Below are 144179 nucleotides of genomic sequence, written 5' to 3' on the forward strand. Positions count from 1 at the left end.
TTCATTGTATTTTTGCTTTAGTCAAATCTTTAAAACATTAGTTATTTAATAGTATCTCTCTCTCCTCTCTCCCTCCCCCCCTTCCTCTCCGTGTGTGTTTACACTAATGCCAAAGAACTACTTGGTTTATTATGAACAGAGAATGATTTTAAGGCAAAGATCAAAGAAATCTGAGTGTGGAACTGGAATCTACTTTCCCAAACCCCCTCTTCTTCCAGACTCAGGAAATTGACTGATAATTTTATTAATTAACTTCCTAGTCTAATTATTATCATTTTTCTGCCATGAAGTTCAAAGCCATACATCGGCTTAGACTGGTGGTGTGGGAATAAAAAAATAGAGTAGTTACCTAGAAAAGAATGAAGGTAACCCTTGCCATGTCATTATTTTATTCTGCGCGCTTGCATATATATTTTGTTTTAATTTTGGTTTTGTTGTTACTGTTTTGGTTTGGTTTGTTTAAAGTCAAATCAAGGTGTGTGTGTGTGTGTGTGTGTTTGAGTGTGTGTGTGTGTGTGTGTGTGTGTGTGTGTTTTAGTGCTTCTTTCCCATTCTTTCTCCAGCCCACAACTTACATTGTTTAGTTTGGGGAAAATGTCTTGGAATTGGTTCCATAGTTTTTGAACTCAACTTCCAATCCTGAGTTTCCTCCTTGAGAAGTAAATTTTAGAGGCTCATTGACAGTCTGTAGTATTTTTGTCCAAAGAAAGGCATCTAGGGTGAATATATCACTCTGTCTGGCTTTTGAAGAACATAGTTCTTCATGGTTGGACTTGAGCTTGACGAACGCTCATTCCAACAGCAAACCTCCCTAGGTTATTCACTAACAGCAAACCTCCCTAGGTTATTCACTAAGAGCCAGGAGCAGCGAGGTGCTATTCCTATTGACTGGAAATGTAGCTTGGTTGTTTGAAAGGCTTTGAAGTCTTAAGTTTATCTCCCATTAGCTGGATGAGGTAGTCAAAAACCCTCAATTTCTCTCAGTCTTTGAATCCCATCAAAATGAGGACCAGGCCTTACCGATCCCACTGAACAAACACAAGACAGAACTCACAGAAGCTGACAAGGAAGTCTGCCCTACAATTGTGGTGTAGTTATGCAGTTGACCATACCCATGTCTGACTAAGATTCCACCTTTTTGTGACTGTAGCCTGCCACATTGTTTTTCAAGTTCCTTCCCATCCACAGAACAGGAAGGAAAGCATAAATGGGAGAGCTGAGATGGTGGAGTACACGAAAAGGGAGAGGGATGAGCTTATCGACTGAGCAATAAACCTATTTTGGTGGTAAGAGGAGTTATCTTCTCTGCCATGCTCCCAGTACTGGGGGCTGAGCTTCCTCCCTTTGGTCCCTTCCAGCACTCGGAGGCTGATCCTAATCACTAACTTCTGTGTCTCTGTTAGGACATTCTTCCCTCTTCTATCACTTACATCCATGAAAGCTGGTTTTGAAGACTCAGCTCTGACAGGTTAAAAGAATATTAAAACTAGAATGTAAGTATTTCTTAAAAAGAAAATCATAAAATATGAAAAATGATGAACACACAGGAGTGGGGGGACCAAATGGTTTTTGCTGTCAATTGGGTCATTCTCAGAGAGAAGCCCGAGGGATAATTTCTAACCATCATCCCTGGTATCCCCATCACTGACTCTGGTCATCTTTCTGTGATGGTCCATTTTAAGGGGTGTGCACCTTGATCTACTAAGTACCCATGGCCCTCAGCGGTCCTGAAATAAACATGATAACACGCTGACTGCCTGCTGTCTTAAACAAGTTTATGTCTAGGAGGGAGAGAAAACAACATGAGCCATTTAATTAGAGATACTTGTCATCAGTAATGAACAATAAGGAATCATCTGGAAAGTTCTCTGAAGTAGTCTCTCAGAAATGCTATCAACATTGCAGCAAAGTTGTCTCCTGTAAAACCACTATGCTGAGACTGGCTCCAGTGGGCCTCGAACACATTGTATTCCAGCCTAAAACGTGTTGGCAAGACTGACATTAGTATATCCACTTTACAGACGTAAAGGGCTCTCCAAGCCCACACAATACCAAATGTCTAAACTTAGCATAATATGAATTTACAAGTCACAGATTTCCTCCCAAATTAGGGAAGGCACCAGAAGGAACTGAGGTAGGCTTCGTGGTATGCATCCTTTCCTCAAGAGTTTACTTGTATCCGCTGTGTTTAAATTGTAAGACATCACTGTCAGTGTGACAGAAATCTGTCCTTCACAGATACTGAGCTTCTTTTCTCAGTAAAATTAGAAGGAACCACAATGGTCAAACAAGCTTGTGTGCACAAGCAAAAATACCTCTATGCGGTTTTAGATGTGGATGCTAATTCCTAGACAATAGTTGTGTGTGTGTGTGTGTGTGTGTGTGTGTGTGTGTGTGTGTGTGTGTAGATAGAGTGTGGAAGCATAAATGAGATGTTTGAGCATAGCAAAGCATATCATATGTGTGCATTTAGGTTATATAAATAAATTCCATTAGTTTTGAGACAACTGAGACTCCACAATTATCAACTGCACACAAAATCTCCTGGCAGCTGTAACTTGTGTGCACCTCTAGCTCCTTTTTGCATTTTCCTTCTTGTGGTACTGGGGAAGAGGAGAGTTAGGAAAGAAACACAAGCATTCCTCAGGCCCCACTTCCCTAAAACATGTTCCATCCAACCTCTCCAACTGTCTGGAATATCCTTCTCTACCCCCCACCCCATAGCCCTCCCGATGCAGTGCGAAAGTCGGTGGGTAATTGGGTCCAGATTGGAGGTGTTTAAATATTCATGAGGCTGGCAGGGGACTGGGAGGGGGCGACGGTCTAGAAATGGGGGTAGGGGCTATGGGAAGTGATTAGTCACTGGAAGCTAGTGAACAATTCTGAGAACGGGACCCGGGCAGAAAGAAGAAAAAAGATTGGGTGGGGAGTGGAGGAGAGAGAGGAGAAGGAAAAGGAGAGAGGAAAGAGGAGGAAGGGGGGGGAGAGAGAGAGAGAGAGAGAGAGAGAGAGAGAGAGAGAGAGAGAGAGAGAGAGAGAGAGAGAGAGAGAGAGAGAGAGAGAAATGCATATGCGGTGAGCAATAGCTGATCGCTGTAGACCTTACAGTTGCTGCTAACTGCCCTGGTGTGTGTGAGGGAGAGAGAGGGAGAGAGAGGGAGAGGGAGGGAGGGAGGGAGGGAGAGCGCGCTAGCGCGAGAGAGCGAGTGAGCAAGCGAGCAGAAAAGAGGTGGAGAGGGGGGGAATAAGGAAGAGAGGAGGAAAGGAGAGAAGGCAGGAAGAAGGCAGGGGAAGATACCACCATGCTGTGCTGTATGAGAAGAACCAAACAGGTAGAGCTAAAGATTTTTTTACTTCTTTACTGTTGTGAAATTACCAGAGTACAATATTTTCCCGTGAAAGGCAGAAAAAAAATTTTTTTTTTTAAAAAAACTGCTTCTGCCCTGGCATGGTGCTCTGGTTTCCTTAGCATATGGTAACTGATGGTCGTATCCCAGCTTTATTCTTTTCTGCCTTTCATGTTCTGGTTTTTGGAATGCTGCTACTAATTAGGGTGAGGGTAGAGAAATATGCCGGCTTGGCTAGAAATATGATTCCCCTCGCCTATTAGGAAGTGCTCAGCGGCTAGGTCTCTGGTTTTGAGGGTGTGGATGCAGAAAGGGGTGTGGGGATGATGGATGAGGGCTATATCTACGAGATCAGAAAGCTATTCTTGATATTATTTGTGGGAAAACGTGGTTTGGAAGAATTATATTCACATTTCAACATTGCCTGTTCCATGATTCCAATTTTCTCACACGTGCTGCGGTAGATACCTGATTTCCTGCTTGCATGAGCTTCAAAGGGATGCAGGTGTATGTGGGGAAGCATGTGAAGGTTTTATTTATTTATTTAATGAATGAATGAAACTGATTTAGGATTTTTTTTATTTTATGTTTTTAAAAAGAACCTAAAGACAACAAGGGTTGGGGGAGAACTGGCTATGCCGAGGGGGAAAATCCCCTTCCTGAGATCAGGAGCGATTGTGCGCCAGCTGGTCCGGGAAGAGGGTGGACCACGCCCCTAGGAGCTTTGAGCTTAGATGGGGTGGGAAAGGGGAGCTGAGCCGGTATTACCTGTTGGAAATCGGGGCTTTTCTCTTTGCCCTCTTCCTGTGAGTCTTTCCTGGCATTAGCAGTGACCAGAGGTGTGTTAATATCTTGGAGCAGGGTAACTCGTGTTCATCAGGATGAGGGACGCGTCCAAGACGTGCTAGAATCCCAATCTCAACCTCCCCTCCCCCACCACCTAGATTATTTTTCCCCGTTTATTTCAAATTGCTCACTTATTTCTTGAAAGACGTTTTAAGAACTTAATTGAGGTGATGGTGGAGAGACTGGAGAAGCTTGGGATCCTGCAGTCATTCATAGTGCAGTAACACTCTCCAAACGCAGTCTTCAAACATTCCTAGGAGCACGTTTGAGTGATTTTTAGAGAAGGTTAAGGGGAAAAAAATGGGTGTGGGGTTTGAGTGAGTGTGTGTGCCCGCGTGCGAGTGTGCCCATGGCAGGGTGGGGTGGGATGGCGGTCTTGGTTGTAGAGACCCTCTGCATACTGATTGCCTTAAGGGCAGGGTGCAAGAGAGGGGGTATTTGGCATTATTCTTGTGCAGGTATTGGAAATTGGAAATTGGAAATACACTGTCTGAATCCAAAGTGGATGGAGGATGGTACAGAGGAAACAGCCCTTCAGCCTGGCCACATGTAGCCAGCGCCCTGGAAGGGGGATGGGGTGGGGAGTAGGGAGGAGGAAGGGAGAGAAAAAGAGGTAAAAGCCAAATGCCAAAGTAGTTGGAGAAGAAGCAAGCTCACGATAAACAAGCAAACAAATAAGTGAATGCGGATCCTTGGTTGTGGGGGGTGAATGGAGGAAAAGTCAGTCAAGGCGGGGCAGGGGGGTGTTGCTGACTGTGTTGCTCTAACTGCTCTTGGTTCCAGAAACATGCTTCCATAGGAACATTTGCAAAACACTCATCCCCATGTCTTCTTTCATTTTAATATATGAATGTAACAGATACAGGTGCCAGGGGTTAAGCACACCTCAGAAAAAGGTTGCGAGATGACTGCACTGGCCGGCTGGTAAAATACAATTTAGGAAGGTGGAGCCTTCAGGAAACCAGTGCTATTCATTTGAAAGGCTTGAATTCTGGAAAGAGAAGTGTGCTGGCTGACAGCTCGTCCCCACCCTATTTTTATGCATGGGAGTATCCACACATCTTCAGTAAAGGGAACCAAGCATGGTTTTTAGACAGGGAACTGGGGCTAAAGGAATTCCCTCCCAAAAGAAGGCGGACAGCTGCTTCCACTGGCTTCATCCTCACTGACAGCCGGGGAGCACTCACTCTGATGTGCAGAGTGATGAAGATGAAATTACGTGTTTAGGGACTTGTAGGAATTTGCATGTAAATGTGTATAGCATGTACATACTTCCCATGCAACCATTACGCATGTACTCTGCATGGGTTTCACATGTCTCCCTGTGCCTCAGCATCACTGATGCAGAGGGGGAAATGGAATGTATAGAAATGGTCCTTTCTACCCACATACGTTATGAATAGGTCCTCAGGTATAAAAATGGTTATGTGCCCCGTGTAGCAACATTGTGTGTCATTTGCATATGTCAGCATTTAAGGTATCGTTAAACCAGACAGAAGGAAATGGTGTCTTCAGGGCGTGGGCTCATATTACATTGACAGGCGTTCCTGTTCCTATAGTATGGATACTTAAGTCCTCAAGCAGGTTTCCTTCTTGTGAAGTGACCCTCTACCGTTCTAGTCAGAATCTAAGGGTTTCGTTGCTTCTTCTGAAAGGTGTTTTTCATTTCAGCTCCTAACAGGGACTAAAAATGAGGGCACAAACCTGCAAAGGTCTAACTCTGCCACACCCAAGAAATCCAGCAGCAATGTGGGAGGGGGGACTGGAGGGCCTGCGCTTCCTTCCTCTTCCACTTGAGCAGCAAAAGCAAGCAGTCGCAGACATTTCTAAGTTGTAATACATTGTCAGTGGGTGTGAACAGTTAAATGATCTCTCATAGCCATTACTTAACATTGTACATGATTAAAGTAGAAAGGGGGGGGGGGAGAGAACTACAAGGAAGTAGGTAAAGGGGGGTTAAAATAAAAGAATCTTGGAGATTTTATTGGCTCATGATTTTCAAATATCTTGAGGCTTACTTTAAATAGCTCAATTACCATGCATACTGCAGACGATTAAAAACTTGCAAGGTGTGATAGTCTACAGAGACAAAAAAAAATGTGAGATGTTTCCTTTGTTTAAAAATAATGACTTTAGTTTGTAGCTTAAGTGTTCAAAAATTACCCTGTAAGCAAGCAGACCTGTCCCCACCTCTCACTCCGCTAGCATCTGCCCCCTTCCCATATAATAAATTTTATCTTTGAGACATTAGTCATTGGTTTAGAACTCCAGCCTTGCAGTTCCCTTCCCCTAAAGCATCGGGAGGTGTGGAAGGGTCCAGCCCTGCTGCTGGGTGGGGACCATTCTTTCTAGTAAGAAACTGGATTCCTGCTCAGTCTCTCTGAGCCACACCCAGTGTCATCCAGGGACTTAGTGAATTGATTCAATAGAGGCCTTCTACTTAATAGAATTGAAGCTGTCTGTTTTTAACACTCATGGTATCTGCCATATGTTTCCAAAATTGAATGGAAGAAATTATTTAAAAGGTTTTTTATCCCTCTTCCCAAATCATCTGGACTTCAGAGAACCTTCCATAGTTTGTGGTGAATTTAGCAATGTGTTCGTTTCTGATTATTAAAGTTATACTGTGGCATGTGCACCATGACCCCAATCCTTCATGTTAAGAGAGTGCTCTGAATGTCACTGTGCTCCCTGCCCACTCTATTCCTGCAAGCTATGCTGAGGCAACTGGAGGAAGAAAACACAGGGTTAATTTTCCTTCTTGCTGAGCTAGTGAAAACTGCAGAAACCTCCTTTGATGTTGCAAGAAAAGGGCAAAGTTCCTGATCACCAAGCAGGAGAGTGGCCCTGGGTCTTCTTCTGTCAGAGTGAAATTACCAGTGACAGGCCTGGGGCAGAATGATTCCACAGACTTCAGAGTTTTGCTCAGTCCCTTAGGGAAGGGGCGGAGGGCTTTCAGCCAATCATGGAGCTCTGGATTAACCCACTGTACTCCCACTGCAACCCCCTCCAGCACTGGTCCCATTGACTTTAAGACACACCTAAAATCTTCCTCTATGAAATGAATCTCAAGGGAAACCTCTCTCCACGTTCATCAAGAGTGGGTACAGCATTTAACCCTTTCACTTCTTGGCTAATTGTAAGACAGGAAGTGTCCCTTGTAAACCCAAAGAGGATAAATTTGGCCAGTGTTGTGCCTCTTGGATTTTGAAGTGTAGACAGGTGGTCTCCAGGCAGTTGAAGTGGAATCTTTACAAAAAGTCTCCTAGGAGCACCAAGCTTCTAGTCCCTAGTTTGTGCCTCTTACAGACTCAGAGACATTGAATGGCTCACATCATATCACGAAGGGTTTTAGTTACTTCCTGTCAGGAAGACTGAACAACTGAAAGACTGAAGCTGTCCAACCGAAAATCTAAGAAAACCGCCCACCCCACCTTAAAGGGTGTTATAAGGATTTTTCTCTAATTTGGACAGGACAGACACTTTTTTCCCCACAACTGCCAGGACAGACTTGGTCTTTTCTCTTAGAGACGTTTCTGCTGCTCACCTCGAGCAAGCGAGCGCTCCACCTGGATTCTTGCCTGTTTTCTCACTTACTCCTGTTTCATCCCCTTATGGTCCCTCCAGTTTATAAAGTTTTAGCTGGTTTCTCTGTGGCCTATGAATGAACCTTTTCTCCTCTGTTCTAGAGTCTTCTGACTGAATCCCCATCTCTACAGGTCCCATCCCACTTTCCTTTCAGAACATTTCTGAAAGCCTTCCATGCTCACATCTCACTCGTCATTCACTGTTCTACCTACTTTAAAGAGGCCCAGTTCCCATGGTTCCATTGACACAGGGTAGGTACCATTTCAGGTTGAGCCATGCTTTCTGTTGCTCGCCATCTGTCTGTGCTACACCACTTCTTCTCCTCAAACAGGACCTTTTAAAACTCATTTGATGTCTCTCTTTACTCTCCTGTCTGAGGACTGTGGCTTTCCATCTGGCATCTAGGTTTTTCTGTCATTCCACTCATTAATCCCAGTTTAACAAATCCATATTCAGAGCTTCCTGCAATTTCCAGAGGTCTGTCTTGACCTATAGAAGCTTTTCAGAAAAAACCCCGTTTCTCCTGTGTGCTGAATCAGGTGTCGGTTGGTTTGGACCACTCTTGAACTTCCTGCCTTGTTGCCCCAGCAATGCCCATCCAACCTCAGAGCTTTAGAAACCTAGGATGCGTCCCAAACGTGTTCCTTCCTTCCAACTTCCACATTCAGGTACAAAATCTTTTGACTCTAGTTAAAAAGATTTTGAATGTCTTCCCTGCTTCTCCACACATACCTGTGTACTGTGGCTCAGTGTTTTTTTTTTAGCTTTCGTCTGGCCAAAGGCAACAGCTGCCTGTCTGGACCGCAGTTCCACACGTTTTCTCTTTTCAGTCTCCATGCAAACAACAGACAAACCGACTTTACCTCATGTAAATCTGGTCACACTAATTTCCTCATTGAAATTCTATAATGTCTCCCTATTGTCTATAAGCTACTAAATAACCCTTCAGCACGCCTGCCATGATCTAGTCTTGTCTTCCTCACAGGGTCATCCTTAAATACCTCCTCTTTCTCATCCCTCACTCTTTACTCACTTTATAGTTCTTTCAGAGCCTGGAAAGTGTTTATTTCTCTTACAAGGGTTAGCTCTTTAAATCCACACGTCCATAAACGAACTTCTTCTACTATTTTTATGAGTGTACTGCATTTTGAACTAACTCTATGACCACTTGTTGTACAGCCTAGCGTTCATTTTCAAAGTATGTATCTGTGCCCAACTTGTAAGCTTCTTGTGAAGAAAACGATAAAATTTTAATCCTCTTTCTACCCATAACGATTATTATACTGCCCAGTATAGGTGGATCCCGTGAACTGTGCGTGATCTGCTTGCTAAATGAGAATGGACCAGAGTTTTTAGTCTTGCCTCAAATTATGGTATGTTTAAATGGGCAATCATTAGCAGACTTTAAAGGTACTACTGGTGTGAATTGTTAACGTAGAATACATCGTCCTTTACTGTGGCTACAAATGTACAGACGTGGCAGAGTTCCATTTTTAATGTAAGCAGGCACAGAATTAATCCATTCATAGTCTGCTTTTCTCCAAACTGTCATAGCTGGAACTATCTGGAGATATCCTTTCTATATGGACCACTCCTAGCAACCAACATGCCAGTCCCATCCTCAGAGGTGAAGAATGGCAGCCTAGCTATGGTTACTAAATTCTTGCAATTCCATGCAGTCTTGTTTTTGGATCCTGGTATACTCATAAGCCTTACTTTGCCCTACAACTATCACAAGAGACCCTGTGTTCATCTTCTGCTGCTTGCAGCTGATTTATTTATGCGCATGTAGCATTAGCCTATGCTGAAGGGTGTATGATCAATAATTAATTTTACCTACATTTGAAATTTTTTTCCTTCCCATGAAAGTATCTGAATAAGAGTGTCTACCAACGCACATCACATGTGGAGCTGAAGGGGAGGGTGAATAGTCAGTAATCTCTTAAACCTGGGTTAAATATAGAGAAATTGGGTCATTTGAATCTTTTTCGGTTTTGGATAGACTTCAAAGGATTTGGATCCTGGTGCAAGCCTATGGCATCCAGTATGGAGAAGACTGCAACCACATATTTCCATAGCTTCAGGTGGTGCATTCTAGTCGCTTAGTTGAGATATCTTTGAGAGAACAAAGCAAGATGAAAATTGAAGGTGAAGTTTGTGTCTCATAGCCAAAGTTAGATGGTGTTTCTCAACCCTGATACCCTTGTCCTGCATCCGACTAGCATCCGGTCCAAGCATCTCTGGCTTTGGGGTTTCTTTTTCTTTTCTCCTCCCCGCCAATGCAAAAGAAGTTTTTCAGGTTAGTGCACTGGTTTCTGCTAGTGCTTGGTGTTTGAGGCTATGAGAGAAGAATGTTAAGAAAAGGTATATGTTGCCCAACTTTCCAATACATGTTTTAAGCAAATCAGGTGCCGATTTGTCATTTAATGGATGTCTAGTACAGAGTGGACTCTCAATGGGTATATACTTGAAGGGATGGGTGCAGGGATGGGGGGCTCATCATGATGGGATCTGGGGAGAGATGATTTAACATCAAGGGCATTCCTGGGTACCCATTCAGAGAAGATTGGGTATCCTACTCAACACTATTGGCCTTACCAACAGAGTGGCTATGGTTGATGTTACAGTTCTCTGTCTTATTTGCTTAAAGTGACATACTTGAAATCATTTGGGGTTTAGTGTGGGGCTGTGGAATTTCACATTTCCAACCCTTAACTAGTTACAGATCTTGATTTCTTAGATGTTCTTTGTTTAATGTCCTGTTTAATGTCTTTGTAGTGGAATAAATCCCTCCCCTGGGTTCTAGACCTGGTTCTGCCAATTGCTTGTCCTGTGATCTTAGGTAAGTAACTTAATCTCTTTGAGCCTCAGTTTATTCATCTGTATTGATGGGCATAATAAAAGCCTCCAAATCCTGACTCACTTTCTTAACTAGGTTGGTATGAGGCTCAAATAAAGTGATAAAAATAAAAATATCTTTTAAACAATGCCTTTTGATTCTCCTTAAAGTCTTCATGGTGCTACACAAACAAGAAGTACCATTGATATCTACATAGAATATATATACCCTCCATATGCCCCCTCATATTCTCTACAAAATGTTAACCACATGGAAGGATGAGCACATAGAAGATCTTTATCATTTACTTTGAAAACCAGACTGACAGAATTCAGATAAGCATATACTTAAGTTGTCCTTAGCTCTGAAATATCCACTGTTTTCCTCTCTCTCTCTCTCTCTCTCTCTCTCTCTCTCTCTCTCATTTCATATGCTAATCTCCTCTCCATTTGCTGTCTGCTGCTTGCCCCCACACCCTCACCCCCCACACTCCACCTCCAAACTGGCTTCTGGGTATTAGCACACATGCTGTGCTCACATCTATCACATGAGGGCCCAGCCAGGCAGAAGAGGGTAGAGGGAAGGTAGGGCTTCTTAGAGCCTGAAAAGTGGAGATGCAGCCTGGTTGGAAACCCAGCAGATTATCACCTGGCACCATTTCCAGGTCTCCTTAGTGTGCCACTAATAAACCATGACCAGGAGAGCATGGAGTCCTGAATCTTTTAAAACTCAACTCTAAATGCTATTGATAATCTTCTCCATCCCCCGGATCTCTATGGATCTCTATAAAGGACAGTTTAGTTCTCTTGTATTCATGGTTAGGACTGGGAAAAGTTACCTGTTAACATAACAAAACTTGCCAAATTTCACTCAAAGCAAAGGAATTCTGCAACTCCACCCCCACCCTAGAAGCTTAGTTTTATATCTGTAGAAAATATTGGAATTATTTTAAAATACAATAATCAGAACATGTTAGTACAAAGATTCTGATTCTCCTAGAAGCCAAACATCTACCATAAGAAAACCAGCATCACACATTTGACATGGAGGATCCCACAAAAGCTTATAACAGAAACTATGCTAATGATACTCAAAATAAACTGCTTTTCAGAAGAAACTAATTTATTCAATTATATTTATAGTTTGTTAAGGTTAATATCACTTTTAATCTCTCTCGCTGTCTCTCTCTCTGTCTCTCCCTGTCTCTCTCTCTCTGACTCTCTCTCTCTCTCTCTCTCTCTCTCTCTCTCTCTCTCTCTCTCTGTCTTTCTCTCTCATCTCTTCTGTTATTTATGAATTTTTTGATTAGGTATAAGTACCAGAATCTGACTTTAAGTATCCACAAAATTAATTTTGTTTTAAGGAAACTAAAGATCCTATAAATTTAAACAAACAAATAAATTCAAGACTAAAGCAACCAGGACAGAAGTGCTAATCTTAACAGCAGAAAAGCATGAATGCTCCCCCTCATTTGGAACAATCAGTTCCCAGGACCCAGTTTCTCTCCTTTTTTTTTATAAAGGTATGAAGAGAAAAGGAATCAGGGGGGTGGGGTGGGGGTGGGAGAGAGAGAGAGAGAGAGAGAGAGAGAGAGAGAGAGAGAGAGAGAGAGAGAGAATATTTTGTTGGTCTTGCTTGAATCAGCTACTACCATTTAGACAACTCTCTGATTGTAAGAAAGTCTAAAGCCCATAGTTTCTGGGAGCCCACACCCGTGGGAGAGAGTCCAGGCTGAGGAAGAGTCCCTGCATGTATTTCCACATACCTACCACAGAGCCTTGGTCAGGAAGACTCTGCCTCCACTGAGCTGGATCACTGAGTTTCCTTTTGGGATGTTGTCAGTTTTGCTGCCTCGCTTACTCATTTTCAATCCCTTCTGTTACGGTGATACAGTACCCTGACCAGAAGCAGCTTAGGGAGAAAAGGATTCCCTTTGGCTAATGGGTCCAGAGGCATAGACATAATGATAGGAAGGCGCAATGACGTCAGGAAAAGCATGGGTGACAGCATGGTGAGCAAGAGGCTGGCTGATCAATCTCTCATTCACACACAAGAAGCAAAGAAAGAGAAGCAGGAAACACTATCCCCTATGATGTACTTCCTCCAGCAAGACTTCACTTCTTAGAGATCCTTCAACCTCCTCCAACGATAGCACCAACAAGGGACCAAGCTTCTATACACGAGTCAGCATTTCTCATTCATACCACCACAATACCCTTATTAGTAGTTTCTAGAAGGAAGTGGTTATCTCACAGATTGTTAATTTTGTACACCTGGTGAAGGTTAGAACTAGTTTCTATGCCTGGAGACGACCAATGCTAGATTTCTACATCTTTCAGAAGCCTACACCTGGCAGGTACCAGGGTTCTAAGAGGAGTCCAAGCTGTCATACATTCTTGCTAACTTGGCATGACACAGCTTTGTTCTCTCTCTTAGTTTCCAGAATCACTCTATGGAATCAGTTCCTACCAAAGGGTTGGGCCATATTGGATGTAAAGCAGATCTACTCAGTTTATACCAGAAAAGCACTACTCCTTGATATTAGTCATCTCATTTTGAATGTTCTTGAATTAATTCCAGCCATCATCACCATATTTATCTATTTTTAGCAGATTGGCACTTTCAAAAATATTGAGCTGTTGTCTCCATATGCACGAGTTTGCTCTAAATGTAGAACGTTGGTAATTAGCCTCACGTCCATTATTTGTAATCTCTGTTCCAATAGCTATTAAAAATGCTGTTTTAAATGGAAATTGAAAAAACCCCTAATATCTTCCCATTAATGATATCTTAAAAGAGCTCCATGAGGCAAAGACAAAAATAAGTGGAATAAACTTCAGAGCATACAAAAACTCAGGAATCAGCTGCCTTTTAAGGTGACTTAGAGCATCTTAGCATAACAAGCCTAGGAACTTAGCTTGACTGTAAATTGTCAGAGTGCACATGCTCAGTCTATTGTTACGTCCCTGTGGCTTACAACCCAATTCACCCAATTAGACATGTAAATTTGAGGATGCTAGACCTCATAATAGCTAGTCCCCGAAAATGAGGTATATAGTTCTATTCTAATCCCTCTTCTATCTGAAGGAAGAAAGGAAGGGAAATTTAAAATATTTCCAGTTTTTATTTACTTATCTTGAAGTTCATTTCTTAGACACCTGTGTCTAGCTGTTGTGAATTCTTTACTCTTCAGGGCAGCTCAGTTAGGCTATCCAGGCTCTTAGTGTGTTGGTTATAACAGAAGAAAAGAAGTTGGTGTTGAGTAGATAGAACACATTTGGGGCAGATGTTACATTTCAAAGTCCCTTCACTTTAAATAGGAAGATGTAATATTTTATTCGAGTGGGAAGAAGAAATGGCAATTTATTATAAATCCTTCCATTTCATCGTTATATAGAAATGTGGAGAATTTTTCCTCATCATCACAGTTGTCTGGGATATTTATTTTTAATTTCAAGGTTTAAAAAGTAGGCTTGAAGGGGAGAGCAATATTCTTTCACTCAAAAATAACCAACTTTTTATTGAGTAGGGAGTTGGTTTATCTAAACACTATTTTGAGGGGTATCATCGGTAGGATTTCCTCAATGCTCAAAGATTTGTGAATAACCAATAGGAAGAGTGAGTCTGTTTTGGCTGTCATCTGGAAAGTCAACTCTGAGACAACTGTGCTGGGATTGTGCATTTGTTCAAAGACGTTGTCTATTGAAGTTTCTTAACTCGGTGCTCTTAAGGGGTTCAATTGCTTTGAATTAAAAGGCATAAGGTGATTGACTGCCTTTTGGTAGCTCAGCGAGATTTGGCTTCATATTGGCAGGCAGTGAGTTGAAGAACAGTATTGAACCTTAGAGGACAGGACTCGATGTCTTATATATATTCCATTCTAGATTTGACCTTGGCACCTTACATGTCTTACATGAAACCTGGAAAGAGATGAAATGGAGGATTTGTACAATTGAAAGGGTTACCATTTTAAAACAGAATCACAGTTTTCTATTAAAATATGCCATAACAACAGTGATGACCACAAATGATTCAGATTCTGCTTCAGAACTTCATCTTGAAAACAAAACACCCAAGAGAAATAATATTCAGAAAGCAAACCAGGAATATCTACTACAAGTGTATTCCAATATACTTCTATATTCTGAGGCTAAATTCAGATATTCTTATTTAAAAGGAAGAAACTATTGATCCTTAGGTAGTAATCAAAGCAATCATTTTGTTATCACAATAAGAACTTTCAGTAACCTTGAGTTTTCTGCCATGAAACTCAGAGTTTTTCCTAAGTGAGTAGTTTAGTAACATTGGAAACTGACTGTGTAAATAAGAATGTGTGTGTGTGTGTGTGTGTGTGTGTGTGTGTGTGTGTGTGTGTGTGTGTATGAAAGAGAGAGAGAGGAGGGGGTAGGGAGAGAGGGAGGGAGGGAGGGAAGGAGGGAGAGAGAGAGAGAAGAGAGAGAGAGGTTTATACATATAAATCCATCTAAAGTCATAAAAGGTGAACTAGTAAAAGAGGTCAACTTTTTTATATGAGATTTTCAGATATTAAAAATGTTTTCCTTTTATTTGTCTTTATTTCGGAATATGCAATACATATTCTAAAGGAAAATTTAACCTTTCCTTGGACACTGTCTCACTACCCTTGGTATGAACTTAAACACTAGTTGACCTTTGCTTCTTCTCATCATCACTGCTTTGCAAAGCCTCTTTTCATGTTCAAATCTCTTCCTCCTATCCTGAGTGGAGAGTTTCTTTACTTGCATTGATATCACTTACTACTGTGGTTCTCCAAAGCCGTCCACACCACCGCCATCTTTAGATCTCCTATAGTGGATGTGACCTCATCCTTGCCACTCATCAGGCAGAGTTTTACATGATTATCATCATGTATGTTTATTTGCACACGAATCCCATAACTAGCTTACAAACTCTGAAGATATCCAGTGCATCATCTGGCTCAAAACACATTGATTGAAATATTGATTGATATGTACTCTGCAGTGAACTCTGTATTAGACTCGAGGATGTTGTGCAAGACAAACACCCATTCCAGTAGAGTCTCAGGAAGACATATGGGACTAGGTTCTCTGACCTCTTTAGAATGTTCAAAATTGTGAGCAACGCCTCTCCCTAGAATCTATTTTCCTGGCCTTCATCGTGTACATTTCTGCTGGAATTTTCCTCTGTTTTGTTTGCACATCCTCTATCTAACTTCACTGTGGCTTATTATTCTTTTTTCTATCAATCTGCAAAAAACAATTGTTGTTACTAAGATTTCTGTCATTATTATGACATAATGCAGGGCAGGGCACACAAGTGATCTCATCCATGGTCACACCTCTCATATGGATCTGTGAGCCTCAACCTAGAGAATTCCCAGGCTCTCCAGAGGTTACTTTCTATTGGCTTGCTTATTAACTGTCCCTTGGAAATAAACCTTGATTTCTTAATTGAACCATTTTCTCATCCAGTGTGGTAATTCATAAATCAGACACTTCAGTCTGTCATCAGATGTTTGTGGGTACTCCTAGTTTTTATGAAAACAACAATAAATAAATTAGTGATCAAATAAATAAATAAATAAATAAATAAATAAATAAATAAATAAATAAATAAAATATCTGCCCTCCTTTACTCCATTTCCTACCCCCAAGCCATTTTCATTCAGTCTGTCCTTCTTCCTTGGTTATCTCTACTGTAGTCATTGATGGCAGAAACCAAAAAATATCGTCTGTCTTTTAGTTTCCTTTCTTCTATTCTCAGTGGAATTCTCATTCTGCTTTCAGAAGCCAGAGTTATATCTTAAAAGTGTCTTTCAAAATGTGTGTCTCTGACATGTTTCCTCTGCCCCTACAATCAAAACCAAATGTATAACTACTGAGGCCTTTTAAACTGCTACATACCGGCCTTTATTTCTCTCATTTCTTAGGTTCACTCTCCTCTCGGTCAATGAATCTTCTGACTTCCTTTTTAATTTATAAGACACATCAAGAGTGGCTTCTCTCCAAGCTGTTTGTATATGTTGATCCCCAAACCAAGAATTCTCTTTCCACTCTTTACTGAAAGAGTTATTCTCATCTGAGCAGTATCTGAGTTACTTTGGAAACACCACATTTCTTCGGTTTTTAAGACTGCTCAAAGGGGCTGGGGATTTAGCTCAGTGGTAGAGCACTTACCTAGGAAGCGCAAGGCCCTGGGTTCGGTCCCCAGCTCCGAAAAAAAGAACCAAAAAAAAAAAAAAAAAGACTGCTCAAAGTCTGAATCAGAAGAAATATAGTTAACACTATCTTGACCCTAATTACCTTTTCAAACTTCCAAGCTATCTCATTTATACCACAGACATTATTGCAATTCTGTGCTTTCAATGAGTGTTGCACATCCTTTTATCAACCCCCTCTCCCTTCCTCAATGCTCCCCTTCCACTCCTTATCTACATGACACAATTCCAGTTACTCCAGTGTGGTCATCTTCTCTGTTTCCTGCATACTACTTGAACATCCAACTCATGGCATTATATGCATACCCACCACTATCTCTTTCTGAAATAAAAATTCCCTTAGAGCAGGAGTCTTGCTTCATTTACTGACCATGTACCAAATATGACAGGTAGAGTGCCATTAAATAAGAGATGAGTAAACAGCCCATACAAATGAACAAATATTAGTGTTTAATGAGAACTGCGGGATGGCAAAATTTGGTTAGGAGTAAGACCAAGGTGGCCAAATATCCACTGATCAATCATAGAAACTGCCCAATTCTGGCATAGTCCATAATAGGGCACCTAATAGATATCTCACACAGAGTTAACACCACACAGTCCTGGATTTCACCCAAGTAGGTCCAGCTGGCTGCCTCAACAAATAACAGTCACCATTTTGTATAAGGGTTTTTTTTTTTAATTGTGATAAGAAATACAGCAATACTGACGCTACCAACTACTATCTTAACTACAGATAGGTAGTCACTTTAAGATGTACAGCATTGCTTTCTCAGTCAATAATTCTGTATTTTAAACCAAGTCCAGAACATTCTATACATTTGTAGCATCTGAAACTCAGGTTTTATATTTTCTGCAGGTTTCTTGTTCAATTTGCTGTTTAATTGTATGACATATGGTTATATGTGTAACCATAGTTCATAAAATAAATGTATATAATAAATTTATAATCTGTCAAATAAATAAATAAATAAATAAATGAAATAATTGTACTACTGTACACATTCCCAAACTCAGCAAAAACAAATCAAGATACTGATAGATTTAACTGGGGATGGATGTGTAAGAATGGACACACCAATGGCCAGGAAGTTGATGATTTTTCAATATCCAATACCTCTTTCACATAGAGAAAAGGTTTCTGGGAGGTGGGATTGGGTTTCTTGGAACTCTGATGAGAGAGAATATTCCCTTTTATAAACACAGTTCTGAGAATCACAAAGGAAGATGAATGGCTCATGAACGTTAGGAAACTAGGTCATTTTAAACTAAAAAGCTAACAACTGACATAGAGAACAAATATTTTTTTTGATCTGCATGGGGAACTAGTACTTAAGAATCATCCCCTCAGGAAGTAATAGTGTAAATTTTAAACCAATAACTATAAAAATAAGAATCTCCAAACTAACTACTTTTGGAATATATTGCATATGGAAGTCAAATTTGGCAAGGACCAAAAGAATATCATTTTCCTGTTCAGAGAGCAAATGATTACAAGAAAAGCAAGATGAAGCTGATTTAAGCTGAAAAAGCTGTGAGTCACCTTTCTCAATTGTACACTTTTTATTTTGGTAATTGTGTGGGAGGTGGAGAAGCTGTATGAGTAGTTTGGGTTGCTGAGAAAGTATTAGGAAGGCGTTCAATGTTGTCAGAATTTATTTGGTGAGATCTGGTAAAACCGAGACAAGCCAGTGAGAGATAAAACCATAAAGAACAATTTAGAAGAAAAAGTACTTTTTGTTTGTTTGTTTGTTTGTTTGTTTTTCCACCTGAGTTATTGATCCCACATGCCTCTGTTTCCAGTCTTCACAGATTATGCCTTTAGGTAACTTTCACAACAAAACCCTGGGATGAAATATAAAACTACTTCCAAATCAAGGCTCTGGATTCCACAGTCGATGCTTACATTGATTGACAAACCACAGGCTCAGGCCACAATAAATGCCCAATAAGGTACCAATGGTTATGTGATGTCCAAGGACTGACCAATAAATTATTCACTCCAAGTAAATCACACATAGGCTGCATTCTGTGGAACTCAGAGCGGGGTTTCCCAGGACTCTACTAGCATTTCTGCAGGTTGGTGTCTAAGGAAATTCGACTAGGAAATGACAATTATTTCTAGCCACCTTTCTTCAAAGAAGCTGATAATACCTCCTAATGTTAAAACTGATACAGCTTACTGACCTGATACAGTTTTTCTTCCACTCCTTGTAACAAGATTCTGCTTCCAACCATTCTCCTGAAATATCATCCATTTTACAAAATCACATCCGATTGCTCCAAACTCCCTGCTTGTTGCTCCATGTACATTCTCTTTAGTGACCTCCATCGCAATTCCTTCTTAGTTCTTTTGTCTTTTTCTACACAAAACATATTATAAAACACATACAGAGCACACACTACTACTATACTTTGTGTGTGTGTGTGTGTGTGTGTGTGTGTGTACAAATTGTGTACATGAATCTCTGTATGTGTTTGTGCATGTGTGTGGACATGCATGTGGAGGATAGCAGTCAATGTCTCGTATTTCTTAAAATTTCATCCCACCTCATTGTTTAAGTCACCAGTAGTTTTTGTATTCTTTGACTAATTTTTGTGTGTAAGAGTGAATTCTGGTCACTTTCAAGCCAATTACCCCCCCTCTTCCTCTATCTCTCCCATTGACACCCTTCTTTTTAACAAGACCCACAGGGTTTCTCACCAAACCATAGAAGTCATCAATTTGTTAGAGGTTGACCAGCAATCCCTGTGAATTTTCTTGTATGGCTTCACACATCCGGCTTAAAAGCATCTACACCATCATCCCCAGACTTTACATGGGCACCTGGGGTCTGAACTCAGCTCTCCTGCTTGCATAGCAAACATTTTACTTGCTGAGCCATTTTCCAAGTTTTTTTTAGCATTTATATGTTTATATGCAATATAATCATTGTTTCTTTAGAAATATCTCAAAGCCCTATTTCTAAGTTTTCATCCTTTAGACTATATAGGGCACTGAATAATGCATACACATACTAGGTCTACTCTTAAAAAACCAGTTACTAATGTTTTACTAAATATTTTAAGGATACATTGTCATCCTCATTGTTTGTACAGCTAATGTTAATTACGCCCATTGGTTAATAGAGCTTAGTTAAAAGTGCTTGTGGATTAGTAGTCATTTGAAATTACTTTTTAGCCAAGTAAATATTGCTCAAACCCCAAACATATTATATGGCTTAAATATGCTGCTTTGGATAAAGCAAAGTCTGGTGCTCCAGCAATCTATTTAAGCAACCCCCTCCTGAAGCCCTCTGATGAAGCCTGGAGAGTCTCCATTCTGGAACACTGATGTATGTACAGTCTTCCATGGAGCTTCCATATTGGGAAGTTCAGTGCTCAAGACCTTCATCTTGGGCCAAACTAGAATTGTTTCCTGTATCGGTATCATTCCTTTGAAGGAGATAGAATAAGATCATGTGACAGATCTTTAGATGCCCATATCTTTACACTTTTAAAACTTATATCAGACCTTATATGGCCCCATTAACAAACATGGTTCTTTTACAAATGGCGGCCAAAAGCTATTCTGTTGCTTTTTGCCTTTTGGCTATTATTTCTATATTAGTCTTTTTTTAAAATATGACTTTATTTTCTGAAGTCAATATTTTCCTCAAATATCATAAAATATATTTTATTTGTTTAACATGAATTTACACCTGTCTAACCAGTTTGGAAGTTTGAGGAGTGAAGTTTGTCAACAAAATGATGTTCATAGGTCTAAAGATTTAAAATAGTACAATCCCCAAAGATTTCAATGATTAAATGAGTACACACACACACACACACACACACACACACACTCACACACACACACACACACTTTAAAACCTGACTGGCATGCAACACACACTTAATTTTAGCTATTGCTTATTCTTGTTGATGTTACTACTGATCCATGTTAAAAAGAATCACATATCTAGGTATCTTTTTGGAGAGTTTCTCAGAAGGCTGGTTTCTGTATTGAAGGGTTGCCTATATGCGTATATGTACACATATCTGTTGCACGGAGTTCAGTGGATACATGATTGGTTCCAAAGGAAAGAGGATCAATGCTGTTGGTTAAATTCTGTACATTCTTGGCTCCCAATGCTCCTTAGGACTAAATGTATTGGTTGTTGAAATCTGGAAATCTGGCATAATTAACATCATACGGGTGTGGCCAACATGAAGGAAGAACCCTTGCTTAGGCTGGAGAGGCTGTCTACTCCTTGGGAGCTGGACAATGGCAGGACAAGATTATCCACTTTGAGCCTTCAGTCAATTATGCTGAGAGGCAATGACTACTGCAAGTTATCCTCAGTGGTTGTGTCATGCAGGCCCTGTGGCTGTGTTCCTGATTGACCCATGTCCTATGCAGCTGATCTCTCCTTGATTGTGTTCCCCCAGACCACTTTTCCTTGGTTCCTGCATGTTTTAAATCTATCCTCTGGCCTTCACATCAATGGCATGAACTCAAGTATTATCCTAACCCAAGCCAGGCTCTGATACAACACTGTCCAGAAATTAGGCCTGAAGTAATATTAATTTTTATCTGGTTAATTTTGCTAGTGTTGGGGCTTTGGTTATGAGTGTTCTTCCTATGTGAAAGGCTTATTCACAAGATATACTCGTGATTGGTTCCCTTAAGTCTTTGAACATCTCAGCTGTTCCATTTCCTCAAAGAAATTTCTCATTACCTTATATGAACTAGCACACACCATGCAATCATCATCTGTTCCCTCCCATGCACGTTCATCTTTAACTCCACCATGGCCTCTGCTCTAAGTAGTGATCTATTATAGTCTTCTCACCCATGTGAGAACTGTGTGAACTGCACGCAGCTTCCATGACTCCAGCAGTGGTGTCTAGTTGCTGGAACCAACTACAGTGCCTGACATATAGGAGATATTTAAGAAATATGCATCTAATGCTGACATACATGAGTTTAGATCCTGCTGAGACATAAGAAGAAGCTAAGAAATGCAGCCAGAGAATCTATTCCACCTCTCCCTGTGCCATTCATGATTTCTGTCCCTTCAGGATGACCAACGGCATCTCTGATGTCTCTTTTAGTCAAGCTGTCAGTGTAAGATATATGATAGAATGAATCTCCAAAGAGGTTTGAAAAAAAAATTGGTTCTGCCTACCGCTATAAAATGCTTATTTATTTCTCCTTTTACATCTTAATTGTTTAAATATTTGGGGAGGATTTTCCTGCTGTGATAAATTTATACTCATTAAATTGTCAAATGTGACTGTATTATTTATTTATTTATTGCAGGCACTGCTGGGGAGCTGCTTGCTTTTGCCACTGGCATCATGTGGCTTTGACTGATTATTGCATTTTTCGGTAGTCTCTGGGCAGGACTACCAGGGTGATAAATGGTAAAGGTAGGAGAAGGTCAGACTCTGGATGAGGAAGGTTAACAAACCTGAAACAGTAAGTCTGGCACCATGAGACATCCTTAGCACTAAGATAAAGCGTCCGCCCAGGTCTCATTTGCATTGTGGATTAATCTTCAAGGAGTTAACATGGCAACACACACTCAAGACAAAACAAGCAAGATCTTCTAGAAAGGATTTACGTTTCAAAGCAAAAAGAAAAATCCTTGTGATGACTGGCTGTCTTATGATTCTAGCTAGTCCTTATGGTTGCTGCTAGAATTTTATAAACTTCTTAGCATCTGTGCCTTATATATGGGCATAATTTTTTAAAGTGACCCATGCAGGACATTTTAAAGCACTTGGAGTGATGTAGAATACCTGAGGGATAACATGTAGGACTGGAGCAATGGCAGGTACAGTTCCTGTGATTGCAATAACGATGACCTCACATCACTCACTGTCCCGACCTGCTCAAAGTCCTACCTCTATCAAGCCTTTCATTTGAGATGGAAGTCAGGTGGTGGGTCTGCCAATGTGGGGTGTGTTCAGCATGTCTTAGTCCAGTTCACAGTCTTGATGTGGCAGAAAGATACAGAAGCTATTTAATCTTCCTTTATCTTTCCCCAGAGAGAGAGAAATAACTTTAATATATATATAAATGTATATATATATATGTTTAGCTCCAATATATCCCAATGTTTTAATAGTCCCACTGATCTCTAAATTAGAAAAGATTTTAAAAACTATGTTATCTGCAAATCATTTATTTATTCATTAGGAAATATTTATTAAGTACCTCGTATAATGATTGTTGATTAAAGTCATTTTTTTCGGTTAGAAAAAGGGATCAGAACAGTGTTTGATGAGCACATACTAAACAGTTAACTGGTGTTGCTGCTGCTGCTGCTGTTGTAACAGTAGGGGCAGTAGATTTTCTCTTTGGGTTAGGGTTTGCTGTGCAGTGCAAGGTAGCTGTGTAATCCAGGTAAGCATTGAACACACAAATTCTCTTGCCTCTACCTCTCCAATGCTGGGATTACAAACTCTTGTCATTAATTCTCAAGTTTCACTCTCCCTGGACATTCTCTGAGCTATTGCAGAGATAGAATTAGTAAAAAGTCATATGTTTATAATATATGTGATATAATTCATATATTAATATATATGTCATAAATAGCATCCCAAAGCCTCTCCATGTATCTCAGAATGCTTACCTTTGCTTGGTATCAAAAGAAGCCTCAACAACTCCCTTTAGTTTTCTTTGTATAGAAATATTCTATCTGTAAAGTAAAGCTGACATGTTAAACTGAAGTTCACCATGTGGACCATGCTTTTAAATATCTCAAGGAAGATATTTCTTGAAGCTTCTCAACATTGACCTCAGAAAGACTGAAGGCATTATAAGGTCTAATAAAATATAAAATATAATGCACACAAAATTGAAAACTCTGGAATTTAGAGACTTGAGAGATTTATATCTTATGTCTACAATAATGGTTAATTTTCACTAATCAGAAGTTTGATTTAATAATGATTGATAAAAATAAATAATAGACTAATTTTCAAACTTTTAAATATACCACCACAAGAGCTCATTGGATTATGCCTTCTTACAGGATTATTCTTAAATCATGACCTAAAAGTCTCCTGTTATTCTATCATTGCCAGGAACCAGAGACTTGGTGCCAAGGCTAAGTCAGCCTTGGATAAACAGATTGTCTGGCCTCGGCCACCAATCTGTCCATTGTTTGTGACCTATAAAGATTTTGCCTGCAGTCAGCTCGGCTTGTATCAAGTGTGTGTGCAGAATGGAAACTTCCCAAGCTGTCAATTCTTTATCCCTCTTCTCCTCCTCTTCCTCCCCCTCTTCCTCCTCCCCTTCCACCTTCTCTTCCTCCTCCTCTCCCTCCTTCCTTCCTCCTCTTCCCTCCACCTTTTTCTTCCTCCTCTTCTCTCCATCCCTTCTTTTCTCTGCCTTCTCCTCCTCCTATTTCTTCCTCCTCCTCTTCTCTCCTCCTTTTACTTTCTCTGCCTCCTCCTCTTCCTCCTCCCCTTCCTTTTCCTCTTCCCTCTTCCTCCTCTGTTTTTCTTTGGGTTTCATGAGGCTTCATGAAAGTGTACCTTTGCTCAAAGGTTGGAATCTAAAGACCTCAAGATAATAGCACTTTAGCTTCAAAATGTATCTGTTGTGTAGGAAGGACTGGGGTGGTCAATATAAGTGGCCAAAGGAAAAGGAGGCCTTCCAGTATTTTATATTAAATATAACCTTCAGAAATATTTGCAGGGTTCAAGTTAGCAGTCAGCCATCTCTTATAGACAAAACATAGCTAGGATTAAATCCTAATGTGAGAGGCTTCTCAGTTGAGGCTCATTTGCAAGTTGGCACCATATGGTGATACATCAGAAACCTTCTTACTCTGTGTTACACATTACCAACCAGCTCGTGTTCTCTAAACCACTATCATGGGTCAGAGTCTAGTAGATGCCTTGAAGTACATTTTGCTGTCAGTGGGTTAACATCTCCATTAGCATGACTGGAGGATTCTGTCGTATGAATGATCATGCCACACCCTAAGCTTCACCCATTGAAATTCTAATCACTAATGTAATGATCAAGTATTGTTTATGAACCAGAAAGCAAAACTCCAAACCCTACATCTGCCAGCTCTCTGATCCTGGACACCCCAGTCTCCAGAACCCACAGACAAATTCTCTTGTTTATAAGGCATCTGGTTTCTGTTGTTTTTGTTAAAGCAGCATAGACTCAGAGAGGAGAAGGGCTGATAGTTAGTACATGTGTGCAAGCTGAGCGTAACAATCGAGAAAATAGCAAAGCAAGCTTGTTGACTAAAGCAGAACTTCTTGATATTATTTTCCTCACATGATCCTTTTCTTCTAGGAAATTTTTGTATGACCCCAGTATGTAGGTATGGAAAATGAGTATACTATAAGGCATTTACTGATAACAAACTATAAATATATTTAAAGCACTTCTTATGCATATTGCTTTATCACTTATTAAAGACAAAAGCAACTTTTCTATTAGTAAGATGACCATTTATGCTCGTTTATTTTTATATAAATAGTGGAATCTTGAGTGATTATTCAATACTGTAGGATACAAAGAAAGAGTGTTCAGTACTTTTCAGTGATGATCAATATTTGATGATTTTCAGTGGTGATCAATTTCAGCATTGCCAGTGCTGAAAATGCCAGTTCCCAGCTATACACATGGTAGAAGGGTAGCACAGCTCATTTCAGGAAGCGTGTAAAAGACTGTCTCAATTCCAAGCCCAAACTCATTGAATCACTTTTTATGAAATTCAAGTCAGCAAGTCAAACAGCAGTGCTTGAAGTCAAGTACTCTAAAACAGTACAACCCCCAAATACATGAATTCAACACTTTTATGATGAGGAGTATAGGACAGTAGGAAAATGCTATAACTTCGTTTTCTGTAGTTAAATCTATATATTCTGTAAGAACAGGGAATACATGTATATGTGTGTTATATAGAGAACATATATAACATATGTTTACATTATATGTTATATATCTACATAAACATTTACATTTATATAAATGTAAAGTGAATTGGAGAAACATATATATTAAAAACATTGAAATTCATGATATACAACCAACTCTAGTAATTTTATCTGAGGTGCTTTGGTCAGTGTGTAGTATGATAGACTTCACATGAAGTGTGTTTTAAGCAAGGCTCTTGAAAAGTCACAGAATGCAACATTGGTAAGAGAGACCGCTAGACACCATGAATTCACTATGCATTTGTTTTTGAATGACAAACTTGGAGCTGGTGAATGTTCAAAGATCCATTATTATCTCGCAGTTTTTAATCCCCACTTTGCAATGGTAGGGTCTAACCCAAAGTTACATTTTAAGAGCAGCATTGTGAGAACCCAGTGAGAGCTCATCCCTTGGAGGGATGCTCAGGAGATAGAGATGTGTATGAGAGGGCAGGAAGGATGTACTCTCACAGAGCGTTGAGGGGACCATCCTGCAAACTGTGAAGAGAGCTGGATAGTGAGGGCTAGACCACAGAAATGAGTGTGTAGGATGTGACCTAACCAAAGCACTTCATGTTCTATAGGAAGACATCTGTGCTTTCAGCTAAAGGGCGGACTTAAGAAGCACTTGAGGTAGTTTGTGCATGCCAGATTGCACCGGATTGCAGAAAGCCATGTTCAGAATTTATTTTAAAAACACACATACACGAGGAAATGACACCTTCAACTACAATTTTCAAAGTTGAAATCTAAATGCAAAGCTAGTTGGAGAATATTGGGGGGAAATGAGCCATTTCCAGTGCTTAGGAAGAGTAAAGTCTGTGCTGACATAAGTAGTCTGTGATCTTTGAACTGCCTGACCAGGTATACAGTAGACAGGGGCTGTCACTTTCTTACTTTAAGCAATTACCATGGGGCCTTTTGAAGATCTAGTTTTCAGCTTTCAATTTTTAATAGGTTGTGAGCTTTTGGTACAACATACATTGATCATATTAACATATTAATCTCATCACACATCCATTCCCTCATCCCTCCCTGCCTACCTTTGTTTTTTCTTTATTAAAACCTATCAAATTCAATTTGTGCTGCCAGTATACTGTTGGGTGTATAACCAATGGCTGGAGTGTGGTTGACTCCTCAGGGGTCATTCCCTTAAAGAAAACTGAACTGTTCTCTGTAGTAGCCATCATTTCCCCTTAGCTCATTGGGGATCAGTAGGACTTCGTGCCTACTTCTTCTATCTATGCTGAGATTTTGTCTGGCTTGAATTTGCACAGGTTTTATGCATGCTGTCATGGCCACTGTGAGCTCATGTATGCTATTTCCTTGTTGCATCTAGAAGTCAACATTTTCTTGAGGTCAGCCTTTGCCTCTGGCCCCTCCGATCTTTCCATCCACTTTTCCAAAACAGTCTCCAAGCCTTGGGATAAGGGGTATGAACTTTTAGTGTCCCAGTTGGGGTTGAATATTTCAAAGTTTCTTATTTTCTGTATCTTCACCAACTGTGGTTATCGGTATTAATTGCCAGCTACTGAAACAGACGCATCTCTGATGTATGGTGAGAGATGCACTAATGTATGTGTCTAACCATAAGTGTCTAGGAGTTGGTTTAATGTTGTGCCCATTAAGCAGAGTGCGTAGATCTTCCCTAAAGGCCTCTGACCTGTCTAGCCTCAGGGTGCCAAGTATGGGTTTCATTTCATAGAAATCTATTCAGAAAGTGATTTATTACTACCACAACATTCCTGCCACAGTTGTACAAGTAAGCATCCCTTGAAGGGTTGCTCATTATCATAGCTCCCAGAGTTCACAGCTAGGTAAGATTAACAATACATTTTTTTCCCATCACGTAGCATGCATAGGACATATAAAAACTAGCCAGTGTGGATGAAGCTTCCAGCTTGATTTCTCCATGTTCTTTGACTCAAGGATGTAGTATTTCAGTAATCAGGTCGTACTCTTAGGTCCCATCAGGAAGATGACAGCAAAGGCAATAGCTTATAAAGTGGTGGTATGGTGGGGCAGCTATGAGATCTCACTGGCCAATAACTCTAAAAGAGGTGACCCATTACTGGTATTGGGCTTTTAAAACAATTTAATATTTCACTCATCCCGGGGAGATGGTCTCTAGTGAGGAAGTAGCTAGTGGCTTATTTTATACTCAACTCACACATCTAATTAGATGAGTAAAACACAATTAACATCTAAATTTCACACAATTTGGGAAGAAAAATGTCTTTGGTGAAATCTAGTTTGAGGTCTACTGTCTTATTATAGGGTAACTCGACTTAAACATTTTATAATGCATGTATCACATACACACACATACAACATCCAACACGCAACACACACAACACACATACACACACACACACACACACACACACACACACAAACAGAGGAAAACTTCTGCAGTGGTAGACTTTCAGATGGCCTTTACAAAAGTTTTGATGTTAGTTATCTTTCCCTGTACTTTTCTTGAGTTTAGGCCTCTGTTTCTGAACCCTAACCCTCTTTGCTGCTCCCGACTCCTTCAGCATGCTCCACTGGTGATTCTGAGACCGGGAATCCTCTAGATAGGGCTGGTCTTCTCCATCACCCTGGGTACTCTCTAGCTTTACCTCTTTAAACACATTGAACATTTAAATCAAGACAATTCTCCTAATTTTCTCTGTGAGAGTTAAAAAATTTCCATGATTTCTACTTTAGATTTATAGAATGGAAATATTTTTGGTAGAACCAATAAACTTGAAAGGAAAAGCGGATTTGATAAGGAACACTTAAACAAACAAAAACATGAACAAACAGCAAGAACAAACAAAAACCAAACCCAACTCTTTCAGTATGCTCAGCATAAATAGAAACTTCAAAAGAAATATTTACTTGGAGAATCTGAGCTGGAGGCAGGGTTACATGGTGCAAATGACTCCAAGAGTAACTGAGAGATTTCATAACTGCAGTGGACAGAGTCCTACAAACAATGTGAGAGAAAGATTTATTTACTCCCCCAATCAATGGAAGAAATGCTTTATTGAAAGAAACAAAAAAGAGTAGTCCATAAAAGAACTGGCACATAGGATCAGAGATGACACTGAGGAGAAAGCTGCACACAAGAATGATCAACACTTGAACCAAGGTGATCAAGGAGGCTGAGGGTGGAGAATGGACTGCTGGCTATAGAGAAAAGGGATCTTGAGAGCCCCTGAATAGACAGTGCAGTAAGTGGTGAGGGGAAGGGCAGATTCAGAAGAAATGCACATGGATAGGACACATGTTAGGAAACTTGATGCTCATTCAGCTGCAGTCCTCACACAATATCGCAGACCAAATCATTGATGTACAGTAGATATTTCTCACTGTTTGGGCATCAGGGAATCTTAAAATCAAGACCCTGGTGAATCATGCATCTAGTGAGGGCCTTATGCTTGTCTGTTAGCATGCTATTGTGTTCTTGCATAGCAGAGGACAAAGAGGAATAAACTCATTCAAATTTTTTATACAAGAATACTAATCCCATTTATGAAGGTTGGAGCCTCAAGACTTGATTATCTCCTAATGGCTCCCATCCATTAATACTCTATAGAAGGTTCTACTTCAACATGAATCTGGAGGAGACACACTCCAACCACAGATGGATGGAGGCAGATGAGTGGGACTATAGCAAGAGTTTTGCTCCAAACTCACTCTATCTCGGTGCATAAAAACCGGTCCCCTTTGCCAACAGACTTTAGAAAGAGGCAAATAGATCCAGAACTGCACAGAGTATAATTTATTGGAGACTTAGATATAGAAAGATGGTCTTGGGAGACAGCAGGAAGAGGTAGATGCTTATGATTTGTGTTGGAAACAGGAGACTTAAATAGTTGGGACAACAGTGACTTCATCCAAGCTGGAATGTATCTGAATTATCTTAAGCTAACATCCAGGAGATGGAATATTCCTGTCACTGACAGATCCAAGGTGATCTTAATATTGCACATGACACTCTAAATGTTTTGTTTATAGTATGCTGGGAAATTCTCCTTCTCTGTCTCTGTCTCTGTCTCCTCTGTCTCTGTCTGTCTGTCTGTCTGTCTGTCTCTCTCTCTCTCTCTCTCTCTCTCTCTGTGTGCGCGCGTGCATGTGTGTTCATTAACTAGGATTATCATGGGCAATCATGATTTAAATGATAAGATATGTCATGCAGAATCTATACAAGGATGCTATTTTTCCAGCTGAAGACCGATGCACATTAGAGAAGAAAGGAGAGGAGAGAGAACCCTAAAAGACTGAGGAACTAAGTCAGTGTAGCATGAAAGTGATAGGTTAAAATACTTAGATTTCCAGAGAGTTCCATGAGATAAACTTGAAATAAAAAAGAGAGGACTGAGGGAAGCTCTGACTTGACATGTATTCCGGGATCCCATCACAAGTTTGAGCCTCACTAGTTTTGCAGGGATGAACTCTCAGGAATGTGTTCAGAGTCAAATAGGAACACAAAACCTTCAAGAGAACTTACTGAGTATGAGTGAGTTAAGCAGCACGTCCCCATGTATTTTGCGGTTTGATCTGAGGTGACATCTACTGGAGAAGCCTTTAGAAGTGACTTTTGTAGGACAGACTTCTTTCACATGTTTTTCACAAGACCTATGCAGCAAAAAATCCAGAAGCAGACATTGGTGGGAGGTGGAACCATTTGAAAGCTTTGACCGATTAGAACCATAACAGGAAGGTATGTGGCCCTCAGCCTGGTGTTACTTTCCTCTTCCCATCTCTCACAGTGGCTCCTGCACTGGGTGTATTGTCAGAGAAGGGACCAGAACTCCTCTGAGTATGCACTGGCTGGTGTTCTAAGTTAGGTCCGTCACATCTGAAGATCATTAGTGTTCACCCCTTACCGAAGCAAGAACCTCAATACTGATCAAGCATACCGCATGGAGTCCATGATGCACGTGTTTTTCTATTAAGTTATCTCTCTGCCTGCTAAGAACTTGCATCAGGTAGACATCTGAAGCCCCATTCTCTCTGTAGCCTCCTGGAACCCATCATCTTTCTCCAACTTCCACCTTTTCCTTTGACTCCCCTTCCTTCATTTCTTCCAGCTTCAGTGATGAATCTAGGAAAGCTCTAAGTCACACATTCACTTTTCTCCATACTTAATTCTGAGGGCTGCTTTGCTTTGTGCCAGTCACTTTCATTTTATTTGTGTTATACCTAAATGGCGTCTGTTTTGAATCTGTCTCTACATCTTTCTCTTCCCAACTCCTATCTACTAGTCAAGAAATGATTCTTTTAAAAAGATATTTCAACTAAGTTACTAATAGTTTGCCATTATATCTCTCCTTTTGGTAAGTTTTGAAAACATTGATCTGTCATGATAAACTCGTAGATAAAAAGATTTAATATCAGTGTGGACCGCCATCTTGAGATCAAATAGCAGTTGGTAAGTTGATAGGGGCAATTCCCTAACTTTCTGTTGATAGAAGTCCCTGTGTAACTTTATACAGTTTTATCCCATGTTTGGATCTTCAGCATCTCTCAAGGAGACAGTCACCAGCCAAATAAGCCATGAGGTAGCAGTGTGAGGTAGACTGAGCTAAATATCTGGAACTAGAATTTTCTACCTCCTCTGGGCCAACACAACACCAGGGAGCATCTGTTTTTCTTACATTTGGCTTTTTAACCAAAATGTGGAACAGCTTTTCAGTCTCAAAGAAAGCTAGAAGAACTGAGGACTGGCTTCCATCACGCACTGTATTTTATATCATTAGTTCACTAAATGTAACCTCTGGCCCTCCAGTGCTTGTCTCTACCTGACCTGTGTTTTCAGGTTCTCAGCATTAAAGGGTTGGGAAGGACTTGACTGTGTAACTCAACCTCTTATCCAGAGATCCCTTGCCTTGACCCTAATCTTGGTTGCAAGTTACGTTTTCCAACCTTGCCTCTGGGCCATATCTTTGAAGTTCCTGCTCTGTAGTGACCCTAGAATCTGGGTAATGTCATACAAACATAAATATTGCTAGCTGGGCAAAAGTAACAATTTTGCCTTGTTCATGTTTAACGGCTTTTCCCATGAAAAGCAGAACCACTCCTGACTTTTAAATAGTCTTTGAACTTTTAAGAATGAGTGGCAAAAAAAAAAAATGTTTTCTAAAATATGTGAACCGCCATTAGAGAAGAAATAGTGGTTATTTTCTCTCCGTGTTTATTCCCCTTATACCGAATCCACTACAGGCCCTTAGGCTGTAGTGCTAATATGCTCCTTTTCAGTTAAGGCCGGAACACCCAGTCTAATGGATTCTCATAGGCTGCAGATGTTCTGTCTTGGTATATAATCTTGCATATCTCACTCCTTCATTGTATTCATTTTAACTTATCAACTGGCCCCTATGTGTATAAAGCAGAATTCATTGGTGCTTAAAGTACTAAATAATTCAAGTATGGACTAGTGTGTTCATTTTCAGTATGGTCTTAAGCAAGTGACACACACACACACACACACACACACACACACACACACACACCCCACAAACACAAAACAAACAACAACAACAACAACAACAACAACAAGTCCATTTAACTGGCTGCAAGAAATTGACGTACCAGTAAACACGAGTTTAACTGAAAAGTTCTTCTCTGGAGAAAGACTCTTAAGCAATATAAACTACCTTTACTAAAGAGCCTGGCGTTTTCCTGGAAGATCCTAGGAAGTGGTGAACAAACCCAACACTACTACGGCCTTCTGCTCTTACAGCTTGTCGTCTCAAAGCTCTATTTTACTCGAACACTATGTTCCTGAGTCAAAAGAGTGCTTCAACAAAATCTGCTTTCCTGGGGGCAAAACCAATCTTACCCAGAAAGGGTTTCAGAAAGGGAGAGACTGCTGAAAGCTGACAAAAGATTTTTTTTCCCCTCCAGCAGAAATTGCTCAAATGGCTTGAGAAAGAAACACAATATGATGTTTATCTATGTTTACAGATGTTTGAGCAGTGCCCCCTTCGCAGGGTCATGTGACTACAAACAGCCTTGTGGTAATTATATCTGTTGCTGCAAAGAACAGATGTGTAAATTGGTGGTTTCTTGGGGGGGAAAATAATGCCAAGTCCACTTTCCAGAAATGGACACGGCACAGTGCAGCTGCGACACACTGCTTGGAGTTCTCTTTGGTGCTGGAATGTGCCTAAAGTTAGAAAATATGAAAATTCAGTCAGACGTGCAGCAGAAATGTCCAGGGAAACCTCGAAAATGATTCTACTGATTCGGTGAGATTTTATTCATCAGATTTTAGATTTCTCTGCTGATGTTGGACAAACTTCAATATTCAAAGGAGATGGCAACCATCTCTGTTTCTAGACTTTTCAGGCAAGAAGCACGCTGTCCACTGGGTAGAGAATTGCATGAAGAGCCGCTCACCCCCATGGACCTGTGAGCGAGTGACCTTTAGATGTAAACAAGACTTCAGTGAGATCTGATTATAATAGAGTAATCAAACTTTTGGCCTGTGAATGCCAGATTGCTTTTTTTTTTTTAATATACCACAGAAAGGTCTGGCAGGAATCCTGAAGACTGGAGTCTGATAGCTGATTTCATATACCTCTAACACCTTGGAGATAAGAAATCAGATAACAGTGTTCCTACTATTGAATTTATTGTCTTTGTGGCAATTTGCCTTCCCCAGGATGTGTGTTGACAATGAATATGAAGTAGTCAAGATAATCCTGAACGTCAAAAGAACATCATTCAGCTCATTGTAGTAAAACAATTTACTGAAAAAAAATGTCTGTTAGCACAGACTCCATCACCATCATCCTCACCCCCTTCACTCGGCATGAATTCCATTTTGCTCCTAAACAATGACAAGCAGTGTGTCCAGGATGGTGCTCTAGGGTCTAGCATTTGCCTGAAGGGTGAAAGGTACCTTGGATGGGAGCTGTCTGTATTTTGATACGCACTGAAACTTTGTAGAAGGCTAATAGGTAGCCTATAACTTAGTAGATTTGATGAAACAGTGAATGTTAATTTGCATTTATATTGGATATTATATTGGAGGAAATTATGCAACAGGAGCTTTCCTCCTGGGGCAGGAAAGCATAATCTGCCCTTCTCAGGCCATTCTCTCCAGCTTTCAGGAGCCCACAGTCACTCCACAGAAGCACCAAAGCAAGTCTCTATGATTGAAATGTAGCAGAGGAACCCGCTTGTCTGCTAATCTGTATCTTTCAGGCCCAGAATGGAAGGATAATAAATTGAGACTTGCCTAATGCCTTAGGCTAAAGCATGCCTTTGACACTAATGATCTAATTCAGTTATCTACTTTGTCCCAAATTTAGCTTTCCCATTTAACGCGGCCCTGAGAACTCAGAGGGGTTGGGAGAGCTTTCGGAGGTAAAGAGGGGAACTAGCCTCAGCTCTATCACTGACTAACTCTGTAAGCTTGTTTCCCTGGCTGTGAGATAACATGGCATTATGATTTTTTTTAATTGGAATTTAGAGTAGGGATTATTGGCCATTTTGTGGAAATAGCTACCCCCGGGTGTCCATTGGAAACAATGGAGTAAAGTGGAAAATTCTTACTCCATCAGTATAGCCATTTTCAATGTATTCAAGGAAAATATGTTCAGACAGAAGTGTGGTTCAGGTCACAGCCAGTCCTCAGTGTGATCCATGGATCACTTAACTGCAATCAGTCAACGATGCATCTAGGTACTTCTGAGCAGACTCCTCCCTTCAGTGGCCTGCGAGGTGGAGTAATGAGTCTTTTTTACAATCATATTAGTTGACAGATATGTACACTGAAAGTTCCAAACCCCTGATGTAAATGGAAAAGCATTTTCATTACTAATCTGAAATCTGGTTGGGAGAAAATCATTTGATCTATTTAAGCTTGAACTTTGTAACAATGTAACCTTCCATTTTCCAGGAAGTAAAGGTATCTTAGTGGAACAGCCTCCTGGTGAACAGCTTGTTAGAAAAGACAATTGTTAAGCTTGAAACTGAAAACGCTTTCCACACTATACTAAGACCGTTTGAAAATTTCTTCATCTGTAAAAACTTCAAGTTGATCTAAAATGGAGCTAGAAAACTGTATATCTTTTATGGAAATTGGAGAAAAATAACACTGCAGCATTATGGAGATGAAGCCATTTTAAAATCAATTTTATTGTGTTTTTATTAGCATAGATGAATTATACACAATAATGGTTTCCATTATTATGACATTTTCATACATGTACATAATGTATTTTGCTCATCCTCACCTCTTCCTCCTTGTGTCCCTTTCTTTGTCTCTCTCCCACACGTGCTAATCTACTTTCTCTTTCCAACTAGGGCCCCTTCCACTTTTGACCGTGTGTGTGTGTGTGTGTGTGTGTGTGTGTGTGTGTGTGTACACCAAGTATACCAATTAGTTTCATTAGATTTGTTTACAGGATTATGGGTACTTTACCAATGGATACATCACCAAAGAAAATCAATATCTCTCTCTCTTTCTCTCTCTCTCTCTCTCTCTCTCTCTCTCTCTCTCTCTCTCTCACACACACACACACACACACACACACACACATATACACCATTAATTTCCTATCAGTTAGAGGTCCCATAAATGCATCCCCTAATCATGTCAGGGTCTTCATGTGTCTGATCTTGTACAGGGAATCATAGCTACAGAGCAATCAAGAGCAAAAGCCATGTCCTGCTGGAAGCCAGAATCCTTTCTACCTGATTTCACTGGAGAAGGGAGGTATGCATAAAACCACACACACACACACACACACACACACACACACACACACACACACACCTCCCCTCTCTGAGCTGTGTGTTACGCTAGCCAATTCAACGGTAGCGAGAAGGAAAATTACAAAACTATTGTTTACTTGGAGCCTTTGTGTGAGAATGAGATCCTCAAGAGCAATGCCATGGGAGAGGGTAGCTAAATAGAGTTGCAAAGGAACCTTCCTGCTGCCTGGTTAAATGGTAGAAGGGACTGTTGGGTGAGGAGAATGGATAAATAAAAGAGTCAAGTCAGTTAGGAACCTGAGAAGACAACGCACTGAAGTATAGGTGTAGAAGAGGAGAGCTGCATAGGCCTAAGGATACAGGTGTCATATGGTCGTCTTCAGGCAGAAGAAAGGGACATTGGATAAAGCAGTTTTCAGCTACCCACATTTACTACTGAGAGCCTAATCAGAGCCAGAGCAGCCAGGGTACTGGCCACTTCCCTGTGCGGAAGAGAGAAGAATCCAAAGCACTTAGTGGGCTCATTCATTGCTTCTGTAAGTGTTCCCAGAGTGTTCCCTAAGGCCCACAGACCATACAAGGAGCTTATATTAAAATGAAAAAAGAAATGGGACAAGTCCCTGCCTTCAGTCAACTTGAGGGCCAAGACAAAGGGATGCTGGTGAGTACTAGGATGACCCAAAATGCTAGTTCATCTGTTTAAGTGAATGGCCTTCCTGTGTAGTGAAGTTCTGACTTAGTCCCAGGGAAAACTGAAAGTCCCCTCTCTCGTCCTCTTTCTCCAGCACTCTGCCGGCACTTTGGGCAGTATACCTCAAGAACACACTTGGATCCGCTGGCATCGAACCACTGTCTTTTTTTCCCCACCATGCTTCAGTCTTCAGGCTTTCCTTCCTGTACTTGCTCTTGCTGTTGTGCCATAGAAAGTTATCAGGATTAGGTGACTGCTCTCAGCCATTTGTCACCAAATTCCTTACTCCTATCACAGTTTAGATGTTTCTTCTGTTTTGATCTTTTTTCTTTCCTGTAATTCAGTAATTGTTCCCGTAATTCCCGTAATTGTTATTACAATGAACCTTTTCTTGTGGTAGAGAAGTAACCCGCAGCACTGAGTTTAGAAAGCTATGGACCCTCAGACAAGTAATCAACTAAACACACTGCCTGATGGTTTTTTGGATTCAAGAACGCCCTGAAGATCACCCTCTTACCCCTGACATACAAAATATGTATAAAGTAAGGGACTGACAAGACCTCAGGCTTTGGGCAGCAGAAGAGGGTGCTGAAACTAGCTTGCTTTTTCCCTAAGCAATGGTGGTTTTGACTGGCCTCTCTGCGGTCTCCGCTCTCTCTTGGACGCTCCGATTTTTGGCTTCCTTTCCATGCTCTGGTTTCTCTGTCCTGCTCCTCTACTTTTGACATCTGTTTCCTTTGGTCATCCCTACTCTGCACTTCATTTTCTGTCTTCCGCAATGGATCGGGCTCCTTCCGGGTGATCTCTTCGCTTTGTTTCTCCGTGCTCCTCTCTCCGTGGCTTTCAGAGCCCCCACCTCTAGGCTTGCGGGGGTGGGGTGGGGGTGGAGCTGAGGGCGTGGCTTGGGTTCTGCAAATCCTATGCATGCTAGGGCATGACACAGACTGCTCACTCAGATACCCCACCCTCACAGCCCTAGTGTTGGGGACTCCAGGTCTGCAACTAGTGAAGCCTCTCCTCCAATTCCGCAAGCATCAAGGCTTATAGGCCTCTCCGAGCGCTAGGGAATTCTTGTTTGGGAGGGACTTGCTTGTTCCATGGACTCGGCTTGAAGAACAAAATCTTTATCCACGTCCTAGACCTCTCAGAAGTACAGTGGGGGCCAAGGAGCTGGTCTCCTTTCTTAGTCTTCTTAAATCAGCCAGCTTGCTGCTCCCGCATTTGCATACAGACCTGGGTGGTGTCAAGGTGACACAGCGGGTGAGAAAGAATGGGAAAAGCTAGCTGGGTCAATCAGAAGCCTGTCTCCACTTGTTTTTTCCCCTGACTTGGAGACTGTAGAGGGCGCATTCGCAGCCCTCGGGCTCTGTTCACCCTTTTCTTCAGCAGGATAAGGTGAGACCACCGCAGAGGGTTGCATGGTTTCTTTACTTCAGCAGGATCAGAACTTTGCAAGCTAAGAAAGAATCATAGAGGATGTCACAAGAGAGAAAGCCAGCTAAGGCAAAACCAGGGACTCCATTTGTAAACAATGACTCTTTGTAATTATTAGTATCTTTTTTAAAGTTTTTTTTTTTTTTTTTTTTTAGATTTCTTGAGTAACTGCACACAGTCTTTTTTTTTTTTTCTTTCCAAATTTGGGAGGATAGTAAATGAAGCAGGTGTGAAAGAAGAGAAATTACCGTAGATGTATCGAAATTTAGATATTGCGAGGTTTCCCCTTAGCTTGTAAACACATCTGGCACCAGTGTTGTTCATTCAATAACATGAATGAATTTTGGACACTGGCAATGGGATGGGGCTGTGTCATGGGCTGTACATGACATCACAGTCACAAATAGAAGAATAGTGAAAATTCTGGCTGCGAGCTTCCCTGGGTCCCCGTCTGGGAGGTGGAAGCTGTGAAAGGACCTAGAATCACGCAGAAACTACTGTGCAGAAAGATAACACTGTACTGGCCAGCAGGACGCTGATTGGAGCTAGAATCCCCACCCCCAACACACCCACTTTCTGACCTCTGGTATCATCATGATACATACACACACACACACACACACACACACACACACACACACACACACACACACACACTTGCGCAAGCACGCACACACACTGGTTTGCTTATCTTTATTTTTAGCAATCTGACTTTCTTCCTTCAATCAGCTTGTGATCATATTCTTCACGTACACTCACAATGTGACTTCTTGAATGGTAACTAAGGCATTCCTTTAGAGTCCTTCCCTCCTTTATTACAGAGGTTTTGGGGAAACCGTGAGTGTCTGCTAATGAATGGTGTAGTGCCAGCCTTTGGGAAGAGCTGGTATCAGCGTGTTATCGGCGGGCATTTGCAGGACGATAGTGTCTATTTGACAATGAAATGATTCATTTGCCACTTCATGGGTGCTATAGTAAAGGTGCCTCCAGCAGGGAGCCAAGCTGGCAGGAGGCTTTTCCTCTTTTCAGCTTGGCAGTCTACTGGACGTGGCTTATGCTAACACACATAAACAACCAGGTATATGTAATTGTGATGGAGTCAGTGACAGTAGAGGCCAAAGTCCAGGGAGGAGACCCCATCCATACTAGATTCTACAACAAGATCATGAATCTCAAATGCTCATTTTCTAGGGAAATAGAAAATCAGAAAAAAAATATACATAATCATTCTGTGATAGCGCTTTCATGTTTGGTATGTTGGAATCATCAGGTAGGCAGACTGAATTCATTGAAGTAGAAAGATTTTCACAGGTCTCAGGCTGGTTGGGAGGGACAAGAAGACAGCCCTGGACACCTGTTTTATGATCCTGGTCTTTTATAACTCTCCTCCTTCCTTCCTCCTCTTCCTCGTCCTCTTCCTCTTCCTCCTCCTCCTCCTCTCCCTCCTCCTCTCCCTCCTCTCCCTCCTCCTCTTCCTCTTCCTCCTCCTCTTTCTCCCCCTCCTCTTCCTCCTCTCCCTTCCCCTCCTCTTCCTCCTCTCCCTCCTCCTCCTCTCCCTCTTCCTCCTCCTCTCCTCCTCCTCCTCTCCCTCCTCCCCTTCCTGCTCTTCCTCCTCTTCCTCCTCCCCTCCCTCCTCTTCCTTTTCCTCCTCCTATCTCTTCCTTTCCTCTCCCCCTCCTCCTATATTCCTCATTTCTCTGAATCCTTGAAAACATCTTTCCTTGTAGAATGCTACTTTAAAGGAACTGTGGATTTCTCAGAACAGGTAGTGTGGACAACATGACCGGTACTGTTCACATTAACATGTCTAGTTTTGTGAAGATGTAGCCCCTGATGCAGTAAGCCTGGGCCAGGCTAGTCCGCATTGAGAGTGGCCAGCGCCAGCTGCTCCCAGGAGTACAGAGGCTGCTGGTCTTTGTGGTCCTGTACCCTGCCTGCCTTTCCTTTTTGCTTTTCCTACATGCATAGACACAGCAGCCCTGGGAGATTTAAGGAACCTTTTACAGTCCTGTTGCCAGGTCACAGCTCGCTTTGCTAATGTGGATGCCTTTCAGTGCCTGTCTTCAGCCAGGCTGGAGATTGTTAGAAGTCATCTCTAGAGGCGGGTGTCTTGAGGTAAAGGGTGTGATCTTTTATCTAGTGACTTAGCACCATTTAGCTTGGTTTCACAAACCTTTCACACATAAGCAATTTGCTCAGCTCTGAAGGCAAAAGGCAAGTGGTTTTCTATGCCACACGGGCCCTCCAGTTGTCGCTCATTTCTTCCCTCTCTGGAGGGCAGCTGCTGTGCTGCCAGCTCGCAGGCCTGGCCTTTTCGCTGGGGCTCTGCCAGTGTTTCTGTGCGTTTCCCCACCATTCACTCTTCTCCGTACATCCTCGTGTTACGTTATTTTATTTGCTACATGTCCAGGGGCCATTGTGTATGATCTAAGAAATAACTGGGCAAAGGCTCTCCTAAGGCAGGCAGACTTCAGTGTTGCCCATTTCTCAGTTCTCTGAAGCTTGCTTACCTCCAAAGGGCCTTTGCCATAGCCCTGTACCTTGTCCCGGGGGCTCACTTTCATTGTTTCTTATTATACCATGCTCTCAGGTTATAGATCCCAAATCACATTCTGACTGTGAAACCATCAGAAGGGCTGAACTCCAGAATTAAGAAGTTGAGGCAGCCAAGGTCCAGCTCTTCCACTCATTAACTCTAGAACCTCCCTAAGCATTAATTCTCTCATTTGTAAAATAACATTACTTAACTCATATGTTATAATTATAGTAATGTCTACTTCCTACATATAAGAATTTCCACGTAAAACCTTATCTCAGTGTCTGACAGAGTGATCATTGAATGCTAACTTTCATTATTCACATCATTATGATGACAGTTTTTTTTTTCCTTTCAAGAATTTATAGTAGAGTACTGGGGAGGAAAGTACATGAATAGCTTAACACAAAACAAATACAGCTAGACATACTATGGGAATTTAAGATAAAGTTAATAGCCTATACTGGAAGTTGGCAAACTGGTGTACAATCTCACAATAGCTTTTACATTGTTAAGTGGTTGAAGAAAGCCTAAATGAATAAAAATATGCTGTGTTTCCATGGTATTATCTAGAATGTACACATCCCGAATTCATAAATAATTTTATTAGAATATTAAGCACGCTCATTTTTTAGGCACTGTCCATGGGCTATGTCACACTGTTGTGACAGGCTTGAGTACTAGAGGTAGAGACCATATGGTTCAGAAAAATCTAAAAATATTATATTTTTAAAATTTGTAATTTTGGCAGAATAAATATGCTAACTCTTGGCCACATAACTGCAGCAAAGCAAGAAAGTTCTTCAGCCAAGGAGCTGAGGGTTGGGATGGCTCACGAGGGAAGTGAAGATCTTTGGTGGATATGTAAGATGCAGATCCCAAGAAGGGGGTCTATCTATGAAGCATTGTCAGTGAGCACACAGACTGGGCTACACCAGAGCATGTAAAGCACATGACGGTTTCTTTGACTGAAGTTCAGCTCTCACTTAGAAGACTAGGTTGAACCCAAATTCCAAAGCAATGCATATCTTCTTTGCTTGATAAACAATATGCATATTTTTAAAAAAATTGAGGGTAGGCAGAGAAGCATCTTACTATAAAGACACTGCTCTATTTTATTATAGTTTAACTTACTGTGATTAGTGGGAAGACTGACTAAGAGAGATTCTTAGATTGACTTTTATATTATTACAGTGACAACATCCAGTGTCAGTTTTAACACTTAAAATATGGAAACAGCATGCCCAGGCAGAGTTTCAGGTATTTGATCAATGGAAAACCAACAAGAATCTTCATTCAGATTTCCCTTGCACTTCCACCTCCAGCTAACCCCAATAGTTTTCTGATTCCACACAATGATTCACAATGTGTGCTCTACGTTCTTGTGCCACCTCTATTTCAGGTCATTGTCACTGTGTCGAGAGACCATCTGTCAGAAGCTTAGAGCAACTTTGGTTCACTAGTTGCCCTGTCTGTGTTCAGTTTGGGGAAATCGTGAATAATTACTTAATCACAGGCAGAGTTACTGAAGACCCCTGGGAATCTTTAATCACTCCTCTCTGTTTTTATCCTCCTGAGACACAAACAGAAGTTATGATGAATGAATCAGAATTTGAGAAAGAGTGGTAACATCCTATCTCAAGGAACAAAGATGCTAGGAGACTCCTGGCTCTCCATGACCTCACTCTCTTGCTCTCTCCAACTCCTTTCTTTCAAGACGGGGTAATCCTGGCTGCACTGGAACTCTATCTATAGACCAGACTGGCCTTGAACTCACAGAAACCTGCCTGCCTTTGCCTTCCGAATGCTGAGATTAAAGGCAAGGGCCACCATGCCTGACTCTGACAAAGTAACTTTTCTTAACATAACTATCCCAGAACCAGACACTACCTCCCTCTTTTACTTGGTTTAGCTTAATTGTTTTGCTTAAAGAATGAGTTGCAAAAATCTTTGGGAAAGCCACAAGAATTAATTCAGAAGTGGCAAATTTTACTTAAGAATTTAAAAACAGGAGGTAATCGCCTCTTCCTAGGTAGATAGCTTTGAAGCATGAAATGTTTTCTTCTTGTAGGACCACAAAGTGGGCGGGGTTATGATTTTTCACCACTAAAACAGGTAAAGCATTCTTTCGACGAGGAGCTAGATGACCTAGAATGATAACTTTGAGGGTGTAATCCGGGCTGGTTCCATATGTATTTTTCCCTTTCTGCCTCACTTGAGGGCAAAAGAAATAGTTGGTGCAAGGGAAAAGCTCTATTTAATTCAGAAACTTGGACTGGAATTAAATCCCTAGACTGAGGAATAAGATACAGAACCCATCCTTCACTGCTCATATAAGAATTCACCAGGGTAAATCTTTCATATGTCTACTTTCCTCATTTAATTAAATAGCCATAATTTCTGATCTTAGCCCCCGTCCCCTTCTTTCCTTTTCTCTCAGAATTGCTTCTTCTCCTCTCTGATAATTTCTCTTTTCTGCTTTCAAAATGAATAGGAAAGCTATTCTCAGGGCTGCTTTCAGCATTTCAAATGTGAATCTTCCCCATCAATATCTTAACAAGGAAAGCGAGTCACGTCATCAGTAGGGTGATGAGGTCATGACGCCAAAGCCCCTGCTTTGAAAAAAAAAAAAAACTCATTTCTATTTTCTTTCTATTGGAGCAAGATTTTTGAAAGGGGGAGATGAAAGTGGGGTGACAGCCCTAATGATTCTTTTAGAAACTGCCCAGCATTGCCAGACACAGCTTCAACAGCCTATTCTGAACTGTACGCCCCACCCCCACCCTCACTTTTGACTCTGCCTAGGAAGTTTGAGGGGAAATCTGCAGAGATGAGAGGTACCTTGTTCTCGCTTCGGCTTCTCAACTTCTTCGTTTTCTGGAGGTATTCCATGTCCAGGTGTTATCCAATATTTTGTTTCATATCCTAGCTCTTTTACTTCTTTGCTGTGTGATTCTGAACATGTTAGTTATGCCATATGTCATAGTCCCTTCATTTTCTGCTACAAAATCAGTTTTCTATTACAGCACTGGCATAGGTTACATTAGTTATTATATAAAATGTATATAGTAAATATATTTGGCATACATATGAATATATAACAAACATAATAAAGTATTTGAAGGATATTTAAGACGTAAAATTATGTATGTTTTGATTTGTTAACATTACACATATCATATATATACATATATATATGTGTGTGTGTGTGTGTGTGTGTGTGTGTATAATCATTACCCCCAGCACTAGTTTTTGATGGGGACACACACTGTTTTTAAGAGCACATAGCCTTGAGACTTCTTATTCACTGAGCTGCGAAGGAATAAAAAACATAAAATATTTATCAGATAGCTCACCCATTTTCTAGTGTCTGTGAAGTAACAAATTCCACTTTGTTTGTATCGTCTTGCTCCATGTCTTTTATAGGTATGGTATATGTCCAGACTTGGAGCTGATATTAGGGCTGCTCCATACTTGATGATACTTTCTGTCTATTGTTAAATAACCATGTGACTCTGATAGGCATGTAGCATGTAAGAGATTGTATGTATGTATGCATAAGATCCACCCTACTCACCCTGGAGCTTCTTGGTGACAGCACATTTATTTACTCTACCTCCCTGGGGTTCTTTGAGAAATAATATTATTAAGTTTAAAATACTCCACAATGAGTCACATACCAATTCAAGCCATTGTCTTTTCCTTTTTGAAATGGTATTTCCAGTTTCTTGTTCATCCCTCAACAAATACATTTTCTAATACCATGCACTCTGGTGGTAGATAGCATGTACCCTTTCTAGATTAGGTACATGACATTCAGGTATTATTAATTTGCCCATGGTGGTGTGTCGAATGAAGTAAAAAAAATCTGAAATTAAAATGAATCTTTCTCACAGGGGAAAAGCATTCACAAACTAATCCCCCACAGAAATGTGTAGCATTTGCATTTATAACTTTTATCAGCTATGGTTATTACCAGTCACAACCAGCTCAGCCAATTATTCAGAGGTACAAGGGGTATAAATAGATCAGCTGCACGTATTAAAAAAATAGCAAAATGGGAGTATTTTTGTGTGGGAACAGATGAAGGTCATATATTTTGAAAATGACTAAATTTCATCATTTCTGCTGGACATACAGAGATTTAGGGGATAAGTAAAGTTCGAGAGGAAGGAGAGGGCAGCAGTTAGTGTGTGTCAGGTGGGAAATGAATGGAGCTGTTACTTAACCTTGACAGGGTAAACACAATGCTCTTTTCCCAGGGATAGAAAAGAAATAAACTGCACCTGGTGGCATTTTTACACAGTTTAATGTTCATACTTTTGAAGATACGGAGTTCTGCAGTATAGGAGAGTTGACGAATGCCCCCAATCCCCATCTTTGGATTGGAATCACGGCAAGCCTAGTGATAAATAAGATCTAATAGGCAAACCGTCTTTGATATTTATCTTACTGACAGGTCGTATCTTAGTCTCTTGATGAGGTAAACATTGCTCTGAGGGGGATAGTAATGAAGATGTCAGTGATTTTTTTTTATTTGTTTGCTTTGGGAGGCAAAGTGTCATGAAGCCTAGGCTGACCTTCAACTCACTATAAAGCTGAGGTTGGTCTAGAACTCTTGATTTCCTTGCCCCAGAAGTGCTGAGATTGCAGGCATATACCACCATATCTGGCAGGCAAGAGTAATTACAGTGAGAGGAATTGTAGAAGTTAGCCATTTTGAGCATATACAATGTGTCAGGGACTGTATTGAATGGCTTCCATACATGCACTCATTCAATCATCATGATACAAAAAGGGAGTCTTGTTAGTCCTCCATGTCACCTGAGACTGACCTGCCCAAGGTAGTGAGCTGGTAAGCCTGTGGGAGAGCAGGACTTCAGACCTATATTTGTTACTAACGGCCCATGCTCTACAATAACCAAGGAATATTGACTTCCTCTGTTTTATTTTAAAAACATGGGACTAAGAATGGACTGTGTCGTTTAGAATCTGGGTCACACAGCTGTCTTCGGCTTTCCAAATATTTGGATTAGGAATCAGGCAACATGATGTACTCCTGGCATGGCCATGATAAAGGCTGAATATACTGTCCTCTTATTATACAGGCAGGGGGATTGAGGAAAGGGTCTGCTGGAGAGTGGCTTTATGAACCTTTCCAGGATGCCTATCCAGGTAGCTGAATGGTATAAGCTTCTACACTCTGTGTTCAGCAACACAACGTGGTCTGAGTCGCTTAACAACTATCAGTAGTTGTTTCCCAAGGACCAAGGACAGTTTTAACTGCTGCAGGAAGGATTCACCTCTGGTGGTGGTCCTGGGTATGTCCGGGCTACTCATCCATTTTTCCTCCATATGGATTGGCTGACTACCCTTCTCCCATACCTCCCAGTTGTCACCAGATATATTACTTACTTTTCTGTCACTGTGACAAAATACCATGACCAAGTCCACTTAGAGAAGAGTTTCTTTTAACTTATGGTTCCAGAAGTATAAGGAACTATCATGGTGGGGAATCATGGCGGCAGGTAGCAGGCACGGCAGCAGGGACCAGAAGCTGAGAGATCACGCTTTCACTGGCAGAGTGAGCTAGAAATAGGATGACATTATATCCTTGAAGTGATGTAAGCTTCCAACAAGGTTTCACACCTGAGCTTCCCCAAACAGGGTCACCAATTGGGGACACTTATTCAGATGTGTGAGCCTGTAAGGACCATTTTCTTTCAAACCACCGTAGCAAGAGAAATTTTATGGCCCCTCTCTGATCGGTCTGTGATGTCAGTTTTTCGGGAGGCCTGATAGGGAGTACCTCTCTCTTCCATCCCAGTGACCCCCAAATAAACAGTGGTCTCTAAGAGAGCAGGGCCTAATTGTGCCTGTCAATGACTTTGATCCTTGATTCAATCAGGCAACTATGCCCATGTCTGCCACATCCAAATGGTTTCTGTAAGAGTTTAGTTAGTCTTTGTCTAGCAGGTACCCTAGGAAATGACTAGCATAAATATATGCCCTATCTTATATCTAGGTTCTTTCCAACTCCAGTATAGAGGGGCGTGTCTTACTGATTCTACAGAAGCAGCAATATGCTGCACCCTTCTTTAAGGAAGAATGTGAGTTCTCTCGCTACCACACTGCCAGGAATTCCAGGTTCCCTCTGTGCTCGCACATTCTGTTGGGGAATTACTCAGTCATGAAAGTGTGTCAGTTGCTTCATAACTAGTAAAGGACCTTTACTGGACCTTAGATTGAAACTGAATCAAGTTATAACAGTTGTTGGGAAAGGCTTAAAAGTTTCATTGCGTCTTTTGATGTTTGCTTTCCTTTTAACTTGGGAAAAATCTTCAAATCAAGCAAGCACATTGTGAAAGGAGCCTTATGGCTATCAGCCGTGGCTATTCTCTTCTCCATGTTCCCAGAAAGATGCAGACTTTCATGTAAGGAACTGAAGGAGAGGCTCACCCATACTTCTGTCTCATTTAGACGAATTTCATTCTATTTCTGAATCCTTAACTACATTTACAGCATGTGAATAGGCACTAGTGTAAACTTGTTTAATACTTGTATTGTTTTTCTAAAGTATTTTGACAAAGTACCAATTATGGTCACAAGGAGAATAAAATGTCATTAAACTGTTATTAATAAAAATAGAAGGGGTCATAACTATTTGATAAATTTCATATTTGTATATTAATATTTTATTCTCATTATTTTATAGGCCACATCAAATTTTTTCTTCTATATGACCACTCTCCTGTGTTAGAGGAAACATAGTTTACCACATCTCTTGCCTTTTATGTTTTTTCAAAATATCTTTTGCTCATTCAAATTGGTCATATTTTAATTTACTAAAGAAATTCTCAGCTTTTTGAATGCTATACTTTCTCTGTGATAAAATACCCTAACCAAAACAAATTAATTAAAAAAGCGTTTATTTCCATCCACAGTACAAAGGTACAGTCTTTTGTGGTAGGGAAGTCAGGCACTGGGAGCTTGAAGCAGCTGGCTGCATTACCACCACAGATATGAGGGAGAGAGGTAAAGACATTTATTTGGCTCATTTTATCTTTTATAGGCAGTCAGACCAGGACTTTGAGGAAATGGTCCATCCTTTTGTAAGACAGATATCCTATCTCAGGTAGCTTCATAAACAGAATCCCTCAGAGGAAAGCTCAGTGACTAATTAATCACTCAGGGCATTCTTGGGGGCTTGTCTCTTAGACTCCAGGTACTGTCAAATTGACAGCTAACACTAGCCCATCACAACTCCACCCCTTGTCAATTTGATTCCCAAACACATCATCTTTAACCCATATCCTTCCATTCTTGTTCTCATAGTCAAGCAACCATCTTAAAGTGAAAAAATGCACTCAGTTGAACTTTAGAATATCCATAGTCTTTAACAATTCCAATATTCTTTAAAAGTCCAAAGTCTCACCTAAGACCTAGCATAGTCTCTTAACTGTGAGTGCCTATTTATAGAAACAAAAATACAAATTACATAGTTCCATACTTGTGACATATACTGTCTAACAGTGCAGAAAAAACAGACTTGTTCCAGAGTGAAAGAATCACAGTTACAAAAGGGAAGGGCACACAATAATAGCTTTTAAAGTATTAAAAAAAATCAACCCTACACCAGAGCAAAAGAAAAGTTGAAATATTTGTTGTATAGAGAAGTAGATAGCCTGCCAGGGTTTACCTAGAGGTTTAAGCATTCTCATGAGAATTGTAAAAAACCTTAAATTCACCAAGGTATCCCAGAAAAATGAATGAATGGTATTTTTAGTTCTGAGTTTTTGGTACCCACGACACATATTGTATCCATCTCCTTCCTAGTGTGTGTGCTTAGCATGGACACGTTGTACACAGTGATAGTGCTGGCATGATGTTTCATGGAGTGGCAGCTACAACAGCTGCATTCCGAGGTTATAATGCAATGAACTTGGTCTTGGGGGATGGGTATACTTGGTGAAAGGAACGGAGTCCAAACATAGACTGAGCCACTGACTAAGTCATACAATGGATGAGAAAAGTAGAGTTTTTCTAGACATTGTTTGTCCAGATTGGTCTCTCGTTCCTCTAGAATTCAGTGACCTTAATTCTGGTTGGAAACTAAAAGCAGTGGAAATGTCCTGTGACTTAAGGGAGGCTGGGTATGGGTGGGGTGGGTCCCCTGGGACCCTGATTAATCACTCATAGTGAGGTATCTCATGCATGGCACCAAGGTTTTTATTTAATAACCAGTGTCTTCTAGGGAAAGCACTGTCCACACATAGGAGTCCAAACACCATTTTTAAAAATGTCATATTTTTTATTAGGTTACAAAGCAGTAGGCTTACATAATGCTTTTTCACATGTCCTGTGTTGTGATTAACTTACTTAACCCTCTTTTGCACCTTTTAATATTCGTGTTCTTAATGGGACTCTAGCTTTCTTGAGTCACTAGAGGGCCTCTCGTACATGTTGGCCTAATTTGAAATAACTGGTTTGTTTATTCTTAGAAAGAGTAGTATTTGTATTGAAGAACTACTTGGCAATGGTGTCCAAGTGCAGATGTCCTATCATATAAGATAGTGCCTCATTCAGAAAATCCACAGTAGAATACAGTAAATAGCATCTTGGCTCTACTCTATGCTCCATTCACAACTGTTAATTTTACAGGGTCATGATTTCATCTCTGAGCAGAGGGCTCCTGGCAGGGACAGATGCGCTGGTGCCCCAGATTGTGCTGTGTGTGTCCCAGTAGGAGCCATCAAGAGCAGCAGGATGGCAGGAAGGAGATGGTGCCTCCAATAGAGAAGCAGTTGTAGCATGGCCCTGGGAGGAGGCAGGAAGGAGGAGGATGGGCCTCTTCAAAGGGATCATCACTCATCTTTCCTTCTGTTTAGAATCCTATGCCTGACAAAATAAGGGAAAAGAAAGAACTGCCTTGAATCTTACAGAGAATACTGTCAATCTCGATTTTAACCTCACGTGTATGTTATTTTAAAATCTATCTCTATGTATCCACTAGCAGGCTGACAGCCCTAAGCACTGACAGGTCTGTATATCTGTCCAAAGAATATCAAATAGGACCAAATCATAATTAGTTGGATCTGGGTCACTAGGGTAGGCTGGTATGACAGGTGGAAAAACATACTGTGTCTGTGTCTTACTTACTAGTCTAGAGCAAAATACAAAGCAAAAGCTAAGGCCAGCTTTGGACCAACCATGGGTCATGGAACACAATAGACACGTGTATTAATTTTTTGGAGAGCAAGTGCCTGTACTACTTACTGCTATAATTCATAGTGCCTAGAACCAGGTTCACAAATATGAGCACAAGTTAGATGCTCAAAACCCAGTCACTGTACATAGCCATTGTACTCGTTGCAGCTTTTGTCTCCAACGAGGAAGGCCTATGAGACTCTCCTCATTCCTGTGGGCCTGTGAGCTGTGAACTGTCCCTGGGAGAGGAGAGTGTCGTTTTCTTCAGTGGTGTAGCCTCTCCTAGGTTGCCTGTGCTCATAACATCCTACATACATTCATGCAAATCAGTGGGTCACACACAGAAGGAAGAAGTGAAATGAGAATGGTTTGTTGGAAGGAGGTGTCTGGGCAAGAGAAAGTGGGGGCAGGAGACAGAGGGCACTGAAGGAAGTGTGCAAGCAAGTAAAATTCAATATGTGAATGAACACAGCTGTTGAGGAATAAAAATGTATGTGAGGAAATGATAACGGAAGAGACAGAGACCATTAATAGCTAGACAAGATACCACGGTGAGCTGCAGCATGGTACGGAGTTTTGTTCACTTGCCATACATTTCTTTCCATGACTATAATTTTGTTCCTACCTTTTGGTTGAATTTCCAAATAGAAAAGGGTTGTATGTAGCACACGAAAGACTGCGAATGTTATTACCAAAGGGTAAAACAGTTTATATTCTAATTTCATGCCTACAGTACTAAGATGCTTTATTTATGATAATGAAGACTAATTTTAGGTTTGAATGACTTTGGGGCTATGATTGTGACTTAGGAAATATGGGCAAATTTTAGAAACAATCAAAACAATGTTTTCTCACCTTTTAAAACACAGTGATAATGACTACTTTCTATATTCTAATTCTGAAGTCCCGGTGTGCTTATTGATGGTGGTAGACCACACGTTGAGATAGTTAAATGGTTGGTGACCTGAGCATCATGAATCATCATATTCTGTCTTCCTCAAAGCCCTGGAATTCATTTATATTTTGCATAAAACCCTGATGAGGTTTACCATTGAACTCCTTTCCTGCTCCTTTCCCTGAGTATATTAAACTTCTGATCATGCTTGGAAGCTTAGGGGAAAGAGACGCATAGGTTATTGCATAATGTTTCTTAAATCCTTAAGCTTAAGAGTCCTCAGAAATCCTGAGAACCTAGTATCTTTGAGAGCTCTTTCATAAAAACCTAAGGCAAGTGTGATTTGAATCCTTGAGGTGCGTCTAAAACAAAGCCTGTTTGATTGGTTTGTAGAATAACATTGACTTGAGAAAGGAAATACATACAAAGCTCATTTCAGTGATTTTTATCTGTTTAGTTTGTGTTGTTTAAAGTAGGGTGGTGTGTTTTATACTGTAGCCTAAGGCTAGCCTGAAACTCACTATGTAATTCAGGCTGGTCTTGAATTTGCCCCTAATCTCCTTTCCTTCCTTTCTTGAGTCCTGGAATTACAGAGCTTCTCCAGCCTACCCCTTGAATGCCTGGGATTGTTCGGGGTCAGAGACAAGGTAGCATTTGGGTAGTGACCTAAGTCTGTAATCCCTGTATAGGGAGGCTGAGAAGGAAAGAGCTCATCCTCCAGGTCAGGGAGGGTGACACATCAAAACTATGTCACTAAAGGAGAAGAATGACTGGTGAAGTGTCTCTGAAGATTGATTTGAATTTTAATTCTCCCAACCGCATAAAGGTCTTAGCACGTAACGAATCACTCAAGAGTTATCCACCCGTTGAGCTTACCTTTTTTTTTGTCCCTCTTTTCTCCACACAGGTTGAAAAGAATGATGAGGACCAAAAGATTGAACAAGATGGTGTCAAACCGGAGGATAAGGCTCATAAGGCTGCAACCAAAATTCAGGCTAGCTTCCGTGGACACATAACAAGGAAAAAGCTCAAAGACGAGAAGAAGGGTGATGCACCAGCTGCTGAGGCCGAGGCCAAGGAGAAGGATGATGCTCCCGTTGCTGATGGTGTGGAGAAGAAGGAGGGAGATGGCTCTGCTACTACCGATGCAGCCCCAGCCACCAGCCCTAAGGCTGAGGAGCCCAGCAAGGCAGGAGATGCACCTTCTGAGGAGAAGAAGGGCGAAGGGGATGCGGCCCCTTCAGAGGAAAAGGCCGGCTCAGCTGAGACAGAAAGTGCTGCTAAAGCTACCACTGATAACTCGCCGTCCTCCAAGGCCGAAGATGGCCCAGCCAAGGAGGAGCCTAAACAAGCCGATGTGCCTGCTGCTGTCACTGATGCTGCTGCCACCACCCCTGCTGCAGAGGATGCTGCCAAGGCAGCGCAGCCTCCAACGGAGACTGCAGAAAGCAGCCAAGCTGAGGAGGAGAAAGGTGAGTACCACGGTGAGGGTGGGGCCACGGGCGGGACGCACCAGGGATGTTAAACCTAGAGCCAGACCACCTACACTGTCCAGAGGGAACTGTCTAGAGAGCGTAGACCACAAATCACAAAAGTTATGGTGAATCCCCCCCAAATCTACAAGCCCGAGAGAAAACTCAGAAAGAATTACATGGCGCTAGTACTGGAGAATCAGACAATTATCTTAATTGGATTGATATAAACAGTCAAGCTTGATAATCCCGGTTAAAAGAAAATGTGCTGTATGCTGATAGACTTAGTTTAATAAGTAATTACTGAGACTACATTTATTTCATGGATGGGAATTAGCTAATGTGATTATTTGGCTCTAGGAAGGGCTTCCTATAAATACAGCCAACTCTTTATTGATTATCTAATGTGTGAATTGCCAGCAACAAAAATATAATCTCAACCCTCCTTTCCCTGTCCCACAGTACGTTCTGGGCATTCTACCCACCACCAATTGGCGAGTGGTATCTGCTTATATGGGGAGAATGTTTATATATGTTCGTAACTGGATAATGTTAGCTGTCACACTAATTGGGGTCAGACACAATTAGGAAAATAAGTCTGTTGATGTTGCCAAAAACAAAACAAAACAAAAAAAAACAAACACAAAAGAAAAAGCTCCATAAATTATCATTTTATTATCAAAGACATCACTCTCTCATATGCATAAATAATTGAGAGTTGACTGTGAATATGAAAAGGTACTGGATTCTCTTCAGTTTGGAGCTATAACTTGGAAGTTGGAGTGTTTTTGTTATGATGGCCCAGAGAGTCTGCACGGAATTAGAAAAGAACATCCTATGAACAATGCAAATCTAATAGACTTTCATCCCCGGAAGCTGGCTCTGTCTCTCACCCCAGCATATCTAGGGTGGAGGAAATCAGTCTCCCCAAGGGCTTTCCCTAGTCTGGTGTGATTGAGAATACCTTTTATGTTGCCTGGATCACTGTGACAATTACACTAGAAAAACAATTTAAGGGAAGAAAGAATTATCTTGTCCCAGCTTCAGATGTTTTAGTCTATGATGGGCTTTCTCTGTTGCCATGGGCCTACGGTAATGCAGGATATCATGGCGGCAAGGGTGTGTGCAGAGCAAAGTTTTGCACCTAATGGTAGCTAGGAAGAAAGAGATTGGGGAGGGGGGTGGATATAGATGAATGGATGGATGGATGGATGGATGGATGGATGGATGGATGGAGGCAGAAAGGGAGAGTGAGGGGAAGAGAGAGACAGAGATGGAGGGAAAGAGGGGAGAGGGAGATGGGCAATATAGATGGAAGGATGGACAGATGGAGACAGAGGAAGAGAGGGGGAAGGGATGGAGAGGAGATGGAGAAAGGGAGGGAGGGAGGAGAGAGAGAGAGAGAGAGAGAGAGAGAGAGAGAGAGAGAGATTTTAAGATACACTCTTCAAAGACACACACAACTAGATCCCACCTTCCTTAACTCTATCACCAGTTAAAGTCTATTCTGAGTTAATCAATGGAATAAACAATTGATTAGGACAAAGACTTCTAACTGTCTCTGAAATTTCCCTCACAGACGCACTCTGAGGTGTGCTTTACTGATGCAGGTGACTCTCAATTGACAATCAAGATATTTCATTGTGCCTTTTGATTCCAAAGGTCTTGAGAGATAAAGTTACTTCTGTGCCAGTTTACCTGGGTTGATATGCCCCTTTAGAACTTTATAGATTTATCCCAAAGACTAAGGGTCTAAATTTGTGCCAGACCACTATCTTGGGAAAGTTCATGAGACTGGACCAGAACACTAATCCAGAAAATGTTAAGCTATCCGACCTTCAGATTGGTAAAGCAACCATTGAATCTTTGACTAGATACTAAAACATGGCAGATGAGTAGTCTACATTTTCAGGTCTGTTTTTTTTTTTTAATTTAAACTTCTAGGGTACAACAATTATCAGAGGTATCAGCCCACTCTCACATTCCAGCTTCAAATTAATCATTATTCTTTCTACCAGTGACTTATTTTATATTGTAGCTGCATACCTGTCCTAGAGGCCTGAACTTACAGTTAAGACAATGATGTCATTTTCCCCGTAATATCAAGCTATGTGGGTAGGACATTGCTGTAGGTTTATTCAACACAATTGTCTTGATTCCTTTCCTTTAGGCTTAAAGTTCAAGGCTCAGATAAGAAGTTTGGGAACCACATTGAAGATATCCATGGTGTCATTCTGTAACTATTGGAAGTCATCATGCTTTTAAGTGTTTGACATGTTTGACATTACTTAGATCATATTTTTTAAACTGGGATTTTTAAAGTACAGAGAATAGACAAAGACATGGTGTGATTTCAGGTATTTATACTAACTGTTTGGTTTGATAGAATTTGGTGAGCCAATAAAAATCTCCCTGTATATTAATATATAATATTAAATATTATATAGTATATTAATAAATACCCTACACTATATTATATATCAGTATATGATAAAATATTATATTTTAATATATTTAAAGATAGGCAAGGAACTCCATTATATTAATTTCATGCTTTATCATTCTAAATGACTGATTATAATGTTTTATGTGGTAAGTATTCAATAAATGTCACACATTGGAAGAATAGAAATTGACCAGATTTAAGTTATAGATAACACATTTTACCTGCCTATGCAGTGCTCTTGCAACTTTGCAGATTCTAATCATTTATTTGATTTAAAATGTTTCTAATCACTGAAAGTAACTAGAGATCAGATATCTGTCTTGAGCTTTTCAAATTCTAGATGAAAACTATCTGAACTAATGAGACTGTATACGGTACGTTGAAAGGTTACTGGGAGGGCAGGCGACGTTCAGTGTGAAGGTGATCCAGGAGGCAGTAAACGGTGCCTTTTGATTTATCAGGCCATGTGTTTTAAACTGGGTTTTCTGAAGTTTAAAGAATAGATACAAATACATGCTATAACTTTATGTGGCTTGTTTTTTTAAGCTTCGGATTGATACTTTTGTCTCAGTTAGATTCTGAATTTGCAGCTTGCCTTTCTGAACTGAATTCTATCAGTCTGGCTTGTTCAGTGGGACAAGCACGAATCACTCAGTTATTGGGACTGCCATGGAATCACAGAAACTAAAGGTGACAAGAAGATCTGTCATATCATATCGGTCCCAAATTCCCTGAGCCTCTGCCTCATGTTCAGCCCCTCCCCCCTCACCGAGTTTCATTCTAACCCTGGCTAAAATAACCGTATTTTCTTTCAGACGGACTTGGAAATGGACAGCTCCCATGCTTGTTTTCAGATTCTGTGACTGCAGAAAGACGTAACCCAGCAATGTACTGTACAGGCAGGGGCCAAATAAGTCCTAGGAGATAATCTAAGAAAATAAGATAAAAATTTTCAAATCAGCTCTGCTCGGTGCTTTAATAATACGGACATGATTTGTAAACTAGGAATATATTACCTACCTATGCCATTTGCTATTTATGGCTTTGTTATTGGTGAGTACCTCTTGCCCTGATACTGGTTTCTTTTCTTGTTTTCCTCAGCTGCCTAATTATGCATCTCTGTTTCTGTTTGCACACTCTCAACTCTCAGTGTGCCTTTAACCAAACGATTTCACTGAGTTTCTGACTCCCTTGTAGGAAGATGATTCTTTGTAGGAAGCAGCCTATTGAAGCCCTAGGACATACCCTTCTTCACTGAGGAGGGGAGAACTTTTAAGAACCCTTTAATGATCTTGTCCTTGGTCATTCATGCCAAGCAGACAGCATGCTCGCTGGCTCTAAGTGATGGAGTCCTCTGCTTCTGTCCCTCACCCCGCTCCAATACTGCTGATGGAGTTTCCTCAAAGATGACCCTAAAACAGCTGCTGCTATATATAGTATTCGCAATGTCACCTATGTATTCTGGGTGTTAATTTGGTTAGATTTCATTTATTTCTTTTAATTTAAAAATTACACTCACGTATTTGGGAAGCATGTGGGGGGGAGGTGGGACGGTTGTTACATAGGTGTGGACCACCAGGGACCACTTGCCAGAGCCAGTTCTCTCATTCCACCATGAGGATGCTGGTGATCAAATTGAGGTCATCAGGCTTGATGGCAGGTGACTTTACACACTAAGCCATCTTGCCAGCTCTATAATTTACTGATATAGTGTCATGACATCTTTCAAACTGAGATTATCAACTTGGATCAGGGAAACATTTGTTCTGCAATTCTCTGCTTGAAGGAAAAAACTTAACTTATTATCTTTGTACCTCTCTCCCCTTTTATCTTTCCTTCCTCTTCCCCCTTTGTGATTTCATTCTTACTTCCTCTATGTCCTTCTAGTTAAAATATCTTGGTGTCGTAGGAGTCCAGAGAGTGGCATTTAATCACATTAATAATCTCAACTGAATCATGTAAGTAGGTATGGGATACTTCTATTTGCTGTATACTTTAGAACAAAACCAACCAACCAACCAACCAACCAACCAACCAACCAACCAACCAACCAGACAGTGCTTCTGTAGCCCAGATAAAATTTAACTTATGATATTAAAAACCTTTGATTCATGCATATGCAAGTAGCTAAGTTACGAGCAAACAAAGCAGATAAACATTGATAATTTCTAAAATGATTATGTATAAGAAAAAGAAAATCCAGTGTATACTTCCTGATTTAGAAAAATTCTTATATATATATACATATATATGTAATATATAATATTACACACACACACACACACACACATTGGTCCCATCCAACTCTGTAGCTCTTGAAAGAACAAACCAGCCTTGCCAAGCTGTGTGTGTTAGAGTGGGGTTTCCCTGGGAGTTCACGATTGCTTGGCAGGATGCCTCAGAAAAGGTTTAGATTTGAAATGCGGCTTCAACCACTTCCCAGATTTATATACCACTCATAAAAACTGAAAATTTGAGTTGTTAAAATCCATAAATGTTTATAAAACATGGGTACCCTGTCAGCTTACTCAGTGCAACACTGCTTAAATATGGTTGATTATTAAGGTTTTATGGACCACTTTTATACAGCTAGAGTAATCATTTTTATTGGTTTTACTTGACAACAATCCAGTCGCATTGGTTAATATTTTCCTTTCTATTTTTACAGTCTGAAGGCAAAGTAAAAAAGTATGCTGCCCACAGACACAGTCACTGACAAAGTGGGGAGGGGTGGGCTGTCCAACTGATAAATTTCTAAATCCTTACCTTTAGGTAGCCTTGTAGTTTTTAAAGCTAAAAGGTTTGATCTTGTCTTTGTTTCTTTTTCTCAGTGGTGGTGCTCATCTCTCATGGTTCTTTTGAAGTCTCAACCAGAGCATCTGGGGCATGCTCTGTTCTACATACCTATGAGGCAGTCAGGGGGAAGTATGCTTGAATGAGGAGACGGAAGGTCTGTTTACAACAGTTAATAGGCAGTTTATTAAGAGCCACAAGTTTCCATGATAAATGATGCATGGTAGGTATCCCATTGAACTGTTGTAACCACCCTATGGCATGCTTCGGTACCATGTCCCTATCCCCTTTATGGGAGAGAAATTTGAGGTCCAGAGATTAAATGGGATACTTAAGAACTTTTGATAACTAGGGAGGACCAAATCAGAAAGCTCAAGCCTCACATTCTGAGCCCTTACATACAGGCAGCTAGGTACCACTCTGGAGAAAACAGGAGAAAAATGTTCAATGAGACAACTATCTTGGCTAACATAAGAATATCTCCTGATTTGTATAGTTGTGTGCTCCACGGTGTAGGGAATTATCAGTGATCACTCTTACAAGGAGGCATCCAGGAACACTGATAGTTTCCTCTCAGCTCCATCTCCCCAGAACGATGAGAAATGTTAGAGTAATTTGGATCCTAAAGTTCTTATCCAATGGGCTTCAAGTGCCCCTTTGTTAGAGATCGGTAAGCTTCAAAGATCAGTTGAAACTGTTCAAGATAGGAATATTGCTAGTATCATCAGATATGTCAGGGGGAAAAATGTGAGAATTACAAATAGAAAAGGGTAGGTCTCTGTTGGTTCCAGGTCACTTGCCTCACAATTAGGATGTGTCTCTCCCTGAATTTGGCTTTTGTGAGTGAAAGCCTTGCTAGACACCTGTTTAGACCACACCCCTCTTTCCAGCAAGTGTGTTTATAAAAAGGAATCCACTGCCTTCATACTACCTAGGGCCATATTGCTGAAGAACTTTCTAGAAAACATGAATTGGAGTAAAACTTCTATTTCTGTAGTTGACAAAGGATGCAGAGAAAAGAGAAGATGAAGACATAAATTTCAGAGTCAAGAAATATATTGTTAAGGCCCTTCCTGCATTCTCCCATGATTCATATATGGCTATCGCTTTATAAAAGATAAAGTTCATGCAAGCAGAAAGGCATGCATGTGAGTGCCTTAATTTAAAATTGGTCATATTATATTTGGCACTGAAAATAGAATATTTCTTAAAATAGAGTAGTTTCAGGGATGAACAGTCATTCATAATTTTTTTATTCTGCACACATGCATCTACACATGCACCCTCAGTCTCTGAAGTATGGAAAAGTGAAACATGAACATAACACAGGGAACCTGTTTAGCTAACCATGGAGAGAAATTGGAGTGCTCAGTCTAATGGAAGGCTCCTCACTCTGTTCTCACAGACATAGCTCCATTACTTGATGAACCCTTCCTATAGCTAACATGAATGGAAGGGCAGAAGGAAACAGAGGAGCAGCTTCAAGCTCTGAGAACTGTATTCCTAAAGATGTCTCAAGATGAGATGGTTTAGAGCGTAAATAAAGGTGTAGAAAAGATAGGAAGGCATGTCTAACTTTTGTCATGCTTCTTAATCCAATTTAAGATTTTTACATAGAGAAACTGAATTACTCCAGCAATAAAAACTCATTCTAATTTATATAACAAAAAATAAAAAGCTTTGCACTTTTGCCTTCTTCAAAATATCAGGTATTGATTTCACAGCAATAAATCTTGGCTTTTAAAACAAATATTTGTTTCAGGGCTTGCTTAAAAGATTTACAGGTTTTCCTGTTAAGGGTGATGAGTGGCGTCATGTCCCAAATAGATCCATCTTATCGACTATACTTAGTGAAATCTCTGTATGCTCTTAGTATAATAGACTACGTACCACCTCCAATTATGAGACTTGAGTTCTTAATCAAATTTCATTGGTATTTCAGGCTAGCTGTTCTGTACCTTATACTTAGTGTCTGTGTATAGTTAAGTATGTTTAACTAGGGTTTCTATGCCCTCCAAAAAGCAAATGGTACCAAAGAGACACCTTTGATTTGTTGGCAAATGGCCTCTTCCCCAAGCATGGCTACTTTCCTGTTGAACCTTCTTGTCTCCTGGGCAGTATATTGGGAGGGGGGGATGAGATTGAGAAGAGAGAGGATTGGATAGCAGAGAATGAATCTAGGAAGCCAGTTTTGGGAGACTTTGTGGTCATACCTGAGGCCCAACAGATGATAAAAGATCAAAAGGCACTTTTAACCCTGTATTATACTTGAAATTGGAAATAAGTACTTAAAATAGGGGTTCCCAATACGGTTAAACTCCTGTCCTTTAGTCCTCCTAACCCAGACTCTAGGAAAGAAAATTATAACTATGTTGACTATATTTTTGTTGACAGTATATTTTCACTTTCCTCCTAGACATAATCATTATTTATGTCATTTTAAGTCTGCATTATTTAATTAAGTAATTATAGCGGTTTTTATTGTCATATTGATTGGCTTTTATAATCATTAGTAAATTGGTGAGCTATACATTTGGGTATATCTCACAGGTTGACTCTAGAGGGTTAACTACTGGGAGGAAGAGAGGATCCTGATGGTGGGGCCCTGAAAGAATAGAAGGGACAAATTGGGGGAAACATCCAAATGTTCAGGAATTCCCTTCTTTCTGCTTCATGTGTACCATGAAGCAACTACTCTGCCACACACTTCAATGTCATGAAGTATGACCCCATGTGTGCATCATAAGGACTATGGAGTGGACCACTATGAACCAAAAAAACATCCTTCCCACTGCAAACTTGTTTCTGTTGGGTACTTTAGTGACAGTGAAGATAGCAATGACACCGTCAGTAAGGAATTAAGCAATTGCAATAGCTTAGAGAGTTGGGCTCTTCCTTAAATAGATAAAGGATATATCCAGCAGACATCCGATGGGTTTAGGAAAGGTTTGCAAGTAGATGTGTGGAAAGATGTAATATCATTTTTTTCTTATTCCTTAGAAAATGATATTCTCTGTAACAGGCCATTTAACCATAACTGACTAGCAGTCTTAGCATTTGCAGTTAGGCCATATCAAACATCTGTGGGAAGGATAGCCTAGGTAATACATAATAAGTTAGATGTGTTTGCTCAACAATTCTCATACCTGTTTTCAGGTTTCAAGTCACACATACTGTGGTTTGTCCATCCTGCACCATTCTATTTTGGAGGAAAAGTCAATATATTCAGAGAGGAAAACACACACAAGGAAGGACACTTTCCTCTTCTGATAAATTATGCTCAGAATATGGGTTCCTCATGGGGCACATGAGCAGTGAAATAATTTCTGAAGGATAGCCTTTCCTACCCCAATACAAGTTAATAGTCTTTTTCAAAAAATATTTATTTATGTATGTGAATACACTGCCACTCTCTTCAGACACACCAGAAGAAGGTATTGAATCACATAACAGATGATTGTGAGCCACCATGTGGTTGTTGGGAATTGAACTCAGGACCTATGGAAGAGTAGTGAGCGCTCTTAACCTCTGCACCATCTCTTCAGCCCTGATAGACTCATTTTTTAATTAGGAAGAGGAACCAAAAGCTATTCTTCTAAAATCATTCCATATTGATGCTTGATGAATATGTATGTGTTTCAGAAAAACAAAATTCTTTAGAACAATGAAATAATGAACAAACCACACGCTTTCTTTGTCTTTAACCCATAAGGAGTGGCAATAGCCCAGAACCAACCGACTTTCTTCCTCTTCTTCTTTTTCTCTTCCCTCCTCACCCTCTTTCTCCTCCTCCTCTTCTCCTCTTTCTTCTGATCCTCCTACTCCTCCTCTTCATCTTTCTTTCTTGCCTTGGAATCTTCAATAGAAAGACAACTCAGCACTATGACTATTTATGTATTTATGTAAATTAAAACTATTCTTTTCGTTGTCTCTGTGTGGGTATGTGTATGTGAGTGCAACGCCTGTGGCTGTACAGAGATCTCCCAGCCTTAATTAGTGGCTGTTGTCAGCTGACAAACTTGTGTGCTGAGAACTGAACTTGGGTTCTCTGCAAGAGCAACGTGTGCTTTCAACTGTGAAGACATCTCTGCAGCCTTACAAAATATAAAGCATATAAAGATGGAAACTTTTGTTTAGGCTAACTAGAGGAAGCCTCCTAGAAGGTCTTGATACATAAGTTGCTTCACCTGTCTCAAAGGACAATAGGTATCCAATAAAAAGAGATAGTGTGTTTTTAAATCATACCCAAGAGGCCCTACTTTTCATTCATATTATTTCAAAAATACAAGTATTTAAATTCAAGTCATGATTCAGCAATGGGTAGTTAAAATTAACCCACAGTAGGAATGCCAGTTGTTGAGTGTCTTCTATGCTAATGCTTTGGCTGGAGAAGGCATGCAATGTAGATTTAGTGAATGAGTTAGGAATGAATGAATGGTCCTATGCAGGGGAAAGTCCCAAGCTGATACAGGACACTGATTTGTAATCTCCAGACTTGGCACAGGCCAATTCTTAAGTTCTTTGAGTATGAGCTTACTTTTTATAGAGCAAAATGTTGGACAGGGGATCACAAAAGTCACTAGTAAAAGACCTTGGTGATGATCATCTTATGACATGTTCCTGATTTATATGCACATTCTAAAATAGCAAAGTGAGGTGGAACCTCCTTTGTACAGAGTTTCTATGGTGTCACGGACCTTTCTGGTAATTTGGAAGAGAGATAAGAAACTCCCCCAGAAACTGTTGCTTTTATTTGGGGCCATGTGTCCTCTCTGTGGTGGCCAGAATTCAAAGCAGCTAGGGCTTTCTAGACCAAGGGGGACATTTTACAATATGTTTAGAAACATATTGCGAACTGGAGGCAAACCAGGGCTGCTCTGTTCTGCAGCAGGTGATTAATTTCATCCCAGCTCCAGGAGTGACCTGTGGGGTGACTCTTACCAGTGTGTGACAGGCACACCCAGAGAAGGAATAATCTGCCAGGTTTCTTGGCTCAGTTCCTTCTCTGACATGTCTAAGTAGTCTTTGCAATGTGAACATTCTGCACTGAGCATTCTGCTGCTCCACTGTGGGGTCAGTGGTTTATGCCTGCCTGAATCAAGAGTGCTGCTGTGACAGAGTTGAGGAAAAGGCCTTTTCCACCCTTGCTGTCTACTCTCCTTTCACACAGCCTATAGACAAAATCTGTGCACAGCTTGGGACCTCTTTCAGACTGTAAAATTTAAGAGAGTTGGTGGTCAAATAGATTCCTCCATATCCATAAAGTACAACTTGTTATAACTTGGATGTATTTGGCAAAACAGACAAACAACAATCACACCACATAATTCCCTATTCTAATTTAAAGGGCAGAGCAGACCAGAGTTTAAGCAGTTTGCATGCTTCTACTGGTATGACTAAAGCCTTCTATAAAGAAAAGCAGTGACGTGATAAAAGGTATTTTATTTCTCTCCTTTCTGATCTTTTAATACTCATAGGATTAAAAAGATTCCTGCAGCTCTGGAAAGGGCAGGATCATTGATCCCAGGTCAATAGTGGATGGACATTTGGTGATGCTCTACTCGCTTTACAGTATGTTGATTGTGGTCTGGGTAATTGTTAAGGTATAGGTCACTTTTGAAAAGCTGAGGAGAGGCATACCTTTTTTTTTAACATCAGGTTAATGAAGGTTTTATTTGTTGTGTCAGAATACCATTTAATAAGCAGAGAAGAATGTTTCTTATAGCCAAAATTAAACTGGAACTCGAGTTAAGTGTCTCTTATTATGAGAGCCTTTTCCACAGACTTCGCTTGAAGGATGAGTTAGAATGCATGCTTATGGAGGTTTGAGGTATACCAGGACAGCATTTTCTGTATTCTCTCTATTTATCTTAGGTGTGTTTAATTATTTGCGCATGGATGCGCTATGAACACATAAGTATATAGTCTAATATATAAAAGGAAAAGGAGGTGAGACAGAATGAAAGAAAGCAAGGGAAAAAATGAGGAGGAAGGAGCTGAGGAAATGGCTCAGGCAGGAAAGTGTAGCTCAGAGGCTATGTAAGTAAGCATGAGGACGTTTGTCCAGATCCTTAGCACCAAGTGGAAAACCAGGCTTAGTGGCTTGTGTCTATAATCTTAGCACTGGTAATGTGGCAGGAGGATCCTTGGAGCTCACAATCCAATCAGTCTTAGCAAATGGTGAGCTCCAGGTTCAATGAGAGACCTTGTGTCAAAGCACCAGGTAGAGAGCAAGAGAGGAAGACACCTGCCATTGACATCTGGCCTCTACAGGCACGTGCACACACATGTGCACAGACACGAACCAACCCTCCTCATTCATCATGCACAAAGGAATCCAAGAAAGTTAAAGTATCCACGATGTGATTAGCCATACCTGTAGTGACATGCTGATAAGCTGGCTTCCCAAAGCACGAAACTCAACATTTTAGAATTTGCCTAGTTCAGCCTGTTGTAGCTAATTCGGGCAACCTATGTTGTCACTGCATAAGCAGTTGGGAAAAGATGTCAGAGAGCTCGAGCACAGGCTCGTATCCGTGTGTTTTTAACAAGTTAATTAATTTTCCTTTGGATGACTCTAAAGTACTACAATAGCAATTATCAAGTCGCAGTGCTTCAGTGTTGGAGTACATAAAGACCCATGTGTAAAACCATATGCTTATGTATATGTGACATCATGGGAACCTGCTGTAACATTTGCGGGCATCTGTTGAGCCCTGTTGTTTAAATGGTTAAGGATAAAGGCAATGCTTAGAACTGTACCTAGTATTAACTAGAGAAGTTATTGCTCACAAATGAACTGATATATTGTCTTCTGAAGTGTGAACCAAGTGTTACACAAGGCCACAGCAGGTAGTGGCCTGTGTCCAAGCCCAGTGGCTTGAGCTCAATCCTAGAGTCCACATGGTGGAAGGAGAGCGCCAGCTCCTGCACGCTGTCCTCTGAGTCTCAAGATGCATAGGGCGGCATGTGCCTGCCATCCCCTGCCTCCTCCAGATAAGCATATGTAATAGTTTTTAAGAGTGATCTGACACTATATCTTTTGAATGAATTGTAAGGCTTTTTATTTCAGAGGCAAATTCAGGGTCCAGGTTGAATTGTAATCACAATACTCATGTGTCCTTTCCCTCACACTAATTTCAGTGCTAGGTAGAATATTGTAATAAATGAAGGAGGGACAAGATTAGTGAATAATTTTAAGGGCAGATATTTTTGTTGTTGTTCACAAATAACGGTACTGTGGTTGAAGATTGTAGGGGGAATACAGTTGTTTGGAGAATGTTAGAAGCTTTTTGCTTGAGTCTCTGTCCCTCTTGTCCAAGAGGATCATTTTTCAGCTCTAAACTACACGTTGAAAATGTAAATGGAAGGAGATCCTTTGCTACTGTCTGTGTGTGGGACTAGAAAAATTGCCCACATCCTTTGATCCCCACATTTATTATGAGTATGGATAACCATAACTACGCTGATGCTGTAGATTATGCTCGTTAGTTACAGGGCTGGCAGAAAATGCAACTAATTTAAACTACATTTTATTCATTGGTCTGGGTCACCCCTAAACATTGCATTGTTTAAGACAATATTAAGACCATGCAAAATATATTTAATAAATATTATAGAAATACTCTATTCTCTAAAAACTGTGTTAAAAATACTAAACCAGTGCATAAGTATGTGACTGGAATCCTACAGTCCTATGGAGAAGTAATTCAGAGTGGTAATTTTTGGGAACTGGGATGTTTGGCAGAGTGATGGTTCAGGATTCAGGGTTCAGAGGTCAGGGACTTCACCAGTGTACAGTCTCCTGTGCTACACCACTATCCTTAACTATTTCTTGATATTGGTAAAATACTGAAATTTTAATCAATAGTAACTAACAATTCCTATACTGAACCTAAGATCATTTTCCAGAGACCTTGGCTTTTGGTATGACTAAGTTCAACCAAAAATTCAGAACTCATTCTCTTCATGGACTCACCTATTGTATTAGTCAGGGTTTTACTGCTATGAACAGACACCATGACCAAGGCACCTCTTATAAGGATAACATTTAATTGGGGTTGGTTTATAGGTTCAGAGGTTCAGTCCATTATCATCAAGGTGGGAGCATGGCAACATCCAGGCAGGCATGGTGCAGGAGGAGCTGAGAGTTCTATATCCTCATCTGAAGGCTGCTAGCAGAATACCGACTTCCAGACAGCTAGGATGAGGGTCTTACGCCCACTTCCACAGTGACACACCTGCTCTAACAATGTCACACCTTCTACTAGTGCCACTCCCTGGGCCAAGGATATACAAGACCATCACACCCTTCCTCCACCTGACTTGAAGTGTGTTTTTTCCAAACAGATTTTCTTGCTAGAGGCACTACAGAAATTGTTTATATTTCAAGAATTTGTTTATACTGTAAATCATAAACCCATTGAACTTTAGGTGACTCACTGAACATTACTGTTCAAAACACTGTAAAGATGACAATGTCTAGGGCTGCCGAGATTTTCAGAAAAGCAAACTCAGGAGTTGTCTTCCAAGTTGTAACAGAATGGTGCAAACAAAGAATTTTTTTCAGATGTTCTCCTAATTAAGACTCTTATCTATGTAATTCTGAAACATTCACAACATTTAGATTTACAGACATTAAAGTCTGTGAGTAGGTTTTAAACATTAGAAAGAACGAAAGAAAACTCATAACCTGTGTTTCTTTCACTGTGAACCCCAGCAAATGATAGCTGTTTGCGTGTCTGCCTAAAATGATGCCCCAAAGGAAAACATTTGTGAACTATGGCGCCAAGTCCTAGTCAACTCCAGGGACTGACATCCTAAATATCACATTAGTGAGTCCCATCACATGACAGGCCCCAGCTGTGTAGAGGAGTTGCTTCAGTAATTACAGGTTTTAGCTGTGAGGTGCTTTACCTTCTGATAATTGCTTTTTTAACTTTCAATTTTATTACACCTTTTTGTGTATTTATTTGCGTGTGTCTGTGTGTATGGGGAGGTGGGTGGGAGGATACACTCATGGAGAACAGAAGAACCTCCTTGCGTCATTTGGGTCTTGAGAATCGAATGTAGGTTCTCAGACCTGGCAGCAAGTGCCTTAAACCCACTGAGCCCTCTTGTTGACCTGAGCTTCTCTTGATTTTCAGTAGATTGCTCTGAGGACCACTCTTCCAAAGCTCCATGCTTATACTTGTCAGAATCTGTACCCTTCAGAAATCCTCCAACACGTTATCTTGGCAGCTGGAATGAATTTAAAAGGATTCCTTTTGCCTACGTGATCTCCCAGGGTCTGACTTCTGCTTGTCTCTCTGATCTGTGTGTCCTTTGACCTCCTGTTTTCTGACTTCTGCTTGTCTTTCTGATCGGTGTTCCTTTGATACTCACTACCCCTCTTCTCTCTTCTCTAGTCACACACTTTCTAAATCTCTCCAATGAGTTTAGTTTATGTCTGTTGGTGGCTTTCGCACTTCCTGGCTCTAGTCTGGGGTGCCTCTGACCATTCAAGTCTCAGTTTGAATGTCACTTGCACTGAGAGGACTTCTCTGACCCCCTGACCTTTGATCTGAGTAGCAGCACACCCATCAGCTTCATCCACTCTACCACACCCATCGGTTTAGTTCATCTAGAACAATGGTTCTTAACCTTCCTAACACTGCAACCCTGTTATACAGCTCCTCGTGCTGTGGTGATCTCCAACCATACAATTATTTTGTTACTACTTCATAACAGCAACTGCTACTCTAATAAGTACCTGATAGACAGGCTATTTGATGTGTGACCCCCAAAGAGGTCATGACCCACAGGTTGAGAACTACTAGTCTAGAGCATCCTTATGCCTAATATGAGTGTACTTACCTCTCGTCGATATCTTAATTTTTTTCTCTATTACTAAACAGTGACAAGATCCTTTCCCACAATACTTAGCATCTTAGTGCTGACCCACACATAGGAGGCTTTCAATAGGCATCCACTGATTAACTTAGAACATTTCTCTCCTACCTGGAGGGATTTCTTTTCATAAGTAGCTTGCATAGAAATGGATCACTTCAGTTTCCTAATTTCAAGGCTTCAACCATGTTTTAAAGAAGACTTTCTTTTTTTGCTAAAGTATCTATAACACTTATAGCCCACCCATTTAAGTATTAAAATCAATTATTTTTTCCATGACCTATTTCTGAATATTTCCTACACACACACACACACACACACACACACGTCTGAATTCTTTAGCATCAGATTTCAGCCAACCCCACTACCACCAACCAAGAGTCACCAACTATTTGACTCCAGGCGGGAAGAGAAAGGAAAAGGTAAGCTTCAATATCCATGGAGCTTAAACTTAAGCTGCTTCCATACTTAATTAATCATGCATTGCAGATTCTAAGTCAGGTTTTAGAAACAAATTTACCTAGGATCCCTCATTAAATATCCTACCTTAGGCCAGACTGGGCAACCCTGGATTCAACACTAAGCTATTCTAAAACTTCTCGCTGTGTGCCTTTAATGATAGGTCCAACCCTCAGACTCTTCATCTGTAGGGTGAGAATATGAACGCTACTCCTATTGGGTTATTGTATTTAATAACCACGTCTAAAGCGCTGCATCTTGAGTGAACCTGGGTCAACTCCTTCCTTCTGATAAGTGAAATAATTATTCCTCATCATCATATCCTCTCCTTGTGATAGGAAGAAGGCCCTCTGAACAGATCTTTAGAGAAAGTAAAAAACACAAACTGTCATCTTTTTACATAAAGATAGGGAAATATTCATTTATGTGGGAGGTGAGTGTTACTAGGGTGCATCGAATATATGTACAAAATTGCCAAAGAACATTTGAGTTTAAAAAAGTTAGAAGAGGTTATTTTATCCTGTAGCTAGGATAAGACGTTTACAAAGCGATGCATTTTAAATTACGTAGAACTCGTTTTATAGAAGCAAGTGTGTTACGGGACAGGTCTTGCATCAGTAGACAGAGCATTGCAACAGCTGTGGGGTTAGGTAAATCTCATCTCCTCCTGTGGCACAGTAGGGAGAGCATGGGTCTTAGAACTGAATTTGAAGCATGGACATGGTCCCTAAGGAGCTCTGTCAATAGCCCAGTATGGGTTTCATCATTGTGGAATGGTCTCAGGGATGAAACCAATTGGCATTACATGGTTTGCATGTAAAGTACATGTATTTTCTTGAACATATAGTTAGAAACTACACACACCCCCTTTTTGGCATGTTTTTTTTTTCATAGGAAGTTATTGGAAAACATTGTTTTTCTGCCTTGGTACCAACCCCCTGACTTTACAGAGGAAATAAATGTGCAAATATGACTTAATTTATTGTAGTCAGCTAGAGGGACACACATCTGGGAGTCACAGGCTATTCTGTGCACTACCAAGTACTTACATTATCAGTAATGATTGAACCTGGAAGTTAGCCAAGGCCACCAGGTAGCGATGGTAGGATTAATTTAGGCTTCCTGTAATTGGTCCCTCAGAAACTGCAATCTAGGGATTTGATAGAAAGAGTTAGAAACTCTTAAGAGAAACAAGTAATATGCTCTTTCTAGGTAGGCGCCAGTATAATGATCTCAACTTAGATTTTAATCTTCGAGGCCTACGCATAGAGGGAAAGTTAGATTATCACCTTGACCTAGGCATGGAGGGTTTCAAGACAGTCCTGTCATCCCCTGAAATGGTCATTTTTTCACTGTGTGTATGATGCATATAGATGACGGTTTGGTCTTTCATCAGATATTCAGAAGGGACCAGTTCTCAAAACTGTTCAACCCAGTGTACTTGAGCAATTCCCAGGACTGGCGGTGCATGTGTGTATTCTAATGAAAAGTGACGTGTCTTGTAGATCACCTTCAACAGTCACATAATGAGTTAGGATCAGAGTAGAGGAGACAAGGTATCCCAAGGAGCACGCTTCGTTGTCATACAGATAACTTTCATTTGTTAGTGGGTGTGATTTACGCAGAGCTCTAAGCATTGTGAAGAATACTGGGGTATAAACGTAAAAAGAAAAATGCTGTCGTTCAATGTACCCTCTGGTTGGAAGGAAAGTAAGACCCTTCAAAGGAGCAAGCAAACAAGAAGCAAGCAAAACCAACTCCAGGCCCCAGAGCAATGTAAAAGTCTCTGGTTGGCTGGAATCTGCAATCTAACTGCAGAGCACGAGTTCAGAGGCCACAGTGGTGGGTGATATCTGAATGAAGGAAATGAATGCAACATCGGTACAGAGCCAGGGAGAGGGAAGGTGAAGGTATTGGACCTTAAAATGTACAGACCTGAAGTGACTGATGGTTTAAACTAAACAACGGCAGATAGGTTTTACTACATTAAAATAGTATGACCACTGACGGCATGGTATTTTATGGAGTTAAAGGTCTTAGTCATAAGATAAGACCTTATCCTGTAGAGATAAGGCCAATGAAAAACGTTCTCTCGAAATCCATTTCACAAGATTATTATTTCACAATATTAATTTTACTTCATTCACTCACATGATGACTTCAGGAAACGATTATTTCTGGACTTAGTTTTTGATAGTTATTTTAATAGTTACAAAGAACTTAAAAATAAAATTTGCCTTCAGAAAAGCTTCAAAGCAGGACCTTGTCACAGTAAATCATTCCTGCACCATCTCCCGGCTGCGTGCTTTGCTTGGAATCATTTCCGGCAGTCCTGGCTGGTCTGCAGGCCTCAGGGTTGGAAACAGTATTACTCTGTTGCCCTCTGCTGGGGCGATATGGGAAGTTCACCCGAGAAACAATGGTGCCCAGGCCTTTTCAAGGCAGGGACTGTTGGTGATACTGAAGTCCACTGCAGCCTCCAGGCAGGATTCATTTAGGGCTGTTCACAGGCCTCCCAGTCAGGTACACTTTGGCATTATGCCTGTATTCATTAACTAAAGGGAGTAATTGGATTTTTTTCCGTAAGGATGTAAAGCTAATTTTAAAAGTCGTTCAGAAAAATAGTCCCACTTTTTTCTTTGGCTTGAGCACTGAGGGCTCCTTTCACAGAGCACTGTGTGTGCGTCATCCTGGGTGGTGAGCATCTTGCCACCGGAATAAACTAGGGTGGGGCTCCGAAGTCATTTTTAAACTCTGTTTGATTATTATTTTTAATGATGAGGAAAGTGCCTTGATATTCATCACTGATTTTCTTGTCTCGAATAACCGAGTTAATGCCGTGGTGTTAAATTAGATTTAGAGTGTCCTCTTCGGTGTTCCTTTCGTTTCCTGCTCAGCTGACTTTTTTTTTTTCTGATAGAGGTGGAAAATCATTCACTGTAATTAAGAAAGGGGTGGGTGGGGCAGGTGCTAAAAAAGAGAGAAAGGAGCGGTGAACTGTCACGTGTGCAAATTGATGACAAACTTCTAGAAGAAAATGAGGGGAGCTGAGTGAGGAAAGAAAGAGGGACAGTGAATTCTAATGCCCCATTTTTTTTTTTTATTTTAAAGGATCAATAATATGTACATGATGCTCTGCCTCCGGTTTCCATAACAACCCGCCCCACTGAAAGACAGCAGGCTCCGCAAATCTCCAATTATCAGCCTTCCAGGGCTTATTAATGGAGCCGAGGATCCCAGCGAGGCAGGCAGCTCATTGTTGGCACGTGCCTGGTGGGCTGGCAAAGAGGGTGGGAGCGGAGTGAAGTGGAACTGTGTAGCGAGCCAGCAGCCATTTGTCCCCTGTCGCTTCTGGGGGCTACGGCCACTCGGGAGACTTGAGCACATCTTCTGAAGCCTCCTGAGGCTGTACTGATGCGGCAGGAAGCTGAGGGTGGAGGGCAGAGACTGCTCTTTCAACTCCACACCAACCATCATCCTCCTGTAGTAAATCTACACGAATAGTACACACTCCATTTGTCTATTGACCTCCCTCAATTTACTGAGGATTCGTCACAAAAAACAATTGTGACTCTCTGCTCCCAATGCTACCCCAAGTCTTAATTAAAATGTAAAACCAACTTAATGCATATCTGATCGTTTCGAGTTTGTCAGTCTTTGGTCTGACATTCATTTATTAGGTCCTTACCTAAGGTCATCGGAAGAGCAATGAACTTGGTGGTGAATACCTTTAATCCTAGCACTCCAGAGGTAGAGGTGGGCGGAGCTCTGAGTTCAAAGCCAGCCTGGTCTATAGGGAGAGTTTCCAGGATAAACAGGACTACCCAGAACCTCTGTCTCAAAAACAAAACAACAAAATGAAACAAAACAAACAAAAACCAGAAAACCAGTTTTAAAAAAAGAGCCAGCGGGTTGGGGATTTAGCTCAGTGGTAGAGCGCTTGCCTAGGAAGCGCAAGGCCCTGGGTTCGGTCCCAAGCTCCAAAAAAAAAAAAAAAAAAAAAAAAAAAAAAAAAAAAAAAAAAAAAAAAGAGCCAGCAAGTATATAAAACTGAAGGTGATACATGCTTTTGTTCGAGTAATTGCTAAATTCTGTGTATGTAATATCTTTTTGAAGCCACAGTCACTCTGTGCTTGGGCTATTTATCCTTCTTATAGATCTGCAGGTGAGCAACAGAACTTCATGTCTGTGGATGGGTCAGAGTCTCCATCTCTCCCCCTCTACATAATCCTCATGTTAATACTTTTATTTTCCTTTAAATTAAAGTCAAATTAGAATAAAATGGACCAACCAAACTACATCATCTGATGTGATCAAGGAAACGGTTATCCTAATCTTTGATTAATAATTGCTTTCTATGTCATTATTGGATTTCCAATCGGGGGAGGGTTAGATATAATAAAACACACGCAACATTAGAAATAGAGTAATTGCAGTCATAAAATGTGTCGGGAACATTATACAGATATCAATTTTTATTTTAACGCTGAAGTGCTAGTTGATAAAGACTTCTGTTTGACAGAGTGCCAGCTGAACTGACTTTGTAGCGCAGAAACGTCTGCCTTAACATTTTGAATAGTCCTTTACATAAACCATCACTGAAATTCAACGTGATCAGAAGAGAAATCTTTTGGGGTCTTTCAAAAATAAAGAAGTTAGAGGGAGTCATTAGCTATTCAGAATCTCTAGGCTGCTCTGAAACACCTGAGCAGTACGTTAAGCAGGAGGATGGAATGTGGCCCATCCTTACAGAGACTCCATCCACAGCTGTCACAATGTGCTAGGAGACCAGACCAGCCTTGGCAGTATTTTCACAAAAAACGCTCAAATAACAATATTTGTGATTTTGTACTCCAGGACTTGGAACAGAGTTTGATAACCGAGTCATCTCTTCTAGGATAAAGTGGCAGGCACATTTACTACTTAGCGGTTTACATGCCTCACACATCAGACAACCCTGTAAGGAAGGGTTTGTAGCTGAGGAAGCTGAGGTGTAGAGAGGTGACATGAGATGCTTACAGCTCCACATTTAGGAAGTGACAGATTCCAGATTCACACTTGTGCCCTCTGGCTCTTGAGTCTTTCTCACAAGTGTTGTCTATACCCAGACACAAATTTCCTCTTTTACGTGTTTTGTTTTGTTTTGCTTTTAAATTCCTGAGGACCATATCCATCACCCCAGCTTCAATGTAAACAACCTTGTCCAAAATCACACATGTCTCCCGTAGTGAGAAATGCAATGGTCAATTTGGAGTTCTGAGCCTTGCCTAGCATTTGATAGTAAACTGGTCGCTTCCTACTCTTTGAAATTCTTCCGCTATTCCTCTTTCATAATGTCTTTCATTTCTGTTGCTGTGACAAAAATGACCAAAAGTTGCTTAGAGAATGAGAAGGTTTAGTTCATCTTACAAACTGTGATTCACCATTGAGATAAGTCAAGGCAGGAACCAAGCAAGGGCCTGGAGGCAGGGACTAGAGCAGAGGCCATAAAGGAATGTGTCTTTCTCCCAGGCTCACTCCAGCTACTTCCTCCTACCATCCTTGTATCTTAGGTCTACCCAGGGGTGAAACTAGCCATGCTGGGTCCTCCTCCATCAAGCAACACTCAAGAAAATAATGTACAGATATGGCTAGAGGTTACTCTGACACAGCTATTTCCCTAATTGAGGTTGACTCCTCTCAGAAGTCTCTGCTTTATTCCAACATTAACGAAAACTCTCAGGCACATAGTAATTTACCTCGTCTTATCCCTCTACCTCAGTTTCAATCATTTTCTTTCTTCTGACCTCTTGTGTCACCTCAAAGATTGGTTCTTTGCTATCTTACTTTCCATCCAATGTATGCCTTTGATGATCAGCTGTTTTATTTACTCTTACATGACTATAATCAAAACATCCAATAAAAACATGCCCAGAGAGGAAAGACTATGGGCTGTCAATTCATAGCTCCTTGGCCCCAGAGGCCTAAGCCAAACATTATGATAATGGTCGCATGTGATGAGGGAGCTTCTTCATGGTGCACACTCAGGGGAGTCCTAAGAAGATGTGATAGAGCAAGATATAGCTGCCAAGGACATGGACTCACAGGTACCTCCTCTATCCATGATGGATGCTGGACCACACAGTCATGCCCAGGTATTTACTGCTGCTGTCTGTTCATGACTGTGATGACTGTGTATATGGCAGCATTTCATGACACCCCTATACTCCAGCTTTACACTGTTTCTACCCCCTTGTCCACCATGTTTGCTCGGCTCATGGAATGGTATAAACATCCATTATAGGGCTGAAGTGCACTTAAAGCTGTATAATACGTTGTAGATCTTAATGATAAGGTCCGTGAAGACAAGGTCGTCTGTTTTAGCGCTTTTTAGTACATGGTTGCATCCCTAGCAAGTAGAATGTGGGGCAGCCTTAGAGCCGGTATTTGTTTCATTGCATGACTGAAGAAGTCATCTACATGGCAATAAGGATAGGCATTTCTTTTGGTTGTTATCATTTTGCGGAAAACAAAGTAGCCAGTAGTTCTGAAAGACAGCACATAAGTGGCAAAAGAGACATGCTCACTTTCATTTAGTAGACTTAGTCCCTTTGTACCACTAAGGTACTTCTTCTCTTTACCTGGATAGATCTTTGCCCGTCTTTCTTTGCTTCTGCAGACTCTTTGATAATTCATATCGTCACACAGGCTGGAAGGGCTCCAAAGCACTTGATCTTGTTTCAGAGTCCCTCTCTTCATGGAAGGCAGCCACAGGTCAGGCACATTGCCTCATTCTCCGAAGGCAAAGGATATGTAAAGGGCAGAGAACCACTTCCACCAATCCAAATGTTTGGGTTTGAATGTAAAACGTCCCATACAGCATGTGTGTTTGAACAGTGGGTCCCAAGCTGCTGAAAGGTTGTAGCCTGTTGACGAGGTGGAGCCTTTCTAGAAGTGGGTTATGGTGACAGGGTGTGAGATTTTATTACTCATCTCCATTTCCTGTTCACTCTCTGCTTCTTGATTATGGACACAAGGTGACCAGGTCCCCTTACAATTCTGCCCCTGTGTCTTCTTTAATGTGGTAGACTCTATCAGTTTAAACTGAATGCCAGAAGAAATTATATCTCCCCTAACTTGCTTCTTGTCAGATGTGTGGTCACAGCAGCAAGAAAAGTAAGTAAGGCATGGTTTTACCTCAACCACTGGGGATTCTGCTCTGACTGAAAATAGATGGTAAGACTCATATTTGCATCCGAGTGAGCTATCTTTCTCTCATGGTGAATCAGCAAATCAAAGTCATGGAAGCTTTCGTGTCTATAAAGCTTCTGTGAATTAAAATTTTCTATGCCAGAAATTATGGTTAACTCAGCATTTACCCAACAGTGGTTCTGTTTTAGTATGTTGAATGTTCTTACATGCTGACTATAGCCCAATAGAATTTAAACATTTCTTGAAAGCATCCATTGTATGAAAGCCTATAGAATACACACACACACACACACACACACACACACACATTATTCACACATATATATATTATACACACACATATACATATGTGGGTGTTCAGGACACTCTTTTAGCTTTGAGTGATGTCTTCGTTACTGTAAGAATGATTTGAGTTCCCAATTCAGATAGGTTTTTTTAAATCGGGTATTTTATGTATTTACATTTCAAATGTTATCCCCTTTCCCTCCCCCTCTCCCATCCCACCTCCTCCAAGCCCCTGCTTCTATGAAGATGCTCCCACTCCCACCCACTTCCACTTCAATGTCCTGGCATTCCCTTTCACTGGGGAAACAAGCCTTCACAGGACCAAGGGCTTCTCCTCCTATTGATGCTAGACAATGACATCCTCTGCTACATATGTGGCTGGAGCGATGAGACCCCCATGTGTACTCATTGGTTGGTGATTTAGTCTCTTGGAGCTCTGGGCGTGGGGATCTGGTTGGTTGATATTGTTGTTCTTCCTATGGGAGTTGCAAACCCCTTCAGCCCCTTCAGTCCTTTCTCTAACTCCTCCATTGTGGTCCCCATGCTCTGTCCAATGGTTAGCTGCAAGCATCCTCATCTGTATAATGACCCAGAAGTATGGCAAGGCAGCTGCGTTCTTGACAACTGGAGCATATGGTCTAGACTATTCATATCCTGTGAACCAGTAAATGGAGGGAGCAGAACGGGTTCTTCGGGCCAGCTCTCCTACAATTGTCAAAGTCTTGTCCTCAGTGACCTATTTTTCCAACAAGGCCCGGCTTCCTGAAGATTCTGCAGCTTCCTAAAATATTATTACCATCCAAGAAACAGCTATTCAAGACGTACTCCTATGAGGGACGCTTCAGATTCAAAACATAAGTGTTGATCATAATCTAAACATTAAGTTTCATGTCATCTATTAACACTGCCTGATTTTAAAAAAGACACCTGCAACCTAGAAAATGCCAGTAAACTCAGTGGGTCTTCCTTTAGATTTGGACCATGGTTAGGAAAGTTACCTGTAAAAGGACAGGAACACCGAGGCCAGCAATAAACCTAGTCTGTATGAGTTGTGGTGAACTTTGATGAGAAAGGACTGTGGGGGCACATATAAGCGGCTGAGTTTAGAGAGTGAAGTGGAGGATCGGGGCCAGGGTGTGAACTGGGAATGGAATAGGTGATGAAAGAGGCAAGGGATGCGAGCTTCAGTGTAACTTAAACATCCCAATCCGATAGGAAGCTGTGTCAGAAAGGACCAGGGTGCCAGCAAGGGACTGTAAAGCTCCCGAGTCCGTGGCCTGAGAATTTCCTATGATGGGGGACTACATGTGAATCAGAAAACAAAATATAGTTGTGTGGTTAATGATTTTTTGCCCTAAACTGGTAGCCTATCTTTCCTTAGTCAATTCTCCGCATAGCCACCACCATCTCTCACCCAAACCGCTGCCCAACCCTTACATATAACATGGGTAAGTGAAAAGAATACAAGCATGTGGGCAGGGAAGTGCTGTGATTAACTGTCACTGCTGAGTACTTGGGAATGTGGCAGCCATTCTTGGGGATTTCCTGCTCCCCAGACTTACGTTGACGATTCTCTATTGAGTCTGTTGACTGTGTTAAGCATTGACTCACTAAAGTACTTTGGCACTGGCAGGAAGTTGATGGGAATATAATCATTCCAGCTCAGCTATTTGTCTTTAGCAACCTGTGTCCTGACACCTGCTGGGTACAGCAGATTTATAGCCTGTCCCCATGAGTAAGGTGTTTGAGAGAAACTGTAACAGGCTTAATGCTACCCTTTCTCAAAATACTTTTCTCTTCTCTTATTGTATCCAGTGTTATTGTAACACCCTGTATCTATTCCATCTATCCCAACCTTTCTCTGCCTCCCCCTACCACCAAGCTCCCACCCAGATCTCCAGAGAATCACTGCTACTCAATCCATCAGCCAAAGTTAGTGGGTTCCCATGGCAACCAGGCAGCTGGTGTCTAGACACTCAGAGAGAAGCTTTGCAATTGAACTGCAAATCTAGATTCTAACACACCCACTTCTCTCTCCCCCTCCTCTTCCCTCCCATCTCCCTTTATTTACAACAGGCATTAGTGCCAACACTGGATGAGGTTTCCTTTTGACAGACCATTAAAGGAAGGAGGGGGAAGAGAGAACGGGTGGGAAACCCAAACGTACTGTCTTGTCATGTCAGTTTAGCAAGAGGACAACTGAGCTGACAGACTCTGACTGCGCTTGCTCTTTTTTTCTCACAAAGGATTTTATTTAATTAAAATATTTTAAATTAGAAAACAGTGCCACTAGTCCATTGGGAGTCATAAGCATCTTTAAAAGGCAATAAAAGCATTTTCAGGGTGAGGCTACAACCGATACACTGGGGTGAGGCAGAATTTTTCACCAGCACCAGGCAATCAATATAATTTCTCTTTCTATGTGGCTCGGGGGAATTACATGTCTTTGGTATTATAGGAAAATACAAGAAAGGACTTTAAGTGACACCTCATATCTATAAAAGTCAAGTTGAAATCTTTATTTCTCATGAGGAAGAGAAAAGCTGTCCTTAACAACCAGGGTCTAGTCTGGTTTTTAGTCTTTTTGTAGAGTTCTCCTGTGTATATAAACATTTTACAGACCATAGGAATTGGGCAAAGGCACTTTATATGTGTCAACTTCGATCACATCTGAACATAGTTTAAGTATAAACATTTTCGGAATTACAAAACGAACAGCTTTGTCCTTAGCCTGGCTGTATAAACAATTAACTTTTTGTTTATGATATTCATTGAGGTGTGCAGTTATAAACTACCCATCCTTGACATGATTCCAAGGCAGAACAGTGTTCTGTTTCCTTGTGTTCATCTCCAGTTCACCAAACACAATCATTTCTACTTCTTCTGAGATGTCTCATGTCTTTGCATGTTTTCAAGGTTACAACCTGTCAATAAACACTGAAACTCACAGCAGTCTTTGGATAGAAAATGTTGATGCTCCATCAAATTTCTTTGTTCTCTTGAATGAAATAATGTATTTTTCTCATACGTATACATTTTTATCCCACAGTTTCATATATAATATATATGGAATAAACATGTATATATATAATTTTCAAGATTATCTTCTAAAATCTTATTTTTAAAAAAATCACCTAATTTAGAAAACAAAATTCGGCTTGGAGAAATGGCTCTGTGGGTAAAGAAAAATTGAAGACCTGACATCAGATTTCAAACTCAAGTCAGACATACTAGTGTGTGTATAATATGTGAGCTCTTGTACCAGATGAAATGCAGAATAGCAGACTGTCCAGAAACTTGCACGACAGGTAGTCTGGTGTATGTAGTAGCAAATAATGGGCAACCCAGTCTCAAACAAGTGGAAGGTAAGAACTGGCACCCAAGACTGCCCTATGGCTTCATATGCACACTGTAAAATGTGTATGTTTACTCTTCACCTCTCTCTCCCTCCCCCCTCACTCACACACATTCAAAAGAAACACAACTCATTAAACTGAGTTTTCTTTTATAACCTTTCACTTTTATCTCAGCAAGTAGAGAGGATGACTCTGGCAGTGAGGGTTTGGGAGCTCCTTTGACTGTTTAGAAGGAAGGTTTTAGTGATACTTACGCTATGGGGATCAGAGAGACAGCAGCTGAAGCTGAAGTTGTTGATGCAAACTTATCCTTCTCAAATTCAGTACATTTTCATTTTGCTCTGGAGGCAAATTATGTCCCAAGTTTCAGATTAACAAGTTTCAAATAATTAGAGCATCAGTCCTCTCTCTCTCTCTCTCTCTCTCTCTCTCTCTCTCTCTCTCTCTCTCACCACTTATCAGCTTATCAGCTTTAAGTGAGGATTTTAGCTACTTGAGAGCAGAAAGGCATACTAAGACGTGATTGCATTAGTTCAGTTGTTACTGTGTTCTCCAGCAACCTCTGCAATCAACTGGACGTACTGTTACACATCCATGTAAGTCTCATCAATGAAGTTAGCATGTCTTTCAGGCTATGTTCTGTCCCTGAATTTGGAATACTCTTACTCCTAGCTTCAGGTAGTTGAAAGAGCCCTTCTCACAATTAACGAAATATTGAATCAACTGGTGTCAGCCAATAGTTTGGAAACCATTCCACTAACTAGGCTTTCCGTTAGTTTGTATTACTTCAGGCCCTACATCATTTATCTCTTTCTAAAATTCCAGCTGATCTGAGACTCATGCCCATTCTTATTGTCACCTACCCCCACAGAGCTGGAAGTAACATTTCTCTGAAGGTACACAAGGAGAGGGACTCTGTTGTTTACTGATGGGTTTCCATAATTTATCATTGATCTATCTGAACTATTCTCATCCTAATTACTGTGTTCCAGCATGCTCCACTGCTTGTTTACTGGCTGTTGGACTATTCTCATAACCACATACTTCACATATTTTGTTCACCTTCCACCCGTTAACTGGCCTCACACCCGAACAGCAGTTGTGTGGTTGATCTCCATTCCTTTCAAGTCTGACATTCTTTTGTGTCAACTTTATCAGTGTAGTTGTATTTCTTAATCTCATGTTTATGGTGTCAGTTGGGGAGGTATGCCAAGGAAAGAAGAATGAAGAGATATGGATACACATAAAGAGAATTTACATAGATCGTCGAGATATGATAAGTGCAGTTTGATTATATTTATAAAAGGAATGGCCAGGTAATGTTGAGTATACCCTAAAATATGATAATGAAGGTAGTATGGGTGTCAAGGATATAGAAACATATTTGACCAAAGAATCTGGAATTTGGTGAATATGACACAAAGACAAAGTTTTGTGATAAAAGAAATATGTTTACAAGATTCTTCAAATATTAGAATATGGGGATAGAGCTAATGAGATGGCACTTGCCACCAATCCTGGTGACCTGAATTAGACTCCAGAACTGACATGTGGAAAGAAGAGAACTGGTTCCTGCACTTACCTTTCCAATCTCCATCTATTTACCTTGGCATGTACCATGGTTTGTACGCATCCATAATAAGAAATAAATGTAATTAAAATAGATAGGATACTTTTAACAGCTCACTTTAAGGTCATTAGAAGAATTAGTCTTTGAAACAGTCAGCAAAGACAATTTGCAGAATTGAATCTTGGGTGACAGTCATGTTAGGGGTCAAGGAAAGGAAGTCTGGTTCCACAGGGGCAGAAATACACCCATAACAGATTCATAATTAAAGATACAAAAGAAAAGTAGTGTAAGAAGAAGTCAAAACTAAAATATGTCAGTGGCCTAAGAGATGGTTTTACTAGGTTATAGCAATTGGAATCCCACCACCAGGATCACAGTATCTTGGTTTTCTTTAAGTGTGCTATAGGCAGGAACAGACTGGCTATTGTTGAAGTGGTTTACTGTTGGCGTTGCTTTGAAGAAAAAGGAGCTTCATTCAGTTGAGCAGTGTTTGTTTTCCAGGTGTCCAGCTCTTTTCAAAGGGACAAACAGTTCCAGTTGCAGCTAAACATGTTATAGACAAGAAATGCGATTGAGAGGTTCTGCGTGTCCTGTTCAGACTTGTCAGTAGTTTACGCAAAGTGGAGTAGGTCAATGTTTGACATCGTTACAGGTATTCAAGGGCATCCTGGAGCCCTACAAGAGTCCTGACTGTGAGAGCAGTAAATTATATGAAGAGGGTCTTTGGGGTCAGCCTCTTCCTGGAGTACAAAAGGATAACCAGGTGTTCAGGAAGTCAAACTATGGGCGAGTTTCTTAACTATTGCTAGTTTCTCCATCACAGATCTTAGATCAAGGTCAATATTCAAAAGCAAAACTAAACAGTAAAGGTCCAGAACAAAGGAAGCATGGCAGTGAGGGTAGCTGGGGTTTAGACTTTAGAACGCCATTGTTCTGTTTTGTTTTGGTGAACTCAAGAGGGGCACAGGTAGAAAACTAAGGAAGGAGGGTTGAAGAAAAGATGGACAACTTATGTTGTTTCCTCACATGAAGTTTGTTTCTTGGAAATGAGGGGAGTAAATAGGTCAGTACGTTTCACCAGAAAGAGTTTACCCTGGAGTTTTGCAAAAGGCATTGGATGGAAAAGAGATTACTAATTTATTTGCTGTATATTCTTCCAGCAGACAGGCTACATAAAGCTTATGTTGGTAGATTTCTGTGGGATATCAGAGATAATTTACACTCAGAGTTGTGTAAGTAGAGATTGTCTATCTCTGGCGGTTTCACCGTGGGTAGTTGTATCAGACTGGGGGTGTGCCAAGGTCCCCTTTTAACACTGAAGTGTTGTTGCTACATATCCTGGCCAATTTCAAATAATCTCAAAATATGTATTTTAAAGAGGATAATAGGACATTGTTTCTATAGACAATATGTCCTGGAGATTGGCTTTATTGGAGAGTAAACATTGGATAGAGAAACAGAGAGGAGAGAATTTCTTCCTCGTTCGTTTTGTTGTTTGTTTTGATTTGATTTGGTTGCTTTGGTTTGGTTTGATTTTCTTTCTTGTTTTGACAGGGTCTCCCTCTGTAGCGCAGGCTGATCACCAACTCCTGGAAGTCCTCCTCATTAGCCTCCCTAGCTCTGGAATTACAGGTCTGAGCTACCATGCTCAGCTTGAGGGATACGTTTTCAAATGGCACTTTAAATAATGGACCTAATGATTCTGTCCTAGATAACATTCAGACTCCAGAAATCTTCATTCTTTTGCTGATTATTCTCCTGATGTCCCCAAATAGCCAAAGCTGTAATATCCCATCACCACATATAAGAGATTGGAGATCGTGCCTAAAAAGAAGAAATTGCTACAAATACTAATATTACTTTTCCAATACCGTTCTGATTGTGTTCCAGTGAATGCCATTGATTCTTAAAGCAATTCTTTTACTCAAAGGCAGTGCCATAATTTGACGAGCCCCAGGAAACCAAAGCACACAATGGGTACAGAATGAATTGTCCCAGTAAGAGGTGGGAATTGCATCTATTTACCCATGTGTAAGCTTATAATACCAATGCCTTTTATGGGTTGCGCTTGTTACAATAATGTGTTTGAAATTAACTTCAAAATTGGGTTAAACCTTCACAGTCGGTTTTGTAATGTTCTGCTACCGCTGGAATCTGGAGGGGGTGATTGATAAAGGAATGGTATGCATTTTTCATTTCCTCTTTTGCAAGACATAAAAATGATCTCTTATGGATTCGTGGCTAAGACAGCATTTGTGATAATTGTAGCCACTTCTGGACTTTGACCATTCACTAACTCATTATGTAATTTATAAAATGTATCATAATCCATATTTACTGCTCGGCCTAATGAACTCCTTGAGAGGTCCCTATTTTTCTTTCCTTCTCTGTGTATGATTTCCACACCGCCTCCTACAAACTGAGCACAACACTGACATTTTATAAAGCAGTAATTCTCAGGACTGGCTCTGTGAGCCTCTGGAGAGCGGAAGATTACTTTTGATAGATCTTAAGGCAAGATTATATTGAATTGTCTTGTAGGTCACAAAGGAAAATAGGAATGGAGGTGGAAAAATAGGAAACAATAGAGATAGACAGTACACTCAGGACTAAGGGGAGAAGTATAAAATAAAATCAGCATTAGCGTCCACTCATCCCTAAGGATGGAGAGTGCTTTGGTCTCCTGGAAGGATCCCTGCATTCTGCTCTCTTCAGTGACTTTAGGCAAAGCACAGAACCACTATCTTCCATTGTTCTCTCAGAGAGGGATGAGCTGAGATTACATCATCCCCAAGGCTCCTCCAGCTTTCACTAATTACATGAACAATTTACTGTAATTTTATGAATCATCACAAGCCAAGTCTGTGATAATATATACAGACAGGATTTTTTTTTGTCCTGAATTATGTAGTTCAGCCATTTGCATTGATAAAATTAGCGAGACAACTGCCAAGTTGCTAGTTTGCTGGGTGCTGTGTAGACACAGCCATAAGGGAAAATTACACAACAAGGATAAATAATTGTCTGCCTAAGCTCGAGTTCTATCCAAACACATCACAGCGAGTCATGGCAAGAGCCTAGCTGAGTATTCTCCATGGGTGGAGCTCCCTCACGGTTTGCACTTCACCTACACAATGGGCGTTTACAAGCAAGGCGGGCTTTCAGGCATCTGTATCACGATTGCCCTCTGTCATACTCCTAACACTGGAGACACGCCCAGTCTTAATTTCTGAATGTCAGCCCTGGAATCAGATAACCAGATCATCTTATCTGATATCAGACTGTAGGATCTAGCAAACCCCCAAGACGTTTTTGTTTTTGCTTGTTTTTTTTTTTTCCTCATCAACTTTGTAGTAGGTGACATTAACTCGATGTATTGGGAAATATTATTGAGGATAAGTGTAGGCTCTTTTAAATAAAAATCATCATCACCTAGAAGATAGCTCATTAATTTTCTCAAGGTCTGATGTGACCCAAGTCAAGGGAGGAGGCTTTGAGGTCAGTTCCAGCTCAAGGGCTTCTGGGCCCTAGCTTTGAAATGCATGGTGTCTTCAGGAATTGGGCTTAATCTTCCACCTCTGGGAATCAAGCAAGGACAATAGCCTGTGATGTTTCTGATGTCCCCTTAGGGTAGCTATTCAAAAGGGGGTTTCTTAGGAGGAGGAGTGGAGGAGGGGGAGTGTGGGGAGAGACCAGGCAGACAGGAGGGAGGGGAAACTGAAATTTGAATGTAAAAGTGAATGAATGAATAAACACACAAACAATAAACAAATAAATAAAGTAGAGAGGGACTGAGAAATACAGCTGAAAAAAAAAAACGGGGGTATGCCTACTGTGTGGTTTTTATTAGACAGTCTTTGACTATTGGCAGGAGCATTGTCAGCACAGATGGGAATTTTCATTTAAACTATTCATGGATATTTATAAGCAGACCTATAGATTTTTTTAAGGTAGATAGTTAATAGTATAATTCCTTAGGACTCTTTTTTTAGACATCCTTACTATTATTATCACAAAAGATAAAGGAAACTACAAAGAACAAAAGGACACAAATCTCTAGAAAAGGTCTGGGGTGGCTCACGTCAGCCAGCCACACAAAGCTGATAGGTAGTTCAATAAGTGAAAAATTCTGATGAAAGGAAGCCAAAAGAGTACATGGGTAAAAATGGCCAATAAGCCGACTTCTCCTGTTAAATCTCTCCTAAGTTTATTAAGTATTAAATCCTAATAAATAATATCTAATACATTATGCTGGGCTAGTTTGTTTTGGAGTTTTCATTTTCTGAAACTGTTGGAAGAAGATAGGCTTTACTGTGCCTCACAGTTGAGGATATGATCAATGGTAGTGGGCAGTGCATGATATCTGTGGGGTGGTTTTTGTTGTGTTTTGTTTTGTGTTTTTCTTTTCTTTTCTTTTCTTTATTTACATTTCGAAAGTTATCCCCTCCCATAATCTCCTATCCCATCTCCCTTCCCCCTGCTTTTATGAGGGTGCTCCCCCCACCCACCCACTCCCTCCGGTCTCCCTGCCCTGGCTCTTCACAGGACCCAGGGCCTTGATGCCCGACAAGGCCATCCTCTGCTCCATATACGGCTAGAGCCATGGGTCCTCCACGTGTACTCTTTGATTGGTGGTTTAGTCCCTGGGAGCTCTGGGGAGAGTCTGGTTGGTTGATATTGTTGTTCTTCCTATGGGTTGCAAACCCCTTCAGGTCCTTCGGTTCTTTGTATAACTCCTTCATTGGAGAACCCGTGCTCGGCCCAATGGTTGGCTGTAAGCATCTGCCTCTGTTATTTGTCAGGCTCTTCCTCCAAAATGTGTCAGAGAGAAATGTAGAAAATCTTTTCCAGGTTGAGAGAAGAAAGTGAAGTACCAATTTCTGTCATGTTTGACAAAAGTTTCTAAAAGTATACCTTTTTATAGGGGGGGGAGGGTGTGTGCCATCATTTGAAAAGACCGTTACTTACAGTGTTCAACTCTGGTGGGATTTCTTACGGGGCAAGGTAAAGAGATGACGGAGTGTTGCGCATGAGTGAAAAGAAGTTCTCCCTGGGGTCCTGCCCTCAGCTCAGGCCCCTCCCCACATAACCACAAGACTTCCTGGAAATCAAAATTACTTTTACATCACAGAGCTATGAAATCTCACTCCGTATGATTCCTTGTAAAACTTTAATAATGAACTATTAAAGTATAGAATTCTATAAACATGACTGAACAAAGTTTTTTTTTCTTAAAATTGCCTATGATAATCTGAAAATTCTAGAAAAAAACAGAAAAGTTTCAGTAAAAAGTAGATATTATATATAATATATATGTTATATATATTATGCATAAGATATACAAGATATATATCTTTTATATAACATCGATGATACATAGATGATAGATAGATAGATAGACAGACAGACAGACAAACAGATGAATAAATAGATAGTCATTCTTTAAGCAAGAGCCTTGTAAGGTACAAACTTTTCTTTCTTTTTTGCTAGAATACCTGAAAGTTCCTCCTAGGTTGGATGAATTCTTAACCGTATGGAAGAAAGAGGAAGACATCAGCTCATTTTTTATGCATCCATGTGAGCCAAGAAGTGACACTTTGTTAGTTTTTTTGTTTCTTCATTTCATATTGTTTTCTTCATTTCTATTAATTTATTATTCCTACTTTATTATAATATAAAAAAAGGAATGTATATATATATACATATGTATATATGTATATGTATATATATATAGAGAGAGGGGGGAGTTGTTTTGTGTTGTTTCTAAACACAGTATTTGGCTTATAGCAAACATTGGTGATCATCCTCTTCCAAAACCAGCAGATGATTATTTAAACATGAAGTGTTGTGAAGGACTTTAAATCAACACATTTCGTTCTCATAACAACCTCATGAGAGAGGTGCCAACAGTACTGCTAATTATAGATAAAGAAAATGAAGCTACAAGAGGTTAAGTAAGTTACCCAAAGCTATAGTAAAGTGTCACAGAAGGTAATTTAATGTTGTCTAGTTCTAGTACTAGCCCATAACCACTACTCTAGGACAATCAAAAATAATTATGCTTCAAATATCTTTCTTTTTAAAACTTTCTTGTATATATCAATAACTGTTAGTGAAATTAATATCTTTGAAATTATCAAGGAAATGTTTTCCATGGCTATAAATTTTGGTTGTTGAAATTCATTTTGTAACTCTCATTTAAAAGTTGGAATTTCGGACTGGAGAGATGGCTCAGTGGTTAAGAGCACTGACTGCTCTTCCAGAGGTCCTGAGTTCAATCCCCAGCAACCACATGGTGGCTCACAACCATCTGTAATGGGATGCTCTCTTCTGAAGTGTCTGAAGAGAACTACAGTGTACTAATATATAAATAAAATAAGTAAATCTTTTTAAAAAAAGTTGGAAATTCATTATAGGTACAAAGTTTTCCTGCCTAAGGTTGTTAACTTTAATTTATATTTAAAAGGGATTCATAGATTTTACTTAATTTTTTAATCATTTTAAGTATTTTGCAAGTGTAGATATTAAACATGATCCTACTAGTTGGAGACAATACAAATGCATGCTATTTTTTCAAGCATGCTTTAAGTACTGAGATTCATCAGCTTATAAAATTTAAAAACTCCTACTTGTGTGGAATATAAATTCATGTAAATATATCCCTGGAAAAAAATGACCTTAGTTTATAATCGACTGAAGACTAGAAAAGACTCTATAAATCAGCAAATAATACAAGGACTACAATTTCTTTGTGAAAAGAAAAAGTGATTAAGTCTCCCTAGAGTAGTTTTGAAGTGGGAAATATGAGTTGAACTTGGTCTTGAGAGTTGGTGAGCATAAATTTAAAAGACTTAACTTTGAATATTTTCTGTATACACTGAATAAATTACAAGTCACAAGTAGCATTAGTTACAATGCACAGAAGACATCTGACAGGCACAGGTAAATATGCACAGATGTAGAATACATCTGAATGTCAAATAAGGAAACACACACACACACACACACACACACACACACACACACGCAAAATCTCTCTCTCTTTTTCATTTGCTATGGTAAGCCAGTTACAAAATCAAAACTAGATATATGTTTTACTCATTCTCAAAAGAATATTGAAGTGTGTTGCACGCATGCATGTGCACGCGCGGGTTTGTGTGTTATTCTTATATTATTTAAAAAAAAAGATTTTTTAAGGTCATAAGGGAAACTGGGACACCATTAAGGTGATTCCTCAATCCAACCACCAGATCACTCTGGCACACTACTAACCATTACTACTAACCGTAGAGAACTAATGCTTCTATAGAATTGTATATGACTGGCCACTCAGTGCTTCTCAGGAAGGATGGGTGCAGGAATAAGTCTACTTTGTGGCTATGCCACTATGAAAATACTATTACGTTTGGGGTTTGAATTTCTGCTCTTAGAAGTTGACTTTTTCATTTTAGTCATGATAATAAATGAAGTAGTCTGATTAGGAATGTAGCTCAGATAGAGAGCTTGCCAGACCCTGGGTTTGAGTTCCCAGCACCACACATACATACATACACATACACACATACATACATACACACACATACATACATACATATACACACATACATACATATACACACATACACACACATATATACACATATATACACATATATACACATATATACACACATACACAAATATATAGATACACATGCATAGACACATACGTACACACATACATATATACATACATACACACATACATATATACACATATACATATGTAGATTCACACACATGCACAAAAAAGAAATACAATTTAATAATTTAATTTTATGTATTTATTGCCTCCTATGCCAGAAATGACTGATATCTATTAGACAAGCTATGTAAGTTGTAGTTGCTGCTCTTTCTGTTTGTCAATACTAGGAGGAGGTGGGACATTAGCTTTTGATTATTGTGTAATCTAAATGTATATATAAACTTTAAGAGTTTTCCGGAGGGTTGGTGAGGTGGCAAGGTGGTGAGGTGGTTAAGAGCACTGGGTCCTCTTCCAAAGGTTCTGAGTTCAAGTCCCAGCAACCACATGGTAGCTCACAATCATCTGTAATGGGATCTGATGCCCTCTTCTGGCCTGCAGGTGTACATGCAGATCGAGCACTTATTTACATAAATTAAATAAATAGATTTTTTACAAAAAGATTTCTGGAGCAAGTTGACCCACTTTATCTTTTGTCCTTAATCATTGGATCATCTTTTCTTTCAAATAAAAACTCCAGCTTTCTTTTTTACTAGTTGAAAGCCTGAATTCCCTTTTAGCTTCTAGAGCGGTAGATTTCCTTGGTTAATAATCTTCCTTTTCTGGGTGTCTGCTTTTCTGTTTAATACTGTTTACAATGCACATATCCTTTCTGCCAGAGATGTAGAAGTACTGTGGAAGGTCTCATTTTATCTAGAAAAGTATAGAGGAAAAAATAGATGCTTATCTTCCTTTGGAAATTTTTTTGGTCTTAGAAAGATAATGTTAATTTACAAAATCCGCAAGATAGAGTAAAGCCAAAGAAATTAAAGTCCAAGTTGGTTAAATACTCAGCAGACTACACCCGGTCCCCTTTATAATTTGTGGTTTATTTTACAATATATATCAGAACTTCCACTTAGCTAGCAATGAGATGGGGGCAGGCACAATCGGCCATATTATTATCTCTGGATTAGGAAACTGAAGCAAAGAAAGGAAATCGGATTTGCCTGAGCTTGAATGACTAGTTGGAAAAGTCAGAGTCAGGGCAAATGGTAGAATTGCTTAGTCTTAAAACTCCCAGGGCAGGCGAGAGCATGGTAATGGTATGTTTGGGGATCACCAAGACCCTGTGGCAGCTGCCTTTGACATTTCTTCTTAATTAAATTCTTATTTGTTACTCTCTGAAAAATGTAAGTGCATAACGGGTTATTTTCTCTTTCAAAGGCTCAGAAAACAAGGGACAAGGGTGGAGGTGTAATTTAGTTCATTATCCTGACTTCAAAAATCATGTGCGCGCGCTTGGCATTTTAATATGTTTGAAAATAGGAAACAAAGTGAGCGACAAAGGAAAAATATGGATCCCAGGGACAACTAAAAGCCAGCCCAAGCTCCAATTTGACATCTGGTGTACAGCTCAAGGAAAAGATGGTCTGAGTCACAAAAGGCCGTACACGAGTACGCTGCTAAGCACTCCTCGTGGCTTCCCTTTGAGCTTTTGCGGTAATGACGCTTAATATTCAAGAAAGATAAAACTAAAAAGGAAAAGGGAAGTGCACCTAGCCCAGTGGTGATTGGTAGAGTAATTGTGGGCATGGCCCCAGGATGATAGCAGCTTCTATTTAATCAATGTTGACAAGGCTGGGGAGAGCTGGGCAGGTCCCAAGAGGTAATGTTTTACTCGGAAATCCACTCAACCTAATTTCAGTAATGTAGGGCTGTGGAGGGACCTGGAGAAGAGCCAAGAATCGGGGCCATTAGAGCTCCATGTGGGCGACGGCAGCTGGGAACACCGCCATCCCTCTAACAGCATTGCAACCGGGCTGCCTGGCTGGGCACGCAAGCAGCCGCTGCTGCATATGCTCCTGGTGTTTGCTCATCAACAGAAGGAAGGCACAGACAAGCTATTCTCACTCACCCTTTCGAGGAAAAGAATTGAAACCCATCAAAAGCAAGAACTGCTTCCAGAATCTTCTTCAGCAAGGGAGGAGAGTCAGGTTGACATACGCCTTGAATGACCATGGTGAAAACGTTCGCTCAAATCTCTTTTGTAGTCTTGTCTATCATTTATAACTACCATTACACTGTACAAGCGGATAGAGGGATATTGTACACATTTATTGTTCTTTTAACGTGACTTTGAGCATTTTAAAGAACAGTAGTCTTAGAGTTAGGGTGTGGCTAAGCGGCAGAGCATTTGCCTAGAATGCCTAGCGTGTATAAAGCTCTGGGTTCAATAACGAATGAGCACAGGGAAAAGAGTGGTGTGGGGAGGGTGTGGTAGTCATGGGTCATAAGTGTCGGAAACTAGGAAGATCTTCCTTCTTTTAATGTATGAGATTCTTTAAGAACATTCAAAAATTTAAGAGAATTTGACTCGAGAGAAGTGATGTTGAACTAAGTTCTCTCTCTCTCTCTCTCTCTCTCTCTCTCTCTCTCTCTCTCTCTCTCTCTCTCTCTCTCTCTCTCTCCCCACCCCAATAAGAAACACACCATACAGTCCCAAAAGATAGACATTCTCAGTTTGAGTTTCATCGTAATCACTGCTAATCTACTCCTAATTCAAAGACCAGAATAACATAGCTCAGTCCCTTTCATTAGGTCCATTAATGTAGGGATGACCACATTTTCCTTCATTTTGACGTGTCTTTCAGCCTTGAAGCATGAATAATATATGACTTTATTGTCTGTGGTATTGACTTTCTTTTTTAAGTTAACATATAAATAAATGATAAAATTAAGAGGCTTCCTGCAAGCATTATGATTTCTAAGAGGTCTTTGGGTTTAAAGGACCAAGATTTTGCAAATGTTAAAATGCCAGAGAGGCAAGTTACAGCCATTTGTTAATCACTAAATCTATCTGTCTAAGTCATCTCAATGGTGGCCCTCACATTACTTAGACTATGGCAGAAGGAGAAAATAGAATTAAATGTTTTTTTTAACTTCCCAGCTTAAGCTTCTCCTGTGGATATAATTGTTTACTCTTGAAAAGATGACCATGTTTGATTTGAAAGTTCTCTCAACCTCATACTTAAGAACACATGAATATGTTTTTCTTCTTCTTAATGTAAGCCACTAAAAACAGATCACCAATCTTCATGAGATTTGGGGAGCTAATTTTGATAGGATCACAATCAACTTGTAAACACATCATCCAGTCACATGAGATAGCCCTCTACCCTCCCCACCCTCCCATACAAACACACACACACACACACACACACATACACACACACACACACACACACGTATGTATATATATATATGTATATATATATGTATTCAAAGTATTTCATCTTGGTTGATATGGGTGTCTTAGGTAACAGATTTACTTCTCACTGTGAGTGTTCAGTGGTCCATTTTCAAAGAACCCTCAGCCAAATCATAAATGCTTCATTCATGGTATAATCATGGTTAAAGGCTCTACCTCTTAATCCTCTTACAGCAACACCTAGGAACAACATTTCCAGATACACATTTGGGGCAATTCGAACATCCATACCATAGGTGCTCTGACCTTCCCCCTATAATATCTTAACCAAAATATCAATATTAATATTATTTCTGTACTTATATGATTAAAAGTAGCATCCAGAGACAAATGACTGAGGAAAATTGTGCTCTTCTCTTTACTCACATGGCTTCAGCTTCACCTCAGTATCCCGCGTCAGACTCATTTGTCAGTTCTGAGCCCTGTTACCTCTGCTCCCTTGTCGGATGTCTCTTGGCACCGATTATCTGACTTCAGTTCTTTAACTTCTTCAGGCTCTTAAGTAACAACTGTCGCAGACGGAGGGTGATGCGCTACATGAATGTAGTTATTTATGCTAATTGGACTATCCTAATTGGAGTGACCAGCTGGCCTCAGCCATTCATGTCTTTCACACTTACCACCATGATCAAAGTTTTGTTTTTTTTCTCAAAATACCAAAGATTACATATTAACTCATCTCTAGCATTTGCAAATTACATAATTAGCACCAAAATGTGCCAAGGCCAGCTTTCATAATGCCAAACACTAATCGGGGTTCTCCCCACCATTTTGAGCCAATTTTTGCAAGTCCAACATCTAGATTTTATTGGCACTGAGATTGAATATCTATGGACTCGTGTCACAGTTCCCATTGAGCCCATCCATCCTTATTTAGGTAAGTTGAGAGCAGAGGATGTGACATCAAGAAGAAGGCTTGAACGGGTTCTATGACAGGCTGGAGTAAACTGCCACTTACCATCCATTTGTACAACTTATATATAAATTATTTAATCTTTTGCCTCAGATTCCCCAAACGTAACATAAGGTGGTTAAAGGATAGACACGAACAATACAAGTCTACTTAAAACTGTTCAGAGTATCGACAGCAGCTTAGAAGGTATTGAGCAACGTACCTTAACAAAGGCCAGGACTGTCATAATTTACAATCACTTCCAGAAGAAAATTCAAAACCGTAGACCTACAACTGAATGACCAATGTGATTTGTTGTATGTAAGACTTGTTTATGGTTGGCATTGATGAGGGTGAAGCATGTTAAGAACACAGAGACATTCTTTTCTGCATGTATGTTCAAATGGACCTACTTTAAATGACGGAAATTCTAACAAGTGCTTTTTGGTCTGATGTTAAAACCCTTCACAGGCTGCATTTAGTTACTGTAAAAGTGGATCCTGTCTTAGATATAACCCACGTCTCACTGTGGTTTCTTTCATTGGGCTGTAGGGTTCTCTGTAGTAGTAATATTACAGGTTCTTCTTAGTGGACCTCACATTGGGGCCATCCATCCTGATTGGGGTAAGGTGAGAGCCTGGTACTTTCCAGTGTTTCTTCCTTCCAATCTTAATTTTTCTTTGCATAATTTCTTGCGGACCTATAAAAACTCCACCAAACCCCCTGATTTGATGATATATTTTATTTTCATGAAGTAGTCAGCTTTTTATCTCAAACAAACAAAAAAACCCAACCTGTCTTCTCAATATCCAGACAGGAAAATCATTCATATTTGAAGTGAAATAAGGTATACACAGCGTAAACTCTATGTGTTCCTCTGAATTGTTTCAGCTAAATGAGATACAGATGAATCTTATCAATTATCATTTTTTGGTGTTTACCTTCTAGTGCCTTAAAAAAAATCTTAGTTTTTTTTTTTTTTTTTTTTTTTGGTAACCAAAAGCTTCCAGACTCTGGTTACTGGTTTTCTAGTGCTCAAATAGTAAATTAGTTATTTTCCTGATTTCTGCTGCTTAAGTTTGTTCCACTGATATAAAACAAATAGAAGACCCGTGCTTTAGTCCTGGCTTGGCTCTCAGCAAACCGTGTGAGTTAGAGAACAATTCCTACTGTACTTCAATTTCCTCATTTATGATATGACACTACTTATTCATTGTTTCACCCAACACTTATTGAGAGCTTTCCCCATATTACTTCTGACCTGGACACCAAGAATTCAAAAGGGAACAAATGAAGGAACAAAAATAGGCATTTTTATTTAGATAAGGAGTTTATATCTAAGGTGCTACGTTAAAGGTTCCCATCACTGATCACACTCTCTAGCTGTAACTATTTCTTTCTGTTAAATAAGTGTAAAGATTTCAATTATGATGGCATTTTTATGATTGCTTTCACTGTCTCCTCAACCCATAGAAGATGAGTTTGCCATACTGCAGGTGTGTATTATAAGTATCAAGGAAAAAAGCTATAGGTCATAAATATCTCTTAATAAAGAGCTGTCAGCAATGACTAGCGTTGTACTCATCTTTGTCCGAGGTCTAAACAAAGGATGACAAGAGAATCTGTTAGATTGAAGAGGATTAAACCGATTCTACCCCAAGAAAGATCAGAAGTGTAGCTGCTTTTCAAAGTCATTGGAATCTTTGTTTTCTGCTTATTTTCTTAGAATTTCCTCTTTGATATTGTACAAGTACAAATCTTTCTTATTTTACCCAGCATATAACCCCCTTTTCTTTTGAGTTTCATATCTCTCTCGAATCACATGCATCATAGTTCCAAAGGTTTTATTTCAATAGGGTAGATTTGAAGTCTTCTCCTGCTTCTACATTTGAACTGTCCATATGCCACTGGGTCATTTAAATCTTGGTTCTATAATTTTAAAAGGGCCCTAAAACTGGTTCTTGGAGACAATAAAGTTATTAAACCAATTTTGGAATACTTTTAATATTCAAAGGTTTGAGATGGGTATCATATGAATCCTGTAATAGAATCCTAGATTGCTATCGAGAACCTCAGTAAGTTAGGAAGTCTTCTCCTAGAAAAGATTACACCAGAAGTCCATAATCTTCAAGGAATACTGGCACATGTAAATATTATGGTGATAAGACTGAGTTCACTTTACCCAACATCTTGGGCTGTCAGTTGGAAAGCTGTACCCTCTTTCTGAGTAACCACTGTCTTGCAGAGGTAACTCACACTGAATGGTGAGCCCTACTAAACTGTAAGACATTTAAACTTTGGGCAGAAGTGAACCATTAAAAGTTAACATTATTCTCCAGAGTTACATTATTGACCAGATGAGGCTTGATTATAGAAACCATGCATATTTGGGAAAATATATTTTTCAATATATCCACAAAGAAGGAATTCAAAGTTACATTTCAGAGTGGTGGGCTTACTTAAATGTAAGTATTCAGCTGTAAGTGAACCCCAGTCTATGTGTGAGTGACTTGAAAGACACATACATTTTTATAACTTATAGTGGCCTGCTAAGTGAGGTACATTTCCCTAATTTCTGCATCTCCTCCCAATACTAATCCATTTTTATTTAATATTGTTACTTTAGTCTCCCTGAAGCATAAAATTAGTGTTTTCAAAACACACCCATTATCTTCTAATTAAATATAAATCTCCCAGGCTAGAAAGACTACCCTGGCTTTAGTTTATCTGTCTGAGAGACTGGAAAAGAGCAGGTTTTAAGGGGAGGAAAAGCAATCATAAAAGCTTCATTTTAAAGGGCATAGGTATCTTTAACACCAGAAAGCATGTAGAAAGACTAATCTTAGCATAGTAGGGCTGGTGCACCTGTTCCTAAACTGGCTCATAAAATTGACTCATGATTGGTGAGCTAGGACTTTGAAGAGTTCTTACAATTGCCTATTTGATAAGATTGATTCCCTGAACTTAAGGCAGGGAGTCATTTAAAGCAGAATGCTTTATGTGCAATATCTCAGAACGTTCATTCTCGGAGCCTGGCTTCCATCCATGCTAGGCAGTAGGTGCCTAGGTGACCAGTCCCCCGTGCATATTGGACTTGTAGGCTTGAGTGTACATCCATAAGAAATGCTACCTTATGTGTGTTCTCACAGTTTATGACTGAGAGGACTAAGCATGACTCACAGCTCCTTGAGTCTGTTCTCTCTGTCTCTGTGTCTCTGTTTCTCTTTCTCTCACCCCATGAGGTTCCCATCCCCTGCCTTTTTTCCTTTGTGTCATTCCACTATCATAAATTATAACCATGGATAGAGATGTTTGCTGAGTCTACAAGTTCTATCTGAAAAAAAAATCACTGAACTTAGGGATGGTGTAGGTTTGGGGCATAAGATATCTGATAAGTTGATACCAAGTAATTTTAGGGAAAACGGCTTTTGTTTAGACAGACTAGGATATTAGTAATATGTCTTGTGGCATATAATCTGTTGGCTGAATTCTCTAGGGAAAGTTTTGGAGTTGAGGGGAGTGGGACCAACCTTCATAAAGATGTAAATCTACATTGTTAAGCAAAACAATGCCCGTGTCACAGGTCTGTGTATTCCCTTGGAACATATTATACTCGGTTACAAGAGACTGTAAACCACCTCAGTGCTTTAAAGCAGTTGGTCATTTATCTCATTCAATGCAAAGGATGATGGACAGGTGTTGAAGTATGGTACACCCCATGCAACGATGAATTTTCTTTCTGTTCTACCTGCTTAGTATACAGATTGTGTCTTCATGGTCATAAGATAGGTGCCACATTTCCAGATGTTATATGGTGCTTGCTATATTAGGGAAAGGTGAGCACATAGGGCCCAACTCTATCCTCCCAAGGGAGATCACCTTCCTCCTATAAACTCCTATAAACTGTAGATATTAGTGGCCTCTAACGGGGGCTCAAAACTCACATATTTCCCTTTCCAAATTTCGCATTATTAAAAATAAACGGTAAGATAAATTGGAAAGGATGCTCAATGAACCATATGAATTATTTGCTACAATTATTTTGACACTAGGCAATAGGAAAACAAGGTCATTGCAGAGCCTCAATTGTGAGGCGGAAAGATGGATAATCACAACGATGGGCGGGAGATACGGTCAAGATGGACAACCTGTGTTCAATCCAGGTACCCACATGGTGGGAATTGAGAACTGACTCCTCCCTGCAAGCTCGCCTCTGACCTAAAACAGGACTGGGGCCTGGACGGTGCACACGCAAGAATGTAGTATCTACCGAGTGATGACCTGTCCTTTACTTCCTTGTGTTTGCTGAACCGCATCCTAGAATAAAGGCTTTTGGCCTAGGAAATTATATTACTGGATATTAATCATCTCATCATCGTAATTCCTTAGGCAATGTTTTGGAAAGAAGTAATGCCTTGTACCATTGAACAGATTTCAGAGACAAAATATTCACCATCCTCTCCCTCCTCCATCTCGTTTTCTTTTTCAGAAGCTGTAGATGAAGCCAAACCTAAGGAAAGTGCCCGACAGGATGAGGGTAAAGAAGACCCCGAGGCTGACCAAGAACATGCCTGAACTTTAAGAAACGGCTTTCCACGTTGCCCCCACCTGAACCCTGTCTCTCCTGCCCTTTCTCAGATCCACTCTGAAGTTTCCTCTCCTGTCCTGCTCACGTGTGTGAGCCTGTCCTCTCCTACCTATGAGCCCTCTCTCTCTGTGTGGCAAACATTAAAAAAAAAAAAAAGCAGGAAAGATCCCAAGTCCAACAGTGTGGCTTAAACATTTGTTTCTTGGTGTTGTTATGGCGAGTTTTTGGTAATGATGATGCAGTCATCTTGGGAAATTCTTGCACTGTACCCCGGTTTTTTGATCTGGTGCGTGTGGCCCTGTGGGAGTCCACTTTCCTCTCTATTTCTCTCTGTTCCAAGTGTGTGTGTGCAATGTTCCGTTCTGAGGAGTCCAAAATATTAAGTGAATTCAAAAAACCATTTCTGTTTCCTCATTTTCAATGTGATGGAATGAACAAAAAGGTTAAAAAAATTAAAAAAAAAACGGTTTGTTTTAAAAATAAATAAATAAAGCAAATGTGCCAATTAGCGTAACTTAAGGCTGTGAGGCTCCTTTTTCAATCTGAATATTAATAAATCATGAGAGTAATCAACTTTGGTGTTTCTGTGTTTTCTTTCCATATCCCTTGGTCTCTTTGTTCCGACACATCAGGCTCTTCCTCTCTTTTTCCTGAGCTCTTTCGTTAGACAACTCTGGGAAAGGAAGCACAGACCCTGGCTAAGACCAATGGCTGCCATCCCAGTGAGATAGTTAGGTACCACAATGGCTGGGGATGCTATGACAAAGAACACAGTCGGTGTGGCTTAAGCCACAGACATCATCTCACGGTAGTGAAAACGAGAGGTCTGAAATCAGGATATCGGCCTTGTGGATTCTTTCTGAGGCCAATAAAAATATAGTGTGCTGCAGGCTTCTTGCCATGGCTGATTCTAACTGGCAACCTTTCTCCTACACGTCTTCCTATCTTCCTCTACATGCCTCTTGGTGTCCAGGTTTTTCCCTTTTTAGGATGCTGGTCATATTGGATTAAGCTTACCCTAATAACCTCATTTTGACTTGATTGTGAAGATTCTATTGTCAAATCACATCCTTTTCTGAGGTAGTAGAGGTTAGAGCTTTAACATAGAAATTTATGGGAGGGGCACACAAATTTCCAGTCTAAGGTTTGCTCTTACCAAAACAAGTATTTTCGAGATTCAGAAGAAACTTGGTTTATTGGATGGAAAGTGCTTTATGTTTCACTGTTAAATATCATAGAGATATCAGTATCTCTTAGAAACTCCAAGGCTTTTGTTTAGACGATTTATTTTAATCTAAATATTGAGAGTCAATTCTACCCCCCCCCCCCCAGATTATGAATGTCTATCCCCCCACAAGGCTGGTGAATAGTTATAAACATTGTACCAGCTGATACTGATATGTAATAAAGGTATCCCTCAAGGCAGTTCAGTTGTTAAAACACTTGCTTACGAGGCATGAGGACTAGACTTTAGAAAAACCCAAGCAAGGTGGGACTTGTTTGTGATTTCAGTTCTGGAGAGGCAAAGATAAGTGCGTCTCTGGGACTCAGTAGCTGGCCAATGAGAAAGCAGGCAGGCAGCAGGCAGGGGAGAGAGAGGGAGAGAGAGAGAGGGAGAGAAGGGGAAAGGGGGAGGTAGAAGGGAAAGGGGGGAGGGAGGGAGAGAGAGGTGATGAGGAGAGGGAGGGAGGAAAGGGGAGAGAGAGAATAACTCTTAATATTTTAGCAATTTTCAAATTTCCTTCTAGTTTTAATTTTTTAAACCACTTCTGTTACCTGATGCAAATTCACGAGTGGTCATGTACTGCAGTAGTCATAATATTCTTTCCAGACCAGACACAGACAAAGAATGCCTATGTCTATGCTAGGAGGAGAAAACTAAGTCAAAGATAAAGACCTCAAAGTGGTAATGATCATGGATTTAAAAATCATTTTAAGAACTCCAGTCTATACCTTGGCAATTCCTGTAAGCTCCAGGCTTCTTTAAAGACTTAATGCTTTAAAGAAACCCAATGCCACATGGAGTTTGAATCTCACATACACCGAAGGAGATTTTTACTTGGTCACTGAGACTAAGTGTAATTTCCATTGGGTGAAGTATTAGGAAGAAAAAAACCATACACCCTCCTGCCACAAATTAAAACAAGTTGCATGTTTGACTTCACTCTGGAGTTGAAATTCTTCGTGTGAAAGACATTGAAGCAAGAGCTTGGAGAGCAATCATTATCTCACTGAGGCATCAACCATCGAATAATATGCAAAACATGAGGAAAGGCCATTTTTAGATTGGATCCATGTCTCATGGAGTGACCAGGAAGCTTCTTACTGCTTTAGAAATTGTCTTCTACCTCAATTTATTTCCCAGGAGGATCAGTGCTTTAATCCACCCCTTCACTCCCAGTCTGTATTTCAGGTCAACATTGCTATGGCTTTGGACATAGAACTTGTTTATGTATTCTAAATATATGTCATCAAATCCACTGTAATCATAGGGGTTTTTGAAAATCCATATTAATATATACTGTTTAGTGGTTTTCATCATTCTGCTGGAATTGGAATCTTCATCTTTTTATGGTTATCCATTTATATTTCACTCATAAAATATTGTTTTTTAACAGAATTTTAAAAGTGAGAGAAACACATTAGCGAGTCTGACTTATGCCTTATGACTTATATGTCTTAAAGATGTAGCCTGCAATTTGATACAAAAATATTGACTCAAATTTACACAGATCACACTCGAAGTCAGGGTGACAAAGTCATGGACCATTGAGGATACAATCTAAACCAACGTAAGTTGTTTATACTACAATATCTTTTTTTGCATTACTTTGAAAAATAAAAGCTGGATTGAGAATGAGTCAAAAAATTCTTAGCAAAGACAGATGATATTTTGGAAGAGTAAGACAATCACAGGTCACCAGACCCAACGTCTCATTCATAGTAGAACCATGGCTTTCTCTGTGGGAAATAAGTTCTTTTAATGAAGCTGCATTACTTGGCTCTACACTGTAATGTAGATGTTCCAGCAATGATGTACCACTGTCTGAGCCTCTTTGAGGGCAAAGGGCTTTCTAAACCAGAGCTCTTCAGTTCCATAGTCCTATTTCCACTTTGCTGCCTCTCCAACATGCTCAATGTTCTCTAGATCAGAAGTCTAGATCCTTCATTTCTTTACATATCATTTAATTTACTTAAGTGTTGGCCCATAGATCAGGATGGGGTCACAACTTACATATGCTGCCCTGGCTAACCAACTGTCTTTGACCAGTTGAAGCAATCTAGGCTGACTTCTATAGTTATCTCTTTCTCTGTCCAATTTCTCAACAAATGAGGCTGACTTAACTAAACCCCTCTTTAAATATCCTACCTTATAGGCCCTTGGAAATCTCAAAAAAAGAAAGAAAGAAAGAAAATGAAAGTGAAAAAGAAAAACTATTGTCCTCTCTCAACAATGGCCTGCCCTGTGGAAGCTGGTGCACAATAGAAAAACCAACTGCATGAATGATTTCCACACATCATTATTAAGCTCACCACAAGTTCCATTAACCTTTTTTGAAACCTTGTTATGTACCATCTGTTGTCATGGAAACATAGCTTCTATTCACCTGGCTATAAAAATAACTTAATTGGTGACCTTTCTGGTGAAATGTCAGTTAATGAGGATAGTATTATAAATGTGGGCTTCTTTAATTTCCAATGGAACTCTTGCTTAACTCTCTATTCCCTACATGCTTAAAGCTATCTACAAAGCCCATGACTTTCATATATTTATCCCCGTAGGACTGCAACTCTGTCTTGTCTAGCTGAAAAGAAATCACAGTCACCAGGAGTGTGGGCAAAATTATACCTATGAGAATGTCAAGAACTGAGGCAGCCAGGGTATTTTCAGTGTATTTTCCAGCAGGTTAGGTGCCTGGTTTGTTTTCTTACAGGTATGTGTGATGGATGGCGATCACAGCAAGTAATATGTCCTAGATGGGTGTGTGTGTGTGTGTGTGTGTGTGTGCGTGTATATATATATATATGTATATATATATACATATATATGGAAATTATAATGTCTCTAGATGGGGCGAAATGTTGCATAATACAGAAGACAAGATGTAGAACCACATAGTATTTTTCTTTTTTGAGATACAGTCTCCTGTATACTAGGCTGGTCTTGAACTTTCGACATATCAAAGGATGACCTTAAATTTATGATCTTCCAAGCCTCCACTTCCCAAATGCTACTACGCATTTGCTGGGGCTTTGTGTCTCCCAGGGAAGCACTGGTGAAATAACTCATGCACTTCATTCCAGTGGGGAATGTCCTTACAAACACTGAGGAGTAGACTGGTATCCAGGGCTAGATGCTTCCCATTGGCTTAGTCTGAGATGTTAGGGATGCTCTATTTGTATGGAGAAGGACTTCAGCCCTATGTGACTGATCGTCATGGCCCTCATGGCTTTCTCAGTGGGGTGTTGTGGTTACATGTTTCAGAACAAGTAGAGCTTGGTGAGGAACTGGCCCCATGCCTGCTATCTCAATTCTGAGATTCCTGGGATTTTGGCCTGCTCGACCTTTCTAGTTCTTCTGTCTGGTGGCCCAGTCCACTTGCCCACCCCCACCCCTATATGCACACACACACACATGCACTGCACATTTATTCCTCTGTATATGGAGACATCTGATTGCACACCTATGTCAAGAGCCTATACTGTACATTTGTGTATTCTATGGGCAATTATGGGACTCATTTCATGTATGCGAGTGTATATTTACAACAATGTACTTTAAGTACTGCACTATATTTTTGATACTTAATGTGAGGATTTGCTAGATTAGATGCAAAAAATGCTAAAAGTTGGGTCAAAGGGCATGAATTCTTACTTTTTTATATAGCTTGCCATATTAAAGATGGGGGCTTTAAATTGGTGAGTACTATTGTGGTTTCTTTTTTTTTAAATTCAGCTATTATTCTTTTTTTTATTTTTTACTTATTCACTTTATATCCCACTCACTGCCCCCCTTCTAAGTCAGCCCCTCCCATAATACTTCCTACATCCCCTCTCCCCTTCTCTTCTGCTTGGCTGCCTGTGAGGCTAGGTACTTCCTCTCCCACTGAGGCCAGACAAGCAGCCCAGCTAGAAGAATGTATCCCATAGACAGGCAATGGCTTTTGGGATAGTGCATGCTTGAGTTGTTTAGGAAACAACGAAGACCAAGCTGCACATCTGCTCCACATGTCTGGGAAGGCCCAGGTGCAGCCCATGTATGCTCTTTGGTTGGTGCTTCAGTCTCTGATAGCCCTAAGGGTCCAGGTTAGTTGACTCCATTAGTCTTCTTGCTGACCTCCTATACTTCTAGAGGCTGCAATCCTACCTTTAACTTTTCCACAAGAGTTCCCCAGTTCCATCCATTGTTTGGCTATGGATGTCTGCGTCTGTCTGAGTCAGCTGCTGGGTGGAACCTCTCAGAGGACAGTCATGCTAGCCTCATAGCATTGGGGATGTGGAGCCTAGGGAAGCTGCCTTCTGTGACCAGGCAGGAACGCCAGTGGAGCAATAGGAATGACCCACTCACAAAACTTTCAACCCAAAACATATCCTGTCTACAAGAAATGAAGGGATTGGGGATAGAGTAGAGACTGAGGGAACAGGCAACCAATAACTGGCCCAACTTGAGACCCCGGCCTATAGACAAGCATCAGTCCCTGACACTATTAATGGTACTCTGTTATGCATGACTGTTGTGGTTTCTTAATGCCTGTGGGGCTCTACTGAAGGCTAAGCCAAGACAAATGTCCAACGCAGCATACAATTATCAGAGGATTGTCCCTTATTTTGGACTCAGTGTGGGAGATATAAAGGCTCTATAATCAGAACCTGAACTCTCTATAACCCCTCACATTGCTCAGTCTATTGTCCCACCTTCGTCAGTCTCATAAGTCCGCCTGCTTGTGCACATGTGAACGAATTACTTTGCCAGGATGAGGAAAGTAATGCGTGCAGTTGGGGTGGGGAGGCTGACCCCACTATATAATAATGCAGAGTCATAAAAAACAATCAGCTGTTGGGGATTGGTTTTAATGCTTTGTCTTATTTTGGCTCCCAAAATGCTGCACTTCCAGACCCAAAGGTCCCTGACTCCAGCTGGCTTCAATTGATAATAAAGAATCACCATATAGCTCCTTCCTCAAAGATCAAGTGGCCATAGGTGTGTGGGTTCATTTCTGGGTCTTCAATTCTATTCCACTGATCTAGCTACCTGTCTCTGTACCAATACCGTACAGTTTTGTTGTTGTTTTTTTAAATCACTACTGCTTTGTAATACTGCTTGAGGTTAGGGATGATGATTCCCCCAGAATTCTTTTATTGTTGAGAATAGTTTTCACTATCCTGGGTTTTTGTTATTCCAAATGAATCTGCAAATTGCCCTCTCTGACTCTGAAGAATTGAGTTGGAATTTAGATGGGGGCTGCATTGAATCTGTAGATTGCTTTCAGCGAGATAGTTATTTTTACTGTAGAAATCCTGCCAATCCATGAACATGGGAGATCTTTTCATCTTCTGAAATCTTTGATTTCTTTCTTCAGAGACTTGAAGTTCTTCTCATTCAGATCTTTCACTTGCTTGGTTAAAGTTACACCAAGGTATTTTGTATTATTTGTGATTATTGTGAAGGGTGTCATTTCCCTAATTTCTTTCTCTGCCTATTTTGCCTCTGGGTAGAGGAAAGCTACTGATTTGTTTGAGTTAATTTTATATCCAGCCACTAGTCCATCCCATATACAGACACCAAACCCAGACACTGCTGCAAATGCCAAAAAGTGCTTGCTGACAGGAGCCTGATATAGCTGTCTCCTAAGGGGCTTTGCCAGAGCCTGACAAATACAGAGGTAGATGCTCGAAGACAACCATTGGACTAAGTATGGGGTCCCCAATGGAGGAGTTACAGAAAGGACTGAAAGAGCTGAAGGGGTTTGAAACCCATAGGAAGAACAATATCAACCAACCAGAACCTCAGAGCTCCCAGGGATTAAACCACCAACCAAAGAGTACACATAGAGGGACCTATGGCTCTCGCTACATATGTATCAGAGGATGGCCTTGTTGGACATCAATTGGAGGAGAGGCCCTTTGTCCTGTGAAGGCTTGATGCCCCAGTGTAGGGGAATGCCGGGGTGGGGAGGTGTGGGGGGGGAGTGGAAACATCCTCATAAAAGCAGGGGGAGGGAGTGTGGGGTAGGGGGCTTCTGGAGGGAAGCAGGGAAAGGGGATAACATTTGAAATGTAAATAAATAAAATATGCAAAAAAAGAATCCAGGAAAGTGGCCCTAGAGGGATATTTAGAGGAGCCCAACCATTGAACTAGTCAAGGCACATCAAAATTAGCTGGCATGTGTGTGTCTTTCATTTGCAAATCCAGAGAGCCACTTGGGTGGGTATGCTAGTGCAGCTCACCAGGAGCCCAAGCAGTTAACTAATTCCCAGTTACAACCAACAACAACCTGTCTTTGTTTTTAAAGTTTTATGGACAGTTTTGTGTTATCTGTATGAGAACATGATACTCAAATAATGTATATTCACTGATTTTGATGTCAAACTATAAATTTTGGAGTTTTTTTTTTCATTTTTAGATTGATCTTAATTAGGTGTATGTGTATGTGGCAGGGGTGTAGAGGTGACCTGAATGTGTGTACTGTCGCCTATGGAGGCCAGAGTTATCAGATCTCTTTGAAGTTATAGATGAGCTTCCTGGCATAGGTGCTGGGAACTGACCTCAGGTCCTCTATTAGAGCAATGTATGTTCTTAACCATTGATCCATTTCTCCAGTCCTCTCCCTTCCACCTTGTTTCTCCTTAATCTCAATTATCTTCTTTTTTCAAAAATGATAGAATCATTTGTTTCCTTATAATATGGTTTGGATATGGTTTGAGTTTACCCCAAGGGTTTATTGTCCATTATGTATAAAATGGCATAGCTTCCATATTTGGCACTCCTGAGACGCAATGCTTTCTCCAAAAGTTGGAGCCTAATCAATATCCACAGGTTCATTGTGGACATCAGTTAGTTCTGTTAGACATACCCTTGATATTTCTCATCTATCCTTTGAATTCTGGTCAGTGTGTTATTATGCAAAGAACAAGCTTGTCCAATCCAGCTTACCCAACTCTTGGTTTCAAACCTAATCACTTATTTGCTACGACACAGGCTCCTACCATTGCTGTCTGGATCATGAGGAAATATAACCAAGGGACCCTCACTGTAAAGTCTGATTGTGTCGCTTATGGTTTCTGTCTTGAAAGCCGTGAACTAATAAATCTCTCATCCTAGTAACTTCTTTCTGTTTTGTGATGGGGATGAAAAAAATGACTAAAAGAAGAGACAACTACTTTCTTATAGCTATTAAGCAGCTAAGCAGTTATGTGAAATCCTAGTGATACCGAAGACTTGAAAGGCTTGAGAGTGAGTGAGGCTATCTGGACATGGGAATTAAATGCCTAATTTTTCTAAAGATTTAATAGGACAACTTTGAGAACGTTCTCTGCTTTCCAAGGAAGATGTTACTATGGAGTGGAGGCCTGCAAGTCCTTGTAATTCATATGCTGAAATCTAATACCAGATAGAATACTATTTAGAGGAAGGGTTTGGAGGAGGTAATATTAGGGGAGGGTAATTAGGTCATGGGGGTGGAGACTTCCTGGTAGGATCAATAGTGTTGTTAAACTGTTGTTAAAGAGCTCTCCACAAATTGGTAACTTCTGGTGGGGAGGGAGTATACAGAGTTGAGGGAAGTGGGGGTCTGGGGCACAGGAGGGGGGCCTCAGTGATTTAGTTTTCTTTAAGGAACTGGCCACTGAGAGTTCAACCATGATCCAATGAGTATATGGGCACCTCAAATTGGACTTGGTTTCTGTTCATTGTTGTTTTGTTTTATTTTTCTTTATTTTTTTTGGGAGGGGGAAGGTCACAAGAATTGGGTGGACATACCTGGGAAGACTGGGAAGAGACTGTGCTCAGGGTTCATGATCTGAAGTTCTCAAATAATCAATAAATATATTATGCAAAAAGGAAAAATGTTAAAGAGGTTCTTTCCTTCCTCTCCCTCTCCCTCTCCCTCTCCCTCTCCCTCTCCCTCTCCCTCTCCCTTTCCCTCTCCCTTTCCCTCTCCTTCTCCCTCTCTCCTCCCCCCTCTCTCCTTTCTCCATAAGCTTTAGTTTTATGTCTGTCACACACTACTTAAAATATCCTTGACTCCATCTAAGCCTTTTGCTTGCTCCAACTCCAGTATCTATAACATGACCTCACCTACCCCATATAGGTCAATGTTATTTTAAAGATTTAATATACTGACTGATATCAGATCGACCAGAAAGGAATCTTTGATAATAACAGCTGAGGTTGTAAGTGAATAATTACCAGTAACCTGATTTCTATCCCCAGACTTATGGTGCAAAACACAACGTACATTTTATGCTTAGAGACATGGGATATTGAAAGCAATCTATTTTCAAAATCATAGGTGTCTCCTTCAAAAGCCTGTCATGAATTTACACCAGAACAACATATGGTTTGAAAGTAATTATACATCTTAACGAACATGAAGCTATCCCTATTAGCAAACTTATGCTGAGCAAATATTTTTAAATATTTGCTGTAGATATTCACTGTTGTGATACAACAGAGTGGGTGTTTAGCAAATTAAAATTAGTATAGTTGCATTGCCTTCAGAAGAAAGAATTACTCTATATGCATATAGATATATAGATATGTTGCTCATATACATAGTGTTGCATGTATAGATTTGCATATATGCATGTTTCTGTAAGTATATAGGAACTTTATATGATGAAAAATAAAAATAAACAGAACAAAATTAAAAGATAACATTGATGCCCTACATTAATAGCTGTAACATGGAGTCAATGGTCGCTTGTATCCATCATGGAACAAAGGGAGCTAAAATCCTTAATTTTACCAGGATAGCTCTTAAAATAGCGGTTAATTCCTTCATCATGTTCCTGAATAGGAAAAAGTCACATTGCTGTTTCTCTGCTCTGCTTCCATTGTCCCTAGTAGTCTTAGGAAGCGCTCAGCTGGAATGTCCTGCTGTGTGCTTTAAAACCCAAGTTCCTACATACTACTTTCAAGCCATCATCAGGCCAGCTCAGAAGGGATCTCCGCTTAGCTAGGAAGACATTACTATGAGATAGGTGTTTGCAACCCCTTATAATTCATAGGCTGAAGCGTAACACCATTGTGGTGGTTTTTGGAGAAGGGGTAAATTATTTTTCAAAATCGATATTAGCCTTGGCTCTGTGTATATCTGTGTGTAGAGGGGCATGTAGACATTGTTGCAGATACCCCCAGAAGTCGGAAGCATTGGATACCCCTAGAGCTGAAGCTCTACATGGTTATGAGCCTCCAGAGTCAGGTGCTGGGAACCAAACTAGGGTCCTCTGGAAGAGTAGTTTGCACCATTCACCAGTAAGCCATCTCTCCATCTCCTGTATGCTTAAATTAGATGATTACTCCATGGGATGCTAGAAGGGACTACAGGCTCAATAAGAAATGGCTTGACTCTACAGAAATGTGCTGAACAGTTGTACAACCCTTGACATAGAGATAACCAAATAAATAAGGTTTAAAAAAGGACAATGAAAGATTATGGTGGCTCCTTCAGGAAAGTAAAATGTAACGGGCAGGGGACTGTGCAGCTAGTAAGGGCAGCCTTTTCCTCTGGGAAAGGAAACATCAGGACAGTTTGGTTGCCAGGTGATACAGGAAAATGATGCTCCAGCCCTAGAGACCTAAAACTATAAAAGAGCCTGCCTTGACTGGAAATGTGAGGGACTGGGAGGTAATATCTAGAGACAAACCAGAAGGGCATTCAGCTTTCTTTACAGAGGAAGCAAGAGAAAACATTGGAGGCACGTGTAAAAAAATTGCAAGATGCCAAAGGATCTCGGAATAGTGCATATCCCATGCTATTCATGGATTGGCTATAAAGATTTATGTAGAATAGAACAGGTAATATGAAGGGGGAAAGTGGAAGCAGGTAAAGGCAGTCTTTAATTGGGGAAATGGGAAGTAGGATTGTGATGAAGGAGAGAGGAGGAGGAATAAATGACATTAAATACGCTTGAAAAAACATAGGGAATCATTATTCTATACTTATTGAAGGTCACATGTAATACATACAGGTGTATGTATATACATATATACATATTAAAATGAAATTCAGTGACTTGGAGTGAGGCTATATCATCCAAAACCCATTGACCAGTGGTTCTTCACCTTCCTAATTTTGGTGGTTTGAATAAACATGGTCCCCATAGGTCCATAAGGAGTGGCATTAGTAGGTGACGTGACCTTTTGGAGGAGATGTTCCACTGGGGGTGGGCTTTGAAGTTTCAGAATCTCAAGCAAAGCCTAGTGTTTCATTCACTTCTTACTTCCTGACAATCTAGGTATAGAACTCATAGATGATACGAAAGCCTCTAAGGAGGAAAGCAATCAATAGTCCTACCTATTTGGGATGCTGATTTGGTCACTTGTCTTTTACTGTGAAGAGACATTATGACTAAGGCAACTCTTACAAAAGAAAGCATTTAGTTGAGGGCTGGCTTACAGTTTCAGAGGTTCAGTCCATCATCATAGCAAGAAGCATGGCAGCTGGAGAAGGAGCTGAAAGTTTGACACCCTTATCCAGAGGCAGAGTCGGGAAGGAGACTTGGCATGAGTTTTTGAAACCTCATGTGGACACTTCCTCCTTGACCACACTTCCTCCAACAAGGGCATACCTCCTAATCCTTTTAATCCTTTCAAACATTTCCATTTCCTGGTTACTAAGAATTAAAATATGCTTATGGGGGTGCATTCTTAGTCAAACCACCACAGATACCTATCAACCACAATAATGATCAGTATGACAAGATATTCCTAAAAGCGCAATAATGTTGCTTGTATCTTGGCAGTAAACTACAGTTATCTAATTGGACTCAGTTTGTTTTACAAGAGGAAATGATGTTTGGTACTATAAATGTAGCCCACTACACCTGGCTAGAGAGAACTTAGAAGAGAACAAATTACCACTCTTTTCCTAGATCAACATAATTCCTAGCTATATTCCAAGCACTTATACCTATAGATAAGTATAGTTTTCACCTTTTACCAAAGAAGCTTTTTTTTTCCCCAGCAGAAGATCATTACAGAAAACCATAACTTGTCAAAATGCAGATAACTGACCATAGGCTTCCCACCCCAAGTGATACATCTGTCACACAACTCCTAGAAGAGAGAATCAGAAAGATGGTAAGAACTAGAAGACCAGGAAGTCTGCTGTGAGATTGTGCCTTCTAGTTATGTTAGAGGAGTAACACCCATGGAACCTCAAAATCATGTGGACTTAAAAAGGTCCTCTTGAATAATTCCAAAACAAGTTGACATCCCAGCATAGATGGTGAACTCTCATGGGACCCCACTCCTAGATGAAGATCTATAAGCAATTAATAACTACTGGAAGAGGAAAAATCTCCCAAAATGAGACTATGGTTGGTTATCCCATACCAGTGGTGACACCTAGAAATATATACAAGCAGGTGACACTGAGAGACCTCAAAGGATTGTGTTTATATGTTTATTTGTGCATGTGTGTGTATATATGTATATATATTCATATATAATGTTACATATAGAACTATATAATGTTGTATACATATTATATTATTTATATGTGTACATAAATATAAGTGTTCAACAATGGTTAAAGAAAGAGATGCTATGATTTTAGAAAGGAGGGCTGGTGAGGTGGGGTAGACATGTGAAGGGTAGGAGAGAGGTGAGGGAGGAAGGAAATGATGTAATCATATTTTAACTTAAAATATAAAAAAAAAAGACAAGGAGTTGGGGGCACATGGAGAACTGGGAAGTGGATGCATCTAGGAGGAGTTGGAGGAAAGATTGGGGATGAATATGATCAAAGCATATTGTATGAAATTCTCAAGGAATTAATAAAATACTATATTAAAAAGATTTATCTAGAATAGATTTCAAAAGGCTCATAAACTTGGATTTTTATATGGAATTTGTCATTTCCTTTCCAGGTATGACTAAGAAATTGATACTGCTAGCAATCTCGGTGACTGTCCTCAAAAGTAATCATGCGCTGTCATTTCATATTACAGTTGCAGATAGTGAGACATGATATGTATGCTGTTTAAAGTTACAATACTTACAAGATCTACTGTCCTGTCTCGTCATTTGATGGGTTAACATGCAAGTACATTGGTAAGCATTTCATCACGGTAACAACTTTACACACACAAAAAACTGTGTTCGTGCTGCATCTACATGCATATCGCCTTCTACTTTAAAATAATGTTCTGAAAGTAGTGCAGACGCTCTCTCAACCGTAAAAGAATCTACACTTGGAAAGGTTGAGGGCATGGTGTTAGAGATAGTTCAGAGGCTGTGTTTGTACGGAACACTGGCACAGTGAGTGAAAAGAATCTGAGGATGGACACTTGAGTTCGGAGGTACGATGTATTTAGATGAGAGGTATTGTGGACTAAGGATGCACTGAGATGAAAGTTGTGTAGAGGACCGGGGAAGAGCGGGAAAAGAGTGTGGAACCAGGGGGCTCCAAGTCCTAAAGGGGACAGACGTGATTCAGAAATCAACCAACCAACCACCACCACCGTCGCCACCGCCACCGCCACCACCACCACCACCAACGACAACACCAACACCAACACCAACACCAAACAAACAAACTAACTAAACTAAATTAAACTAAACTAAAAACCAAACCAACCAACCAAACAAGAACACCCTGGGCAATGGTACTGGAACTGGAAACAGGTTGAGTATGGATGAAGTGGAGTGGGGCATTGTGGGAAGGAAGGCCATTGTACTCTTCATAAGAAGACTGCCTTCCCAAGAAAAGAGGAAGTCACTTCAGAACACCATGAAGGGAGGTAGCGTGGTTTTACTCATCTTGTATAAAGGAGCTCACTGCATAAAGAGATGCTTGAAGGAGAAATAGAACGGAAGTCTGAAGCCGTCCATGTGAGGGTACTGGAGGCTCTCACAGGACATGGTGGAGGAGAGGGAAGGAAGAAATTAAATATAATGTGATGGCTGGCATTCTGGGTCAGTTTGGCTCAGTCGCAGTGCACAGTAATTGCTCGTTTTTCTGGATGTTTCTGGGAGCGTACTTAAATGAGATTAATATTAAATCAGTGGACCTTTAATGAAGCAGAGTGCTCTCTGCTATGATCTTTGGATGGGCTTTGTCCCCCAGTGTGTTGACAGCTTGGTCTTCAGTGTAGCAATTTCAGAGTGCTGAGACCTTAAGAAATGGATCCAGGTTTGGGGAAATGGCTCAATAGGTTAAGTGCTCACCACGCGATCATGAGAACTTAAGTTCAGAAAAAGGCCGAGCACCTTAGTGCACACCTATCATCCCAGAACTATGGAAAATGGAAAAAGCAGTTGTCTGAGGCTTCCTAGGCAGTCAGTGTAGTTGAATTGATCTAGGTTTAGATATAATACCCACAATACTACGTGATACTCAAGATAGTCTCAAAATATTCATATGGAAAGCAATTGGCCTCTGGCTTACACACACACACACACACACACACACACACACACACACGTACGTACGTATACACACATATACTCACACAAAGAAGTAGACAGGCTAAGGATTTTTCTTATCTTTAAGCTTCTGTTTTAATTATTAATGCTGTATTTAAACTCTCTGTCTTCTTCCATTTTCTTGGCAGGTCACAGAAGCCAAGGATACTAGGATACTATTTACTCCTTTTGGAAGGCTCTGATTGAATCACTTGGCAAAACTGGCTTATAGACACTACTTAGGCTCAGGGTTTCTGAGGACTCTTTATCCGCCGTGGTAAAAAAGGCATGAAAACACATGATGGTTCTGGTGATGGAAACATGAGGCAGCAGCCTAGTCACATAGGAACAGACAGGAAGCAAGCTAGCTAGACTCCAAACATTCCTATTTCTACCTGAGATTTCATCAGACTGGATTTAAATTTTTTACTTTTAACTATGTGTATGCCTGTGTATCTGTTTGAGGTGTGTGCAGAAGTGTGTCTACAAAGGCCAGATGAGGGCAGCAGATGCTGTAAGCTCAAGTTAATAGATGGCTGTGAGCCTACTGAGTGTTGGGAATCAAACTTGGGATGTCTATAAGAGCAGTGCGAGCTCTGAACTGCTGAGCCATATCTCTAGCCTGTCGTGTTTCTACCAATATTCTGATTATGACTGCTGGGGTTATATCTTAGAAGACTGAAGCTTTTCTAGCTTTTCCTTTCTGAGTTCTTACCAGAATTGCCCCTTGTCATGCATGCATTTATTTGCATGTAGTTTGAAGTTCTTCCAGAGTCAATTCACTCTGGAATTCCAAATCTACTGTAGGGTAACTGTCTTTTATAATAACACCTGATTTCTGGTGGCAACTTTGTTTTGTTCACTTGGATTGCTGTAGCGAAATACTTTAGACTGGATAATTTGTAATCAGCATAAAATTATTTCAGTTCAGAGAGCAGGAAAATTCAGAAGTAGTAATCAGAAGAAAAGAAAATGTAATTTTGAAAGAAGAATATTCAACAGGGAAATAGTGATCATTTCACAAGAGCTATAATCTACATTCTTGGAATATAGTCTACTTACAGTTAAAAAAAGACTGAACTGTTCAATCAGCTTTGCCATACACACACACATACACACACACACACACACACACACACACACACACACACACAGCCATTGTCATGATTCTGATAGGACATTTCTTTTATCCCCAATAGGTTGTGGTTCCTACCCAACTTACTCCTATTTGATTCCCAGACAACTAGGAAGGAAGACTATACCTCTAAATTTGAATTGTCTTTTATAGAATTTAATTTTCATGAATGGAAAAGTATATACTCGCTTTTGCATTTGACTTTTTAAAAGCACTGTTTTTGAGATTCATGTTGTTTAATGTGCTAGTTATTCTCATTTTTCTATTAGTGATGGCATTGATCATATGAATTTATGGTATTTATCATATGAATTCACAAATATCTGTTCATCCACCTATCTGGCATTGGACTGGGGACTCTTTCCAGGTAGAGAATTCTGAATTAAACTCCTACCAATGGTTACATACAAATCTCCATGTTAGCACGTGATTGTGTTTGTGTTTCCTGTGAGTAAGAATGAAGTTCTTTAACCACAGAGTTGAGTAAATACTTAATATTAAAAGTGTCAAACTGTTTTCTAAAGAGAATGTACTCTTTTGCTCTCATATCAACAGTAGAGGAGAATTTTGCTTGATCCAGACTTCCTTCTTCGCCCCTAATGTATATCTTCATAACTTTAGATATTTTAGTAGATGTAGGGCAGTTATTGATTTTATTTTAATCAGCTTGTCATTGGTGATTAATTATAAAATTCCCGGGAATATATTTCCAGAAAAATAGACCAGCAAATTTTAAAACTCCTGTGGGAACACGAGGGACCAAAACATACAAATGTTTTGGGAAAATGGCAGGTTTTACCATCTAATTTTAGAATTTATTACAAGACTAGAGTAATTAAGATGGAGGGTATTGTGGTATATCAATGAGCCAAAACAGTGTGTTTAGAAGCAGCCGCGTAGTTATATGCCCAATTGATTTTTGCTAAAGGGCTAAGTTAAGTCAATGGGAAAAGCATAATTGTTTCAATAAATGTTGCTAAAGTAATTGGATGTCCATAGGGGAAAAACTTTAACACTTGCACCACACTATATACAAAATGTAATTCCAATCGAATCATTCACTAAATGTAAGTAACAAAACTATAATACCTCTAAACATAAAGGGAAAATCTTTGAAACCTTAGGAGAGGCAAAGGTTTCTTACACAGAGGACAGAATCATGATTTACAAAAGAGAAATCAATGAAATTCATTTCATCACAGACTTAAAACCTAAAGCTAGTAGCATATCCAGGATATTCAATATTTAAAATTTTTCAAAGGTGAAGCTCATTTTAGAATTGTTAACATATGAACAGAGTCACCATATAGGAATTTAGGAAATATGTGCAAATACTATATCCTATACATTTATATGTGTTATATTCCTCTAGATACTGGGCAGATAAATCATACACACACACACACACACACACACACACACACACACACATACACACACACATATAATACATATACATAATGTATGCATTATAAAGATACAAATACATGCATATATATGATAGATAGATAGATAGATAGATAGATAGATAGATAGATAGATAGATAGATAGATAGATAGATGATGGATAGGTAACAACTGATTACTGTAGATAGGCAGGAATTCCTCTCTCCACTCTCCAAATCTTCACTGTTTTGATGTGTAATTGCTCCACAAATCTTTCTCAGATACATTTTGGTCATGTTCTTTATGGACTCAGAATTGGCATTGGTCCTCATTACCTGAGTCTTTTTTTTTAATTGGATATTTTTTATTTAAATTTCAAATGTTATTCCATTTCCTGGTTTCCTGGACATAAGCTCCCTATCCAATTCCCTTCCCCTTCTTCTATAAGGGTGTTTCCCTCCCCAACCAGCTCCCCTCCCCCCTGACATTGTCCTACATTGGGGGGGGGTGTCCAGCAGGACCAAGGGCTTCTCCTTCCACTGGTGCCCAACAAGGCCATTCACTGCTACATATACAGCTGGAGCATTGGGTCAGTCCATGTGTAGTCTTTGGGTCGTGGTTTAGTACCTAGAAGCTCTGGTTGGTTGGTATTCTTATTCTTCTGGGGTTGCAAGCCCCTTCGGCTCTTTCAATCTTTTGTATAATTCCTCCAATGGGGATCCCGTTCTCAGTTCAATGGTTTGCTGCTAGCATTCGCCTCTGTATTTGACATGCTCTGGCTGTGTCTCTCAGGAGACAGCTATATCAGGTTCCTGTCAGTATGCACTTCTTAGCTTCATCAATGTTAATCTAGTTTTGGTGGTTGTATATATATGGGCCGTATACCAATGTGGGACAGGCTTTGAATAGCCATTCCTTCAATCTCTGCTCCAAACTTTGCCTCTATATTCCCTCCTATGAATATTTTTGTTCCCCCTTTTAAGAAAGAATGAAGCATCCGCTCTTTGGTTATCCTTCTTTGAGCTTCATGTGGTCTGTGAATTGTATCTTGGGTAATTCGTGCTTTTGGGCTAACATCCACTTATCAGTGAGTGCATACCATGTGTATTTTTCTGTGATTGGATTACCTCACTCAGGATGATATTTTCTAGTTCAATCCATTTGCCTATGAATTTCACGAAGTCATTGTTTTTGATAGCTGAGTAGTACTCCATTGTGTAGATGTACCACATTTTCTGTATCCATTCTTCTGTTGAAGGGCATCTGGGCTCTTTGCAGCTTCTGGCTATTATAAATAAGGCTGCTATTAACATAGTGGAGCAGGTGTCTTAGTTATATGTTGGAGCATCTTTTGGGTATATGTTCAGGAGAGATATAGCTGGGTCCTCAGGTAGTGCAATGTCCAATTTTCTGAGGAACCTTCAGCTCAAGTGTCTTAACACGTTTCTATTGTAAAAGGTTTCACAACCTCAATCTAGCGCACAGGTTTACTGTAACCACTCAATGGTATAAATGCAATTGGTAGAAGGCAGAAATAAATACAATCCCACTTGTCAAATGATACTGTTGGCCACTATGTCTTTGACCTCTTGCTAAGCTTTCCTAAATATCACCTTAAACCTTAACTCAGAAAACTTCCAAGCTGTAAAAAAGTAATGGTTTCAGATAATTTCTATTTGGTCGTTAGTTCACACTTTATCATAATTTAAAAAATAGATTGTTTTCCCATAGACAGATTAAGTTTTCAGTTCTGCTCCCATTTAAGGAATCTATTTTTAGAAATCAAATTGGCTCATTTAGAAAATGAAAATAGACTTAAAAAGAAAAACCAAAAAAAAAAAAAAAAACCCACCAAATCTCTTCTTGCATTTCTGTAAGGAGCAGAAGGAGGGGAACATCCTGAGGCATCATATTAGAAGTTGAGTTCCTTCTCCTGGTTTATTCCATGTTCAGCCTTATCTTCAGAAATAAGCATGTTGCCCCTTTTTTCTTGCTTGCCAGCACCAGGCAAAGGCAAAGTTTCTAGTAGTGAAGGCTGGATGAGAAAAAGTATTGCCTTGTTCTTCTGCTCCTCTGGTCTGACTTCAGCTCTGTGGCTTCTGAGGAAATGGCAGCAGTAGAGTAAAGGATGGGAGGGATTGGTTACTTCAGGCCAGTTCAGGCTATCACCTGAGTCCACTGGTCAAACAAAAGTCAGCAGCAGTAACTTGCAGCATCAAAATATTACCATAGAGACATCCCGAGGACACAGGACAGACTGCCACCTCTGCACACCTCGGCCCACAGCCCTGGTCCAAGCGGAAACTGCACAGTGCCTCTGGAAAGAGGGATATAGGAAAAGACAGCCGCTGGTACCCATGGTTCTGGTCTGCGCCCAGGACTGAACTGATCCGGCCAAACAGCTCCCTGCACACAAATCCCGTGGTGGGAGAGAGCTGGACCCTCAGAAGTGTGGATACTCCTGAGAAGTCAGAGGAGAATACCCTCTGCCCACAGTCCAGGCCCAAGAGGGAATCGCATAGTGCCAACTGTGCCTGAGGGTTGCAAGGACCTACACGAGCAATCAGAGCAGGACCCTTTGATTCCTGCCCGCCCTAGACCTGGAAGACAGTCTCCAGGAGTGCCACCACAGCTGAGAACAGAGCACCTATTCTCAGGTAAGGCTGAAAGAAAACAGGAAAACAGTTTTACAGGAGTGCTAATACAGAGGCCTACAGAGGGGCCAAGTCACTCACAGAAACAGCAAGACAAGCAAACACCAGAGACAACCCAATGGCTAGAGGCAAGCACAGGAACCTAATAAACAGTAACCAAGACTACTTGGCATCATCAGAGCCCAGTTCTCCCACCAAAGAAAATACTGGATATCCAAACACACCAGAAAAGCAAGATTTAGATTTGAAATCACATTTTTTGATAATGATGGAGGACTTTAACAAAGACATAAAGAACTCCCATAGAGAAATGAAGGAAAGCACAAGTAAACAAGAAGAAGTCCTTAGAGAAGAAACACAAAGAATTACAGGAAAACACAACCAAACAGGTGGAGGAATTGAAAATGGAAATAGAAACAATAAAGAAAACACAAAGGGAGACAACGCTGGATATAGAAAACCAAAGGAAGAGACAAGGAGCCGTAGACACGAGAATCACCAACAGAATACAAGAGATAGAAGAGAGAATCTCGGGACAGAAGATACCATAGAAAACATCAACAAAACAGTCAAAGATAATGTAAAATACAAACACCTCCTAGCCCAAAACATAGAGGAAATCCAGGACACAATGAGAACGTCAAACCTAAGGATAATAGGTATAGAAGAAAGTGAAAACTCCCATCTTAAGGGGCCAGTAAATATATTCAACAAAATTATAGAAGAAAACTTCCCTAACCTAAAGAAAGAGATGCCCATAAATATACAAGAAGCTTACAGAACTCCAAATAGATTGGACCAGAAGAGAACTTCCTCCTGTCACATAATAGTTAAAACACCAAATGTACAAAACAAGAAAGAATATTAAAAAGCAGTAAGGAAAAAGGTCAAGTGACATATAAAGGGAGACCTATCAGAATCACACCAGACTTCTCACCAGAGACTATGAAAGCCAGAAGATCCTGGACAGATGTCATACAGACCTTAAGAAAACACAAATGCCAGCCTAGATTACTGAATCCAGCAAAACTCTCAATTAATATAGATGGAGAAATCAAGATATTCCATGACAAAACCAAATTTATGCAATATATTTCTACAAATCCAGCCCTACAAAGGATAATATGTGGAAAAAATCCAACACAAGGAGAGAAACTACACCGTACAGAAAGAAAGAATATAATTTCCTTGCAATGAAACCAAAAGAGAGACAAACATAATTCCACCTCAAACAACGAAAATAACAGGAAGCAACAATTACTATTCCTTAATATCTCTCAACATCAACGGACTCAATTCCCCAATAAAAAGACATAGACTAATAGACTGGATACGTAAACGGGACCCAGCATTTGGCTGCATGCAGGAAACACACCTCAGACACTACCTCAGAATAAATGGCTGGAAAACAATTTTCCAAACAAATGGCCTGAAGAAACAAGCTGGAGTTGCCATTCTAATATCAAATAAAATTGACTTTCAAACAAGAGACATTAAAAAAGATAAGGAAGGACACTTCATATTCATCAAAGGAAAAATCCACCAAGATGAACTCTCAATCCTAAATATCTATGCTCCAGATGCAAGGGCACCTATATTCATAAAAGAAACCTTACTAAAGCTCAAAGAACACATTGCACCTCACATGATAATAGTAGGAGATTTCAACACACCGCTCTCATCACTGAACAGATCATGGAAACAAAAATTAAACAGAGACATAGACAGACTAAGAGAAGTTATGAACTGATTGGATTTAACAGATATTTACAGAACATTTCATCCTAAAACAAAAGGATATACCTTCTTCTTAGCACCTCATGGAACCTTCTCCAAAACTGACCATATAATCGGTTACAAAACAGGCCCCAACAGATACAGGAAGATAGAAATAATCCCATGCATCCCATCAGATCACCACGCACTAAGACTGGTCTTCATTAATAACAATAATGACAGAAAGCCCACATATACATGGAAGTTGAACAACGCCCAACTCAATGACAACTTGTTCAAGGAAGAAATAAAGACAGAAATTAAAGACTTCTTAGAATTTAATAAAAATGAAGATACAACATTCCCAAACTTATGGGACACAATTAAAGTGGTACTAAGAGGAAAACTCATAGCTCTGAGTGCCTGCAAAAAGAAACAGGAGAGAGCGTATGTCAGCAGCTTGACAGAACACCTTAAAGCTCTAGAACAAAAATAAATAAATATACCCAAGAGGAGTAGAAGGCAGGAAATAATCAAAATCAGGGCTGAAATCAACCAAGTAGAAACGAAAAGGACTATACAAAGAATCAACAAAAGCAGGAGCTGGTTCTTTGAGAAAATCAACAAGATAGATAAACCCTTAGCCAGACTAATCAGAGGTCACAGAGAGTGTATCCAAATTAAGAAAATCAGAAATGAAAAGGGAAACATAACAACAGAATCTGAAGAAATTTTAAAAAACCATCAGATCCTACTACAAAAGCCTATATTCAACAAAACTGGAAAATCTGGAGGAAATGGAAAATTTTCTAGACAGATACCAGGTACCAAAGTTAAATCAGGAACAAATAAATCATCTAAACAACCCCATAAATCCTAAAAAAAAAGAAGCATTTATTAAAAGTCTCCCAACTGAAAAGAGCCCAGGTCCAGATGGGTTCAGTGCAGAATTCTATCAGACCTTCATAGGAGACCTCATACCAATACTGTCCAAACTATTCCACAAAATTGAAACAGACGGAGCACTAACAAATTCCTTCTATGAAGCCACAATTACTCTTATACCAAAACCACACAAATACCCAACTAAGAAAGAGAACTTCAGACCAATTTCCCTTATGAATATTGACACAAGAACACTCAATAAAATTCTTGCAAACCAAATCCAAGAACATATCAAAATGATCATCCATCATGATCAAGTAGACTTCATCCAAGGGATACAGGGATGGTTTAATATACAAAAATCCATCAATGTAATCCACTATATAAACAAACTCAAAGATAAGAACCACATGGTCATTTCATTAGATGCTGAGAAAGCATTTGACAAAATTCAACACCCCTTCATGATAAACGTTTTGGAAAGATCAGGAATTCAAGGCCCATATCTAAACATAGTAAAAGCAAAATACAGCAAACCAGTAGCTAACATCAAACTAAATGGAGAGAAACTTGAAGCAATTCCACTAAAATCAGGGACTAGACAAGGCTGCCCACTCTTTCCCTATTTATTCAATATAGTACTCGAAGTCCTAGCCAGAGCAATTAAACAGCGAAAGGAGGTCAACAGGATCCAAATTGAAAGGGAAGAAATCAAAATATCACTATTTGCAGATGATATGATAGTGTACTTAAGTGACCCCAAAAGTTCCACCAGAGAACTACTTAACCTGATAAACAACTTCAGCAAAGTGTCAGGGAATAAAATTAACTCAAACAGATCAGTAGCCTTCTTCTACCCAAAGGATAAATAGGCTGAGAAAGAAATTCAGGAAATGACACCCTTCACAATAGTCCCAAATAACATAAAATATCTTAATGTGACTTTAACCAAGCAAGTGAAAGATCTGTATGACAAGAACTTCAAATCTCTGAAGAAAGAAATTGAAGAAGATCTCAGAAGATGGAAAGATCTTCCATGCTGATGGATTGGCAGAATTAATATAGTAAAGATGGCCATTCTGCCAAAAGTGATCTACAGATTCAATATAATTCCCATCAAAATTCCTACTCAATTCTTTGTACAGATAGAAAGAGCTATTTGCAAATTCATTTGGAATAGCAAAAACCCAGGATAGTGAAAAATATACTCAACAATAAAAGAACTTCTGGGGGAATCACCATCCCTGACTTCAAGCAGTATTACAGAGCAATAGTCATAAAAACTGTATGGTATTGGTATAGAATCAGGCATGTAGATCAGAATTGAAGACCCAGAAATGAACCCACACACCTATAGCCACTTGATCTTTGGCAAAGGAGCTAAAATCATCCAATGGAAGAAAGATAGCATTTTCAACAAATGGTGCTGGTTCAACTGGAGGTCAGCATGTAAAAGAATGCAAATTGATCCATTCTTATCACCATGTACAAAGCTTAAGTCCAAGTGGATCAAAACCTCCACATCAAACCAGATACACTCAAACTAATAGAAGAAAAAGTGGGGAAGAGTCTTGAACACATAGGCACTGGGGAAAATTTCCTGAATAAAACAACAATGGCTTATACTCTAAGATCAAAGAATCGACAAATGGGACCTCATAAAACTGCAAAGCTTTTGTAAAGCAAAAGATACTTTCATTAGGACAAAACAGCAACCAAGAGATTGGGAAAAGATCTTTACCATTTCTACATCTGATAGAGGGCTAATATCCGGAATATACAAAGAACTCAAGAAGTTAGACTCCAGAGAGCCAAATTACCCTATTAAAAATGGGGTACAGAGCTAAACAAAACATTCTCAGCTGAGGATTATCAAATGGCCAAATAGCACCTAAAGAAATGTTCAACATCTTTAGTCATAAGGGAAATGCAAATCAAAACAACCCTGAGATTTCACCTCACACCAGTGAGAATGGCTAAGATCAAAAACTCAGGTGACAGCAAATGCTGGCGAGGATGCGGAGAAAGAGGAACACTCCTCCATTGTTGGTGAGATTGCAAACAACCACTCTGGAAATCAGTCTGGAGGTTCCTCAGAAAATTGGACATTGAACTACCTGAGGACCCAGCTATACCTCTCTTGGGCACATACCCAAAAGATTCTCCAACATACAACAAAGACACATGCTCCACTATGTTCATCGCAGCCTTATTTATAATAGCCAGAAGCTGGAAAGAACCCAGATGCCCTTCAGAGGAATGGATTAAAAAAATGTGGTACATCTACAGAATGGAGTACTACTCAGCTATCAAAAACAATGACTTCATGAAATTCATAGGCAAATGGAATGAACTAGAAAATATCATCCTGAGTGAGGTTACTCAATCACAGAAAAACACACTTGGTATGCACTCATTGATAAGTGGATATTAGCCAAAAGCTCAAATTACCCAAGATGCAATCTATAGACCACAGGAAGTTCAAGAAGAAGGATGACCAAAATACAGATGCTCCCACTCCTTCTTAAAAGGGGGAAAATATTCATAGGAGGGGATATGGAAGCAAAGTTTAGAGCAGTGACTCAAGGAATGGCCATTCAGAGCCTGCCCCACATGTGGCCCATATATATACAGCCACCAAAACTAGATAAGATTGATGAAGCTAAAAAAATGCATGCTGAAAGGGACTGGCTATAGATCTCTCCTGAGAGACACATCCAGAACACGTCCAATACAGAGGTCAATGCTAGCAGCAAACCACCAAACTGAGAGTAGGATCCCCTTGGGGGGAATTAGAGGACGAATTAAAAGAGTTGAAGGAGCTTGCAACCCCATAAAAACAACAATGCCAACCAACCAGAGCTTCCAGGGACTAAACCACTACCAAAAGACTATACATGGACTGACCCTGGGCTCCAACTGCATATGTAGCAGAGAATAGCCTTGTTGGGGCACCAGTGGAAGGGAAAGCCCTTGGTCGTGCCAAGGTTGGACCCCCCCACCCCCAGCGCAGGGGAATATGGAGGAGGGCAATAAGGGAGATGTATAGGGGGAATACCAGTATGTGGGAGGGGGAGGGGAAGGAATGGGTGCTTATGGACAGAAAACTGGGAAGGGGAATAACCTTTGAAATGTAAGTAAAGAAATATATAATAAAAAATTTAAAAAAGAAATTAAAATAAAAGAGGGGAATCTAAAACAAAACAAAAAACCCCCAATTGTCTCTAATGTGAATTCAGTATACTTTAAAATAAAATATTTCTTTTCATGTGAATAAAAAAAGAAATATTATCATAGTAACAGGAAGAGTGTATGCACCACACATGTGTCAGCCCAGGAAAGGCAACTTAATGCCTGGGGTGTGTCTGAAATGTTCTCCATGGAGGTGACATTTTAGCGGGAGCCTTTGAAAGATGAGTCAATATTTGCCATGCAGAAATCAATTCAGTCTAAGTAGTAATAAATGGAGCTTAAAGAGGCAAACAGCCAAGCTGTTTATCTATGTCATGTATCCCTGAAATCACATACCCCATCCATCTTCCTTGCCGCTGGCATCCTGGATGCCTCAGACTTAACAGAGCAGCCATTTCCTGTCTCTTCTTCCACACCCCTGCCAGTCTAACACCAAATGCTGATGAACTCTTCTCTGTGTTCTTTCTTGGGAGTCCACCTTGTGGCCATATTCAAAAATGAAAGGAAGGAAGGGAGGGAGAGAAAAAAGAGGGAGGGAGGGAGAGGGGAGGGGTCCACTTAAGGGAGTCCACAAAGCCTCCGGACCCTGGACTATTAAGAGAATACTAATGCAACCTTTACTCTTAGGACGCTTATGAATTATTTGGGAGTGGAAAAACTTGATATGGTTATAAAGCGGTGGTCTGAGGGTTGTCTAGATTATAATTTGTAGACATGAGTTAAGGAGCCATAGGGGGATCAAGTGTGGGTGAAGGAAACTCTAGTAAACTAACTGGTAAAAATCTCCCTCAGCATGTGAGCCCTAAAAGCATTGAAGCATTACATTTGACCTTTTTTCACGGAACTAGAAATGGTGTATTATGCCTGACGATCAGCTAATGCTTACCTACCCTTTCTAGGCCTCAATCCTAAGAGCTCAGTTTCTGAGAGGGAATCAGGCTGTTCCTCCATCTCTTTGCTCACTGCTGCTATGTGTACCTCACCCTGGCATTTCACTTTTGTGTTAGCACACCATGATATAACAATCATCCATTTTATTTTCTACCTCTCCTAGTATAACCCAAAAACATAAAGGCCATGAAGAATTTTTTCTATACAAGCATTATCTAGAATTAAGTAGGGATGCAAAAATAGAATATTTCTGTGACTTAAAATTCTACTGAGAATCCCTGAGAATGTGAATTAACTGATTCTAAAACACCCTGGTTACTCCTGGTGCTCTCTGCCTTCAGAGAGACTGTACAAGACAGTTCTTAAATTTTCTACTCCATCACAAACACATCACATAGAGATACCCAACTGAACTGATAAAAAAAAATCAGAAACTTAAAAGTGATTTTCATATTTTATGAAGGTGTGAAAACAAAGACCAAGCACAGACGCTCATTCTGTGGCCACGCCAGAGACCAGAAGGCACTGTCTCTTACGCACCAACTGACTTAACTGGTCCTGACAGAGTACAAGTCCTCCATAAAGGCTTCGACTCTGCCTGATGCATGTGCAGGTTTAAAAGCCCCATGTCCCTAAGGGCCATTAGGAGGAAAATTCGATCCACTGCAAGATCCGTGTTTGCTGGGTAGACCTATTGGCTGACTGGCGCTGACCATGCTAAGGCTGGTTGCTAACCTGGCTGACCGGGCAGCCACTTCCCATAGCTGTAGTTTGGGAGAAAATTATGACAGGAGAGTTTCAACAAAGGCAGGGACATGTGAAAGATGAACGGATAGTACTATGCCATGTTTAATAAGTGACTGGTTTGTGCTCTGACCAGTAAGTGTACCACATCGACAATGAGAGCTGCAGATTCCGACAACCCACATAAGAAACTGGACTTCCAGCCAGGATTCTGGCTGATTCAGGATTCGAGACAGATTAGCCATTATACTGATAGGCACCTTCTGCCTTCCATGGTGCTAGGAGGTTGGTGGCCTGAAAAGAATTGGCTAACAGAGATGGCTGGGGAGGAAGTTTGAGATTTCTTTGTGGCGAGGAGCATTTTATTTCGTGTGTATGTCTGCTTTGTGCTGAAATTACCTCAGTACCTCTGAGCATTTCCTTTTTCAGCCTCCATCTCCACTTCCTGAAGAGTTTTTGAGGTCTAATGCAGTCCCTTGGCTTTTGGCTTTGAAATATTCATGGGCCTTTAGCAGTTTCTTTCATGCTCTCCCTCTCTCCCATTAGGGAGGAAACCTAGGCGGAAGTAGAATGGAGGGGCCTACCCAGCAGACTTGCAGGGTGTTTATTCCTACCTTGCGGCGTGCTTGTCTCCCACGGAGCGTATCTGCTTTCTCTTGACCCGAACAAAGGAAATGTACAAAGGGAGAGGTCTGAGAAAAAGGGATTCGCCATTTTTTCCCTCAGTTTGTATTTCCCTGCTCCCTTAGATGAGAGTCTAAACGCTCAAAAGGACAATGAGAAATTGTTCCCTGGATGGACTTGGGGAAAGGCAGTTACTGAGATTGTAGTGTTAACTACCTTGACATTTTTCACAGCACCTTCTCTGCTGCCTCTGAGGCCCGATTCCACCCGCACGCTGCTCTCATAGCTCCTTGCTCTGTGTGGCCAGCTGTCTCTTCTCAACCCTGTGGTAGAGACAATCTCATAGTAGCATACCAGACCCTGAGCGAGTCTAAATATAAGCTGTGGATAATTTGGATTCTGACTCACTGAAATGAAAACTCTGTGTATGCATATATAAACGCACAGTAAAAAAAAACTCAGACAAATGGAATAGCATCTGCATATTACCTACGCACACATCTGTTACTTACAGAGTTAAATACAATGGTGATTCTATGTAAATATTTATTATATACCTTGCTGCTTAGGAAATAATTGCAAGAATTGAATGAACATCTAAACCCATAAAGAACAGGTTTTCCTGTTTTATGATTTATTTATTTTTATTTTGTCTACATTGGTGTTTTACCTTTATGTATGTGTGTGTGAAGGTGTCAGATCCCCTGAAGCTGGAGTTACAGTAGTGAGCTGCCGTGTAGGTGCTGGGAATTGAACTCAGGAGCTTTGGAAGAGCAGTCATTGCTCTTAACCACTGAGCCCCATGTTTTTCTTTTCTCGGTATTTTTGCTCTGAGGTCATTTGAACTCACCAGTGTGAAACCCGTGCATATTCATTTAATCCTGAGCAATATGAAGTAGAATATTATACCTTGTCCAAGGTTACTTAGCTAATGGCAGAAACAGAAATCAGACTCAGCAAATCTGCTTGCCCTCCATCGCTGTATGTAGCTTCTCACGCTATGTTCTTGGGCATATATGACAGCTAATCAGGGCACATTCTCCTAATCCAGTCTCTGGAAAATATAAAGCCTCACACTGGAGCTCTTATCTATGACTCAAGTCCCCAAATACCCAGGGTTTTGTCAGCAACTCAGTGAAGACAAGTGGAAACCCAGAAAAAATACTCACTCCCTGTAGGGGACAAATGTCAGATTGCTACCGAATTGCTGGTCAAAAAGATGTCAAATCAACACAAAAGGTAATTCAAGTGTTTTTCACCATTTTCTATACTACAGTTTCTAAGGTGGAAAAATGAAAATTGACATTAAACTTTAAAATAAGTGCTGATTTGACCTGAAAATCCATTTGCCTCAGTTGCCCTGCTATGCTGAAGGGACAGCTCTGTCTGGCCAAATAAAAATAGACCTTTTCTCTTTCATGTGTGAGGCTCCCATTACAACCACTGAGAACTGCAAAGCCAGTTGGGAAATGGCTCACCAAATTGAATAGGTCTGGGCAGGATCAAAATCATAACTTCCACCCCTCGCCCATTTCATCAAAATTAACTTTTCTTGCAGAGACTCACATGAGTAGAGGTTTGATAATCTTCCTTCCAACTACAATTAACTCGATCACCAGGCAATTTTTTCCCAAAGGTTAGATGAAAATAATCTCCAGTTTTCTATGCCTGAAGTCTGGAAGGGGCTGAAAGGAAGCATTGAGCGTCAACTCTATATACCCTGCTGTGTCAGAATCTGATAAAATAAATCAGGATTACAGTCTAAAGACAGCTGTGAGATCTAAATGAAACAATTTCTTGCATGCTATCCTCTTTCATAAAACAGTTTCATCTCACACAATCAGCACATTTGCACTGCTAATATACGCTCACCGCCAAACTGTAATGACCCCATCGTCTGCTGCTCATTTAGGCTAAAGCGTTTATCGGCAAAGTGTACCTGAACCCTGTTTGTCTACATCATTAGCAACTATTTTACCATCCTCTAGGCCCCCTCCAGACTTTTGCTTCCAGGAATATGTAGATAGTGTTATATCACATTATTGTGAAGATGACACGAGATAATTCATGTTCAAATGTTTCTTCTTTTTAATGTATGTCTCTGTGTGGCAGCGGGCTTACTGCAAAAAAATAAAATAAAAATGAATGTCTGCGATTTTTGACTCCTTCTCACACACCCAAGCCCCCATTTATGGATTTAGTCTCTTTCCCAATTTGAGAGCCTAGATTGGCTTTGTCCTTACTTTGTCCAATCAGGTGTGGCAGAAGATCGAGCATATCTAACAGGGATTTGCTTCCTTTATTGTTCGGTTGCCTTCACTATGAGTCATCTGGACTCATTGGTTAAAGGGATGCAGGAGAGACATGGCAAAAAAAGAATCAAGGTTGAAATAAATCAGACTTGTCAGCAACCAGCCAATCGACCTCCAGTTTGTAAGAGGGTAGGACCAGCCTGCACATAGACAGCATCTGTCTGATTACACATGGTAAGTGAAACCCATTGAGAGCAGAAGGACCTCACACACAATTCTGAGCAATGATAAGTAGGCTTTGTTTAAGAATAGTAGATTGGGTAATTGTGATCAGAAGATCTTACAGATGGAGCTGTAAGTTCTGCAATGCCATAATATACCAAACTATAACCTGAGCTTCTTTTTAATTATTACATTCATTTATTTATTCTGTATATGCACATACTCATGTTTGTTTGAGGGTAATATACCATGATGAATATGTAGAGACCAGAGAAATGAACAACTTCTGGGAGTTGACTTTCTCCTTCCACCATGTAGGTTCCAGGGATCAAACTCAGGTGGTCAGGTTTGGAAGCAAGGGCTGTTACCTGTAGAGCCATTGGGAGACCAAAACAGGCCCAAGAACATCTTACAAGTTAATGAGAGACCAAAATAGGAAAAATATACTTTGCAGGTTACGGGTTCTGCTTGCAGTTAAGATAGTTAATCATAACTTCCTGTCTATTCCGTGTCTGTTTCACACATCTGCACGAGATGTGCTTGATCACGTGTGGGCTGGAGGTAAAAGGTCAGGAGCTGCATCAGAATGTATGCTTGCCCCTGATTGGAGCTGAGCAGAAATATGGTGACCTTATGGGTTTGAATTTCTAAACCCTTGAAAAACATGACTCATTGTCATATCCCTGGAACTCTGGAATAGACCTGGGCAGAATCCATCCTTCTGGCCAGTATTTAACAAAAGTTTGCCTCAAATTTGGCTCAAAATTGTGGAACTGGTTTTTCTCACATGGATTACAGGATTAGCATCATATCACCAATTTGGATATTTTACAAATGCCTGTTTCTTGAATCTGTCTCATACATAAATGCTTAATCCGTATTTAGAATTTACATAGTTAATAACCATCTCAAGCGAATCTTAACTACCAATGAAAACCAATGCTCTGAGGTAGCCTATCCTAAAATTTAAAATGCATGCTTCAGCAAGTGAATTCAACTTAATTCAGCTCTATCTTATTGGTACCATGGAACCTGGTTGCTTTACATTTCCTGGGTAAACATGAACAAGCTTATGGTGAGTTGTTTCTTTGCCATTGAAATGAGCAATTCAAGCCAGATTAAAGTATATAAAGGCAGGTTTGAGGGGGAGTTGCTCTCATGTGGGTTCACTGGCCCCAAGGAACAGGCCAGGAAAGTTGGCATGGGGAGGAAGACAGAAGAGAAAGAGAAGAGAAAGAGAGAACACAAGTTTCAGCTCCCAGTGAGAGATTAAGAGACATGGAGAGAAGAGAAAAAAGGAAGAGACCAAAATATCTAGATTATATAGGAAAAAATCTCTGGGGGGAGGGAAAGTCCAGCCCCTGGTCTAGATAGTTCAGGGTAGAGAGCAAGGTATGCCAGGTAGGGACTGAGGAATGCTGGGGGAACCAGGCTAGTTTTACTGTGGTATATTAAATATCCACTTCAGCTGTCTGCCTGGGTCTGAATTCCCACAACATGTATTCGCCCCAGATAGGTTACTGTAAACTAACATTTCCAGAAAACAAAACAAAACAAAAAACCAACCAACCAAACAACAACAGCAACAAAAAAGACAAGACACTGTAGGATGATGTCATTATGTAGGTGGAGGCAGGTAAAGATAGAATGAGGCCTGCCATTGGACGAGAAGAAAGGATGGGTGGGAGAAAAGTTTTAGAAAAGAGGAGATGGGAGCAAGGGGAGAAGCAGCTGAGAGAACATGGAGGTGGACATTAAGATTCCTCTCTGCACACATACAGGTTGTTATGAATATTCTTAAGGAATAGATGTGTACAGGATTTTGTGTGTCTAGATGGGCAAACTGTATGTTATCTAGGTGGGAAGTTACATCTTATTAATTGGATCAAAGGTTATTGTGTTGTGTTTTCTTTCACGTGGTGATTTAATTGAATTCAAGAGTGTGTGGTAGCTGGAGACACTGGGCTGCCACAGAATTGGGATGTGTATGTCTGGCATGGTGGCAACCTGCCTTGGGAACTAGATGAGTAGAGAGATTGTTGCCAGGCTCAGAAAGTAGCCATCAGCAGTGTGATATGGGATGGAGCTCAGCGGGTGAGAGACGCTGGGTCAACTGAGATGAAAATATCTAACAGATATCATGGGCCACTACAGTGCGGGATAAAAGAAAGCATTTTTTTTTATAATTTTAGAGCAACAAGATACTTCTTTAAAGACCTTACAAGATGATTAACAGTTAAGAACTCTGTGACTGTGGAGAATTTCAGTGTTGCAGGCCCAGAGCCAAAATTACCTTGGGCTAACTATCTTTAGTACCTTTAATAACAATCCATTGTCTCCCTTTCTGCCTGACTTAACATTCTGCTATCAGGCAAAGCCTGTTTTAGCAGACCATAAGTATCCACCAATTCCAAAGCTAAGTATGACAGATAGCATCTAAAACTATGGTGTATTTTCCCTGTCTACCTCAAGTTCCCATCAATGTATTCAGAAAATGCATCGATTTAACATCAAGTCCATGTAACCACTCCTATGTTAAAAGATGTAACTTGGGGAAACCCATATCCATATTGTTTGGGAAAGGTCTCTCATGGTTCAGCATAAGCTCTATCTTATTCCCTTTCAGAGGTGATCTGGGATCTTCAGTGACACTGCCTTCATGTGTAAACATGCTCCTATCTCAGCACCAATCACATGACTATGGGGATGGAGAGACAGCAACTTCATCTCTTACTTGCTACTCTTGGGGACTGCCATACATTTTTCTAGTCCTTCAACCACCTTAGAGCATTTCCATACTCACAGGGCAGACCCCATCCATCAAAAAGCTGAATTATACTGTATAGAAAATAGACAGCCTGGAACTGTCTCCATGAAAGCATCACCTTCAGATGACTCAGATTTAGTTGCTTGTCTAACTACAGCTTGACAGTTGTGGTTGCACAAGAAGACAAATTATCACATTCCAAACAAGGGAGACAGCTGTATTAGAATCGCTGTCATGGATACCTCATTGTTAGAGTGCTCAGCCTCTATTGTGTGTCTCAGGAACCACACATCGGTCCCTCCAAAGTGCACCTTTAGGCATGTCCTCAATTTGTTACATTACTTCTTTTCTATGGTGTGAAACTTCAGCATGGGTTCCCAGGGACCTCACCTCCAGGAAGAGATGATTTCTGTCCTGTGTCATTACAATGCCAATACAAAAACCAATGCAGTAAGCTAATGTACTGTAATGTGAAAACACTGCATTTTAATTCCAATCATTAAATTACTTTGACTTCTCCTCTCCAAACCCTCTGTGAGTCATTCCCCATTTTGCCATAGCTAAGAACATCACTCAAGTATTGTGACTGATAGATCAGACAAAGTATGTTCCTCATACTGCAGAACACAAGAGGGAAGCCCTGGCAGTCAGTGGGGTGACAGGCTGTAGAAGACATCCCTACACTGCTTTCTCACGTTCTGAGCCTCAGTGTCAGCTTTGGGTTTTCACATAGTATGGGACAAAACCAATGAAAGGATATAATTTCATAACTTCCTTAACATTTTCTGAAACAAACCAAATGCCATTCAGTCTTCTAGGACTCTCTAGAAACTCTCATTTCTCTGACTTACTCACAATAACCAACAAATTAAAATGTTATTGATAATTAAGAGGATTTATAATACAGCTGAATAGTATATAATCTTAAAAAAGGAAAACCATCATTTGGAAAGATGTATATGCATATGGCTGACATTATTCTAAGGGAAACTATGCAGACACAGAAGGGCGAATGCTATGTGATCTCACATATATGTCACATCTTCAAAAGTCAATCTCATAGAAACAGGGACTGAGGACATGTTGGTTAACAAGTACAAAAACTTCAGTATAGGCCTTAATTCTTTTATAAAACAGTTTATCACCCTTCTGCCTGGTCCTTTCTGCTGGGACAGACTGCGAGCTAGTCTGCTCTCTGAAGAAGCTATATCCTGAGGCATACCAAAGGATCCACTGCATTTGGTAAGAACCACCCCTCCCACCGAAGTCCCACAGCTGCTCCTGGGAGCCCAGTGGACTACAGTGCCCACCATTCCCCCAACTGGGAGATGGACAAGACAGTCTGAAGACCTCCCAGGGTGTTGCACACAAGGAAATAGAAACTACAGTCCATTGACACCCCCCCCCACACACACACACAACAGCTTCTTCACACAGAGCAACAGTTTGATTGCTCCTCTGAAGACTTTACAGTCTGAAGGCCTCCCAGGGGATCTCCTGCAGCCAGGGCAACAAATCAGCTGCTTCTCTGGCCCTCAGAAGACTCCCCCAGTAGGAGGTCTCACAAGAGGTTTGCTATAGCCAGGGCTGCAGGCCTAGCAGGAGACCTGTTGCAGCCTAGGGACAAAAGAGGCAGACTCCAAACAGAGTCACCCAGATCAGCAAACACTGGGGATAAGTAGATGGCGAAAGGCAAGCACAGAACCATAAGTAACAGAAGTCAATATACATGGGCATCATCAGAATCCAGTTCTCCCACCACAGCAAGCCCTGAATACACCAGCACACCTGAAAATCAGGAAGCTGACCTAAAATCCTGTCTCATGAAGATAATAGAGTCTTTTAAAAAGATTATAAATAACTCACTGAAAGCAAAACACAGGTAAACAGGCAGAAGCCCTTAAAGAAAACAAATAAATCCCTTAAAGAAATACAGGAAATACAATCAAACAGGTGAAGAAATTACACCTTCCTTGGACCAGGAAAAGTGCTTCAAGGCCTAAAAGTAGAAGTAGAAACAATAAGGAAAACATAAATGGAGGCAAACCTGGGAATGGAAAACCTAGTCAGACTAAAAGGATGGGAAAATGGTCTTCCAAGCAAATGGTCCCAAGAAACAAGCTGAGGTTGCCATCACAATATCCAATAAAATAGACTTTCAACCAAAAGATATCAAGCATGATGAAGAAGGACACTTCATATTAATCAAAGGGAAAGTCTCAACTCTGAACATCTCTGCCCCAAATGTAAGGACACCCACATTCATAAAAGAAATTTTAGTAAAACTCAAAACACACACTGAACCCCACACAATAATAGTGGGAGACTTCAAAACCCAAACTCTCACCAGTGGACAGGTTATTGAAACAGAAACGAAACAGAGACCGGTGAAACTAATAGAGGTTATGTACCAAAAGGATTTAAAAAATATCTACAGAACATTTCACCCTAAACCAAAAGAATACAACTTCTTTTCAGGACCTAATGGTACCTTTTCCAAAATTGACCATATAATTGGTCACAAAACAACCCTCAAAAGATACAAAAAGAATGAAATAATCCCATGCACCCTATCAGCCCACATGGCCTGAGGCTGGTTTTCAATAACAGCAAAAGCAACAGAAAGCCCACATACCCATAGAAACTCTCTACTCAATGATAATTTGGTCAGGGATGAAATAAAGGAAGAAATTAAAGACTTCTTGGAATTTAATGAAAATGTTGACACATGATACCCATACTTATGGGACATGATGAAAGCAGTGCTAAGAGGAAAATTCACAGCACTAAGTGCACTGGTAAAGAAACTGCAGAGATCTTACACTCGCAACTTAACAGCACACCTGAGAGCTCTAGAACAAAAAGAAGCAAATTCACTCAAGAGGAGTAGACAGCAGATAATAGTCAAACTCAGGGCTGAAATCAAACAAACAGAAACAAAGAGAACAATACAAAGAATTAGCAAAACCAAAAGCTGGTTCTTTGAGAGAATCAACAAAATAGATAAACCCCTAGTCAAAGAGTGCAAAGGCAGTATCCAAATTAACAAAATCAGAAATGAAAAGGGAGACATAACAATAGAAACAAAAGAAATTTAAAAAAAAATCATCAGATCCTACTACAAAAGCCTTTACTCAAAAAAAAAAAAACGGGAAAATCTAGGAGAAATGGATATTTTTTTAGACAGATACCACATACCAATTTTTTAAGATTTATTTATTATATATAAGTAACTGTAGCTGTCTTCAGATACACCAGAAGAGGGCATCAGGTCTCTTTACAGATGGTTGTGAGCCACCATGTAGTTGCTGGGAATTGAACTCAGGACCTCTGGAAGAGCAGTTGGGGCTCTTAACCACTGAGCCATCTCTCCAGCCCCGCAAATGAACTTTCTAAATGGGCCCAAATCCCATAAAGAAATAGAAGAAGTCATTAAACCTCCCAACCAAAAAATGCCCAGGGCCAGATGTATTTAGTTCAGAATTCTACCAGACTTTTAAAGAAGACCTGATACCAATATTCCTCAAACTATTCCATAAAATGGAAACAGAAGGAACACTACCTAATTCATTCTATGAAGCCACAATTACTCTGATACCTAAACCACACAAGGACCCTACCAAAAAAGAGAAATCCAGACCAATCTTGCTTATGAATATAGATGCAAAAAATACTCAATAAAATTTTTGCAAACCAAGAACACATCAAAACAATCATTCACCATGATCAAGTAGGCTTCATCTCAGGGATACAAGGTTGGTTCAATATATGAAAATTCATTAATGTAATCCACTATATAAGCAAACTCAAAGGAAAAAAAATCACATGGTCATCTCTTTAGCTGCAGAAAAACCATTTGTCAAAATAAAAAACCCCTTCATGGATTGCAGACTGGTACAACCATTCTGGAAATCAGTCTGGAGGTTCCTCAGAAAATTGGACACAGAACTGCCTGAGGATCCAGCTATACCTCTCTTGGGCATATACCCAAAAGATGCCCCAACATATAAAAAAGACACATGCTCCACTATGTTCATCGCAGCCTTATTTATAATAGCCAGAAGCTGGAAAGAACCCAGATGCCCTTCAACAGAGGAATGGATACAGAAAATGTGGTACATCTACACAATGGAATATTACTCAGCTATCAAAAACAATGACTTTATGAAATTCGTAGGCAAATGGTTGGAACTGGAGAATATCATCCTGAGTGAGGTAACCCAATCACAGAAAAACACACATGGTATGCACTCATTGATAAGTGGCTATTAGCCCAAATGCTTGAATTACCCTAGATGCCTAGAACAAATGAAACTCAAGAAGGATGATCAAAATGTGAATGCTTCACTCCTTCTTTAAAAGGGGAACAAGAATACCCTTGGCAGGGAATAGAGAGGCAAAGATTAAAACAGACACAGAAGGAACACCCATTCAGAGCCTGCCCCACATGTGGCCCATACATATACAGCCATCCAATTAGACAAGATGGATGAAGCAAAGAAGTGCAGGCCGACAGGAGCCAGATGTAGATCTCTCCTGAGAGACACAGCCAGAATACAGCAAACACAGAGGCGAATGCCAGCAGCAAACCACTGAACTGAGAATAGGACCCCCGTTGAAGGAATCAGAGAAAGAACTGGAAGAGCTTGAAGGGGCTCGAGACCCCATATATACAACAATGCCAAGCAACCAGAGCTTCCAGGGACTAAGCCACTACCTAAAGACTATACATGGACTGACCCTGGACTCTGACCTCATAGGTAGCAGTGAATATCCTAGTAAGAGCACCAGTGGAAGGGGAAGCCCTGGGTCCTGCTAAGACTGAACCCCCAGTGAACTAGATTGTTGGGGGGAGGGCGGCAATGGGGGGAGGATGGGGAGGGGAACACCCATACGGAGGGGAGGGGGGAGGGGATGTTAGCCTGGAAACCGGGAAAGGGAATAACACTCGAAATGTATATAAGAAATACTCAAGTTAATAAAAATAAAATAAAATAAAATGCCAAAAAAAACCCCTTCATGTTAAAAGTACTGGAGAGATCAGGAATTCAATGCCCATACCTAAACATAATAAAAGCAATTTACTGCAAACCAACAGCCAATATCAAATTAAATGGAGAGATACTAGCAGCAATTCCACTGGAAATCTGGGACAAGACAAGGATATCTCTCCATATCTATTCAATATAGTACTCGAAGTGCTAGCTAGAACAATAAGACAACAAAAAGAGATCAAGGGGATACAAATTGGCAAAGAAGAAATAAAGGTATCACTATTCACAGATGATATGATAGTATACGTAAGTGACCCCCAAAATCAACCAGAGAACTTCTCCCACTGATAAACAACTTCAGCAAAGTGGTGAGATATAAAATTAACTCAAATAAATCAGTAGTCTTCCTTTATACAAATGATAATAGACTGAGGAAGAAATTAAGGAAACAACTTCCTTCACAATAGGCACAAATAATATAAAATATCTTGGGGTAACTCTAACCAAATAAGTGAAAGATCTGTATGACAAGAACTTCAAGTCTCTCCAGAAAAAAAAATCAAAGATCTCAGGAAATGGAGAGATCTTCCATGCTCATGGATTGGCAGAATTAACATAGTAAAAATGCCCAGCCTACCAAAGGTAGTCTACAGATTCAATTCAATCCCCATCAAAATCCCAACTCAATTCTTCAAAGACATGGAAAGAGCAATTCTCAAATTCATCTGGAAAGGCAAAAAGACAAAAAAATAGGGAGAACAGTTCTTAATAAAAGAACGTCTGGGGGAGTCACCATCCCTGACCTCAAGCTCTACTGCAGAGCAATAGTGATAAAAACTGCATGGTATGGGTACAGAGACAGACAGGTTGATCAATGGAATAGAATTCAAGACCCAGAAATATACCCAAAAGATGCCCCACGATGACCCAAGGGCACATGGTCCACTATGTTCATAGTGGCCTCATTTGTGATAGCCAGGAGCTGGAAAGAACCCAGATGTCCCACGACAGAAGAATGGATACAGAAAACGTGCTTCATTTACACAATGGAATACCGCTCATTAAGAACAAGGACATCCTGAGTTTTGTAGGCAAATGGATGGAACTAGAAAATATCATCCCGAGTGTGGTAATTCAGACCCAAAAGACATGCATGGTATGTTCCCACTAATAAGTGGATATTAGCAAAAAAAAAAAAACCCACAAAAAAACCCCTAAAACAAACAAGTAGAGAATACCCTCCAAGACTCAGTCCACAGAACTCAAAAAGGTCAACAAAAGACCCAAGTGAAGACACCTCAATCCCACTTGGGAGGGAAAAAAGCAACCACAAGTGGGGAGGAAGGGAGAGAGCTAAGAGGGAAAGTAGAAACAATAAACATTTTAAAAATAAAAACAAATTTAAAAAATTCAAGGTCAGATTTAATGTTCTTATGTTTCAGCACCTAAGTGAGAGGCTTTTCTCTGCACCCAGTGATCCCTGATGTATCACTGATTCCTCCCGTGATGTTTGCACTGAATCTTCTTTCCTAATTTTTTAAAAGAATGAATATACACTTGTCTTTCCAGTATAGCCCCTGAATTTCTTTTTCTTCCCCCCTCCCTCCCTCCCTCCCTTCCTCTCTCCCTTCCTCCCTCTCTCCCTTTCTCCCTCCCTCCCTCCCTCCCTTCTTTCCTTCCTTCCTTCCTTCCTTCCTTCCTTCCTCCCTCCCTCCCTCCCTCCCTCTCTCCCTTCTTTCCTTCCTCCCTCCCTACCTTCCTTCCTTTCTAACTTATCTTATCTTTCCACCTCTAAAAAGACGATTTTCAGTCTTTTTCTAGACTTTTCTTTCACTTTCTTCTTATGGCTAAGATTTCTGGATCTTGGCCCCTCCTCACCACGTCTAATCTGCCCACCTTCCTCATGCTCCCCCTTAACTGTTTCATCTACCTCTGCAGGATCAACGGGTTCAAAACTGTATGTGCGGTTAGTCTACTCCGAGCTAGAATCGGATGTAACCTTCCCATTAAGTTGCTGGATAATGATTTTTTATCGTTCTGGTACATCAGAAGTCAAAGAAGGACATTGTAAGTTGATGTCATTATGGAAGAAGGTACAGGATAGAATGAGGCCTGTCACTGGACAAGAAGAGAAGGAAGGATGGGCAGGAGAAAAGTTTTAGAAAGGAGAGATGGGGCAGGATTGAGGAGAGCTGGGAGAACATGGCAGCAGATGTTAAAATTCTTCTCAGTGCATAGATATAGGTTGTTATGACTATTATTAAGGGATAGGTGTGTACAGGATTTTGTGTTGTCTAGATGGGGAAATTATATCTTATCAATTAGATCAGAGGTTATTGTGTGGTGTGCTCTTTCGTGTGGAGACTTATTTGAGTCCACAGTAAGAAAACCGTGAGATAGGTGGTCTCTATATGAAACTGGCACGCAGCAACCCGCCAAGAAAGCTGTGAGTGAAGACAGGGCGGCTTGGCAGGGTGCGTCCTGGAATAGCTGGCAGGTCACCTGGGTCAGAGAGTACCTAGGGCAGCAAGCGTGGAGCCGCTGAGATAAATTAGCGCTGGTTCCCATGGCTCGCCAGAGCTGGAACTAGTGAGAGTCACCACCAGGGTATGCACAGGAAACATTGTGTCCTTTTTTATTTTACCACAGCAAGACATTGAAGGAGTACAGGTGTCAGGTGACTCATTTCGAACAATGAAATCTTCTTTGTAGTGTGAAAGGAGTCCCTTGCTCTTCCCATATTTTTTATCAGAATAGAAGAGCTCAATTTGGTTGATATCCAAGTGACTTAGCCCGTAATGCTTTCTTGGTAGAGTCCAGAACTCCTCCTTTCAAAGATTTAAGCCCCTGCTGTAGGGTATTATTTATTTCACTTGTACCTAGAGACAAGTACACGGTTACATTTATGTTGAGCGCTGTGTGTGAGTTTACACCCACTCATCCCCACTGACATAAACCTTCTTCTGAGGCCTGGCTTGGAGGCAGTAAAGTGAAATGGGCGGGGATGGGCACAGGACAATCACAGGTTTATTCATTACATGAACATAGTCACATAGCAAAAATCAATTATGTGTCATTGACTTCCCAAACGGCCCTCAATGTCATGAAGTCATCTGAATGTACGCATAATCCTCCAGCAACTAGAGACTCATTTGCCTCCCACAGACCTTTCTACAGAGACCTAGCACTGAAAGAGGGAGGACTATTGTTCTCTCTCCCAGCCTTCCACAGACATTGAGTCAAGCTAAGAGTGAACAATTAGAACATTTCACCGGACAGCATGTGCATAGCAAGTGGAACATGGCTACCTCTGTGGTCTGACCTTCTGAGGGCCACCACCCAGGGATGGATATGATCCTGAGTAGCAAATATATTCTCTGAGTATTTCAGGTGGGCACCGTTTCTAAGTCATGCATTTACTTTCATGGTATGGATGAAGATACTCCCTGAATCTGTGAGAAGCACCAAGTAGTGAACCAAAGCAAAACAAACAAACAAAAACTATGAAGAGAGAAACAACTTTTACTTCTAATGGGCACTTCAGTTTACCAACTACCTTCTCAGTACTGAAGTTCTAGAACAAAGCCATACCCATGTTAATGAGTTCACCAAGCTGCTTGCCTTACGACAGCTTTGTGATTGTGGAGAGTTGGAATTTCGCAGATCCAGAGTCAAATTATCTTCAACTCTCTTGACTTCTGTATCTGGCCTAACTCTCTGTGACTTTTAGAGTGTACTAACTTAGCAGACTTCTAGCTTCCACCAAACAAAAAGCTAAGAATGACATTGGGCAGTATATAAAACCTACAGCAGATATGTTCTTCTATACTATAACCCGCCGACCTGATTCTTCCACCAATGTATGTTTTAAAGAAAGATTTTATTTACTTTTATGTGTCTGAATATTTGCCCACACATGTGTATGTGAACAAGGCACATGACTGGTGTCATTGGAAGTCAGAAAAGGGTGCTGCGTCCCTTGGAATGGGATGATTTGATTGGATGAATTACTGATGATATTGCACACACATGTGGGTTCTAGGAACCTCAATCAGGCTTCTTCTAGGTCAGCAGTGCTCTTAACCATCCAGCCATTTCTACAGTTCCACCAACACACTTTATAAAACGGCTTCATGCTTCTTCACTTTCTGTTTTTCCTCAACTGTAGAAACTTCATAAAACGGTTTCCACATTGGGACATGGTATTTGAGGATATGTGAGTCCATAGTCCTGGGCTCTTATGTTTGCACATCACATGTGTGTGTGTTGTGCTTTCAGAGGTCAGAAGAAGGCGAAGAGCTATGTAAGTGCTGGGGATTGAACCTGGGACCTTTGGAAGAGCAGCCGGTGCTCTTAACCACTGGGCTATCCCTCTAGTCCTGTGCTTACTTATATTTGTCTTATGTATAAGCACCTCTTTCCTCCCTTTGAGGTAGAAAGTGTCAATCTCAGTATTATTTCAAATTCCACCTTAACATTCACATTCTTATACAATTAAGTGCTTAATTGTTACTATTCTTTTATGAAAATTAAAAATATATGTAGTAATTTTATAATTGAATATCTTCATGAATCAGCATTTATTATGTGTCTAAACTTTGCGTTAATTTTCAAAGCTTCACATTAGGGTTTAAGTCAGGCAGTCTTTTGTTTTAACCTTGCTCAGTTAATGGCCTTGGCCAAGTTCCTTTTTTCTTTCAGCTGTAGCTGTAACAGCTCGTCTCTAAGTTAGTAGCAGTGATCCTTGCTTGGGGTTAGTTCTAGAGTTAAGCTTAATACCTCCTAAAGTCTGCTTGGAGTCTACCCCACGGCAGGGCACAGGAAACACAAGACAGAGACTTCTGCTGAGGATAGCTGGCTGAGTATGAGGGCAAAGACTGAAACCAAGGGACAGGGACAGGTGGCTTTGGTGTGGATGCTATGGTCATCTGCTAGGGTTTTCTTGAAGCTGAGGTAGTAGCTTCCTTAACTCTTCAAATCTGAGAATCTTCTAATTCTGTCTCAATGGCTCATGGTATAGTCAAGCAAGTCCTAAATTAAGAGTCCTAACTCCTGTTATTGCCCTTCCTCTCCTCTGACCACAAAGGGATAGTAATTTCCACAAATAGCTTTGAATGATTGTGCTGAGCTCAGCATGTGTTCATGCTCACACATATGCATGTACACATATGCATGCACACATACACACATGTGCACGCACACATATATACATGAACACCCACATACACATACACAAATACACATGCACAAATACATACCCACACGACAGACATACGAGTACACGCACACATATACACATGTACATGTACACATATACACATACATCCATACACATGCACACATATGCATGTACTCATATACAATCAGGCAATACATATATGCATGCACACATGCAAACATGCGCACACATACACACATTCACGTACACGCAAATGCACATACACACACAAAAACATATTTGTACACACAAGACAAACATACAGACAGACACGCATACACATGGGAGTATACAAATTTGCACACATGTATGTTTACACTCATGTGTACACACAAACACACACACACACACACACACACAAAACATGCACTTTCTCCCTTTCCCATACACTAAGCAGGAAAGATACTGAAGACAACATCAATATGTAAGATACTTTCCAGGGCTGTGTGATTGTGACAAGAGAATCAGACAATGAGAGGAGAGTGAGAACAGACCAGCTCCCAGACTCTAGAGAGAGGAACAACAAAGGCAGCCCCAGCCTGTGCAGGGCTGACTAAGAAGCTGTCCTGCTTGGAGAGAGGCATCCAGACCAGAACCTTCCTCAGCCTTTGTTCTTACAGAGTAGAGTTGAGGAGCTGATTGTAGAGAGCGGCACGGCGAAACAAAGATGGCGCCGACATCCAGCCTTGTCTGGATATAAACGACTTACTGCGCATGTACAAGCTTGTCCCCTTGCTAGGGCTCCCTCTAGTGGTGGACAGCGGTACTACACACGTGCGGTTTATGCACCAGATGTCAGTTGACCGTTAATATGCTAATGAGGTGATTCATTCTCCGCCAATCCCTGGAGGACAAGTAGTGGGGTGATCCATGCCCCACCAATCCCTGAGAGTTAATTAACATACTGTTGTCTATATAAGCCGAGTGATTTTGCTGCTCGGAGTCCCTGTTCAAGAGAGCTGTAACACTAAGAGAGCTGTAACACTAAGAAGAGCTGTAACACAGTAAAGGCTTGCTCGCAGAAGAATCCTGTCGCTCTTACTGGCGGGACATTAGGCGTGCGACAGCTGATGGCATAGGAACAAAAGGAGGCAAGTCTAAACAGCTCAGCCCAGGTAGCCTCTCTCCGAAAGGGACATTAATGCCAGATTCTTAGTTAGAAGCTCCCAAGATGAAAAATGTATAAAGCAATGGTCTTCCTGAAGGAGCTTGGCTTAACGGAGGATGTCTAAAAGCCAACTGCCATTGTGTAAGATCAGCCATTCCATACACCATTCCATTCCATATGAAGTGGGTTCTTACAGGAGAGATGACTCACCCACTCTGTCAAACTGGAGCTCAGGGTTCCACAGCTTCAAGTTAAAGAGAAAAGATACTAAGGCCCTCTTGGCTCTCTGTGAAGACACCGGGGTAGACAGAGGGGTCCTGGAACTCTGCTTATCCATTTTTCTCTCTTGGTAGCCACTGGAAGTCTAATTGATCTCTGAGACAGGCCGATGGATGAGAAATCCAATTTCTCACCCCACTCTACTCAGCATTAGTGCCATGAAATCCCATTAGTGCCCTCTGGGGGTTCATTGCAAATCAGACAATGGCTTCTGAACTGCCTGCCCCACACCATCATCTGAAAGTAGGGAAATCACACAATCGGAAGAACTTCAGGAAAGGAGCGTGAAAGACAACTGTGAGGTCACGCCCTGGCCTTCCTTTGCCATCGGGAGACCACAGAAGGCCAGCAAGATTTGCTTCTTACTTATAGATAAAAATCTTGGGATGGTGGGAAGGAAGATGCATCCTTATGGAAGAGAAGATATGTAGGAGTCTGAGCAAAAGTATCTTATGAATTGGTGAACATCTTACCACTTTGGGCAGTCATATGTTCCTAGTAGACTTTTGAAAAGAAACTCCTAGATTTCCTTTTATTTTCATGGAGGAAGATATTCAAGCCTAGGAAAAATGCACTGGATTCCCCCATTTTTTAGCTTTTTCCTCCACCAATGCAATGAGCCAATTGAAGCCAGGTCAGATTATATTGAAGGCAGGATTATTGGGAGCTGCTTGCTATTGGGTGAGTTCACTGGCCCCAAGCACTGAGGCCAGGGGACTCATCATGGGGAGATAGGGACAGGGAGAGAAAGAAAGGGTAAGTGCATACAGAGAGAGAAGAGAAGGGGGGGAGACAGAGAGAGACAGAGAGAGGACAGAGAGGGAGAGGGAGAGGGAGAGGAGAGAGGGAAAGGGATAGGGAGAGGGGAGAGGGAAAGGGATAGGAAGAGGGGAGAGGGAGCAAAATGTTTGGATAATTTGTATTATATAGGGAAGAACCAGGTCTGAAAAGTTCAGAGTTGGAAGCAAACAGGGACTGAGGGATGCTGGGAGAAACTGGAGGCCAGGCCTCCTTGAACGGAAACCAAGCAGTCTCCACAGCTCTGGATCTTCTGTATCAATATTTTGTGGGACCTTATCATATACATTTCCTGCAAGCCCATGTCTAGTTTCAAAATACTATACTTATAATTCAAAGATTTCTCTCTCAGCCACAGCTATGGGTGACTCTATGCAGCTCCCTTTCTCTGCTTTTAAGTAAGCGTTCACGTGTGTAACTTTTAAAAGTTCGTTTATTTCTTACTTATGTATATGTCTATGTGTCTACGTAGTTGCCCCACACGTGTGGGTACCCATGAAAGAGAAATCAAAGGAGAGCATCAGAATCTGGGAGTTACAGGTGATTTGAGCCGCCCACACCCTGGGAGTTACAGGTGGTTGAAGCACCTTAAGTGGGTGCTGGAAACCAAACTTTAGTCCTCTGCAAGAACAGCAAGGGTTCCTAACCACTTAGCCAGCCAGCATTCTGGCTAGCTCCCTTTACATGCAGTATGATTCTCCCCAGCAGGATGGAAGTGCTTCTACCCCTGGAATGTCCCTTAAGACCTTCAGTTTTCTCTTCTCACTGCCAGCACCCAGCTTAAAACCTCATATCATTTTGCACCAGTTTACTGAGGTTACTATGAATGTCTGTGCTGGTCTTGGTGTCTTATTCGTTCACTCCTTTAGATCTTCCCACTGTTGTAGTGATCTTAGGATTAACAGTGCTTTCTTTAACTTTTGCATAACTCTCCTTCGATTAAAGGGCTTATAGTATTGGTTTTGAGTAGATCAAATTACATACCATCGACAGACCTTCAGTCTGATGTGTAAGGCTCAAATAGATGTGCAGACAGCATGTGTTAATGAGGGAGGGTGAGTGGCAGTGAGAGAGAGAGAGAGAGAGAGAGAGAGAGAGAGAGAGAGAGAGAAGGTGTGTGGATGTGGTTCTAGAAGGTAGCTTGCTTTCAATTCTGCATTGCCACTAGGCCAGCTGGACCTTCTGTCCTAAATCTCCTTGATACAGAAGTGCAGGCAGAAAGTCCCCAATACTTTAAGATAAGCTGGTATGAATGGATTTTTGCTTCTTGCCTCTAGCATGGTTTCTAGATAATGCATGCTTCCTAGGGACAGTTATGGCTACCTTCTCTCTTCTGCCCCATAGGGAACAGCAGGGCAGCTGTCAGTCAACTAAGAACTGACCACATTCCAGAATCAGCTTCCTCCCCACCTTTAAAGACTCAGTTCCTGGTGCACATGCTCCATACCTCCTATAAAGGCCTCCGTCACAACATGGTCTCTCTGTTTACCATCCCCACTCAGAGGCAGCCTTTTTCGTCCTTCCCCCATCCCTGCTCCTTTCTCAACCCCCTCAGTAAATCTCTTGCTTGACATCTGTTGCATTGTGTGATTTCTGTGGCATTCCTTAGCCATTCCCAAGATAGTCTTTTGCAGCCAAACCCTTTCAGCAGCCTCCTCTCTTCTGCCCACTAGGGACAGCCAGAGCAGCCTCCTCTCAAGATCAGAAAGCTATCTTCCTCTTCTCACACCACCTGTCAAAAAGGATCTTAGACTCCTATCTTGTCACTTTAGTGAGCATGTGCTTCAGATATTTTTTTTTAAATCCTCACTTCCACACTTCCCCTCTTCTCAAGGGTAAAACAGCTGCCAGCAGTTCTGTACACAGCAAGTGCCAGGGAGTTGTCAGAAATTAACCTCTGCTCTACAGGATGTTTATGTAAGTTGCTCAGAAGAGAAGAACCAAAATAATCTTCAGTTTCATTTTTTAAAAATAAAAAAGAGGAAAACATCCCTCTATCACTTATATTTTAGGACAAGCCAACTCACTAGAGGCAGAGATGTTGGGAGTCGGGTGGGACACGGAGCCAAGTTTTAAGCCTCCACTGCCTGCTTTTTAGTATCTTGTTTCTACCCAAACCTCACTCTCAAATCATTTTAATGAAGTAGTTTCAAGCCCCTAGTGTAGGGGTGCCAAAGGTCTGGGGTGGAGCAACTTTCCTAGAGCTAATTTCCCTGGGAGGAGGGGAGGATACAATGTTCCCTGTTCTCCTGCACAAAACTTCCCTAACTGATGCACACTGAATCTGCCACCTACAGCCACCTCAGGGCCTCTACTGGTGGCATTACTGTGTAGTATGCTCCTGGTCATTGAGCATGCCGTGCTCTGGATAAGACTAATCCCACAAATTAGTCCATCTGCCCTGGTTCAAGCTAAAACCCACTTTCCCCCTATTTTCACAGATTCTACTTTGCACTGCAGAACAATTTTGTTTTCTTTTTTACTTTACATGTTGCAGAGG

General features: G+C 40.5%; 1 protein-coding gene across 1 annotated transcript; it reads left to right on the forward strand.

Annotated features, from left to right (window-relative positions):
- Positions 1 to 3086: 3086 nt before the first annotated feature.
- Gap43 (growth associated protein 43) lies at positions 3087 to 96755 on the forward strand. The gene is made up of 3 exons (NM_017195.3): positions 3087 to 3332; positions 51159 to 51723; positions 96084 to 96755. Exons 1-3 carry the CDS (start codon positions 3303 to 3305, stop codon positions 96167 to 96169), a joined length of 681 nt encoding a protein of 226 aa, NP_058891.1. The 5' UTR covers positions 3087 to 3302; the 3' UTR covers positions 96170 to 96755.
- The last annotated feature ends 47424 nt before the right edge of the window (positions 96756 to 144179 follow it).

This window comes from Rattus norvegicus, chromosome 11 (genome assembly GCF_036323735.1).
Source record: "Rattus norvegicus strain BN/NHsdMcwi chromosome 11, GRCr8, whole genome shotgun sequence".
Taxonomy (NCBI): Eukaryota; Metazoa; Chordata; class Mammalia; order Rodentia; family Muridae; genus Rattus; species Rattus norvegicus.

What these genes read in the sequence shown, in the direction of transcription:
- Gap43 (NM_017195.3), top strand. Translation starts at nt 3,303, where the DNA reads ATGCTGTGCTGTATGAGAAGAACCAAACAG. An exon ending in GTATGAGAAGAACCAAACAG is followed by an intron (nt 3,333 to 51,158) that starts GTAGAGCTAAAG and finishes TTCTCCACACAG; the next exon opens with GTTGAAAAGAATGATGAGGA. An exon ending in CCAAGCTGAGGAGGAGAAAG is followed by an intron (nt 51,724 to 96,083) that starts GTGAGTACCACG and finishes TTTCTTTTTCAG; the next exon opens with AAGCTGTAGATGAAGCCAAA.